At 38.9% G+C, this 144,179-nt stretch overlaps 2 protein-coding genes across 2 annotated transcripts; one reads left to right on the forward strand and one right to left on the reverse strand.

Moving 5' to 3' along the window:
- The first annotated feature begins 32,221 nt into the window (after nt 1-32,221).
- On the forward strand, nt 32,222-85,300 carry LOC128859857 (uncharacterized). Its single transcript, XM_054096970.1, has 2 exons — nt 32,222-32,351; nt 80,821-85,300. The coding sequence occupies exon 2, from the start codon at nt 80,987-80,989 to the stop codon at nt 83,297-83,299; it is 2,313 nt and encodes a 770-aa protein (XP_053952945.1). The 5' UTR covers nt 32,222-32,351; nt 80,821-80,986; the 3' UTR covers nt 83,300-85,300.
- Nucleotides 85,301-126,488: 41,188 nt separating this feature from the next.
- LOC128861168 (histidine-rich glycoprotein) lies at nt 126,489-127,864 on the reverse strand. The gene is made up of 2 exons (XM_054099095.1): nt 127,778-127,864; nt 126,489-127,628 (listed from the first exon to the last, which is right to left on the reverse strand). Exons 1-2 carry the CDS (start codon nt 127,781-127,783, stop codon nt 126,915-126,917), a joined length of 720 nt encoding a protein of 239 aa, XP_053955070.1. The 5' UTR covers nt 127,784-127,864; the 3' UTR covers nt 126,489-126,914.
- Nucleotides 127,865-144,179: the final 16,315 nt, after the last annotated feature.

The raw sequence follows: 144,179 nt of genomic DNA on the forward strand, positions 1-144,179 counted from the left end.
CGTTGTTGTATGTTGTATTTGTTGTTGTCGCAGCACATATTGCAACTTAACGCATCGCAAAACTGACTGATGCGATTATGTGCGCTCAAGATACGCTTTACGCGAAAAAGCGCTTATCTACGGTGATCCATCATTCGGTGTCTTCGTTGCACAGGCTAACGCAGGCCATTGAGAACTGCATCTGTAAATATGAAGGTGCGTTTCTGGTTGAAAGCGCTGCATGGAAGGCTGTAGTGGAAGGTAGTGCACGAGACGTTAATGCGTACATCAGTGATTCTGCAATGGCAAGGGAGGTTCAAACTGTAAGGGGATATGTTAGTATGCACGTATGTATGTGTGTGTATGTGTACTTTTGCAAGACACTGTCAAAAATTGCAGAACAGTTGTAAAAAGCCTTGAATGGTGAACTAAGAAAAAAATAAAAACTAAAAAGCAATTGAAAAAATTGAGGATATTTGGCATATTTGCTTGAGATTTTCCAAATTTTTTTTTTATAAATTTTTACTTTTCTAAAAGTTTTCTAAAAGTGATTGGTTTATCTCGAAATTTCGTGAAAAGAAATGTTGTTACTATTGTATTTGTATTTGAAAAATTTTATGAATCTAATAATGCTAATAATATTAGCGATTGTGATATGGAATCGCGAAAATTATCGTATTGCGCGAAACTATTCCATGCTACAAAAATCAAATTTTGTTATTTTTTAAATGCTGTGCCTGGCAACATCAATACCCAATTTGGGTTTGCTAAAATATTTGATTTCAATTCAAAGGATGAAGCCAACAGCCAAATAGTGTAATTATAATTTTATTGTAGTTTTTCTTATAACGAAAAGTTAATTCAAATTTTGTGATAGCTACACTACAAGTAAACGTATTTTATTGCAATTCACGCGACGGTTTATCATGAACTGAGCTAAATGACTTTAATTTTCACAAAATACGAAATTATGCGAAGATAACGGTATTATACGACGCTTACTTAGACATCGTATTTGAAGTTTTTAGCTAGTTTTAGTCAAATTGCTTTACACGATTACATATCGCAGTATGATTATTTCATATATGACGCCAATTGGCGTGCCCGGTCGTTAAGGTGTTAATAACTAATTTTTCTCTGAAATTACAGTTACACTTTATTTTGACGTAGATTGGGGCTGTGGAAATGTTGCATATTTTCTCGCATGTAACAAGATTTATTTAACATCCCATTTTGAAAAAAATATAACATCAATTTTCTTTTTTTTGAAACGTATATTTTTAATGCTTTATATTGATATTTAATATTTTGATTTTTCGTCAATTGCCTCGCATGCGCTAAAAAAGTGCATTTTAACATCTAATTTCTCTCTGAAATTATATTAAAATTTTGTTTCATCGTAGAGTGAGGCTACTGAAGATTCTCATATTTTCTCGCACGCAATAATTTTTCTTCTTAAATCTTTTCATTACTCCACAAGAAATTGCATTTATCGTAGCCGAGCTGGAGCTTTTAAAATATAGTGGATATATTTTTTCTTGCATGAAACAAAAGCTCTTTGGTACTATCTAGCAAAATAAATAAAGTGAAAGTGAGATTAATTTTTATATTTTGGAGAAAAATTAAGTTCTTTAATTTTTAATGGTAAATACAGTTTAGATAAATCTAGAATATTTTTTTATCTCTTCAGAGCTTTTGTGGAATTTTAGCATATGAGAATTCTTACTCTTTTGTGATTTTCTTCGTTGCAACCACTCAGTGTAACTCAATGCACTTCCTTTCCCCGCTACCACCTCCAAAGATTGTCTTTTGTTCCATTGTGCGGGAGTGCGCAGTAAAAGCTTTTGTTTTTTTATGTTTTATTGTCTCTCCGGCATTCCAGCTGCAGCTAATTTAAACTTGTTGCCACATTTTAGATTTTAAGGCCTACACGCATATGTATGTATGTATGTATGTATATAAGTGCAATGCCTAGCAATCAGAGCAAACAACAGGGGCACACATTTTCGTATCTGTCGCATTCCCTGCGTCTCTGCGCCTCTGTGGCTTAATAAATTCGAACATTTCAGTGCGTGGCATCAGTTTGATTACAAATTCGATGCATCAAAAGCATGCTGTTGTTTTTGTTTTTACTTTTTTCGCTCGTATGTATTTGCTCTGCTTTTGAGCTGGCAGAATGCTTTACTCCTTTGACGCACTTCTTTTTGTTCCTTTCTCTTTGGTTGTTCTTGCACTGCTGGTTACTGTTGCACTGCGCGCAATTGTGGCATGTGAAATATGCAACGTCCTGTGTCAAGTTGTCTGCCCTTTTTGTCAGTGTTGCAAGTTAAGCGTGTCAGTGTCGCTTCCTTCTTTGCGGTGTACGTATGTGTGTGTTGACCACAGAATGATAACAACAACAACAATAGCAAGTCAAAATCAGCCAGTGTAATGATATGGGAAGGAAAACGACAGCAAATGGCATTCACCAATGGATTTTGTTAAAAAAAAACAACAACAATAAACGTATAAAAACAATGCTTTTATTGCCGCAACAGCAGGAAGTGCAGAAATAGCCGCAACCCGCGGCAACGAAAATAATAACCCAGTGCCTGAGAGTGCAGTGTAACCTCGAAAGCGTTGGACGCCAAGGAAACAACAAAAACTACGTAGTAAACGTCATCAAAAACGGTAACAATGACACCAGCAACAACAACATGCTCAAAAACCGCAAACGCGAATGACAGCCAACACTAATTTTCGCCGCTTTGCCCGTACATAAGTATGTATATAAGTATGTGTGTATGTATGAGTACAACGATTTTGCTCCCACGGTTGGCAAGCGAGCAACAGTAGCAACAACGACACTAGTAATGGCCCTTAACCACAACAGAAGCGACAATATGCTGGCAGTACTTTATAGGGCTCGCAATGAAACTGGCCACATCACTTAATGCATCAATTGCAATGTCGTGTAGCGTGTAAATGCCTGTATCTTCATGTGTTGATGCAACATTTGGCCATACGCCGCCCCGCACTCTCGAGAGGAGTGGAGCAGACGACAGATAATACATTGAATACGCTTTCTGAGCACCTTCTACAAGTTGGTTATGACGTAAAAAAGAATAGAAAATAGCGAAGACAAAAGGGAGAAGAAATCCAAAGCGAAAGAAAAGCGCAAAGGCAGATGAAAAAAGGGAATAGGACAAAAATAAAACAGAAAGGCAAGAGACACTGGTACCCAACGTGAAAAATGGCAGGTGAATTAAAGTGAAAATCATATAATCACTGGTCAATAACAAAACCAATAGGAAAGCATCTACCGAAGAGGGTGGCCAGCAAGCCGCAAGCGCACATCTTCAAACGAACTTATCGACGTGCAACCGCGTGTGGTGGCAAATCGCGGCAATCACAACAGTTACGCCCTCTAATCAATTGCCGCTGCGGCACAGCCCAGCAGCACTCGCTGCATATTGAATGGGCCATGAAGAAACACGTGCAATTTTCACCAAACTTTTGTGGAGTTTTTTTTGATTTAGCAAATAATTGTTTTTGTATTTAGTGTTTATGTTTTGATAGTTGCGCTTTTCGTGGCTACTAAACGGCATCGGTTTGATGTTGCAGCCATTATTGTGGTTTTTTAGCTTTTATTGTTAGTTGCAACTGTGTCATAAATAATTTGTTTGACTTTGATCGAAAGTTACAAACTGTGTGGCTACGGGACAACAACAACAACAGCTAGTTGGCAAGCAGAAAATTGATGTATGCATGCAGAAATTTTCATGAATTGAACAAGCGCATGTGTGTATGCATGCATTTAAAACAACAACAACTTTCAGCAGTATGTTGCACACAGAAAACCACATCCGTCCTTAGCTGTTTTGTTGAATTTTATTTTTTAACGCCAACATTTAACTTGGAATAAGTGGTCTTTGTTGTTGTTGCTACTTTTGGTGATGCGGTTGGTAGTTTTTCTGTTTCTAAAGCTACGAGTGGTATTTTGTTTTGCGCTTGATGATTCATCGCCCTATGCAAGGTTCTTGCAGTTAGGGTAAAATACATCTACGGATGTCTATATAGCGCCGCAATGTATGTGTGTATGTAAATAGGGCTAAGTGCAAATTAAAACTGAAACTACTTGTAATTGATTTTTTTGTGAGAGAACTATGTTTTTGCCTCGCCCCTCAAGGCGGTCTGTGCTTCTGATCCTGCTTGCCACTGACCGCGCCTATAGCGCAGGTTGGATTTCTACTTCAGGCAGCTATTACAAAAATATCATACACATTTACTTTATGTCATTAGCAGCGTACAAACAAATATACTGCTTTAGAAAGTTGCCGAATTGTCAGCTTCTTGTTTTTGCTTTGTATTCCTTGATTAGACAGATCTATTTTAGATGGCATTCTCCAAATCTTAGAAATATTTCAGAAAACAAATTTCTCCACATTATCGAGCCGGGGGAAGACAAAACCTCTGTAATAATTTTTGACCGCGGCTAAATTTCTGGTTTCGTTCCAGTTGGCGGTGGAGAAGCTCTCATAGAAAATTGTGCGCACCCATGTTTGTCGTGTGCGTCCTCTGCGCCGACTTTCTTGTGGATTCCGTTGAAAAGACATTTTGCCTTCATAGCCGTCATCTATACGGTGCTCCTATGGTTCCATTTTAATCTTTTAATCTCATAATTAATCGAGCAGCCATTTTTTTACTTTTTTTGTGGCGTCTAGGTTGAGCTTAAAAAGCCTTCGCACTTACAGCGTCCATTGTCTGCTGCGTAGAGTGCTGTGCCATTAAAACAATCCCTGCTCTTCCTTTCCTGCATGTTTCCTCTGCTCCGAAGCTACGCTAGCATTTCATCGAAGACCGAGAAGATCCAAGTAGGCGTTCTGATAAAGACTGCTTCTTCTACTCTGCCTGTCTCCAATTTTGGAGCCGGCATCATGCTATCGGTTTATCTTCTAAATAGATAGGTAGGTCAAGGTTAGCATTTCAGTTAAGCATCTCTGCCCATGTTAAGTTTTTTGGCGCGCAGGACTCTTTCTATGCACGTTCCCATAAGTTGCCAATTTTCTGCATTTTCTGTCATTTTTCGAGGATGTTGTCTGCTCTTAAGGGATCTAGCCTGCCTTCGACAGCTTTGCGATCTAATTCCGATCCCTCACATTTGAGGTATGTGTGATCTGCATCGACAATAGGTGCATCTGCGTACATGCATTAAGTGGTTTCCGTTTTCCCTATTTTGTTTAAATATTTATGAAAATACCCATGGCCAGTTAGCGTCTGAGTAATATAGAAGTTCACTTCTCCGAGCTGGCTGTCATACCTTTATCATTCTGCGTCCATCTGCCTTTTGTTTCTGACTTCCAGCACTCTTACCTTATTTGTGGTGTGTGTGCTCTAATTTGTTGTTTTGCGCAGCTATTGTATTTTGTCGGGCAGCTATTAGCGGGCGAAAGAAGGTCAACACTGGTGATGGTTCTTTGTGGTTGTTATACTAACGTAAAGCTTCTTTTAGAAAGTGCTGATATTTAAAACCTCATTTGCTTAATACCTCACTTTTGTGTCAATGCTTCTGATAAAATATACAAATTGTTTGGCAATTCGCCAACGAAAAATTCACTCAGAAAGCCAGACATTTCAATAATTTAAAAATTATTTTCCACGTCTTCTTCAATGAATTAAAATACAGACTTGCCTTTGATATACCAGTTTTCGGAACAGCCGCCGGGGAATGCTCTAACAGCCGAAAAGATGTGGAAAAATCGAAGACGACGCCGATGGCTATACCGAAAGTATCATAGAGTTCCAGAGTTGTAGCGAGAGCTGTATCAAACGCTGGCATAAGTGCGTTGCAGTTGATGGGAACTAATTTCAAGGCAATAATATCACTTTTGAGGAATAAACTTGTACTATGAGTCATAAATATTGATGGAAAACGGTTTTGAGTTATGTACAAATAAAAACAAAACGTATACATTTGAAGGGTATAACTTTTGCGGAGCCCAATCGAAGAAGTTTCGGAGCTTCAAATGATCGAGCTTCACTCCTTGAGCGAATTTGTTCTTCTAAGGTTGCAGGTCAATATCTTTATACAAACTTCACCACAAAGTGAACTAAGAGACGCATGAGACACATTTGCGTCACTCGCACAGAAATATTCAATATTGCAGCACGCACATCCCGACTTATGGAAAAATTATAAAGATATGCTTAGGCGATTTAAAGTTGCAAGCATCCGCTCAAAAGTTCGGTTGACATTTTGTAATTTCTTTTCAAACGTTGCTCAATCATGAACTGCACCGCGTTAAAAATATAAATCGCACATGACGTTTTGACATTGCCAGATCATAAAAAAGTAATGGTCCATTTATATTCAAATACAATAAAAAATTGTTATGTCTCTATTGAAAACCCCGTTATTTAGTTCTTACGTTTCTCTTCACTCAATCCATTTATTGCATTAATTCGATATTTGCTGCTCTCTGACTTTCGAGCGCAACCAATGAGACAAACATAAGACTGGGTTAATTTCATAACAAAAGCGCACCCAATCAGGCGATAATCAACAAGAGAATCGGGCAGTAACAGCTCGTATGCCAGCGGAATCGGAAGAAGGAGCTAAGTGTCTACGAGTACATCAACAACTGCATCTTTCTGCTCATCAACGACGGCGGAAGTGCAACTAGTCTTGGCCCTACGGCTGTTGCAACTCAAGAGAACACCGACATGCGACCTGTTGACCGATCATTGAGCTCACACAAAAGCGAATCGCAGAAGTTTTGAGCTCATGAATATTCATACACCAGGCGTTAGCGACGGACGTGTACACCTAACCATAAAATTGTATAGCATGAATATTTTTACCGTTGATCGTTATGGACAAACCATCAATGGAGATTGAATGACGTGACTCTGGTGGCGTTGCTCGAAGCAGCAGCAATAACAATAGTTGTTGTTATTATGACTGTCGGCGTTGCAATTGCTGTTGGTGAGTCTGATTGTTGTCGGTTTCGCTTAGTTCTTAGCGTTTTTGCTCGGTTTTTATATTTTATTTTTCTAACTCAGTTCATTCATCAATTCATTCATAGATAGTTGCTGCCGCCAGCTACCGGATGTCATTTGAATTAATATTTCGATATTAAAAATTATGCAATAATGGAAAATATTAATTGCAAATCGTTAAGTGTGAAATTTGGCTTACATGGATGGCATTCAACGGTTACTGAGGGGCGGGTGCGATGATGGGATAGCGCAAGCTGGGCAATTTCATGCTTTGCTGTGAAGAAATCAATGACTGAATCAAGACATGAATGAAGTGGGAACTGCGCTTTGCAGGTTGCCAAGAGATCACGAAACATTTTCAAAAATGTGATTATAAAATTTCATAACTAAAAGCCGTGCATACTAATTAAAATTATTAACTCTGCGCTAAGTAAAACTTGAATGGTTTGGCAGCGCCTGTGTGTGGCGGTAATACATTTTTGAGTTTTCAAATGTTTGGCATTTTTGGTATTTACTTAACTGAATAAAAAAAATTATTTACTGTTAAGAGAAGCCCAGTTAAATTTTTTTCCATACAACCTTTTTTTTTTTTTCGTATACCGCAATAGCGCACATGAAAACTTTATGAACGAACGTAGGCGGAAATTATATTGAAAAATTATACAACCACAAATTTGGACTATTTATGTATTTATTTCTTAATTTGAATTATTTTTTTACAAAAATATGATGCACTCTGTAACGAAAATCATATCCTTTTAAGAGTCATACTTTAAACAACTTTTAAAAAAATTCAACTAATTTTCTCTGTTAACGTTCAAATTCGAAGCTCAAAAATAATATATGTGTTAAAAACTTATAATTAAATCAGCATAATTTCCTTTGGGTATAAAAGTATGGGCCGCCGTAGCCGAATGGGTTGGTGCGTCAGAGAGAGAACGTTGCACAGTGCGGCCGATTCCCAAAAAGCTGGCCAAAAGTCGAAAAAAAAGTTTCTAGATAGAGTTTTTTTGTCTTTGGGTTGGCTACAGTAATGCCTTGAGTAGTGAAAACCGTTCATAGCAACGTCCTGTACCCTAAGTATCCTCTGTATTTTCAGTCGCAACGTGGCCTTCGTTTGAGCATCGTATTACTGTCGATGAATAGTGAAAGTTGTACACATTTGAGAGATTTTGTAATGGAGTAAATTGAACAACACCAAATGGAATCATCTTCGGAAGGTTAGTAAAATATGAGAAATCTTTAGTACATATCAATACCTCGACACAAAATTTTTAGCTGCAGCAATACGTAGATACATTTTTTGCAATTTTTTTTATAAAATTTGAGTTTTCAAACTGTATAGTAATACAACGCCGTCATATGCTGCTTTGAAACCTATTAAAGGTTACTCAAAAAAGTAATGGTTACTGAATAAAATAAAACAAGATTCAGCTGCTACCACTTGCTACCTTGCGACCCCGAAAACATATAAATTTACATGCATCTGGATTATGTTCTAGAATATACGCTATTTCACGTGAGGGGTTGGCCAATAGGGGTGGAAGGGGGTGGATTTTCAAAATTTTAAGATCAAATTCGTAATCAGCGACCCCGACAACCCCCGAGTAAGAAATTTTGAATCAATTACTTAATTTTTTGAGTTTTGGCCAGCTTTTCGGGAATCGGCCGCACTGTGCGTTGGTTCGAATCTCGGCGAAACACCAAAATTAATAAAAACATTTTTCTAATAGCGGTCGCCCCTCGGCAGGCAATGCCAAACCTCCGAGTGTATTTCTGCCATGAAAAAGCTCTTCATAAAAATATCTGCTGTTCGGAGTCGACTTGAAACTATAGGTCACTCCATTTGTGGAACAACATCAAGACGCACGCCACAAATAGGAGGAGGAGCTCGGCGGAGGATTTTATGAAAAATCAATGAGAATTTTGAAATACTTCAAACTAGCACTTTATTTTAATACAACTTGGTAGTCTATAGAAATGCGTGTTGTTGTTGTTGTTGAAGTGGTTGAGTATTTCCACTGAAATAATCCTAATTAGTCACCAGCACCGTTTTACTACCACTGTCCTCGTGTGATGATTTGTTTTTGTTTTTTGCTCTAAGTCAGATCCATTTAGTGAGGTCCAAGTATAGCAGCAAATTCCTTATCTCGATGTCTGAGATATCATCAATTTGCTGCAAGAAAGGCTTGCCGAAGGAGCGGAATCGTGCTCTAGCTAGCTCTGGACATTCACGTAAGTAGAGGAAAAGACTTTCCTTCGCCCCTTCCGTTTGGCAGCTTCTGTAGATGGGATTGAAGGGGAGGTTGAGTCTGGCTGCATGATCCCCTATTTTCCAATGGCCTGTAAGGGTTGCAGTGATGCGTGAGATGTTTGGCCGAGAGCATCCTAACAGATCATTCGTTCTTTGGATTTTGTATGACGGCCGTGTGTTTTGTGTTGTAATACATGTAGTTAGTTGCTTTCATCTTCTTTCGGCTAAAGCATGATAGTGTGAAGCAATGGGTGCTTTTAATGTGTTGAGTGGGGTGGAGATTACCACCGCCTCTGCTATGTCTAGTGTCGAACCTTTTCTTGCTAGCTCATCCGCTAACTCATTACCCCGTATGTTCCTAAGACCGAGAACCCATATCAGAGTAATTTCAAGCCGATGACTAAGTAATTCCAGCTCCTCTCTACACTGTAAGACTAGCTGGATGAAATGAAAAAAAAAATTCACTCCACCCTAATGTATGTTCGCACATATATTTTGGCCCATATGTATACATATTTCTATTGCTGGTATTTACGCATCAGTTTTCTGTTTTGAGTGCCAAGTAAAAAAGACTCGTAAAATATCAGCTAAAAATAAAAAATTATAAAGTATCAAATTTCAATTTAAGAAAAAAATTTAACATTCGATTTAATGTAAATTAATTTACATAAATCATCACAAAGTGTTTGTCGGCACGCACCTACGCACCCTCGAGGCTAACCGGTATCCATCAAGTAACCCATAAAATATGTAAATATAAGCGAAACAGTGTGCGGCAAACGGCAAAAGTGGCAAACGAAAAATCAAACTTTAAAAATTATAGTAAAACGTGAAAAAAAGGTTTGAAGGAGACGCTTACCGTTAGGTATTGCTGCCGAATAAAAAAGCATTGTGTGTATTTCAATGTGTACCTCCAAAGCTCATTTTTTATTGACGATTATAAGAAAAGTCAAACCGAAAGCAGCGCAACACTCGAAAGAAAAACTCGATCAGTCGGGCTGGGAACAAAACTAGCTTGCAACTTATCATCACATTTCGCAACAAGTGCAACAAATGGCTTTTCACATATAATTTTGGAAACGTGGAAACAATCAAGAATGAATACTTCCCATGCACAGCTGCGCAGGCAATTGAAATTCATTGAGAAATTCCAAAAATCTACCAAATGCCACACAACTTGCCACACAAAGTTATAGGCAAAACCGCAACCAAATCATAAAGCATTTTCCAACCATAAGCTCTTGATTTATTACTCGTAGCAGGTAAAATGCCAGCCAAATGACGCTGAAAGACCGCACACAAGACGGCCGCGCAAGGCAGCCAATAATAATGCAACGAACCTATGCAACAAAGCAGAGCTGTCTGCCACAAAGTGTGGAAAATTATCGAGAAAACTTAAGTTGGGCGCTACTCACAAGGTGCAGTGACGCAAGTGGCAAGCGGCAAGGGCGCTTTGGCCCAGAACCGGCGGAGTGGGAGAAGAAATACCGGAGAGTAATAACTTCGCTGACAGCATTCGCCTGTTGCTGGTGCTGCTGTTGACCATTCAACTGACGATCATTCGCCTGCATGCATTCCGTGGCAGCTCAAATGGTGCAAACTAATACCAACACCAACAACAACAGCAAACACAACCAGCAGCTGCAAGCATTCTTATGCGCGCACTGCCATTTTCTGCGCAAATACCACAATTACGAGGGTGGACGGCTTAAATTACCACTTTGCTGCTACGCTGCTACCAAGCGGCGCATTGGTGCTGCTGCTACATCCACCAACACTATTGCGGTTATCTTAGTGCAAACTGCAATATTACAGAGCTTAAGGCGCATCGTTGCTAGTTACCGGTTGGTTGGTTCGTTGATGGCTGAGACCAACTGCAATTGTCTGCGCTTTGGTTGCAAGTGCACACACAAAAGTTGAGGCGGAAACAAGCGAGCGCGCAAGGCAGACAGGCAGGCAGGCAGGCAGTCATGCTGTCGGTCGCGCAGGTAGCCATATCATTAGGCTTATTACACCGCCGCTTTACAACCAAAGCTGAGCAAGCGAAAAAACCGCCCCCAACAGCAATTTCTTGCAACTGGGCCACTGCCGAAGTGTAAGTGTAGCAAATTCATTTTTTTATACCAGCTGACAAGAATCTTGCGTTCATTCTCCATTCTTCACCTAAATCATCATGGCTGCGCGCATATTTTTTAAACAAGCATTAGCAGCGCGTGCTCACTTGCCACAAATTTCTTGCATTGCGCTCTTGTTATCCCTGCCACCATTGCCACAAACACTTGCTACAGTTTGTAGTTGAGTAGCGTAGCATCGGCACGAGAAAAAAACCACAACTTTGGCGTGTGTGCGGCATGCAACGCGCACGCGTCACCGCTCGCGCCACCGACTTAGATGAGCCGCGTTAGCATTGCATTTGAAATCTAATGCCAAGCGCGGCGAAGTGAACTCAACCGGCCTTCAATGTTGCTGGTGTTGTTAAAAGCGCTCGGAATAGCGATAAATGTGCACTTCTAACATTTGGTGGTGGCAACTACAAAACAGCTAACTGGCTAACTGCCTGTATAAAACGAAAATGGATAGTCAAAACAAAGGCCAACAAAACTAAGACGACATCATATAACTGTTGTTGTTGTCAGCAGTTGTTGGCAGCTATTGTTCAGCATGTAGTTAGTAATCGGTAGTTGTTGGTGTTGCCTGTCGGCTGGTAACCCTAGTAATTGCAATCATTACATGGTCTGCCGCTTTCTGCCACTGCCTCCTACGATTCGCTTGCCTCTGTGCGGCAGATACCTAGCCGTTCAGCCGCATGTAAGCATGTAAATAAAGAACTTAAGTACACTTTTGTTGTTTTCATCGTTTCATGCGCTTGACGCGCGCATTTGGGAATTGGCTATGCAGCAAAATCATTACGCCATGCAACAGCAAAAGGCACGCGAGGGGATGGCTTTCCGCTGTAACTAAAACGTCGTATATGTGTGTGTGCGTGCGTGTGTGTAAGCGAATTTGGTAAGTTGTGCCTATTGTTGCTGCAGCAATTTTGCGCTATTTCGAAGGAGGGTTTCTGCCTTTACCTCTACATAAATTTTTTTGTGTTGCGGTAGGCGTCTAATTAAAGTTAAATTGCGCGGCTACGCTTTTCTGCAGAAAAAAGAAATAAAGAAAGAAGCGAGAAGGCTAAAATGGGAAGCCTGGCTTTCTTGAACGATATTTGCATGGGGCGAATTAAAGTACAATAAGTTTCGAATGTTGGAAAATACTTTGGGCTAAAAATTTAATAAAAAAAAAGATAAATGAAAAATAAAGTTAAAATAGTTTACACAATTTTTTTCACGGTTTTTTTATACTAGGCACTAAATTATCCACTCAATAATCATATTAGCAAGCTACGGCGTCCCATATAAGAGACATTTTTTAAATCACTTTACTTTACTTGAGCACGTCCATTCTGCAAAATTTCTATTGTACAAAACTAAATGCCCCATTAGTTACTTAAATATCCTAGTTTTTGCATTTTCCAAAGTTACGCTATATGGAAGGGAGCTGTAGCTTTGTCCCAATTTCACCCAAGTGTAACAAATGTATAATATTTTATTTTTTTATTTACTTTCAGAAAAACCATGCGATGTAAACTATGATAATATTTTTTTTTTGGTTAGTTATGCTGTAATTTTGAATAAATCGTTAATATTTCTCAAAAATTTGAAATATTGCTCTGATTTCTACAAAAGCAAAGTCTAACCAAAAACATAAATTTTACCTCTAATAGCAACTTAAAGTAAACCAAAATATGCAACTCAAAAGCAAGGCACAAAAGTCGTGTCGACCTGTGTAATTGAAATCAGAAGAAGTACAAAACCTCTAAAAAACTACTCTCCATTAACGAAGATTTGATGCGTGAAAATGGATCAAGTCTTACGGTGCAGATTAATGGTCGATGAAATCACCACAATCCTGGTTGAGTGCAAATAAAATTCCCTGAGTATTTAAGAAGCTTAAAAGCAATTAAAGCAAATTTGCGAAATCATTCAGTTTTTCACACAACTAAGGACAAGTCAAAGTAATTTATGGTAGGAGAAAAAAAAAGATTTAAAATAATAACTAAGAGAACAGTTAAAGTGACCACTGACAATATTACTATTGGTGAACTCCTATATTGAATAAGAACAAACAACTTCGAAGGCAGGATTTTTAGTTAATAAAAGAGTTCAAATGTAAAAGAAATGAAGCGGTCGCCGTAGCCGAATGGGTTGATGAGTTACTACCATTCGGGGGTGCGTAAGTTTGCATATTCGTGCATGAAACGGCGAAATGATAGGTATCGGGAAATCTCCGAATGTATTTCTGCGATGAAAAAGCGCCTCATAAAAAACCAACTGCCGTTCGGAGTCGGCTTAAGGGGTTACATACGTCCAGCAGCGCCAAAAATGCGCTAAAAGAAAAACTGTTTTTAGAAGGAGTAACAATAGAAATAAATATAAAAAAATTGTCTACATTGTTTATTAGTACTTGAACTTTATAAAAAAATTATTTTAATTTTTCTCTACAAGAATTAGTATATAAAAATTCACGTAACCCAAAGTACATTGAAAAAAAAAATTTTGCTCCACGGTCTGCATAATTTCTCCTTGAAATGTGGATGGATCTGTAAAAACTAAAAAAAAATTGTTGTAAAATAAAGTTGTACTCATTTTGCAGATTTTGGAATTTCGAAAAATTTTGCAATTTACGGCATTTAAAAAAAAGTATGCGTTTTAGGTCATAAAAGTCACACTTTAATTATGTTTATAAATTTTTTTAATAAAAATATCAAAAATCCGGCTCTACAGAATATAGAGGAAATACTTTCGAATACGCCTGAAACTATAAAGAATAAAAACTGCAAAAAAAAAAATCAATTTTTTGAAAATACTTGGACGTATGTAACCCTTATATACAGTCAGCGTGAAAATAAAAACAATTACATACTTGAAACTTTTTCAGAAATTCTGAGTAAATGATTTGAAATTTGGATGAAAATTTGTCGCATTTTTATAAATTTTATACGAATTTCGAAAATTTGCTGTTCATGGTTTTATAGTAGTTTGAATTATATTTTTATAGTAAAATAATTGAAATTACAAAATAAATAAATAAATAGTGAAAACTTGTGGAATAGGAAACTTTTACGGTACTCGCCGGCACCAACGCGCAAAGGTTCAAAAGTCTAATTTTTCAAGCAAAATTTTTTCCGTTAATTTCTTACAAAAGTATAGTTCATTATATAGTAATCAACTTATAAGTGTATATACATTTGATCCTTTTATTCCTTTATGGAACATAGGGCCTCAACAAATTGTTTCTACTGGCCCGATTTTGCGGCAGTAATTTAATTTCGTTCCATGTTTATTCGTCTTCTCCATCTCCATCTCAATCATCCGTCTCCATGTGTTTGACGGTCTTCCTCTGCGGCGGCTGCCCTGCGTGTTCCACTCAACTGCATTTCTTATAAATCAAAGGTTTCAAATTTTGTACTAAGGGCACACAAATTTTACAAAATTCGAAAAATTGTCATTAAAATTTTCAACTCTTAATGTGAAAATTTCTTATAATTCTATGTAGCCAGCTGCACTCACTAAAAAATGCGGCGTTACCTTGCGTGAACTGCAACCGAGAGAGCGGAACTATCGACAAAGAGGCACAATCGGCCCCGCGTTCGGCAACGTTCAACATCTGACTCTCTCCTACTTGAGTGAGCATATATATGTATGTATATGCGCATTTGTATATATGTAAATTCACATATTTTTATTTGCATATGCCTTCTTCCTGTGTGCATGGTAATGAACCATTTCTCTGTTGAGAATAGGACGATGATCGGTAAAGTAGGAAATGAAAGGGGGTGTTTCGAGTGTAATGTGTCTTGAAAAAGGCAAATCGTTGATGTTGCCTCTTAGTGTTGTTGACTTATTAACGTCTGATGCACAATCGAAATTGAACATATCTGGATGGATATTCACAAATTTAAGAATGCGTTGTTGTTGATAGATTCGTAAGCTCGCCATATGAAATGTCTGATTCAAAATTGATGCCTAGTATTTATCGCTGGTTTAATCTAACTTGAAACTACGGTTTTATATGTCATACAAAATTTCGTATATTTACTCGTATATGAGAACTTTCCAATCCATGCATATACATATTTGTTCGCTGAAGTACAACAACGTTTGTGGGAAGCAGCTCGAAAGCCACAAAGCAGTCGCATACGCACCGTTTGTTGTCTTGGCTGGGTGCTTAGTAGGTTTCCCATAAATTTTCAGCGTCGCACAACGGAAAACCACAGCAATTTCATATTTTATACAACAGAAACCCAGAAACCAAATAAAAAAACGGACGGAGTTGAACAGAATCTAAAACTAGCTAATCATGTGTGGCTAGAAAAACAGATTGAGCAACCACACTGGGCTGTCCACTCGCACGGAAAGAGTAGGCGTTTTCCAAGCAACACATACCTATGCACATACACACATGCGAGCAGTACGTCAAGCGAGCGAGCGAGCGGTGGCATGTCGTTACAGCAGCGGGAAGGCTGTGCGCACGCCTCATTAGAATAATCAAAAGTAGCAGCTATTAAAATAACAACCACAGCAAAATGAAAAAAAAAGAAAAAAAATTAAAGCACCAATAAAAAAATTGTTTACAAGAAGTGCGGGTAAGTGGAATGACCACCAAAAACTGGAAACTATGTACAATAATTTCCAAGTTTCTCACACATGCCTTCCATATGCGCACGCAAAGTGTTGATAAGAACCTCGCACTGCCTGGTGCTCAGTTAGAAAGGCGAGCGCATGGGCTGCCGGGCAGCTAGAGAGACTGAAGGCCGAGCGGCCGGCTGGCTATGCATAAATATATGTATGTAGCGCTATGGGCGTGGAGTTGGAGTGCTCGCTGGTTATACGGTTGTGGGTGCCCGACACGCAACAGCGCACCCCTGATAAGCAGCGCACACTGGCACACACCGACACACATAGGCACGCACATATGCAAATGTAATGTGTGTGCGCTGAGGTCAGAGTTTATCAAGTGTCTGCTGTACATGCATCAAGTGTAAATAAATATATTTAGTTGGCGCGCAAGTCAGAGGTTATCACATGCGCTACGCGCGTTTGCCATTTGTGGCATGCAACTAACATTTATTTCAGAAAGTAATGTGCACGCAGATTGCATAGGACTTTGTTTTTCTTTTTCACTGTAAGAGAAAAATTATCAGAATCTTAGGCTTTGAATTTGTAGCGGCCTTTAACTTCTCGCCAGCTGCTAGTGCGACCGCTTTTGCACACATACAAATGCATGCATGTTTCGTGCTTGTATTCACATATCTGTGTGTGTACTTGTGCGCATAATTCTGCGTTTGATATTCATGCAATAAGATTTGTTTGGCCTCAAATCAATTGACAATTGCACTTTGGCTTGAATTATCGGGCACCACAGCCGCCGTCGCTGACCATGGCACTCACACGATCACTCACTCGATTTATGGTCGCACAATATGCGCTTGTTGCACATGTGGCAAACAAAGTAAATGCGAAATATATGCCTTTGACAGCAACATTTCAAATCACCAATAACTGGCAACTGGTTTACCGGCCGGTGCTATTTTTCCTCGCACAAGAATTTTCAATAGTTCACCACCCCTGCTGCCGGTGCCACCCCTGCTTTGCCTACTACTGGCAGCCTACAACACAACTCCCGCATTCGCTGCGCTAATTTGCACACTTGCGCATGCGCATGTGCATTTTTCTTAAGGTCGTTCAGCCGGTCTGGTCTGGCCATATGCAGAACGTGTGGCTTTTAGGCCGCTGGGCTAGTTGTGGCTTGGGAAAATTGTTGCAGCACTTTGCACCCGCAAGTATGTACGTGCGGCCATCACCTGCGCGCACACAAGGACTTGGGTGTACTTGCCTTTGTGGTTGCCACATAGCCTAGCTCGTTGGCCTGGCTGCTGTGTGCTACCTTTTTGTGCGGCGCTGACTGGCAACTTATGTTATTTGCTAGGTGTTTGTTCTTGTTCTTGTTGTTGTTATTTGTTTTGTTGTTTGATTGGCATGCGCGTTGCGCATTAAATTTATTAAATTGTTTCTTAAGGCCACCGCAAAGTCTAGACCCGACGTACTCTAGGCTGCATTTATTGGGCTGCCTTTGCAGGCGGCTGGTGCGCAATCAGTTTGGCCGCAGATGTTGGTGGCATGTTGTATACACTAGTACACAAATGTACCTATGCCAGGCATGTGACTTATAAGTCAAAAAATTTATCACAACAATTTTGTCTTATTGCATGTTTTTCTCTGTTCTGTATTTTGTTATTTTGTTTTGCTTTGTGCACCAACCTCTACCTTCGGCAGCCGGCAGCCGGCGACGGCTGTGGTCTGTGATGTGCGGCATGTTGTATATTGATATTTTTATGCAACATTCATTCCTTTGTTTTTGTTGGTATAAGTGCGGTTGCAACAGCATACCAAATTACTAGTATCCATAGTTGCGGTGGTGGCTGGCCGGTGATTGGCAGTGCAGCTGATAAATAGCTAAGGTTAACCATTTTTGCGTGCGCTGGCTGTTGTTATGGGTTTTTATTGGTTTGCTTGCTTTTGATCGTTTGAAATGAGTGGCCGCCAGTATTGGCGCTTGAACTGGCAAAGAGTTGGCAAATTAATTCGGCACTTTGCTCCCTGCGCAGCTAATCGCAACGAATCGAAAGATAAAAATTTAACAATTAAGCTTTTAGAATCAATTTGGGTCTTTATTTAGAGCTTAACTCCAGTTATATTTATAAATTTGAAATTTGATAAAAACGTATGTAGGTTATAGAAAATGCCCAGCTGGACTGCCTTGCTATCACCCCCTCTTCTTTGCATGCCGTAAGCTCCGTAAATCGCTTCCTGCATGCTAATCCGCGCACCTCGGGATGGCTAATAAAGTTGCCACTTCATTTCTCGCTGCAGCTACTGATTTGCCTGTGGCCCACCATTATAGCAGCAACAACAACAAAAGCTACGCATATCTCCTCCTCCTCGTAGTGCTTCACCGCCACTCGGTAGTTCACGAAACAATTTGAAAGTGTCTGCAAATTTCCTTTTCCTGCCACAAACGCACGCCAGGCAAACGGGCAGCCAAATTGCCACAAATGTTAGCTCACATGCGAGTTCATGCAGCCACAAATATGCAATACAGCTCTCGCCAGCTAGTCGGCCAGTCAGTCAGTCATTTGCCTGTTTGTGTTTTGTTTGTGGCAAATGTGTAATGCACAAATAATTGGCAACAGGTGGCAGCCTCAAGTGCAATACGAAATCGCCTAGTTTTTGCTGCTGTTGTTGCGGTAAAATTGTTGTGTGCGGTTGCCACAGCTACGAGTATACAGCCGCAGTATGCAGAGCGAGCGAGTGGCGTGCTGAGTTTGTAGGAGGCTCAGATGGCAGCTTGCAAGTGTTTGTGGCACGCAGTGTGGTCGCCCAAAATGCATTTAGCTGTTATGTACGCAAACCAATGCCTGTCACAAACTCAAAGTGCACTAACAGCACAAATATATATCTACTTGTGCACACCGTTAGAGCTTATGGACAGCACAGACAGACGGACACACGGTCAGACGGACATACAGCCGCCCGCACTAGCTGTAATAGCGGAAAAGGCTAATAAAGCAAGTTGCATGGCCGACACTTAGCCAATTGGTCAGTTAGTTTGTCGGTCGTTTGTGCATTTTTGTTGTTATTGCTGGATTAGGTTTGCAAGTTGTGTAGCAAGTGTGGCATGCAAACGCCTGCTGGCAAGTGTGGTGTTGTTGTATGTACTTTTGGCACTCACCCGTTATCCGATGGTCTTGTTTTTATTTGCTGTTGTTGTTGTTGTTGCCACAATGTCGCCGTTGTCAGAGATAATGCGGCACAAGTTGTTGCAATGCAGTTATTTTAACTCAGAAACACACTTTTTCAAGTAACAGCTTTTAAAATTGTGTTGTTGCCGTGTTATTGTTGTTGCATTGTATTACTTTATTGTACATATGTTCGTTTTTAGTGTGTGACATGTTTGCATGTTTGCCACATTCTCCGGCCAAAGCGTTCAAATCAATGTTCGACATTATAATTACGGCAACAGGCGAGATGATCGGACTGGCGGGCGACAAGCGATTTGTCAGGAGTGCAAAATGTGTTTAAAAACAGAGGGTGAATTGAAAAAACATAACATGGTGTATACCTATGCGTGTGATGCGGATCTGTAAACGAGGGGATTTGTGCGTGACTACCATGCGGTTGGTGCCAGGCTCACCACCCACTGTGGACTTGATGCACCAACTGATAAACAATTTTGTGTTTAATAGGGGTCGCTCCTCAACTGTCACTGGCACGCATTCGAGTGCGTTTCTGTCTTGAAAAAGCTCCTCATAAGAAACAATCTATAGGTCCTTTGTAGAAGAACATCAACACGCGCACTACAAATGCGAGAGGAAGCTCGGCGGACGACCTCGGACTAGAGGAAAGCATATCAAGCCTCGTTTTTTATTTGAACAGAAATAATTGGTTGTAGGTGAAGATAATTAAATAAAAATAAATCTTGAAAAAAAAAATGTTATTGTAATATAGTTTTTGGTAACAAAGTAGCGTCGAACTCCAAATTGTGTACTGTGTCGAACGGAAAAATTTCCCACACCTCTTCATCCTTGTAAAGGTCGGTAAAGATTGGTTTGGATCACTGGATTTGCAAGCGTTTGAAAATAGCTTAAAAAGAGCTATAGAGACTCCAGATTGCCATACAATTGAAGCAACGTTCAAATGTGAAATTTTAGCAACTGGATCACCTCCAGGGTACACTTTGCGAAGTATCTGCTACAAACACGGAATTTCTCCAACTCTTGTGTTTCTTCTGTGAGCTATGCTTAGCCCCTAAATTATAAAGTACTAACAAGCTAAAACTTTAAGGCCAGTCCGAGGTCAGCACTTCAAAGCTATTGCCATTCTAATGCTACAAATTTTATCTAAAGCACGGCGATCTGTTAAAAATGGGCGCTAGTCCATATTAATGGTTTAAAAATAAAACAAATAGCACTTTGATATTCACATCGTTTTTATTTTATTAAGTTTTTGTATCTACCGTTCTTATGGCACCACCTTTTACAATTATAAGAATGTACAAAAATTAGTCTGAGTCTGGAAAATTTACATCAAAGCCAAAACAGAAATAATCGGCTCAGATGAGCATAGAAATCCAAAAACCGTCATTTGTTGTAGTCAAAGTGGCAACTAAATGATAACAAAAGCATTGCCACAAAAAGGTTGTTGCGCAATTAGCAGTTTAAAGCGTTTTGAGCATCATTTAGACCGCATTCGACAGGGGTATTGTGCAAAAGGAAGTTGGCGTGACCAACTTTTTTATTAAAAGCTGAGTTCGCCATGTAATGACCTATCGAACTAGCTCGGTTTTTTGGAAAAATATGGCTTTTCATTTTAAAGTCATTAATTATATTCTAAAGTACGAGCTTTGTTGATGGTCTGAAACAGCCTGCTGTTATTTAAAATGTGAGGAACTGCAACTTTGACTCATTTGCTTTGAAGAAGGCTTTGTGGGTTTCAGGTTTCAAATGAGCGGAGGTCATTGTTCTGAAATAAGCTAGATTAATGTCATCATGCGTAAAGGGAATACCCTGTTCGAAACCCCGAGAGGTCCATTTGCTTAGAATAAATTCGATTTGCATTTTTTACTAAAATATCAAATACCGATAATAGGAATAAAATTTCACCAGAATATACAACCCGAGCAAACTTTCTATACTTTCGTATAGAGCTTAATTCCCATAGCTGCAAATAATACAATGCAGCTCCTCTAGAGTCCAGGTTTTAAAGGTATGAATGGAAGTAATGAGGCAGACATTTTGGCGGGAGAAGCGCAATCAAAAACCTCTATAAAAGCTGCACTCTTCTTAGCTTTGAGGCGGGTCACAGGATTAACGAAGAGCTTAGCAAAGGGGTGAGAATACTAAGAGAAGTGCATAGGAACAAAATAACGGTACAATACTGGGCTGTTTGAGAGGATGCAATAGGAAACTATTTCTGGCACTCAAAGTGGCAATCCGCTGACAGCTAACAGTTGGCAGTCCTGACTACTCTCTCATCTGTGCTCTTTCTTGGATTGTCACTTGCTTTCCTTTGTCGCTTACATATGTATGTACATAAGGAGTGGTGCCTCGTTGTCAGTAGTGAATAATTCCTAAATGGTAAATTTTTTTTTTCATCTTTGACATTTGTCAGATAGACAGCTGTACGATTTTATACAAGAGAACAACTTGTTAAAATTATTAAAATTTATTATGAAAATGTTCGATCTTTAAGAACAACACATCGCAAATTTTGTGATTATTTTGCTGGCAATAATCATCGAAAGAGTCGACAATTCAATGCTTAGTGAAAAAAATTTGAAGAAACTGGTTTTATCGAGAATATAAAAAAGACGAGCAGACCGAAAGCTAGACGTGCTGTTTGAAAGATCCTTTACCTTGAAATATTTGAAAGATCCTTTACATTGGTCTGTGTAGTAGATTCATGTCATGATTTTGCTGATTATATACTTCAAAAGTGCGACCCTATTTGAACGAGTTGAAAAAAGTATCTTGGCTCAACAAGCCTGGAGCCAAAGCACTTGCACTCGTTCCTAAGGGGTATGGTGAATAGTAGAGGGTATAACAATTTTAAGATCACAGTTCAAAACTCATGCATATGCATATCTATTTCTCTATCGATCTGTGCATTTATCTATCTATCTAACGCGTGCAAATATGTCATAGCAGTCAAATAACTTTGCACGCTGGATGTTACTCATACGCCCCAACGTCGGTTTGGCACCTATCCGAATACACAGCAGATGCTTCAATCAACGGCCAGGCATTCTGCTACCGTATAATGCTAAAGCAATTAACATAATGTCAAGCTAATCAACAAAAGCTACACAAAAAGTAATGAATGTCAAAACAACAACAAGAGCAACTATCCAAAGTTAGTAATGTAAGCAAATTGAAACAAACAGTAGCAATAAGACATACAGGTATTTAATAAATGTCAATTGTTAATTGTTTGTTTGCATTAATTTGCCTTTCGCCAACGCTGTATGATGAGCTGACTACCTATTCTGTTTGTCTAAATGCAAAATTATGCATAAATAAATCCCATATGCAGAAAATGATTTGATAAAAAATTGTTAAAAAACACAAAAAAAGTGCTCGTTGCCTGTTTGACCAAAAATGGTTGTGGCACGAACGAGCGAGCAGCCTGTCACATTCACACAATAAACAAATGACAATTCCGCCATTTAGTTGCTGTCAGTGGAGCGACATCAGTGCTTGACACTGTCAACGCTTTGCCATTAAAAAAGTCGAAAGTCAACAGAGATGAGTATTAACAATGACGGAGCTGCTGCTGCTGGGAGTGAGGGATTTATGTGGTATGAGGGGGAGATGTGTAGTGAAGATGCACTATCGCTAAGTTCCAAGTGCTTGAGCGCCGCAAAGTGACGGCGGCTACTGTGCGCCAGCAGCCAAGCAAGCAGCTGGGTGTGTGAATTTTTGCTATAAATGTGTGGACATACGTACAACATGCATACATACCACATTTGTTTGTTTATTTGCGGGCTTGTGTAGCGCACTTGGGTTAACGTTGATTTATAACTAATGAAATGCAAACTGTGCCATTAGAATCATTAAAATGAATTTATTAGCCAAAGTGCAAATTAAGCGCAGTCATCTGGTCAAATGCAGCTATTTCGACATGTGTATGTGTGTATTTAGTGAATGCCTTAGATGAGATAATTTATTGCATTTTACGCTCTTTAGAAATGATCAAAAAGTATATCTGCTTGCGGGCATAAATAAAGGGTTTTCCAATAACAGGTGTTATTGGTGAATGGATTGCGCTATCGAGAGATGATTAACGATCTTTTATGGTCGGAATTGGATGGTTTTGATCTGGCCATCGTTTAGTTTCAACAAGACGCGCTACGTGCCACACAAGCAACAAAACCATTAATATTTTACGGGAAAAGTTTCCGGAGCGTGTTATCTCTCGAAGAGCTGCTCACAATTGGCCACCGAGATCTTGTGATTTAACACCTCGTGCCTTTTTTTGAGGCCACGTGCAAGAGAAGGTCTACGCCAATAGCCCAGGGTCGATGTATGACCTCTAAGATAGAATTCGTGAGGCTATCGAGGACATAGGACAGGCACTTTGCAATTCGATTATGGAAAATTTCATGAGAAGGATATTGCCCTGTAAAAGCGTGGTGGTCATTTGCCTGATGTTATTTTCCACTATTAATGGCATACCTTCCTCTTTATAATGAAAAAAATATCCGAACATTTATATTAGAAAATAGCATTTTTCTTTGAATAGCAAAATAACAGCTCTTATTGGAAAACCCTTTACATACAAACCTACGTGCATGCAGGACACGCAATTTAATTAAGTCTGGGCGAGTTAACTTAGCAGAAAATTTGTTTCAGATTATTTATGTTGATTTGATTTTTTACTTTTGTAATTTGTATGTCAGGCAAATAGCTTGAAAAGGTTCGAAATGTCACTTAAATGTGACGAGAACTGATATAATTTATATTACATTACTTATTTTTGTAAACATTTTTTATTACCAGCAAATATGGCTTCTGATTTCATTTAGTCACACTTTTGCTAAATAAATTTTCTGTTTGGATTTTCTCGCTGCTTCTACTAAGAAATGTGATTATACTAAGCCTTATTAAGCATATACAGACACACACATACTCATACACATTTCTACATAGTACACAGTGCATACGAACATTTGACGCCAAGTTCCCAAAAATGGTATTTTATTTCGAAACATTCACGTCACATAATAACTTTTATTTAGTGCTGAAATCGAGCTCATTTTAAGCGCATTTTTGCTGAAAACGAAACTTGGAAATGAAAATTAACTAGCACTAAACTAAAATGGGAAGCAAAGGGTAAAAAATCTCGTCTAAATATATTAATAAGTCAAGCTGTGCTTTATAGCCTCTAGTATTTTTCGTTTTTTTTTGGTTTTTGCTTTACTTGTTGATATAGCAATCACTTTTGGGTAGCAGCACTTACTTTTTATTGGATTTCCATTGCCATTTTTCACTATTTAAAAATTTTTTTATTACGCTCTTCTTAGCTCACGAAAATTTGGCGCTTGATAGTGAAGAGGCAAATGCGAGTATGAGTAAATACGCACATAAGAAATAAAATTATATAAAAAAGTAAAAAAGGGAAAACGGAAGAGATATTTCTATGCCCATACAACTTTTTTTTTTTTTTGCCGTAAAAATATCCTAACTTTTGGGTGAAACGAGTAGAAAACAGCAATAAAAATGTCTATGAATTCAGTTTTTACTTTAAGCGCTTTTGGTTGTTGTACAACAAATTAAACAATTTCGTTGTGACAAATTAGGCGAGGTCAGACAAGTCGAGTTACAACTCAAAAAGTTGCACTGAATTCTTTCGCGCCTTGTTGACTTGCTTTTTTCAGTTATTTATTCACACAACAGAGCTTCGTTTACACAATTTTAAGTCACTTTTTTTTCTAATTATACTTTTATACTCTTTGTTGAACATCGTAGTTATAATTACTTAGCGGCCTATGAAAAGCGACTTGAGTTTTCTTGTGCGCAGTTCTTTACTGCTGAACTTTTATTAGACTTACTTGAATTGAGAGAAAACCAAAAAACAAGAAAAACTTGAGTTGTTTTATGATATAAATATAAAGAAAAGTTTGGATTTCTGTGAAAAAGAAAGCGACATTCCTCTCACAAGCGCTAAGTCATGAAGATACCATCCTTGCTTCAAAAAATGGCTGCCTTGCATCGAGCGTTGCAGTTACAGCGGAGGAGTAAATTAAAATTCATGAAAATAAATTTTAAAATTATAAAAAAAATTTAAATTAGAAAAAAAAAGTTAAGGATTATTAAAAAAATTCAATCATAAAATAAAATTATAAAAAAAAATTATAAAAAATATTTTAAATTATGAAAACAAATGTTTAATAAAAAACAAAAAAAAAACATTAATAATAAAAAACATTTAAAATTATAAAAAAAAAATTTAGTTATAAAAAATGCTTAAAAACTATAAAAAAATTTAAAAATTATAAAAAACTTTAAAAATTATAAAAAAACTTTTTAAATTATAGAAAATTATAAAAAAGAGTTTAAAAGCTATAAAAAAATATAATTATAAAAATATACATTTTAAATTATAAAAACAAATTTTAAATTATTAAAAGAGTTGTATATTAAAAAAAAAAAAATTATTTTGATTATAATCAGTAAATAGGTGTAAAAACAGAATAACGTATTTTGCTGCGTCGGTCTCTATATTTAATAGCCACAACTTGTATCTTATATGTACAAACAATATTTTTGAGTTTCATTCCCTTCCAACTTTTTTCGTATAGTAGAGTATAGGTATAAAAATAACAGAAAAATAAAGAATGGAAAGCAAACTAAAAAGTTGTGAACCTCTAAATATGTGAAGCATAGGCACAAGTAACAACCGTCTAAGTCGAAACTAATAATTTGAAGAAAAAGCGCCAATATGTCATGTCAGTGCGTTTTTATCGAGAATTTTTTGTAAAACATTGTTAGAAGGTAGGACCTTCACGTAAATATTTATATGCTATAATTTTGTGAGTAGAATACGGTGGCATATTTAAGCAATTCATTTTCAAGTTCACTTAAGTGCTTGTTTCTTCCGGATACAAATATGTTAAGTAGTTACTGGTAGTTTGTGCAAAATTTTCTATGGTAGCATTTTATGGGAACCTGCCTGCTTCACATTTTATATTGGTATTGAGCTCATAAACCTAGGCTTATTTGACCATTTGCAAAGAATGAGCACTCAAGCTCATAAATACGTCTCTAAATGACCAGAAATGTGTGGAAATTTCATAATACAAGGGCAAATAGCATAAATAAACGATGTACTTTTTCTGGTTTTTAGGACACCGGGATTTTCGGGATAACTTTATTCTAAGCCCGAAATTTCGGGAAGTTTGACTTAAATGGAAATTCCAGCACGAAGCGCCTACTCGCTAAGAACGGGAGTTCTAACAGAGTATTGCTTAAGAGACAAACATGCAAATTGGTTATGCGCACATTTGGGAAGATGCAGCAGTTATGTGAAACATTTCTTCATCCCCTCCACAACTCACCTACACTCTGCAAAAGCAGTTTGCGATCGCCAGAATCACTTATTCGGAACGAATTAAGTCAATTGATTTAAATGTTGATTTAAAATACCTGATGAGATTCATCAGGGACGCTGGTGGAATCCAACTGCGGTATTACGATGAATTTTATTCCGGGCGCAAATGGACAGTTGCCACTTCATCCTTTCTTGTGAATGGAAGTCAGCACATCGGTATGAGCTGTTTATATATTAATTATTATATAGTAAATAAATAAAGAGTAAAGAACTGACGAAGAAAACAAAAGTAACAATAATGCAGATGCTTTTGTATATTAGAAAAATCTTAACTTAACAAAGTCAATAAAAAGCAAACCCTATGCGTTCTTTTCAAAAAGTTGTCTCTCCTAGAAAAGCTTGAAAATCAAAGCTAAATTAGCGCTAGAAACTACTTGAAAGTAGAATAATACATTTTTTATATTTTTCAACACCTTTACCTACATTTGTATGTAGATTTCTTTCTAGCGCCCACTCATGCTGCTGCAATCCAAGATGAATAACTTCCTCTTAATTATTTAATGAGACTCTTCAACGGCACATTCAACTCAGCATTCAAATTTAATTGCGCCCATGACTGCAAGCCAGAAATACATGCACACACACACATATGCACGGTATTTCAAAACTTATCGACATACTGTATTGGGGAGCACAAACCTTGAGCCGCGCAATTATCCTTTAGGCGCGCTGCGGGCGAAAAATCACCACACTTTTTTCGTACGCTTGTTTGGCCGTGTGTTGCCGCTAGCCTAGGCACTCTCTTCTTCTTAATCGACACATGAATCTACTCATTCCCTTTCAACTGCCCCGGCAATTGGTCATGACAGTGGCACGTCGAACAAGCAGATGACAGCCAAATGCTCTAAAAGCAGGAAAGTACTAGCCAAGTGCCGACTGCGCTAGGTCATATGTTAATGTTGGTATTGGTTTTATTATGTGTCTACTAAGGCTATTTTTGTAATAGTTAGTCGCCGGTCAATATCATTAAACATAATTTGTGCCTGTTTACAATAAACTGAAATAGGGGGAGAAACAAATGTGAGATTAGAAGCGGAGATAAAAAAGCCTGGAAAAATTGTAAAATCTAAAGATATTTGACGAGAAGCGTAAAATATTCAAACACAAACAAAACAAGCGCTTAGCAAAACCAGTTCGAATCTTTGATCAGAACCTTCTAAGACACCAACAGCTAAAATGAACACCACCACCACCGCCACCGCCTCCTCTTTCTTCAGATACCATTACAGTGCACAAATAAACTAGCAGCAACAATAAAAACACGGCATTAAGTCGTGTGTTAGACACCCAATTTCATGGTTGCGTTCGAATGGTGTACGCACGCATGGTGTACCCGGTTAGAATGCCACATTTGGCATGGTACAAAATGCTTGCTGCACCACGCGTTGTTGCTTTATTGTTCAGAAACTTTTTGCGCTTGTTAGGAAATATTTAATTTCATGTTGCTGCGTCTGCGCAATAACAAGCGCTTGGTTGCATCGCCTGCGACGAACCAGACATACAGCCAGCCGGCGGGTGGAGAACAACGGTGAACGTGTTAACAACAAACGCTCTCCACCATCACGCTTCGCACTGCGCTGTACATGGGCTAGCGCTTGTACATAGTTTTTGCTGCGAGCGGTTTGCGCGTGCGCACTCGTCCACCATTGAATTTGCCTGCGCATGCAACTCGAGTGCGCATGGTCGCGTCAAGCTTATGTTGTAGCGAAGGCGGAGGTAGCGACGCAGGTTTGTGCTGCTTAGCAGCTTAGCGAGACACCGCATTAGCAGTGAAGGTTGCTGGCCGTGCATTAGCAGTTGAGGCGACGACGCGCGAGACAGCGTGTCTTTTGGTGAATTAGCTGTTTGATGGCAGGCAAAGGAGATTTTTTCTCGTTTTTCATTACAAACACGATTATTTAGCCAATCTGCGAATACCACATGCCAAACGACCGGCATACACTTGTTGTTGCTGGTGTTGTTGGACCTTCACTCAGCAACCACCCTGTAATGCGGTTGCGCGAATCACCTTCAACGGCAGCCGCAGTAATGGCACCAGCAGCAACAACTTCGGGTTTGACTTTAATCGTCAACGGCTTGACTGCAGTGGCATCAGAAAATCTAAGCAAAATGAGAAAATATAAAATAAAAAAATAAAAAAATAAAAACATTTGCTGTGCAGTGGAGAGTTGGAATTATCTGTATTCTAGTACTAGTTGTTGTTGTTTTTGTTTTATACATTTTTTGAACGTGCGGCGGACAGTGATTGATTAAGTGTTAGCGACGCTAAAAAACATGATTACTATGTATTCGCATACACGCACGCGTACACACACATAGAAGCACTTACCTGCGTGGTATTCCGCCGGTTCGTGTCTTAAGTCTTTCATTTACTTTCGTTTCGTCAGTTGGATACTCAATGCTGCCACCCTCAAAAACCATAAACACATGCTGCAGTATAAACACATACATACTCACACACACACACACACAAGTTGCCAGAATTATAGGAGCACATTGAATATTCATTAATATTTCTAATTTCTAATTAGCACTCGGTGGGTTCATTGGTTGGTTGATTGCTCGGCCAACAGGTAAGCCAACGCTTGTGGTGGGCGTGTTTCCATGTGCGTGTTGTGTGGTTTCTGTTGTTGTTGCAATGTTAGTTGCTTTTTGGCGGCTTACATGCAACACTTTGGTATATTCAAATTTTTTGGCCTATCTGTTGCGCGTGCATGCGGAGAGGCGTTGAGGGCGTGCGTTTGGTTTTGTGCTTTGCTACGCTAATGTACACCCGCGCTGACGCCCGCAGCTTAACAACTTTTCTTACACTACAACTACACACAAATTGGATTTCTAACACACGTAACTGCCCCTTTTTTCAATTCAATTGAATTTGGTCTATTCTAGGTTTGTGTTTCACTCTACGGCTCGTTTGCCTTTGATTCTATGGCGATGGGTAGCCTCTGAAGATCAAAGTTGCACAAAAGCATTTGTTTTCGCTTGTTCGTTCATTTGTTGGCTAATTAAGAAAATTAAAGCGTTTAGCGCTAATGATTAATGACTCTGCGTACTCTGCATAAGAAATGCCCACACGAGCAGACTCGCATATTTCTACTTTCATTTTAATTCTTTTGTTATTTGCTAATATTCGAAATTTATGAAGTTTCTCAAAAAAATTTTCTTCTTTATTATTTTTTTCTATGTATTGTGTAATTTGAGTAGCGAAAACATGTTTTGATTTATGTTAAATTTTACGGCCGCCGCCAACAGTCGCATTTAGCTGGTTATTGGCTTTTGAGAATTTTCTTAGACATTTTGGTTTTATGTTTAGTCAGAATCGATTTTTTTAACAACATTAATAAGGCAATAAGGCAATTAGGCATCGGCTAATCGCTACTGCTTCGAGCCTTACCTGCGACCAGCTGTAGACCGAGCAAAAGAGAACCAAAACTGTGGCTGAATCCATATTGATTTTCCATAAGAAATGTGCAGCTGATTCTATGACGGCTCGGCTTGCGGCATCCCTGGACCTCTTAACTTGCAATAGGGCATCTGAAAGTGTCTCGCATACTGGAGATTTGGAACACGCTATTGGAATATAAAATACCTTTAGGGCCGAAACTAGTGTGACGGTCCAAGAAAAAGGAGATTTTCGAAAATTTTGGAACAAAAAGTATTGCATCGAATAGTTTGAAACTTGAAGGATGTATTTTGCATGCAAAGAATCTATGGGTGGCAATTTCTTTGTGTCCAGAAACAATAAAGTTTGAATGAATTATGTTTACGTCTCTAAAAAATTCGCCCACTGCTACAGGAATTGCGGCCCTCAGAGCAGCTTAAATTAGAAAACTAGACCTCTGTTTTAAAATAGAAGGGATTTGAATTGAAAGAGGAATTTGAATACGTCGAGCCTAGGAGCAGCAAGAGATTTGGTGGTTCCTAAAAACACTCAGGCTAAAAAGCGCATTGTATTTAGAGCTGTGGAAATAGTCAATAGTAGATAGTGAAGGTGAAATGGAGGAAAAGTATCAGAAAAAGAGGTAGGAAAGAATAGAGACAGAGATATAGATAGTTAGTCCTGTGAGAATTTTCCAGATTCTTTGGAAACTCTGCAAATATCCTTCAGTTTTAGAGAAAGAATATTACTCATTCTCATGACATTGGAACCCAAAACTCATAGCCTTGCTCTAGCAAAGGCAGGACTCGCACAGAGAAAGTGCTCAGGCTCTCCGCCTCCTCCAAGCAACACAGGTACATTGGACCCTCAATGATTCTAATGGTGGTTATTTGCTGACCCTATGGGTTGTGTCCTGTAATGATACCGACCATCAACCGAACGTCTTTCCTTCCAAGTTTTAATAGAAAGTTTGACAGTTTTCTGTTCGGACTTGTCACAAAACACTTTGCAGTTTTGCAGCGTTCTAGACCGGACCATCGCTCTTTATATAAACTGCATACATAATCGCTGATCCAATTCATGATTCTTGCGGAACTGATTCCGATTATTGGCTCTGGTCACTGTGGGGGAACCGCTGATACACGGTTGGTCAATTAATCGGAAATTTCGTTTTCGTGAACACCGAAGTGTCCTGGCACTCATATAAGTATAAGCCTGTTCTGTCTAACATAATTAAACTTCTTCTTCCATTTTTGAACAATATTTGAGGTCTGCTTCGCGTTCTACAGGTTCTTCAGTGCAGCCTGACTGTCACTGACAACTCCAATCTGTTTCCCGCTCCAATCCTTTCGATTATCCATATTCCTTAGAATATGTCCAGCCCACTTAGGGTGCTGGAGCTGCAGTCGGCGATTTGAAAGTCGTTTAGCTCAGCTAGACATTTGCCGTTGTAAAGTAGGCGATAGTTGATATGATCTATCCGTCCGGAAGACGTCCAGTCCAAAAATGTGGCGTAGAATTTTTTGCGCAAATATGTTAAGATTTTCTTTATCCGCCTTATGCATCTCTCAGGTTTAGTAACGCAAGGCCTAGTTATTGTTTCACATAGTCCCAGCTGCGTTCGCTTGGAATGAAACGAGAAACTTGGGGTCTTCTATAGCGAAAAGAACGCCACGTTCCTCGCCCTTACTTCTTGTTTGGATGTTGCGTCCACAGAGATGATAGATGAAAGATATTTTAAGGGCGCTATATGCTCAAAAGTGTAATTGCCGATCGATATGGCAAATATATATTCGTTTGGAGCTTTTCTAGCATACAAATATTTAGTTTTCGGTTCGCTTAGGAGACCCAAGCTTCTGACTGCATTCTTAAGTTTCAGAAAATTCTTTTTCAAAGCTGCTGCACTTTTGCATATTAAATCGATGGAGGTGCACTATATAGGGACACAAATACTAAACAAGCTCAAGTAAGACTAAACTCGAACTTGAAATTTGCATTCAAATTAGAGCTGCCGCAATTTTGCAAAATTATGTTTTCCGACAAGTGCATTTAAAGTAAAAAATTTAAATTTTTTTATTACCAAAAAAATGATAAAATTATTAAAAATCTTTATTAATAATTTTCGAAAGCATGAGCATACAAAAATTCCAAAAAAGTTGATTTTTTCTAAAGAGTTTCACTAGTTTTGCCCCTTAAACTCTTGAATTCCCTAGAGAAAATCCTTTCCATCCACTCAAAACTTGTGGTTATTGCTACCTTTTCAAAATGCTGAATTATTTTAATTATAACTATTTCTTTTACAAATTACTAATCCTTTACAATTTGTCCATTTTTCTTTATAAAACCCCCGTCTTCCTCTTTAATACATTTTTTTATCTAAATTTCTAATTTTTCTTTTATTTTTCTGCTTTCAGACATAAAAACGCGGCCTTGCCAACGAGAATGTAGTGGCTGTAAGAAGTACGAGCTAAGCCAGCTGCGAAATATTGTGGTAAGTTGACTGAAAAGAAGAAGAAGAGTACACATTAAATGAAAATAAGTGTGGGTTAGTTTTTAAGGCAGCAAACATTTTTGCTTTCTAAGGTTGCTAAAAATGGCGGATCCAAATGCCATTCGCGATCCTCTTCGAACTTTATGGTCTCCACATTCTTTGCGCGCCTTATTGCAACAGCAACATTCACCTAAAGCGGTTGCAGCTGAAAGTGTAGCAAACACGAGCATAATGAGCACCGCATTCATGCGGCCGAATGTTCGCTTTTATCATTAAAATATTTTGTGTTCGCTTGCTTATTAAAGTTTCACGCGGCACAGTTTGTTTTTTGTGTCTGACATCTCGCCTATTTTTGGCTCGTCACCCGCACCCGTGCGCGCACTCCCAACACAAGTACTAAATGATTTTTATATTTGATTTGCGCGCGCAGATTTTCCGGCATTACCTGCGTACCAAATAGGCGCGCGCTCACTCCTGCGCCCACCACCACCGCCATCGCCTTGATTTAGTTGGCTATCTCGCCTGCTGCCTGCCTAGCAATGTCATGACCATAAACGCGCCAAGCTTCATAAATCTTTCTTCCACTTTGCGCTGACAACCAAACAGCTCTGCGGCGGCAGCGACATATGTTTTTCAGCGAACAAGTGCAGTCAGCGCATGTCAGTGCGACAGCTCATAACATTCGTAACTGCCACTGCTCCTACCACTGCCGTTGCTGCTAAGCTGAGCTATGTAATAGTGTTATGCAACAAATAAAATTGCATTAAAATCAGCAACCATCCTCACTAATCTCCTCGCACACCTTCAAGCAGGCAGCCAAAAGTGAGGCAATCAAGCGCATCAGTGCGTCAGCGTTTACATCGTCGTCTCTATGCAACAATCAAAATGCAACGCTTCGAAATGGCGAAAAATTCCACAGCCCTCACCAAATACAGCAGAACAACATGAGTTTTCAGCACTCAACCTCGCTCAAATAGACAGCCGGCTTTTGCTTGCTGTCCGCCCGCCGCAATTCACCTGATGCGGCTGCGCCTGCTGCGGATGCTGCTGCCATGGCTCGCCTCTCCCATTTGGGTAGGCGATTCTAATCGCTAACTTTGTCGCTGACAGCAAAACGCCATAAATACTTAAATACCCGTACTATATTTATACTCAGGCTATGTGCGGCGAGGCAACTGTGGCATGTCGATGTTTACTTATTTGTAACTTGGCTATGACACACCAAACTCGGAGTCTTTTTTGCTTGCATTGCTTTGATGCTGTGCACAGATTAGTGGCATCAAAATTTTTACTGCTTAATTTTCAACTAATTGCGAATATTTGCAAGCCATCGCATTAAAAAAGCGAGTAAATGAGTTAAAGGCAGAGCAAAGCCAATCAGCAATAAGTTCGCCGCATAACAAATTGTCGCGCTAAATGCAGCTATCGAAAAATCATGAAATTATGGAATGGTGACAAGGCGTTGTCATCCATCCTTATCAACTATTTTCCTATAACTGCAGTAATATTTGCTGGTGTTCTGCCGCACGAGCGACCTTCCACTTGCGCACAAGCAAAGTCAAACGAGAATAAAAATTATAAAAATGCCGCACTCAACAACGTATAAATCAAAAAAGGCGCGCTATTGAAGCGACTTGCCATTGAAAATTGCTGCTACAACGTTTTGGACAGATTGCCAGTTTTGTGCTATGCAACTGCTTACATACTAACTTGGACGCACCAGACTGCCGCTTACATACTTATATATGAGATGCTATATGGTTTTTGTTTCTTATAAAAGTTACTTTTGTTATTGTTGTTGTTGTTAGTGATTGCTCCCATCATAAGCTACTGAAAGCAATTGACATTTCGTTGTGATGATTTTGATGATTTCAGACAAACGCACACGAGATTGATTGCTTGCGACAGTTTGTAATTTTCAATGCAACACAGGCCCCCGCCCTTGCACGCCATCGCTATCATCGCTGTCTCTCTTTGTGCTGACAAAAATAGGCGCGCTCACTTGGCTAGTTTGGCGATGACTGTTATACTTGGCTGTCGGCTGATGGCAACTGTTTGCGAGCGCTTCGCTTGGCTTGAAAAAGGAAATTTTGTTTGATATTTTTTTGTATTTTATTTTTAATTATTTTTTTTTAGTTTATTTTTCATTTTATGTTTGGATTTTGAAGATCAGCTACAACTCAAACTGCTACTGCGGCTTCTACATTTTAAAATTTTGTTTTGCTAATTATCGCATGCGATTTTTTGCTGAAATCGCTTCTTATCTAACATACCTATTTCTTAGACGCATGGAAAAATAGTATTTTATGGTTGGATAGGACGACGACTGTATATCCTAGGCTGTGTTCCAAGGTTGTGGTAAAACAGGGAGTAATAAAAAGTATAAAAAAAAAAATAAATAAATAATTGGCGCGTACACTTCTGTTAGGTGTTTGGCCGAGCTCCTTCTCCTATTTGTGGTGTGCGTCTTGATGTTGTTCCACAAATGGAGGGACCTACAGTTTCAAGCCGATTCCGAACAGCAGATATTTTTATGAGGAGCTTTTTCGTAGCAGAAATACACTCGGAGGTTTGCCATTGCCTGCCGAGGGGCGACCGCTATTAGAAAAATGTTTTTATTAATTTTGTTTTCACCGAGATTCGAACCAACAACCTCTCTGTGAATTCCGAATGGTAATCACGCACTAACCCATTCGGCTACGGCGGCCGCTATGCTTTTTAAATATAACTGTAGTTGGGAAATCATATTAAATAAACTGAAATCGGTCCGAACGACTTTATAGAGCCGCGCAGATTTTAGTAAAATTTAATTTCAGCTGGCATCTAAAATTCGGAATCAAATAAACTCATTCACAATGAAATCATAGCTCGTAACATCAGGCGCACGGACGTAAATTTATACTTAACATATAAAACGTGGGCATGGTTTTTGTTCGAACTCAATAATAATTATGTCGAATATACATGAGGTGGGGAACAACACGTATTCACCTAAAAGTGGACGTGGCATCACAATATTTTCCAAATTTATCAAACTAGCTTGAACAAAGAGTTAATACTGTACCAAGTTTCATTGAAATATCTTAATTTTTGGGCGAGTTATCGTGCGCACGGGCAGACAGACATGGACAAGTGGAATCCACCCATCATTCTGAGAATTTTGATATACATAAGTCTATATCTCCCTTGATCCCTTTACGTGTTTACATGCAAACGTTATATGAATTGACGCTTACACCCTTTTTGGGTGTTTGGCCGAGCTTCTCCTCCTATTTATGGTGTGCGTTTTGATGTTTTCCAAGGACCAGCAGATGACTTTCCAGTAGATGGCTTTTTATGAGGAGCTTTTTCATGGTAAAAATGTTGTTATTGCCTGTAAAGAAGCGGTCGCTTTTAGAAAATACTTTTTTCTATCTATTGCCGTTTTCTGCTTGGGATTTCAAACCGCTACACTTTCACCTGTGGTTACAAGCTTATGTTACAAAAGCTTATGGCGAGAGAAGGTAAAAAAGTATCATATTATTAATACGATATTTTCTGCTTTAGGTCTAGAAAGCTTCATAGAGTTTATTTATATCATCAGAGAAATAGAAAAAAGCGTTTTCTCAAGTTCTTCACAAAAAATTTAAATAATTGAAATAGTTTCATAATAATTCTTCATTATAAGAAAGCTGTGTCTTTGAAACTCTTTTTTATTCTTAGAAATAAATATTAAAGTGCTTCGAAGCTACACTTTTGAAGTGCAGGTAACCCAGCTTCACCCTTGCAAAGGGGCGTATTTGCTTGTTAAGAAAAGAGTCTCGAATCCATTTTTTATTTTTTTTGTTTCCGGTAATCGCATCTTTTGCAACTGTAGCGTATTGACTATTACTGAACAACAGACGCCGTTTTGAGTTCCAAAAAACTGCCTATCTAGGCATTTGTGGCTACTTTACATTCTTAGTTGCTACCTTTTTTGTGCCAGATTGTTCATTCTGCGCTGGTTTGCAATGATGAGCTAATTTGATTATTCGGCCAATAAATTCTAAATAATCGTAGGTTTTGCAAATCCTCCATTTTTATGCAATCATTTTTCTGATTTATTTCTTTTCAAAATATTGATTTTTCGAAACAACTTTTTTGAATTTTTGAAATATATTTGAGTCACTGTAGGAAGATGATATCTTTTCCTTAAGAATTAGTGCTGCTTTTCTTCGCTTATTGAGGAGCTTAATTATGGCATATTGCTCAAAATTCTTCGCTGTTTATATAATTTCTTTGATTAACTTGTTTAGTCGGTGATAACTCAAAAGTAAATCAGCAGATCTGGCAGAAACTTAGTAAGTATTTGAAGTTGTATTGATCCGCCTTGAGTGATAAGTGAAAAATTCCTACATCCGTTTTGAATGAAGGGCTGTACATTCACCTGCATATTTTGACCTTCGCTCCTGTGTAGAGGGGATATCCATTTTCTGTTTTCAAAAGTTACAAAAGTGAACGTAAAGAAAATATAAATAATAAAATTTGTTTTGTTGTTTAATGTTTGTACCTGATGTTGTTTGCACATTATGCAGCAAGCGGGAATGGATTTTGAAAAAAAAAGCTGCATACGATCGTTTGCGTTGCTTTAATGAAAAATTCACAGCCTGCAATTTTTTTTCTTTTCAAAGATTTTTAGTCCCACGAAGTTCCTTTATAATCAAAACACCCCTAGATTACAATTACAATCGAGAAATTTTCTGCATGAAAAGTTAATAGGTCTATTTATAAGTTCGTGCGGTTTTACAACAGATGGCGTAACTTGATTATTATTCCATCGATCCACATTTCCAAACATTCATTGGAGAGCTACTGTCGTAAGGCACAAACGTCAGTATAAGTTTTTTATTTGAAGCGTAAACAACAATATTTTTACCACACTTGAAAATGTCGAATTTCGTGCCAAATAATGTGTTTTTGCGGGGAATTCTTCTTCATTATTTTAATATGAAGAAAAAAGCAGCCGAAAGTCATCGTATCTTGGATATCTGAGCGAACGTGCCAGAAGTGGTTTGCACGCTTTAAAAGTGGTGATTTTGGCTTGGAAGACGAAGAACGCGAGGGTGCGCCGCCAAAGTTCATGGATACCGAATTGGAGGAATTGCTCGATCAAGATCCGGCTCAAACGCAAGAAGAGGTTGCAAAAACTTTGGGAGTTGATCAATCAACCATTTCCAAACGTTTAAAAGCCATGGGAATGATCCGAAAGGTAGGCCATTGGGTGCCGTATGAATTGAAGCCAAGAGACGTTGAACGCCGTTTTATGGCATGCGAACAACTGCTTCAACGGCACAAAAGAAAGGGTTTTTTGCATCGAATTGTGACTGGCGATGAAAAGTGGGTCCATTACGACAATCCAAAACGTCGGGCAACGTATGGATACCCTGGCCATGCTTCAACATCGACGTCGGCGCAGAATATTCATGGCCTGAAGGTTATGCTGTGTATCTGGTGGGACCAGCTGGGTGTTGTGTATTATGAGCTACTGAAACCGAATGAAACGATTACGGGGGATGTCTACCGACGACAATTGATGCGTTTGAGCCGAGCACTGCGAGAAAAACGGCCGCAATACGCCGATAGACACGACAAAGTTATTTTGCAACATGACAATGCTCGGCCACATGTTGCACAAGTGGTCAAAACATACTTAGAAACGCTCAAATGGGATGTCCTACCCCACCCGCCGTATAGTCCAGACCTTGCGCCATCCGATTACTATCTCTTCCGATCGATGCAACATGGCCTGGCTGACCAGCACTTCCGTAATTACGATGAAGTCAAAAAATGGATCGATTCGTGGATTGCGGCAAAACCGACCGAATTTTTCACAAAGGGAATCCGTGAATTGCCAGAAAGATGGGAAAAAGTAGTAGTAAGCGATGGACAATATTTTGAATATTAAATTTGTAACCATTTTACGTCAATAAAGTTTCAAATTTCGAAAAAAAACCGCACGAACTTATTCATAGTCCTATTACAATTTCGCAGTTCCTACTGTAGTTGCCAAATAGAATCTTACGCACACAGATGTAGCTAATAAAATAATAAAAAAAAGTTGCATGACTTTAATTTCGCCATTTTTGGTGTTAAAGTGCGTTTAGGTGAATTATTTTTTTTTGTTTTTGGTTATTTTTCTAATTTGAGCAAAAAAGCCTCCCCTCCATTTAAAAAGTGAAATAAAAAAGCTGCTAATAAAAATGTTTAGTGTCTACAAAGCAACAGCAGGCAACGATTAAGGTCAAATGTGTATAATTTGACTGGCAAACAACACAGCACGAAAACATGAACCGAAAAACTCAACGCAAAAACAAAACAACGAAATGCACAACAACATGACAACCACACAGGCAACATAACAAAGGCAAGTGAAGCAAACAGATAAGCTTAGAAACAACAACAACACAGCTATGTCACTTTTTTGCCGCAAAGTATTTCTTCAAATTGTTTCTAGGCGCGGATTGTTATGTGTACGTGTGTGTGTGTGAGCCTGTGAGTGCTCTTGCCCACTTTTTAATTTTATTAATGCAGCATTTTTAAGTAGCATAGCGCTATGTTCCATATTAAAATGTTAAAACCTCCTTCCGCCCCCTTGAATCCACTGCAGCGCTGCTACGTCCGTTTTCTCATTTTACTTGCGAAAAAATAAATAAATAAAAAAAATTTGCTTAAATGTTTTTACTTGTTTTCATGACTGTAACAACAATAAAAACATGCAAACGAGTAAGTGCTTCTGTTTAATCGCAACAGCAACAACAACAAATAGGCGCAGAACATTTCAATTTTCATTCACACATAAATTAAATTGTAACTACATCGGTTAATTGCTGTTTTTGTCACATTCTGTCGCCAATGTAGAATATCTATTTTCGCTGCGTGGACAATAGTTAGCAACAAAAGCAACAACCACCAGCAATTGCCCTCATTTCGCTTACTTATGCTGATTTGGATATTTGTCGTCTGCGCGCTGGCGAATTTGTTGCATTATACGGCTTGATTTGCTTAGCTGGATTTCTTGGTTTCTTTCCATTGATTGATTGCACGACAATGAAAGAGCCACAACAACAACAACAACTACAATAATAATACAGTTTTGTATTGCATTTTTATTCATAAATCTTTTGTTTTATTGAAAGAATCGGATTTCATGCAATTCCATTACTTGTGCATTGCAGTTGTTGTTGTGCAAGTGTTCCGAATTTATTATTGGCGCGTACATCCTTTGTTAGGTATTTTGCTGAGGTGCTCTTCCAACTTATGAGGGGCGTCTCGATGTTATCCAACATATGGCGGGACCTACTGTGAATAGCAGATGGCTGTTTTATTAGGGTCTCTGCCTAATCGGGGTCCGGGGCCTAATCAAAAAGTATATATTTGATCATTTTATTCCTTTATGGAACATAGGGCCTCGAAGAGTAATCAAACATAAATTCACTTGTCTAAAGTGGGCACCAGTTTTTATTTTATTTTTTATTTTATTCGCCTAAAAATTTAAATTACAAATAATCGATAAACTTTTTTCGAAACAAGGACCTATTGTTGTACCACTGGCTTCTCTTAGTCTGCCTTTCTGAAGTATTCTGTGTATATTAAGACATTTTGCATCAGTGTTAACTATGAAGCAGCCTAGGCTGCGTATGGCGAGCGCGGCACAGGATAGTTGAGAGCTTTCAACTATCTCTACGCCTTCACAATTTTTGCAGCATCATCTGCCTGTGCTTTTCTAGTATTATCTTATTCGCTAATACCCTATCGCAGCACAAATAGCAATAGAGGTATTTTATCTTTTCAGAGACAACATCACTTTATCACTGATCCTTTCTGAATCGATCGCTTCGACTACATTTGTACAGAGATCTGGCAAGCCGTGCTTTGGTTCCTATTTCCATCAGGTTATCTAAATGTTAAGCCACTGAGAAGTGGTTTCTAATGGTCACGAGTGTGTTATTTTCCAAGATTGATTTCAGATTGATTTTAGTACACCTTGCAAGTTCACCTGTCATGCGGTGAGTGCCACTTCTCTGCTTTCTATCTCTGGACTTTGCTCACTTGTGTAAAAATTTGCATGTGAAGGCATTAACAAAGTTATCGAGCAATATTCGCCGCTAGCCAGTATGTTTATGCCTCATAAAACTGGTATAATTCACTATTTTGAATGCTCCGAACTCTCTTTCAAAAAAATCTCATTAGACCGTGTTTACACAGGGAGATTTTTCTTGCTTCAACTTTCCGAATTCTCTTTTTTGTTACTTTTCAATCTACAGTCAACAACAACATTGGGAAGAATGAGAACACAAATCGTGTGCACGAACATCTCAAGCAGCGAGTTTTTTTTTTATTTTTTTATTAAAACGTTATAAATAAATAGAACATTTCATGTTTCTACATCTAGTTATATTATATAACTGACAAGCAATTTTAGTTTGTGAATTTATGAATCTACTTATTAATAACCACTAGGTCCAGTGGTTTCGTCCTCTTCACCCTCCTAGTATATATTGCTTCATCGCAAAGAGATGAGGCTTCAGCAGTGATGTGTTGCTCAATCCTATTGGCATGCTTGACAGCGTAGAGATTTATCATTTCATTGACAGTATGCAATTGTAGGTCTCTATGTCATTCCGTATATACCAGGGGGCTTTTACGATGTCCCGGATTACCTTGTTTTGAAAACGTTGATTTCTACGTTACTTTTTGCGGTGCATCCCCACAGTAGAGCTCCATAAGTCCACACTGGCCTAAGGATTTGTTTGTAAATTAACAATGTATTTTCAATGCGTAATTTAGACGTTCTGCCGATAAGTCAGTACAAGTTTCTATATTTTAAATTGAGTTCAGCAACTTTGGTTTTGACATGTTCCTTCCACCTGAGCTTAGTGTCTAATTTTAAGTTGGAAATGTCGAGTTGAAATAACAAATGTATCCCTGTACGAACGCGATCCTACTAATTCTCCTTAAGTGCCTTCAAACAAATGTAAATTTTGGCAGCTCTTTTCCACTGGTACCAACAAATGTTTACTCATGCCAGTTGCTTCATCTATTCGCCTCTTGCCAACGCTTGGCGAAACGAAGAGGCCCAATATTTGAAACGCATACAAGCCCGAGCACAAACACGCTGTGAAAGATGGGTTTGAAATGAGTCTGGGTTATGACATTTGTATGGGATTTGACAAGTGTTTTGACTAGTGCTTGCGCTTTAAAACGCTAGCGGCAGCAAACGCAAAAGTAAGCGCGATTTTTGGAAATGTTCATAAATAAATATTTAATATTTTTTCCACATATCTGCTCGATCCAAACAAAGATTTAAAGGCAAACCAACCAAACCAATTATACACTTGGTTTCTGGCCTTTGCCGGCTCACTGCAACTGTCTATATATTAATTATTGTGTTTAATGGCACGCTTATTGTACATTATCGGCGAGCGGTCATCAGCAGCATGTTGTAGCGGCGCAGCATGCAACAACAGCTTGTACGCTGTAAATGGACAGAAGATAAGTGGCGCACAAAGCTAAAAGTGACGTATACAAAAATCCAAACAGACCAATAACTTCGGCAGACAGTACGCCAAATTGGCGGCGTTTGGCTGGTTGCTCGCTCAATTTCGTATGGGTAGGAAGCCAGGCTGACCAGTTGACTAGTTGACCGGCTAACTGTCGGGGTAAGCCAATTCGCCAAATTTGCCTTGCCGCAGCAGCTAACGTGCGATTATCGCAATTATGTTGTATTTGATATGCTAATTAATTTTCCACAAAGCTCCGCTGTCTACAAAGATGTGTGTGTGATTTAGTGTGTGTGCGGAGAGATGGTGCAGTTGGCGGCGCAATTCAATGCTGTTCTGCCGTTAGTTCTTATGTGGTTTGCGGTTGTTATTGGCTTTGCCGCATTTGGAGTTGCTCTTTATGGATAATGGCATTTTTCGGCGGCAAGTGTCGAAGTATCGGCGGAGCTGCGTTATTTGGCGGTTTTGATAGATTTTGGCTGTTTAAGCGAATTAACATTTTAATTTATGCAACTCTGAATTGTGATTTGGCATTTCGCGTTTTGCGTTTTGCGTTCTGCTACTTGGTTTTGAATTTTTTTTTTTGTTTTTGTTAGCTTTGTTGGCTTAGCAGACCGGCACACTTTTCTGGTTTTGCTTAAATTTCTCACCCATTGGCAACACTGCTGTAATTTGCATAACCAAATTCGCTTATCGGCACAACATTTCGTTCGATCTTGTTTTATCAATAGGGCATTTAGCCACTCGCTTTTTCGTGTGTGCTTGTGCAAGTTTGCTTTGGTAGGCGATCGCCACAAGTGTTAATTAACACGTAATTTAGCACCTCGATTTTGGTGACAGAAATGCTGTGGAAATGAGGAGTAAAGCGATTTCTTTCATCAATTCAAGATCAAGTTTGTGTTTCAATTAGAATTAAAATATAGACTTTATAGTAGTCTTCTAATCTTTGAAGAAGTTGAAGACACATTTTTCTTTGTAGCAAATATCAGTTTGCAATACTCAAAAGCGATGCAGCGCCTTCTCCTTGTCATCCCTTGTTTACCAACACGCGTTAAGAATTGTGGATGAAAAAAAAAAAATTATCAAAAAAAAAATTATCTAAAAAAACAAAAAAACTTATCAAAAAAAAAAAATATATATATTTATGTAGTAAAATCCACGATTGATATCATATATTTTTCATCGGTGAGGTTTTTTAAAGTTAAAAATCGAGTATGCCACAGAAGCTTGGAAGCTTGATGTGATGTTAGCTCCTTACCTCTTAATGCTGGTAAGTGCCACCACTTGTCCTTCGGTAGACGCAAAGTTGCGACTGAATTCGATTACAAATTGCGCACTGCCACCCGTATAAAAATTTATGAAGAGAAAGACTAGGGGGTCATATTTACATCGAAAATGTCGTTTTCTAAGCATATAAACGTAATGATTGCCAAGTCTATATCTATGCTTGGCTTTTTTATAGTAAGGAGATCAAGGGAGTTCCGAGATCTTTTACGTTGAAGAGTTTTTATTTTTCTTTTATTAGATCAACCCTCACATACCTGTATTGCAGCATTACCTGGGACCCATTTGATATGGGTGGCGGCCGCCGTAGCCGATTGGGATGGTGCGCGACTACCATTCGGAATTCACAGAGAGAACGTCGGTTCGAATCTCGGTGAAAACATCAAAATTAAGAAAAACATTTTTCTAATAGCGGTCGCCCCTTGGCAGGCAATGGCAAACCTCCGAGTGTATTTCTGCCATGAAAAAGCTCCTTACAAAAATATCTGCCGTTCGGAGTCGGCTTGAAACTGTAGGTCCCTCCATTTGTGGAACAACATCAAGGCGCACACCACAAATAGGAGGAGGAGCTCGGCCCAACACCCAAAAAGGGTGTTCGCGCCAATTATATATAGATATATATTTGATATGGGTTCATCTTTAAGAATTAAGAAAGTTCCGAAGCGTTTCACTAGATTTGCCACTCTTTCCCTTGTTGTTCTTGTAGTTTGCCTGCATATAAGAGTAGGCACCTTTTGCAAGGAATGCCAACATTAGAAATGCAAAGAAAAATTTCTTCGGTAATGTTTATAAGGGCATAGCCATAAATCACATCACATGCCACTTCTCACTGGAGCTAATACTTTTTAAATATTCTAATCGTAACCTTAGACCCAGCAATACCTATGTTCCGTATGTTCCATGAATAAATACCTAAAATAAAATATAAAATGATAAACTGCATGGCAATGAAAATTAAAAAAAAAAACATCGCTCAAAAGTTGCGTTATTACGGATATTGACGGGATAAACCAGCACCATCCATATCGCCATTCCTGCCATGAAAAAGCTGCCGACATAAACTAGGTGCCGTTTCGAAGCGACATAAAACTGTAGATCCCTCCACTTGTGGAAAAAATTTAAGACGCACACCATGAATTGGAGCAGGAGCTCGGCCAAATAAGGAGTGTAGGTAGGTAGGTAAGATGGCAAGAGTACCCCAGGTACTCTTCAAGTAGCACTTACGTGCCGTTTTGATACTATAATGTGGACCACCATCTGTGAAAAGATTAAGAGAAAAAAACCAACAGCCATCCAGCGCTGTTGATGTAGTGCAGGAAGGAAAAAGGGATCTAGGCTGGAGAATTTCTTCAAGTCATCCCCAAAGGGCCGTATAAGGAATCTCAAGCGCCTAACCGACAGAGCCAGACATTTGCAGAGGAAGTGTTCCACAGTCTCTTTCTCTGCAGGATCCCCACCGCTTCTGCAATAGGGGTCGTAAGGAATTCCAAGCTTCTTCGCGTGAGTGCCGATCACCCAGTGACCAGTGAACACCGCAATGAGTTTGGAAATTGAATGGCGGCGGATTCCCATCACCTTAAGCGTTCTGTTTCTATCGTATCGAGCCCTTAGTGTTTCCGAAATAGCACACGACGACACAGACCTTCATCTGCTTTGGCAAACTTCCTGGCAAACTCATCGGCAATTTCATTTCCCTCTACATTCCTGTGCGCAGGAACCCAGATAAGGGAAATGTTTCCTGCATGTTCGAGACGTTTGAGTTCCTCCTTACAGGAGTTCACCAGAAGAGAGCTGCATTACGGCGACGACAGGGCCTTGATCGCAGCTTGACTATCGGAAAAAAATATTAATGTCTCCCTCCCAACAGCGATCTCGAAGCATTTTGCATGCTTGCAGGATCGCGAAGACCTCTGCTTGAAAAACGCTGCTAAGGGGTGTAGACGCCAATATGATCCATGTCGTAACAAAAAAAAATCGTAAAAACTTGCCGTTTTTACCGAGTTAACCTGGGTTGAAAAAAACATGTTTTGCCTCGACATGTAGATCCAAAACCAACTGAAAGCTAATTACTCTCGAACTTATAGAGGTGCTCATCTACCTTTATTTCAGACACCCAGCTTAAAATTCTACAAATCGTATATATTCGTTTTTTAAAGGTTTCTAGAAAGCTGTGAAGTCAGTATTAAAAATATTTTTTATTAAAATTATTATCAAATGTAGAGTAGAATGGGGTAAGATAGGTATGGGGGCACAATAGGTAGGTGGAGTTTTCGTCGCACTGTTTTTGCAGAGATCACTCGTCTTATGTGAATTGAATACGTGGTGGGGAACAACGTTCGCGACTGTCATTTCGGCCGTCACCATTGATTAGTTATCCTAGTTCTGGCGTCGTTTAGTTTTTTGTGAGCTTTTCTCCGACATAGCATTTTTTTTATTCTACGGTGCAGTGCATTTAATGTATGTAAATATTTTTCAGGTGAGTTTTATTTTACGTAGAAAATAATGCTGAACACGAATAATGTGTCAGTTTTTTGATATTTTTGTTTTTTTTAAAAATATCGACACTAACATAAAACATGTGCTTGGGGGCACTATAGGTCAGCCGTCTGGGGGCATTGTAGGTCACTACTTTTAATGGAATAAAATAAATTTTAATTGTTTTTGCAGCAAAATGGTGTGTAATTATGTGCGAAAAACGCCGAAACGAAGTGAAGAGGACGTAAAAAACGCAGTCGCGGCAGTCCGAAATCGCGCTAGTGTTCGATCAGCCTCTAAACAATTTAAAATTCCGTTCGAAACATTACGTGCTTGCGTGATGAATTAAAGAAAAATTCCAAACTTTTATAACATGTGCAGTGTTCATACTCTATAAATAAAGGTTAAAACGTTAATTTCCAAGCCATGTACATTGTTCTTTTCCCCTCACATATAGTGACCTATCGTGCCCCCCGATTTTGAAAATATCGAAAAAAAGACCCTTTGTCTTATTGAATGCAGCTTCCAAAATATGTAGCCAAACATAAGTCAGTATAACCAAAATGTTAGCAGATAAATAACCTTTCAAAATCTTGCTTATTTTTCAAAATCAATGCAAAAACACCGTAGCAAGAGCTCTTCAAAAAAAAATGACCTATCTTACCCCATTCTACTCTAATATTAAATGAAGAAATCTACAATAAAATTTTTATTCATTTATCTACAGAACTGTTACCACATTTCTGTTGCCAAAATATAAGCAAATGTTAAGTGGATTTTTATTTATTTATTTTATTTAATTACTAATTTATTCAGCATCTCGGTCCTACTGCAATACCCATCCCTCTGTTGATCGCGCAATTGTTTTTAATTTCTTAGTAATAAATATCTGAAATTCCTTTCCGATTCCCACATTGCGTAGGTGCATACACACACACACACATACATACAAGCAAACATTATATCTCAAACACTCTTTCAAAACAGCTTTTCGCTAATGAGCAGTGAAAAAATTAAAATTGTGTTGCATTCACTCACCGCCCCTAGCGGCCGCCAGCTGTTGGCCGCCATCGCGCTGCTAATCAAGATGTTGCACTCTGTTTGTCACCGCCACATTTGTGCCCAGCAACACTTCCGCCCCGCCGGCCATTGCTGCAAATCCGCACTGCCTCTGATCTCTGTCTGTCTACACTGATAAGGATCTGCTTTTGGCACGCTGACTACTCCTTGAACTCCTGCTAAGCATACAACAAACAAAAATATATAGATAAAAATATATGCCCGTCACACAGCTGAGCGCGCCTCCTACTGCTGTTATTCAAATGAATTTATGGCTGCACAAGTGCGCGCCACTGCGGCCGTGCGCTCCTATTTTGTGGTTTTCCTGCTTATTTAGCAAATTTTGTAAGCGCATGTACGCCCATGGCGTGTCCTCGCGTCACCTGCCCTTCCAACAAATGCATTTGCATGTATGTTTATGTTTGTATGTATGCGTTGCCCTCTTATGCGTGCGTGTGTCCTGCTTTCGACCGCTGTGGCATATTAAATCACTTGACAGACGCACCTTGCGGTCGCGGTGCATTTTCCCACACTTTCACATACCGAAACAAGTTAGGCGGTCGCGCGGCCGGATGAGCGCCGCCTGTCAGCCAGTCTCTGGCCAATAATGCGGTGGCTGTTGGTGCATTTTGTACAGTTGTTTTAGGTGTCTACTTGCATGCGACAGCGTTTCAAATGCAAAACCGCAAAGCAATAAAGTGGAATTTTATTTGCTAAGCGAAATCTTATGTTGGCCATAATTTCACAATCCCAGACAGCTGCAAGAGCAACGCACAGCTCCCGCATTAATTATCAGGTTGGACGTGATGGTGGCGGTGGTCGTGTGTGACTAGGCAGGAAGGCAGGTTGGCGCGCAGATAAGTGAGAAGGTAGTCACCAAGCGACTAAGAGCAAATGTCCAGCGAAACTGCGTTGTCTTGAGACAGGTTGGGAGATACATAAATGCAAGCACATAAACACATCTGCGTACAGCAGCAACAAAGGCACGCAAAGTGACAACTTGCGACAACAAATATGTTAACTCAGCTGCAACACCCGCATTAAAACAAAGCCACAAGTCAGCCAGTCAACCAGCCAATCAGCCAATCTGCCTGCAAGCGAGCATTACATTCAGTTTGGCACCCGAGCAATACAGCCCGCCAGTCAGTCAGTTTGCCACTCAGCCAACAAGTGGCAAATTCAAATGCGAACTGTAACCGTAGACAGCAATCAGCAGCTGTAATAGCAACAACGTTGCTCTTGTGTGCTATGTGGCATGCAACAAGGTTAGCTGTCGCTGTTGCTGCTGCTGCGGTTGATGTCGCCTCACTCAAATGGCAATAAAATCAATAGTTTCTGACTGAAATCAAGATTTGAACCACAACTTCGACTTTAAATAGATTATTAAGCACAACTTCACTTGATTTGTGGCGGCTGCACAGTGTCGCCAGCGATCGTAACAATAGCAACAACAGCTATTTCCATGTCCGTTTTGCACCTATCACGCCGACTATATTCGCCGGCACATAAATGTGTGTACAGTAGTGTGAATGTGTGTTGTTGTAGCTTACACGTGCTTTTTCAATAATTTTTTATGCTGAATTTTCGTTGCGCCTTGACTTTTATTTACATATTCCATACAAAGTACGCGAAAAGTAACAAAGTATTTCACCGCAAAATTTGATTTGTTTAAGTGCAAGTTCTCACTTGACTTATGTATGTATGTATGTATGCATGCATGTAAATGTGTGTATGCATATTTGTACGTAAGAGTTCCTCGGTCGGTTGTCGACCGCAAAAATCTATTTGAAATTTAAATGAAATCGCAAATTATTAGCGGAAAGAAAGCATTAAAATCAAATCCGCAGGCGGCAATAAAAAAATGCTTCATAAAAAGCTTGAGTTTCCTAGAAATGAAATATCATGAAGATTGTCTTTTTTGAGAAGCAGAATTTCTAGGGAATTTCCGGGTTGAATTTTCAAATTAAATATTAGTAACAATAAAAGAGGTGGAAGACTTAAATCAAATTAGTTTTTTGTTTTATTTTTATTTTTTGCTAGTATTGTAAAGGGTCTTCTAAAAGTAGCGCCCCGATGTCAGTAGTGCATAATTCCTAGACGATAACTTTCTTATGTAATTTTTGACATTTGTCAGGTAGGCAGTTTTACATTTTACTCAATAGAACAACGCATTAAAATAATTAAAAGTTAAAATTAAAATTATTGTAACTTATTACGAAAATGGGCGATCTTATTTAACCGCATATCGCAAAATTTGTGATTCATTTGGTGGAAATAATCGTCTGAATGAGTCGACAATTCAATGTTTAGTGAAAAAAATTTAAGAAACTGGTTTCGACGAGGATAGCAAAAGGACTGGAAAATCAAAAACTGGACGTTCGCTTGAGAATGTTGCTGCTGTAGCGCAGTGTTGCTGAACTACCTTCAACACCGATATCTCGACGTATTCAAGAAGTAGGCTTTATTGAATCAACATTTGAGGGATTTTATTTGTAGACCACCTTGACTACGGTGGGCATTTAAATTATCCCATTTTTTACATATAATTTTTAAGAGCCGTATTTTGAATCAAAATAGTGAAACCTGAAAAAGCCTAATATTGTACAAGAGAACATCTAGGTATTTCCTTTATAAGTTAAAAAAATACGCCCAGCAGTGCCAAAAATGCGCTCAAAGCAAAACTGTTTTTAGAAGAGGGAACAATAAAAATAAATATAAAAAATTGTATAGATACATTGTTCATTAGTACTTCAATTTTATAAGAAATGTATCTTAATTTTTCTTAACAAAAACTAGTATATAAAAAATAACGCGACCCAAAGTACATTGAAAAAAAGTTGCTCCACGGTCTGCATCGTTTCTCCTTGAAATGTTGATGGATCTGTAAAAAGAAAAAAATGCTTGTAAAATAAAGTTGTAGTTATTTTGGAATTTCGAAAAATTTTGCAATTTACGGCATTTAAAAAAAAAGTATACTTTAACGTCATAAATGTCACTCTTCAATTATTTTTATAAATTTTTTTAATAAAAATATCGAAAATCCGACTCGTCAGACTATGAGAAAACACTTTCGTATATTTAAAAAAACCGCATTAAAAAATATTAAAAACTGTATAAGTTATCAAGCAGACCGTGCCGGAAAAAGTAGTTTCGGGAAAAACGAGTTTAAACTTTCAAGTGCACTTTGCTCGAGGTCGCTACCTGTTCGCATTAAGGGGGAAGTCTACTGTGACAAGGGAAAAAACAGGCTTATTTTCCGGATTTTATTTCTAACAAAATATTGCTCGTACATAAAATCTATTTAAACTCTTATCTTTATTATATATTTAAGTTTTTGAAAAAAAAATTTTAAGTCAAAATATTCAAAATGGCCGCTGTGGCACTTCTGCAAGCGCAGGTCCGCTTTTCTTAGGTGCCTAAACGGTGTACATGAAATCTTACGTTTCGGTGATCTAAAACAAAAAAACAAAATATTGTTATCATATACATAGTATTGACTCTCGTCTGACGTAGGATTATGTCGATAAAAAATTTTGGCGTTGAAAAAAAAATTCTTGAAATTTTTTTCTTTTTTTTTGCCTAAAATTGATGTTACTATTGTTTATAACAATTTAACAAATAACGATATCAAAAAAATCCTATGTCAGACGAGAGACACTATTACAGAGAATATATAATTAAATTTTTAAGCTGATTCATTTATCAGAACTCGAGATATCGTGTACACCGTATACAAAAACTTAGTTTCAAGAAAAATGCGTTTAAAGTTTCAGTATAGCAGGTACGCGCTTTGGAGCGCTTCAGGAAAAGGTCGAAATTTCAACGAAGAAAAATTTAGCCAGCTGTAACACATATTGTACCTTATTTAAGAGGGTTCAAAGTATTTTTTAAGCTAATAAAAAAAAAATCGATTTTTTGAAAAATTCACAGTAGACTTCCCCCTTAAACTCTCCTCGGGTAGTTACATTTTCTACCATAACTTTGTATATATGGGAAATTTTTACAATCGACTTCCACAGAAATACGCCTAAAACTATGACATAAAAAATAATACTCTTAAAAAAATTTATTTTTCGAAAATTCTGGACTTATGTAACCCCTTAATATTTTAGAAATTTATAAGGTGCAGTTATTAGACTGCGACACTGACGCTGATTTCATGCACACTTGCGCTCATACTTTTATAATCAAGTCACTTCATCTTTTTATAATATTCGAAATATTTTTCATGCTAAATTTTGTTCGTTAATTTGTTACAAAAAATATCGTCTAATGTATACAAAAAACTTATAAATCAAAGTTCCAAAATTTGTGCAAAATTTAGAAAAATGCACAAGAGCGCGATCTAAAAAAATTCTCAAAAATTAGTGTTCATTTTGACGTACTTGAAACTTGGTTTGTAGTGACCAAAATTTAATGAGCTATCAAATTGCATACTTGAAATTTTTCTAAAAATTCTGAAAATTGAATTGAAATCCAATTTTTTTTTTTAATTTAATAGAAAGTTCTATTGTTGTAGAAGGCACTATATTTTTATTAAAAAATACTTGAAAGTACGAGATAAATAAATAAATACTCAAAACTTATTATTACCCCACACTTTCTTGTGACGTTGACTGCACTATTTATATGGAAGACAAATTTGAACTAATTTGCATATCTCCTTTACCCTGTTGTTGTTGTTGTAGCAGCATAAATATTCCCCATATATATACGGGGAGTACTGCTGAAGTGATAGTCCTTGGCCGAATATGAATTCGGGTCGTTCCGGTTACGTGTAACCCATTGTCGTGGGAGCCGATGTTTCCTCAATGTTCCCTCAACTACATCCGCCAGTAATATTCCATACCAGAATGTTATTGTAACAAAGTCTCAAACTCTGTTTGGCCAATGCTTATGTGAATGCCTTATATTTCATAATTTTTCGATTGCCTCAAATCGGTTTAGGTCCAAAAAGTGAAGAAAGCCAAGACACATTTATTAAAGGTGGTGGGACTAGACCAACAACACTGTTTTGTACGTTTGATTGTCGTGGCAAAGTATTGGAAAAGTAGAAAATAAAAAATTAATTCGGCTTGTTTTATTCTGTGCTGACAGCCAAATGGACACCTCGAAAGAAAAAAACCAAATCAGCTGGTTTACCAACACCAACTTTAATAGATTTGCCTTGAAGAAATTCAGCTTTCACACGAAAATATTGTCGAATTAACACAGAAATTAAAGCACATCAAATAATGTGATAATTAATTAACTAAAGCCTTTGATTAGGCAACACAACAAAATTATTTTGTTTACAAATTTCTGCCGCGGCTACTGGCACTTTGGTCGACTACTTTGTTCTTTGTAGAAACTTGCATTAACTTGCACCTCGCCACCTCCCTTAGGTGTACCCCGCACATACATACGAGTACTTGCTTAAACAGAGCATGCTGTGCAGCACTGATTTCTGCCTACTTTTCTCGCAACGGTAACAAATGAGCTTTGTAACGCCAGCAATTTGTAGGCAATAACAACTACAACAGCAACTCGAGCAACATGCAGGCGACGCGGCACCACATGCTGATAAGGATCACCCTTCGGCGCATTCCACATACCAAGCGGCGACAACGTAAGTGTTGCCAACTACATACTACACACATACACACATGCATCGAAGCTTGCATATGTGTATAGTGCACTTGCCAAGGAGAAAAGATTGCATGTTTGTGAATTTTTTTTCTCATTCGATGTTGCTAAAGGTGTTGCTCTTGTTCTTGTTCGCTGCAGTTGTTGGCGGCGTTGGCGGTGTTGGTGTTCGCTTGTCGTTTGCCATATTCATATTAAGTATTTTATCGCTTTGATTTCTTCCTTGCAAATTTTTTGCCGCTTTCACTCAAGAAATTTCTGTATGCACTTTTTTTAATCATTTTTTATTTGCTTTATTTTCATTTCATGTTTTGCTTTTATGTATATTTGTAAACTTGAGAATTTTCAATTTTTAGCCGTTGCCAAAAATTCAACACACAACCAAAAACTTATCGAAATTTCATAATCTAAATTGCAATTTTCGTTGTAGCAAAATGTGAACATTAAAGCGTACATTTCACCTGCTGTTACAACGCAAAAATAAACGAATTTTAAGTATTTCGTTTACAATAATTGGGCAGCAGAAGAAAAAGAAGCAGAGAAAGGTGAACATCAAAAGCGTCAAGTCGTAGGGAGCAGGCCTGAGTGCGGCGGCATGCAACATGGTGAAATGCATGAGATATGAATTATTAGTGCGTGCACATACAAACAGACATTTATGCGAGCTTAAATATCTACATACATATACGTATGTGCGTACGATCAGTTGGATATGCATACTTGGTGCTGATGGCAACCAAAGAAAGTTCTTTCCCATCGGTGCAGCTTGCAACGACGAAGGCGGTCGCAGACTGCTGATTTATGCCGCTTGATAAGGCAGCTGGTTGCTGGCTGACTTTTTGTAGTTACGTCTGCTTTGTGGGTGCAGGCGTTGGGGGCGTTTGAGTAATTTACGCAAATGGGCAGTGGCAGCGCCGGTATAATTTAAGTAAAAGAAATTTGCTGCGACTCATTAAAAACGGGCAGCCGTGCGCTGGCCGTTCAGAGACGCAACAGTTGTAGACAAGCACGGCACCTGTGTAATTTGAAGTTGAGTGGCCAGACAGTGGCTGTGGCTGGAAAAAATTGGCGACCATTACTATCGATATTAGTTACAAAAGGAAAAAGTGAATGGCTGGCATTACATAAGAATTCAGAAAATCTCAAATGTAAATATATGGCACACATACAAGCACAGGCACACATACATGTACATACATATGTTTAATGAAAAGTTTTAGAAACAGCGCCCGAGGCGGCACCTAAGTAAAGCGTATGCAGATTAAGCGCGCATGCGTATGCGTGAAACTTAAAGTTGAAACTAAATTCACGTTCACATTCACACACACACACTGCCAAACATATTGACATGCATGAACTATTGCGCGCTGCTAGCTGCCTTGCTTAATGATGATTGCCGGCCACCAAAGGTTAAATTTTAGAAACAATCACCCTAAAGCAGCACCAAAGTCAAAGTCGCAAATGAGTACAACAACAAATCGCATATCCAACACGAACAATACTAACAACAAGAACAACAGCGAAAAGTGGTAAATGAACACACTTGCGTAAAGCCTTGCAAACGGAGTTTGGTAGGCGGACAGTTTGGTAGGGGGCGGCCGAGAGTCATCGGTGTGCGATCGGTAATCGGTGAATGGCAATCCGAGCGACTGTTAGACTGCAGACATATAATTAGCATAAAACGAGGAGCTAAGCTAAGTCTTAAGCTTCGAATGGTCACTCAGTATTGGCACTGCTCAATCGACCGAGGAAAAAATGAAATGAATGAATTTGAGGAATTAGGTACTGAACCGCTGCCACCGCAACGAGCAAAATGAACGAGATAATAACAAGAAACTGTAAATGTTAAATAAATGAAAAAATATATGCAAATTTGCGTTTTGAAATTTTTTTATTTTTCTCGAGTTTTGTTTTCAACTTGCAGTCTATTTATTGCTTTTGGTCTTTGACCATTTTTTCCTTGGCTAAATGCGGCAATTAGGGGCAAAAATTGCCGTCAACTGTAATCGCTGTAGCAATTAATAAAGATTTTTAATTAATGTTGCAAGGTGGTTATGTCAAAATTGGTTGGGGGAACAAGGAAATTTTGTATAATTTTGTATATTTTTGTGTTTGGATTTTGATAAAATTTTATTAATTGAAAATTTCTGAAATTAATTTGAAAAGCATGCTTTAAGTCGGTTGCCTCAGGAGGGAGGCACATTAACAGTCACAAGGAATACTTATGTATGTATGTGTTTATGTACATATGGCGACTTTTTGTTGAGATTTTATTATTCGCATTTACTTTTGTTTTTAAACTTTAGTTTTGATTTTATTTAAATGTAGTTAAAAGTTTAGTTCCGGGTTTAGGTTTAGGTTTGGCTTAGGTTAAGCTTTGATTTTGTTTTAGTCCTTTTAGTAAATATTGAATTTAATTTTTTTAAGCTGGAGAAATTAAAATTTTAAATATACAGGATCCGGCACCAATTAAAAAGGCCATAAATTTAGTTTGCAAAATTACATTTATACAATTCAAAGTAAAAAATGTGTCAAAATAACACAAAATTAAGAATCAATTTACTTCTGTTCGGCATGACCACCTTTTACCTTGACTATGGCCTTGAGATGGTCCAGAAACGAATCGCAAGCTGTCCGGATGTGACTTGCAAGTGTCTTAGTCCAATCGCGGGCAATGGATTTTTTTTGGATGCCCGTGCATCAGCCACGCCAGCGGTCTGAAGTTGGTTACACTTCGAGGCCGGACCCTCTATAAAAATACTACAAATAAAAATTTAATAAATAAATTTGCATTAGGTGCCAAATATCCAATGAAAAACTATAATTTAATGTTGGCCTTATGATCAAAAGGCCTGTGTCAAGACCGCACTCGATTTAACGCCTAAAAAAACAAATAAAATAAAAATTAAGTAAGAAAAAAAAATTACTTGTTAGATTTTCTTTAACTGCTTAATTTCAAAACTTTGGTTGAAAACAGCAAAGCACAAATGTCTCTCTTCACGCGAAAAAACGCTTCAAAGAAAAAAAATGAAAACACTTGGTATAGTAAATTCAGAATGCTTCAATAATTTTCCACCATCCATAAGCTTCACCCTCAGTTGTAGCATAAAAAAAAAATTAAGTCGAGCTACAAATGTTTTAAGAATATTAAGGGGGGAGCCTGCTTTAGAGGCTTCAAAAAATCGATTTTTTTGTGAATTTTTCTTGGAAGGAAAGAAATATTCAATTAAAACGAAACAACAGTCTTCTTAAATTTTTTCATTAAAATATATGTTATATTATGCCTGATACAAGCATTTTGCCGAGGCGCCTCGAGTTGAATTTGCTTCTGAAATTTTGAACACACATTCTTGGATAGTTTGGGAAGACATTTATGCAAAAAAAAAATCGATTTTTTCAAGCCTTTAACACATTGACTGCCAAGGCACTTTCAGCAAATAAGATGCTCTGGGGTCACAGCATTTTTTTTTTTAAATCTCATCAGAAACGTCAAAATTGGAATTTAGAGTAGTGCTGGTAATATTTTCTGCTTAGAAACAGGCAGTTTTTAACTAATTAGTATGTCACACACATATGTTCGACGTGGCGCCTACCGACTTTTTTTAACTCAGGGCCATGGCGGACATATGTATACCTATGCACGACAAAAACATTGGCTAAACATCAAAATACATCGTCGTCATACAAGCTCTACTTCGTTTTGCAAAAACAAAACAATTGGGAGTATGTTGTTTTTGCAAACAAACACCAAACAACGTTATATGACGACAATGTAGTTTGGTGTTTGAATCCGTTGACTATCAGTAGTAAATGCTTTTGTAGTGTACAAGAAAGCTACGAAAAAAAATAATGCACAAATACGATGGTTTAGAGAGCAAATTACTTCATCACTTCTAAATTTGCAGAAGCCAGGAAAACATATGAAGCCAAAATCAGGCAATATTCATATTTTAAAAATAAAACTAAGTGCAAGTATATTAATACAAAATTACGTCGAACAGGTACTTTATGTTATTCCAGAATAAAACAAATGGAAGGAAGGGAGATCGCCAGAAAGAAGGCTAAATGAGTATACACGTATTGCCCGGATTGTCCCCAAGAGCCATTCATGTGTTTAGAATGTTTTGGGAATCACCACAAACAAGTTTAATGGCTGCATTTGTATAACTACTTTGTAAAAATAATATGTAAACAATTTTTTGTTACTGCAATAAAATGAATTTAATTTTTTTTTTTCAAAACCAAATTTTTCAATTGTTTTTTGAGCTGCGCCGAAGCCACTATAACAGAAATTTCATGGGAAGCCATATATTTTATTATTGTAATAAAATCATATTTATCGTCAATCGTTGCTGTGTGGCATGGCGAGAGAGAATAATAGTCGTGTCGGACATATGTGTCCGACGTGGCATAAGCCGCATAGTACAGTGGCACACATATATGGCCGACGTGGCAGTCAATGTGTTAAAGCAGCCTTAAGGTTTTACCTGATTATTTCACAAAATATTTGATAAAAAAATGTGTGTCGAGCAGCGATTGAATATTATTCAGGTACCTAACCCACAACAATAATTTAATAATAAATAAATAAAATGCATCACGTGCCACTTTGATGTACAAATTTGCATACATAAAGTTTGTCTCGTCTACATAAACAAAAACAAAACAAAAACACAAAAACAACAACAAAAAAAATGATAACTTAAAATGATAGATAATACAAAACAGAAAAACTCTGGGAACGCATTTTTTTCTTATTATAATCTGATAGCTGCTATGAAAAAGCTCCTCATAAAAAATATGTGCCGTTCGGAGTCGGCTTGAAACTGTAGGTCCCACCATTTGTGGAACAACATCAAGACTCACACCACAAATAGGAGGAGCAGCTCGGCCAAGCACCCCAAAAGGGTGTACGAGCCAATTATACTCGTATATATGTATATTTATATTCTGATAGCTTCATGGCATTTAAAACAAAAAAAAAAACAAAAACAAAAAAAATTATTTCAATATGAAATCGTCCGTCGCGACCACTAGTTACATAGCACATTAGATCAGTCCAATTTTTGACTAATTTTTCCGATAAACCTGGCCGTATGGCGTCAATGGTGGCTTGGATGTTGCCCTCTAGTGCTTCAAGAGTCGGTGGTTTGTCGGCATAAGACAATGGATTAACATAGTTCTATAAAAACTAATCCAGAGGCGTTAAATAGCACAAACCAGGAGCCAGTGAGCAGGACCACTTCTGGCAGAAATGTTCTCAGGCTGTATGGCAAGTTGCGCCGTCTTATGGGAACCAATTGTAAACGATGTTTAGCTGATTATTTTTTAGAAGCAAAAATTCAGTCCGTATGGCTCGATAGCGCTCGCCATTCACCGTAGCGACAGCTCTTCCTCATTTCGGCGATGATGCCGCCTGTGCTCTATGAACTTCGCAAAAATATTTATTTTTTTCAAAGTAAATTTTCACAATTTCTAGATTTTGCTGTTCTGGCGTTAAACGATTCATGCTGAGTTGACGAACCTTACTGAACAGAAATGTCAACACAGTTTGCCATCCCCAGCTATCAAACCTTAGTTTTCGATATCGATAGTTCTCATGCAGCTAAAAAAGCACCCGATATTTCCGTTGTTACTAAGTAATTCCCATTGTTTTCTTTGAATTCGTCCAGCAATGGGTTCAGCTATAGAGTGTATACAACAAAAAGAAAAAAAATAAGACTTGCAACACTTCGATTCTGATAAGATTTCGCGTGAATGATAATCACTTCCGCGTTTTTTCTGAGATGCATCCCGCTTACACAAATGCGTAATGCCATTCATATGCGGCGGAACACGGGTAGCTCACATTAATGCGCACTAAAAGCTCAATAAGTTTGCAGGAAATTATGGCTTTTTGCATTTAATTATTAACATATTTATTTTGCATGCACAACACTTTAATATAGTTTTCCACATAAACTGCGTAATTCAGAGAAAAAGAAATATTTTTTTTTTATCTCACCACCATTTCTTATGCGTAGTGCCACGGTGGCTTGCATTACTATCAAATAGCAATAAACAGCCAATTTTTATGCTCAACCAGATTGCAGCCGATAAATTTGTAAGCACTCTTAAGTATTGTCTAATAGAAATGAATGCGCTGGGAATGCGAGAGGACAAAGCGGCGTTGTAGAAAAATGGAGGTTGCCGTGAAATTAGCTCGCTGGCGCCGCACTAATCCTAAGCGTTATGCTTTAATCACCATTAGCTGACACGGCGGCAGCGATTGCCACTGCGCATAGCGAATGCAAATAGGCAGACTATGCGGTGGCAGTTAGGGCTGTGACTGCGCCGAAAGCGCCTGCAGCAATGCGAACTGCGTACCGACCTACGAACGTAGATGCACGCAATCAGCAGCCGCACATTATAGAGCAACAGCAACTATGTGATGCAATAATAACAACAATAACTCTTTTTGCGCTTAGTGCCTGTGGCCAGCTGCGCTTGATCCTTCTTGGCTTATTTAATTTTGTCAGTATTGCGCCACTGCCTTGCAACTTTGGTGTGTGCGCGAGCGCGCTGTGCTTGAAAGTTGCGGGTACAGGTTGCAGGTTGCACTCTGTGCTTTGTGCCTGGTACAAGCCATTGCGCTGCAGTCGGTGTGTTTGTGGCACGTACACTTGCGGCGCCTTCAACATGCTAATCTGGCCGCTTGGTCGTAATAATAACATTGCAATGGTTTAATTTAGCATAAAACTATCGCTGCCAAGACGGCGGCTACTGGATAGCGCGGTGGCAACGTCGACAATTGGTTCAAAGTAGCAACACCAAGCAAAAAAAAATAATGAAAATAAAAAAAATAATAAATACAAAAAGCAATAAGAAAAGTGGCATGAAAGTGGCGGTGTGGCTGAGCGGCATCTTGTGCTCCAGTTGAATGAGTACAGTTGGTCAGTTGGCTGGTCGATTGGTTGGCGTGATCGTTGCTATAGCAAGTGCTGGAGTGGCAGCAGCAAGCACAACAACAGCTACATTCGCAATAACAACACAGGCAGCATTAAGTGCGGCAATGCAACAGATGACGACAGGATCATTTTTAAGTCGCCTGCGTACGCATGTTGGCGCTGTTGCATGTAACAAACTTATGCCAATGCAACAACAACAACAATCAGCAGCAGCAGCAACAGTAATGGCTGGCGAGTTAAATTTTCGCTTGCTAAATTGACTTTGATCACGCGATGCTTTTTGCTACCGGCGGCTAATGGGGTTGTGGCAGCCAAATGGTGGCGGTGTTGGCGGCGATGGTGGCACGTCTCCGAGTGCCACACAGTTGGCCAACTGCAATACCACAGCAACGGCATATCTGCAGCCGCAGCAGAAGCAGTGGCGCAACAACACCAGCCACAATCGCAATGTCTGTGCCACTGCGCGTAGCAGCACTGGATGTTGTTGTTTGTTGTTGCGGCCTAGCGCAATTTGCGAACGGAAGTTGGCTGTGAGTATTGTTATCCATTTTGATATTTTTTGTGTTGCTTATTTCTTCTTGCCTTGTATACGGTTTTTTTGTAGTTGTTGTTGTTGTTACAGTAGCTGACCAAGTTATTTGCCACCACATTGCAACCAGCTACACGGGCATATTGCGAAAATAATTACAATCGACTGCCACAAAAAGACCATTGAAGTTGAAATAACAACCACAGCAACAACAACAACAACACCAAGGAAGCTGTAAAAAAAGCACAATGCAAATGGAAAGAATAAAAAGAAGTACGTAACAAAGAAGAATTGCGCTTAAGAAAAATGTGTAACAAGATTGCTGTTAACAACAACAACAACAACAACAACAACAATAATAATAAAAACGCCTGCAACACATGCTGATGTTGATCCACCTCGACGGCAGCAGATAAACTGCATTTACAATTGAATTTGGGTGTAATTTCTGCACAAGTTGCGGCGAGTAACCAACAACAAAAACTGTAAAAATTAAAACAACAAAAAACATGTGCTGCAAAAGTAGCTACTTACAACACCGGTCAATGTGGCAATCAACGAGCGGCCAACTTATTTGCAACAGGAAAAAGAAGGCGGTGTCGGCGGTCGCCTTGCATTTCTGTGGCAGCCACTAACAATAACAACAACAGCAGCAGCAGGAAATTGATATTATATGAAATTATCCACTTGCCGTCTGTCGTTGTTGTTATTGATACACACCATACATATGTACGTATATTTTGTTGTTGTAGGAAAGAATAAACCGTGCAATCGTTGATTGGCAGCAAAAGAAGACGAGCGAAGAAAAATATAAGTGTGGCACGATAAGCGCCAATTTGACTCGTTACAATAAATGTATAAAACGTCTATATGTACGAGGGTCGTTTGAAAGGTCCGTGCAAAGTCAGAAAAATGGCACTATTTTAGTTATTTGGCTAGCTGAATCACCGAAGCCGCAGAAAATTAGGTTAATAATACATATTTTTTTATTAAATCATTTCAGCTCTACTGAGCCTGGAGTCTTACAATAAAATTTAGTTCAAATATGGTAAAATTAACCAATAAAAAAATCTCGAGTGCCTTCAGTGCCCCCACGACACTCATGACCCAGCTAAAGATATCCGTAACTCTTGCCCAAATAGAAATAAAAATTTTACACTATGAAATGGAATGAAAAGTGTACAAGTATATTCCGTTATAAAGGAGTTGTCTTGCAACGATCAAAGAATTTTCTCTGAAATCAAAATAATTTCTCTTAATTTCACTGCTATTCTTACAGCACTTCACGCTGTAACATATAAAGGGTGGTTAAGTTTCAAAGGCCGGTGTTGATTTTTAATAAAATACAATTTTTTTAAGAAATTATAGTCATTTCCCTTTATTATGATACTATTGGTATGGATCAATTACGTATGGAACAAAACGTCGGCCAAATGGCTGCACACCTCCACCCGATGGTCCAAATTTTCGCTGACGCTGAGGCATAATTGAGGTTCTATGCCGTTAATGTGCCGAATTATCTCATCCTTTAGCGTACACGTACACCTTTTCTTTCAAATAACCCCAAAGAAAGAAGTCCAACGGTGTCGTCGACGTTTATGTGTGGTTTACATTCAACATCGGCCCTTGAAATTTAACCACCCTTTATAACATATTGGCATTCATATGAACCTTTCGGATATTTTTTAATTAAATTGACTTTATTCATTCATGCAACCCCTTAGGTCGCGCATTCTATTGAATAAATAAAAACTTTAATAGTCGGCCAATCGAACTTATCGCTTATTGTTTAATTTCCGAAAAGGTTTACGATGGAAACCTACAATTAAGTGTGGCACTTAACTATATGAAATAAAATCGGGAGCAACTCTATAATAAAAACGTAGAAACCATATGCGGTGCAATTAAGAAATATCAACATAAGCAAAATGAAATCCATTAGCCAACTCTGTTGTTATTAACAATGTTAACATTAATTGCTACCCTGATATACTCGCGCTGGTTTGATGTTTTTACTAGAGCCAGCAGAAAAAAATTCCTAAAAAACTATTCCATTTGCAATGGCTCCGCCATGGGGCAACTTAAATGTGAACAACAAAGTCGCCAATCGCCAGCAATTGACAATTATCGTTAGTCCAAGCAGCGATTAATGAGCGTAGCCACCGTCTCTCAACTTATTCATTGATTATGTAGTGGCGGCGGCGCGACAGTCGTATGTCCAATGAACGCTGCAGGAATGAATGAACGCGACATTGAGCGATCGACTGATCGCTCGATTGTACGTTTTAACGTGTTACATATGTACGTGGACGGACGCAAAGGTCACAGGGTCAATTTGTGGTGACGCTACGTCAACGAATCAAATAACTCCAAAATCCATTATTCCATACGGCTGCATGCGCGAAGGCATGTGTCGTGGAATTCGCCGTAGTTAAACGTGTTTCACACATACACACATACTTTCATACATTTGTATATTTAAAAATCAATTCAATTAAATGGAATTGTAACGTTCGTTATTTAATTACAGTGCGCCTGGCCGACTGCAGTAACTAGCGATCGGTGTTGTTACTTGAATGGCAACAACAATTGTAGCCAGCGAAATATGTACAACGCTGCCAACACACAAGCACACCAACGCCATACCATAAACGCCATTTATGTTAGCGACGAAAAGTATTTCTCTGGCTGTGGCTGCCTGTCTCGACGTACATAGCACGGTTAGCGAAGCTTTTGTTCTCATAAAAAGCTTTGCGCTCTTCCATTGTTGTTGGTAATTTGTCACATTCCGCTGTATTGGTGAGTTTTCTTTGTTGCTGTGTTGCTGTAATTTGAATTTTACTGTTACACACCAGCTCGCCACCACTCTCTCGCCAATGAGTAAAAATCGACAAACGAAAAGCAAGCAACAACTAGTATGTAGTTTACTTTAGGGCGTGTCAACAAAGCGCACACACACACACACACATACATGCATGCCACCAACATTCGCTAGTGCACATTCATTGCTCTTATTGTTGTAGCCTATTGCCCATTACATACATACGTATATGTGTGTGTATGGCATTTTATTTGTACGTTCGTTTGCTTATTGCGCGGCTTAGCGGCAAAGTTGAAGCAACACTAACACGGCGCGCACGCTCATTGGTTGCTTGGGCCGTCAGCGCGCGGATTAGCACTTGAATTGGCAATGAGCGTAGGAGTCGCGCTTGTTGTTTGTGTTTGGTGCAGGTTTTCTTTATCAACTCATTGCTTCAACTGAACTCCTCCGTGCGCAGTTATTTTATTAGCCATATTCTGTGTTATGCCACACTGCTTTTTAGCCTTTTTTCTCTAGTTGGTCGTCTTCATTTTCTGTTTATGCTTGGTTTTTCCGCTTTTATTTTATTTGTATTTTTTATACTAGATACCATTGTTTGCTTTGCATTTATTTCGCTACTCATTTCGATGGCTTGTTGATTTTATGTGACGCTATCAGCGCAACATCAACAATATAAGCAAAGACCAAAGCAAGAGCAATAAAGAAACGGTTGCCTGCAGTCATGAAAAAGAAAACATACATGCATGGAGGAATGCCTACGTACATACATACATACATATATTAGTTTGTATGCATGTGGATGCCTGTATAGAGCATAACCTGCGTGCGGTGCTTGTGTGCGCTGTTTATTGAGGCTCTCGTCAATCCGATTGGCATTTTGAAGTGCTTCGATGGCGTCTCGTCGGATTTGTGAGGGATCACCATTTTAATGGGCTATCAAGTGGGCGAGCGTTGGGGATCAGTTGCGTGGTAGAGTTGATGGTGTTTCCTGAATTCGCACTTTGAGTCATACATATGTGCCTATCTGCGTTGTACAAATTCATACATACATGATTAAAAAAGGCATACATACTCGTATGTATGTATGTGCATATGTGAAATTATAAGATTAAAAAATTACGAATGGTATTAAACAATTAGTCCAAAAATAATGCAATAGCAAAAAATCGAAATCGATTATACGCAGAGTGTGAGTTTGTGAAGCCCACAATACAATTTTTTTATTTAATCAAGAGTAAAATTATTCGAATATCTGTCGCTAAGGTTAATCAAACTTCTGCACACGATAACAAAAAGTGGCTTCATGTTTACGGCCGAAGCCTTAGCTACTAGTGCCTTCCGTAATGCAATATAATTATTCATAATTACACGTATTTCTAATAAATAATATAAATAAGTCAATAAATAGATAAATATTGAAAAAAACGATTTTTTTTAATTTTAAGAATTCACCAAAAATATAAAATTTGATTGCCATCAAGCAGTTATAATGCTCGTTCAGCACCGGAGGCCTAAGTAGCTAGTGTGCTCTAACAATTAGTGTTATATTTCATATTGCTCTAATAAATAATAATAATAATAATAATAATAATAATAATGCTCGTTCTTTGGTTAATTCGCCACTCTGGATTTGAACAAAGAGAAAGTAAAAGATCCAAAAGTCTCCTCTCAGTGATAGTATGAGCCGAAAACCCCCCTTTAATTAATGGCAGCCACCCCAAATTAAGCAACCTATTCTCGATTTCTAGTCCTTGACCACCACTTTCAGATACTCAACTGGAGCTTCTTTTTGCTTCTCACTCTTTTTGCTGAAATATACAGCAGAATACCTAGTAACGCTTCTGCATCATTTTGACTGTTGTTTAATACCAAAGAATTTTTTATAATATTTTTTATAGTTTTCTCACAATATAAATTAAACTTGAATATGTATTGTAATGAACACCTGAAGAGATATCGCGAGAAAGAGTAAAAACTAAAGGGTGGTTAAATTTCAAGGGCCGATGTTGAATGTGAACCACACCTAAACGTCAACGACACCGTTGGACTTCTTTCTTTGAGGTTATTTGAAAGAAAAGGTATACGTCGATAAGCCAGCAACAATTCAAGAGCTAAAGGATGAGGTAATTCTGCACATTAACGGCATAGAACCTCAATTATGCCTCAGCGTCATCGAATATTTGGACCATCGGCCGATATTTTGCTTTATCCGTAATTGAGCCATACCAATATTATCATAATATAGAGAAATGACAATAATTTCTTAAAAAAAATTGCATTTTATTCAAAATCAACACCGGCCCTTGAAACTTAACCACCCATAAGCTAGTCGAGTTTATGTAACCGCTTTTAGTTGAACGCGATTAAACAATACCCGACCTGATTAGTAGTGTTGCAAACTAAAAAAGGGATGAAATTGTGAATTGTGAATGGGCGCCTGAAAATGGGAAGCATGGAAAATTCCAGTTAAACGACAAACTACTGGCGTCAGGTGTATTTCAGCTGATTTGTTTACTTTCTTACGATTCGGCGGCTTGAATGTCAGATAATCTGCTTTTTGCTAAACAACCTTCAACATCAATATCTTGACGTTCTCCACATCTACATGTTCCAGAACCGCCTGTTTCTTGGATTTTATCTGCAAACATGCTCATGATGGACATTTATATGATGTCATTTTTCGCTTATTTTTGAGAAAAAGTCATTGTGCTTCACATTTTTCACACAAAATGAAGCGATGTTGGGGTCAAAATTGACGCAAGAAACTGATGCGCGTTGATAAAATTCCTAAAAATGCAATGAGAAACTTTTAGTTTTAGTGGAACTGTCGGCCGCCCTGGAATCGCTCTCGCATTACTTCAGAGTGGCGTTCCATCTTTCTCTTGACAAGATCTATGCTTGTGTACTCGCGTCCAAGTCCCGCTTTTCCATCCAAAGCATCCGTGAAACCACTGATGATTGCCCACGTTTTCTCGCTGCTCAGCATCTTGTGGATTACATTTTCGGTGGTTATGTTATGTGCTCGAGTGCCTTCCCCAGCGTTTGAGGTTTTTGTTCTCAAAGCATGCATTGGAAAAAGAGTCTCCGAGTCAGCGTCATCTTTGGCAGCGTCACCGTGCATGCATGTGGAGTGTTCGCATTTCCTTATTTTGAACAAGTATTTCTGGAAATACCTGTGCCCCGAAAGCTTTTGGGTTTTGTAATGACTTCACCGAGGTTGCTGCTGTACGATGTTGTGGCATCTTTTATCGGCCTGGTTGTACATCTGCACGCGTGTTTTGTGTCTCCTGCGATCTTGCCATAGCCTTAGCGTTTTATCCTTTATTTCGCGCGCTGCAAGTTTGCCTACTCCTACTTCCATCCTCTCGTTCTTTAATACCCATTACTTTTTCCTTTCGAAAGCTAGTAAATCTATCGGTGTGGAACCACTAATCACTTGAACAGCTGGCCCTGATACTGCGCGGTAGGCAGACACAACTCTCAGAGCTGGCGTTCTTTGTGCCGATGCTGGGAGCTTGCATCGGTGCTTTGCCTTTAGCGCATTTGCCCACAGTTCAGCTCCATATAAGAGAACAGAGATCGCGGTAGCCATAATTATTTTCCGTTTCATTCGGGTTGGTCCTCTTATGTTTGCCATCAGTCTGATGAGTAGGGCTGCAATCTGAGCAGCTTTCTCTGCTGCGCGTTTTATTTGGGCCCCAGAAGGTTAGTCGTGGGTCCAGCCGTATGCCTCGGTACTTTAAAACCTTTTTGGGTGGTTAGCGTATTTGCGCAAGTTTGCATGCTAACTTCTAATAGGCTGTGCTTCTTGGTTAGAAGTATCAGCTCCATTTTCTCTGTGGCAAATTTGAATAAGTTGATTTATAATATTCAACAATAATAATAATAATAGTGGCTGCAATAATTTATAAGCCATACAAGAAAGCAGATCACAATATAAATGCTATTGCCTAAGAGTTTAATGTGCAAGCAAATCTGATTAAATCAACACAAAACTCTTTCACCATCGAACACAAATTACAGAAATAAATCAATTTATCTGCCGAAAGCCTTCATTGTTAGCGCTGCGTTTCTGTTTAGCTTATTTAATAATTTTATAGTTATTTAAGTTGTCATAAAATATCTACGGGAAAAAATCAATATATGAAAATTTACATAAATTGCGCTGAAACAATGGTACGAAAATTGCAACAAAATTCAAAAGTACTAAAGAAAAAAGCATATAACTGTACACATGCATATGTGTGAAAGGCATTGAATGCAATATTTGTATATTAATAAAACTGAAAAATACACAAAAATAATGATTGGCGTTTATCTGTAAGTATCAGGAGCTTTTTAGCTGCATGAGAACGAGCGATATCGATAGCTATGATTTGACAGTTGAAAATGGCAAACTGTATTGGCATTTGCCTTTAGTAAAGTTTGACAAGTCAGAATGAATCATTTAATGCCAGAACAACGCTTTTAAATTGTAGAAATTTACTTTGAAAAAAATAAATCTGTTAGAATCTCTACGAAGTTCATTGAGCGAAGTGTTGAAGAGGACGCCGAAATGACGGTTCGTCGTCGTTTAACAACTTGTTTGCCTTAGTACTGCGAACAAGTGGAAGATTTGTCGTATGGATCTCGGTTTACGTGCCTATAATCAGCGTACAGCTCGGGCCAGAATTGAAGCCGAATGAGCATAATTTGTGGTGCATTTTTGCTGACCGGGCTCATTTAGATTTAACATTGGAAAAAGCAGTCAAAAATTTTACTAAGCGAATGGGCCGCGTAGGTCGTAGCAGCGGTGGAGATATGCCGGATTTAATATTTAAAAAATAAATGACAAGAAATGATCTACCAGATTATAGTGAAAAAATTCATTCCAAAAATGTTTCTATTTTGTAGTTCCCAAGCTCTTAAAAAACACCCGATAGTTGTTGCTTATTTTTATTTTTTTACGTTTTGTTCTTTTTTTATTGGCCTTGTCGTCATGCACATTTTGGGGCGCAACAGTAGCTGCGCGTTGTAGGGTTAATGCAGTCGGCGGGGCAGGTGTGGCGCTTTGACATTTACTGCAACGCTGCTGAAATTGCACCAAAAGAGCGCCATTCATCATTTTATGCAGAGAACTACAAAAATGAAAAAAAAAACAAAGCGAAGTTGTATCTTTGCTAAGCAGGCGCGAAGAGGCTGTTGCTCAACTGCGGTAGCAACAACAAAATTAATGCAAAGCGGCACTTTGAATTTCGAAATATTCCCATTCATTTCGCATTCATTCAAAACGTTGCTGTTGACATTCGAATTGCAGTGCTTTGAGGCGGCAGCGAGTGGTGGCAAGATAAAAATGAATTAAAATAAATATTTATTTTTTTACTTTTCTGACAGCAAGCGATCTTTTTTTATAAATCATGTGTGAATGTGTGAATTAACATCTATGCTATTGCGTTTTCAACTCACCTCTCCGATCGTAGTTCGCTGAAAAAAAATAATGGAATGCCACAATTCATTGTCACTTGCAGTTGGGCGCATGCAACGCTGCGTGGAGTTTTTGTTTATTTAATAATAATTTTATTTTTGCCATGTTGTGGGCATTGACTGCAGCACAGCGCTTGAACAAGAATAACAGTTACAAGAATTGCAAGTGCAACAACAACAACAAAAAACATTGTGTTAACAATGGCAACATTCGTAGAATGGAATAATAAAATAAACACAATAACACTTGGCAACAACAAACACACGTCAAATATAAGCAACGCAAGCGCTGTTGTAAGATGTTTAACAAAAATACAAAAACAAAAAAAAAGCAATTCTGAATTGTTGGAAAAGTGCTTTGGTGCCATTACCAAGTGAAGAAATGCACACCTAGGCGGTAATTAACAATGACAATGCTAACAACTACAACAACACTTTATTATTTAAAACTAACTGCAAACTGAAGTAGCGGGAATACTATTTATAAATTTTGTAAAAAAGTATACCATTTACGTTTCAAAAGTACTCATTTATGCCCCTAACAGTACTGAGAATATGGCCCATGCAACCCATTCAACGGGCTCAGGCCGTGTTTATTCCCCATTAATTGTTTAAATAAATTTCTATATTTATTACATTTTTAGCTTATTTTAGTCTAGTATACAACCAGGGGTTATTTTCAATTCTAGATTACAGAATTTATCAATAAAATTAAAATTAAATTACAGTAGTGTTAAAAAAGTTGTAGAGGATATTAAAGAAAAGATAAAAAAAGTGCAAAAAGTACATGCAAGGTTGAGTGAATTCAGCAATATTGGGCAAAGTATCAAAGCAATGCATTCATGAAGCGCTAATTCCCTTTCATTTGATTTTTAGCGGTAAATTATTCCAAAGACGGACAGAGAATAAAAAGTATTGACGTTCAGTAAGCAAAAAACTGTATTTCATCAAGACTAAGTTTAGCAAGCAGCAACATACAGTGATGTTAGAGATATCTCGGTCCCTAATAATGATCTTCTGAAGTAACACTAAACATTTAAACTTAAGCAAATCGCCGTAAGATACGGAAGCAATTTGTTATGCAAAAACAGAAATGCGGGCATAGCGTTTTTTTTTTTTAATTATATTCTGAGTGTGGAAAACAATATTAAATGCGGTCCTAATTTTTTTGGCAATGCATCAAAGATGGGAAGACCAGCTCTGGTATCCACCTCTCCTGAAATGGTGTGAACCTGTTTGCTGATTTTTTTATAGCAAATTTTGTTAATGCTGAACCTGGTTCAATCTTGGTTAGTCCTTTAGATGCTCCCTGGTCTCTTAACCTTGTTTGTCATTGGTGGATACTGAGTAGAATATTTTAGACCAAAAACCACCCACGGATGCGGATCTTTCAGTTGTTCGGAGAAGACTGGTCCCACTCTTATTATTATTATTATTATTATTAGAAGGCCATTACGCACTGCGACCAGAGCTGATCTATTGTGAAAGGCCTATTTTGTAACCCTAGAGTTTTAGGCTTTTTAAAAATTTTAGCACAATTTTGGGTTTGTTGCTCCAAAGATTGCATGGAGATACTACGATACCACCAAGGTGATGAAGTCTCTGTCTGCCCAACGCAGGACATTCACAAAGCACATGTTCTGAGCTTTCTATGTCCATTTCGCAAAAGCGGCAGACATTGGTCTCGGATAGACCAATATTATTTAGATGATACCTCAGGCTGCAGTGACCTGTAAGATATCCTGTTAAAAGACGCAGATCTACTCTGTTTAGTGAGAGAAGTTTGTCAGATATTCCTTTGTTGGGACTTAGGAATAGTTTGGCTTGACGCTGACCGGCACAGTTTAGCCAGTGTGCGGCAAGTTTTCCCACTCTTTATGCCAACCTTGTTATGTAGTTGAGAAGCTTTTTCTATGGTACATCAAAAAAATGTGTTTATTATTTGCTTCCTATCCTGAAACTTATTGAGTGGCGCTGTGTAGGGTATACGACATTGTGAGAAAATGGCACCGTTTATTGCAACATGTCAACCGCCATGAACGATCTCGTTCATAATTTCCCTTGTATGGCTGTCGATTTCTTGTAATTTTTCTGAAATATGCGCAAAGACAGCGACGCTTTTGGTTTTCTGTTGATTTTTGCACTGTGGCAGTCAACAAGTTGCAATGCGGTTGTTGGCGATAAGAATTCGCCCACGGACAACGACAGCAGCAGACAACAGCCATCAACAGCGCAACGGACAATGGGCAACCGACAAATGCGACAATCGGCAACAGGAAAGGGATTTACCAGTAAAATGACCCGCAAGCAAATATGTCCAGCAATTATGTACAGAAGACATACACACGCATACATACATGCATGTATATGTGTGCATGTATATATAACTTCACTTGCATTCAGCATGAGGCGGCTTGCTGCAATTTCATTCAAAGTGTCGACGCTAAACAGTCAGTCAGGCAGTGAGGCAGTCAGCAGTGCAGCGAATTAAAATGTCAACAATTTGTTTGTGTTGTTGGCAAATATCATGCATTTTAGTAGTATTTGTTGTTGACCATTCCTCCACTTGTATGTGTATGTGTGTGTGCGTGTGTAAGTCCACTATGTGCCCGGCTTGATCGCCCACACGACTTGCCACCAACGCCTGCCTACTAACCAGCCAACCAACCAACCAACCAGCCAATGCATGAACGGCTGCTGCTACCTTTTTATTGTTGTTGTCTTTAATATTGCTGCTGTGATTGTCGTAGCTGCTATGTCTCCTGTTTCATTGTTGTTTTTTGTTTGTATATTTTTTAGCCGCTCATTATTCGCACTCGTTATTTGCTTAATTTATTAGCTCCTTTTTCATTTTTTCATTTTTGCATATGTATGCGTGTGTTTGCGTTACAGTTTACAGTATGTGCGAATATTTGCTGACGACTCAGGCCACGCCGCTTATCTCTGTGCCTACCATGGGCTAGAGTGAGTCAATTTTAGTGACGGTTGTAGTTGTTGTTGTTAGCGCAGACATTGTTTGAGCAAATAGCAAGTGAACGTTGTTGGCATTCTACCGTTACGCTGTTTATAATCGACAATTTTTGGGCGGAAAATTCAATTCAAGGGCATTGGCAAGCCATATTTTGAATTATTTGCATCAATATGTATGCGTATGCACACACACGCATACATACATGCATAAATTTGTACGAAAATAAATCTTTTTGCACTTGTGATTCTCGCGGCTGTTAATTTGTCAGACTTTATTTTTACCCATTTGCTGCTGAAAATAAACTTGAAATATCTTTCACTTGTAGACAGACGCGACATGTATGTATGTGTGCGTGGTATAAGTGATATCTTCCTTCAAAATTTTCAAACTGTGTTATTTGTTTATATCGATTTCGTGCCACAACACTGTAAATATTGTGCGCGATTAACGAAATTTTGCTAAGTTCAATAACTTAAGCTGCAGCATTAAATGCTTGAGTGAAATTTCGAGTGCTTGACTAGCAAATAATTCATCACTTAAGAGTGAGAGTAAAGTGATGAATCACATAAAAATTGGAAATAAATAATTAATAAATAAAAATAAGAGTGAACTCGAAGAACTCCACAATTATCACACGGCGCACAAAAACAAAAAAATTAACTCCAATGTAAAATCCACTCTTGTGCACAATTTTGAAGCCTGGAACCTTGCCGCCTCTGACCTCTAAACGTTACAGGCTGTCACGAATCGTTGTCTCCGCAAAATATTGAGAATGTGTGGCCCGATACGATCTCAAACACTGATCTGTGAAATCGTTGTAACCAGTTATCAATGCATCTGGAAATCCTGTAAGAGAAATGGAGCTGGCTCTGGCACGTGAAAGATGAAAACAAGCCTCATCATCACCCGCAGCGTAATCGGCTGTAACCCTCAAGTCAGCCGTCGTAGAGGCAGAACAGCACTGACCTGGAGGAGGAATCTAGAAGCTGATGAATTCAAAACTAACAAAACTTGGAGCGAAATCAAGAGGTTAGCTCATGACAGAGCGAAAACGAGGAAACATGTGGCGGTCCTTTGCTCGCCCGCGGAGGCATAGGACCATATATTATATATTCTTAATAAAATTAGAGCACCCACAAATGCAAAAGGTTTATTTTTGTTGAAAAGAAAAGGTCGAACCAAGGAGCGCCAGGAGATTTGGTGGCTCCTAAAACACTCAGGCTAAAGAGCCCATTGTATTTAATTTATTTTTGTTACTCCCCGCACATTTTCGCATTGCTTCGAGATGAAAAATAAAATTTATAAAAAAACTGAATATCTGTAGTGGAAAGAAGCCAGTCGCTTTGCTCTTAAAACCTCCAAATTTACCGAAAAATTGGGTAGGGCTTTTTCCACTTAGATCACTTAAAATAATGGTTGGACGAAAAGTAAAAGAAAATAAAAGACTATAAACACTTTTCTGTAGAATGAAACCAGAAATATTTCTCTCATACGTTTTTTGACTTACAAGTGCCATTTCTTGATTCTCCAGAGGTTAAAGTAAAGTTTTTAAATTTTTTTTTTACCAGCGCAAATTAGTACTTGAAAAAATAGTGAGTTATAAAAGGTGGTCAAGTTTCAAGGGCCGGTGTTGATTTTCAATAATATAAAATTTTTTTAGGAAATTATTGTAATTTTTCTTTATCATGATAATACCGGTATGGCTCAATTACACATAGAACAAAATATCGGTCAAATGGCCGCCGCGGCCTCGGCGGCACACGTCCATTCGCTGGTCCAAACTTTCGATGACGCTGAGGCATAATTGAGGTTCTATGCCGTTAATGTGCCGAATTGTCTCATCCTTTAGCTCTTGAATTGTTGCTGGCTTATCGACGTACACCTTTTCTTTCAAATAACCCCAAAGAAAGAAGTCCAACGGTGTCGTTGACGTTTAGGTATGGTTCACATCGGCCCTTGAAATTGAACCAACCTTTATAAACTTTATCCTATTAAATATAATATTTAATGTGCTTTCATTCGATATGTCGCTTTCAATACAAAAAAAAAATTTACTTATCCAACCGTAGAGAAGAACCTAAAGGTGCTTGCGTCCTTACGGATGATTTTTTAGCAGACAGTTTTGCACTTTTGGAATTATCAGTGTGCCCGAATGCATTTTTAAATAAATTAACGCACTTTTATATTGACATGGAAATATATAAATCAGATTTACTCACACTCTTTGCAAATAGTGGAATACTCTTCGGAGTATTCCAACTCAGGCACTTCACTCTGTTTTAAATGATACGTGAATTTTTAAAAGGTGTGAAAAAATGTTGCTGGCGTATTGCTCAGTGTTTTCACGGCGTGAACTGAGTACTCCCTTGTCGCGAAATACTCGTAAATATAAAATTTCGCGCATATTTCACGGCAATGCAATTTGTATAGAATTTGACAGCGGTTTGACGTGAAACGCGAACTTAGTACTTTGCTGAACTTGGAAAAGCTTAACTACAGAAACAGAAAAGCTTACAACTTTTTACTTCACTTACTATTCTAATATCGTTTCTTTTTCCAATTCACCTATTTTCCCCTAAGGGCTTTAGTTGCTTTGTTAAGCATTATTTTGTCCACCTAATGCCAATGTGCGTTGAAAGTGTTAAAGTTAAATTCGTTAAGAGATACCTAAATAAGAAATACCTAGTAACATCTGAGTTTAACCACCAGGAATTTATATGCCACACCGCTTCTTGATATGTGCCTTAATTATAGCTTCTCAAAAAAAAAAAAAACACAAAAAAAGGACAAATCAGCACCAGCTGCCCACAAAGCGAAATTTGTTCGAAATGCCAGCAATTTGCAGCAAACTATAAAAGCGAAACGAAAATTAAGCAGATTTAAGCGTAAACGCTTTATGACACATTACACATTATCCACTTAACTCGCCAAAAGAGTCTGCTTCAACTGCTCCTTGTGTGTGCTTGCATGTGGATATGCAGCCTGGCCAAGTAGACAGACGCCAGTAGTCAACTCCAACTGCATGGCCGGTTAATAAAGTAGATGAAGGAAACAAAAACTGAGCCGCAACAAAAACAAAAATTCCACAGCATAAGCACAGTTGAGGGCAAGAAAAAAATAAAAGCAAATCACAGAACAAAAAAACGAAATACAAAAAGAAATCAAATGTAGCCACGGCATATGAATTGCTTGCATAGAAAAAAACGCGCTACTGCTCCATTTTTTCATATTTGCTTTTCCTTTGCACCGCAGAGTCCTTGTAAATTTTCAGCATAATTATGAAAAATTATGTATTCGAAAGAGATTAAAAAAAAATGTGAAAAGTGAAAATATTACAAAAGAGAACTGAAAATGCGGAAAAAATAAAAGAGTAGTGTAATTTATTGTAAGCAGTTACAGCAACAATGCGTGACTGGAGCCGCAAAAGATGTATGGTATAAGTAGTGCACTTTCAAGCTTCCTTAATGACAATAGTAACAACAGATTTCAGAGCGCTTGCAGGCGGACAAGTGGCGTTGCCTGCAGTGGAGGAGACTCCTTCACCACAGGCAAGCGCAGCAATAACAGTAATAAATGAATGAGAAAATACTTTATTACAATTATTGCACTTTTTACTTTTGCTCCGTTTCTTTTTTTCAATTTTTTGTATGCAAAAGTGTTTTTATTTTTATTTTCGCACCACAGCACGAAGTGAGAAATTTATTATTTCACAAAAGTTGCTCACTTGCGCCTTCGCCCATTTCATTTTGGTTTGTTTGCGCTTTCATATGCAAAGCTTTTCATTCTATTGTACATTTTTTGCTCTTCTGCTCAAGGCGGGCGGTTGCAACGGAAAAGTTTTTGGCATGATTGTCAGCACGTTGTTTTATAATTACCCTAATTATGATTATTAATTGCACCGTTGTTTATTTGGCGGCGTTATTATTGCTGTATCTGCAAGTCAAGTTGACACAGTAGTTTGGCTGAAACAAAAAAGTAAAATAAAACATAAAAAATAAAATTAAAAAATGTGGCTGAAATGGCAAAAAATGCTAGTGAAAAGAAACAAAATTTGATTTGCGGCAGTTAATGTTTGACTTTTGAACTTCAGCGTCGCCGTTCAGGCGCTGTGAACATTTTTGTTGAATTTTTTGCCTTGAAAAGTGTGAGTAAAAGAATTATTCACACAGCAAGTGGATAAAAAAAAACACTGGATTGTAACAAAAACAATTATTTTTGATTGCAGCGGCAATTTTTTTAAATTTTTTTTTGTGCGCACTTTTTTGTTTAGACTTTTCATAGAGAATTCAAAGAATTGAATATATAATATTAATAGTCTTTATTGAGTTACATTGCACCTTAAGATTGCCCCTTTAGTGCGACTATTTTGCCTTAGCGATACCAAGACTTTCAACACTAGTATCCAAAGGCAATTTGGGCCACTTGGGAAAGTTTCTGTTAAGCTCAAACTGGTTTTAGCAGAGATCTTGCTTTTCCATGAAGATACAGATTCTTAAGCTAAGGTTGAGCCAGTTTCGTCTACTTACACTGCCATTAACATGCTCCACTTGGCCATCACAGGCAAGCGCAAGAAGTGCGTAATGGACTCCATAGCTTCCTTACTCTTGCAGCTTATTTTGTTATACGTAAATTGTTCGGAAATTGACGATCGTGTGGTTAAAAATTCAGTGCCTCGAACATATTCACGTGGTAAGTTCCAGCCAGGGGCGCGTTCTTCCTTCGTCGATTGTTGCCCAGAATGGTCTTGCTGTGACTAGCAGCTGTTCCAAGATACTTTTGAATCTGTGTTCACTGGAAAGTCAGACTGGTATGCTTGAATTCGAGTGCTTAAGTCCTGTCTCACACACTTTCCTTGCGCACTCGTCTGCTTACTCATTCACAGCCTGATTGTCTAAAAGGACGGCAAGCTTCGAAGGGGCGAGCACCACGAAGCTTAGCGGATTTAGGTTAGATCAGGTTGCGGGGATTGCTACACTCTATGAGGGTGTAGAGGGGCGCTCTCCCGGGAAAATGGGTGCTCACTAGGGCGTCTAGCATTTCATTGCATGTTGAGATATAGACGCCGTTTGGCCTCTGTACATAATTTGGAGAAGTCGATTTTTTCGATAGTATTTTCCGTAATCGACTGCCGTCAGAGGCGTCTTCAATGTTAGATTTACCAAAGTTTGCCGGTATTCCAAAATAAGGGAGTTGATATCGGATTCGGATTACCTTACCCTGCTTCTGAAAGATGGGCCTCGCGTCAACTCAGTTAGCCATATGGTTGGTATTGCCTTAAATTCTTTCTGCAGCAGCTGTTTGGAGTACGAGGTGACATCATCTTAGCACTTTCTCCTCACCTGCCCTACCCTTGTCGGGTCAAGATTCACATATCGGGGCTATCACAGATTAAAGTGATTAACGTAATTAGTCACCGTTTAGCCATCATCCCCCCCTCTTCCTCCCTTTTGGGATTTTGTTTTCTTTTCTCGTTCTACATTTCCTCTCTGTATGACATCACAATAGACGAATTGGACTCTTTTCCCAAGCGCGCCCTCGTTTGGGCAGCCATTTATGCTAACTTAACCTAACAGGAAATTAGCGCAGTTTTTAAAGAAACGGGTTAGGCCTGCTCTTTTCGAGGCATCGAGAGCTTGCAAAAACTCGAGTACATCTGCTGGGGCAACACTAAATTTCCCGGTATTAGCTGCTTGCTGAAGATGTGAGAAGTCTACACTAATTTCAGATGCATTTTCAAATGAGCTGTAACTGTCTGAGGTACTGGTGGCACAAGTTCCATTATATTTGGTGTTGCCATTGACTTTGCTCTTGGAATTGAAAAATACCCGAAACGATTTAGTATTACATTTTATACTAAGCACCATCAAGAGAAGGTATTTTTTATGTAGAAAATATGAGCCTTTCGAAGTTTTTTCTTAGCTTAATAAAAATCAAAATATGTCTTTTGGGGAAGAGTGTGGAGTTGCCTGTATCTCATCGGTCGCGTCCCCAGGTGGCGGATAGGGGAACGCTTGGCAGATATGCAGAATAGGTGGGAAATAAAATACCAATCGCGGAACAGGCAACACGAGCTTGGAGGTGTATGTAGTTTGTTTAGGTAACACCAAGCTAGGATAGGCGGGCTAGCAACCTACTTACGCGAGTCTTAATTGCTAACGAATCGTCAAACTCACAGCCTCGGATAAATAATAATATAGGAAACCCAAAAGTTGTCAAGGCTATCGAATAAGGACTAAGATTGGCGACGCCCTATGCTCCACAAGGAGTTAAAGTATAACTTAACTGGGGAAGCAGTTAATTTGAAAATTGTATGGGCTTTGTCTTACCGATATTTGGCTTTAAACAGCCTTTGAACCTTGGCAAACTTAAATGTTTCCTTTCTTGTAAGTAGAGGAACGTAACGATTTAGGCTTTCTTTGAATGATTTTCTAAGACTTTAAAATTAAATTATTTCGGACATTTCGATAATTAATAGAGTCGAAAATATGGCGACATAATTAACTCTGGTGAAACATTGAAGTCGTTATTGCTCGTGCAAAAGGAAATGCTTATCAAGAGGACCTTATGATAGACCGATTCGCAAGTGAGGTGAGTCGCATGTAAAAATCGAATAGGCAAAATTATTGAAGTGTCTAATAAAATCTCTCAATATTTACTCAACATGTTTTATCTCGCACTGGAAGTGAGGGGGATCGTTTACCACCTTAAAATACAAAGCAAAATGCTAACCATTCAAATTTTTACTTCCACCCCCTTCACACTCACAGCTCCTGACGCCAATTGCGAAACTAAGTGCAAAAGTGTAACTGTATTAGCAATTTTCCATTAGCAGTAAGTTTAATTTAAAAAGTTTAAAATCTGCATCGAATCGCTTTTCGGGAACATCAATTTGCTGCACCAAACCTGTGGCGGGCACTCACTCTTCCAAAAAAGCGCATAATAAATTTGTGCGAAATTAAAATGCAAAACTTCATTTTGGACAAATTATTGCCTTTTGGTCAAACAATTGTCCCACGAATGAAAATATTCGCCCTTTTTTCGTTTGCATGCTTCATTGCTTGCCACAGCCACAGCCACAGCTTTGTTGGCTGTGCTAACGGTTGCTTAGCTAGTAGAGTGGAAACCTAAAATATTTGGTTGTGCAACAAAACTTTGCCTAAGATCGTAAATTTGCACGATGGTGGCTACGGCTGTGGCTATAGCTTTGGCTGAGATTGTGGTCCTCTTAAACGAATTGCACATTAGGGCGGTGTGAAGCATTACGAAAGGCGACAACTGGACCGAAATTGCATGAAATTGATTATGGTTGTATTTCGGGTGGCAAAGAATTGTAACTTGGAATTGTATTTATATTACATTTCATAATGCTAATGTATCAGATAAAATTCAAGCTGTATGGAATAGCAGCATTTCACACCTCCTGCATTTGCAACCGAAACTATAGTTTCTGAAGCGCTAATGGAACACTTCACCATGCATACACCGCCAAGCATTTAACCGCAGCGCTCATTTCATTTCTTTTACTATTCTATATAGCTGCCTTTGCACAGTCAGTTTTTCTACTTTAGCGACATTCATTAAAAAAATAAAAATTAAAAAAAAAATACTTTTACGCTATTCCTGATAATCCTGCTGATTGCCCAGCAACACAATTCGAGTTCAACTCACAAAATAATGACAAAGATATGCAAAGGTGAAAGCAAGGTGTCAAACGAGGTGTGTAAATGCACAGCGCCTGGATTGGGTTGGTAGTCGGCGAGGACGCAGCTCGTCGAGTCCATTAAAACTCATCAACACGGCAAACAACAACCAAGTCTTGCTACTGCACTTGCCACTGCGATTGTGACAGCAACAACAAAACCTACTGCTAACAGTTTGCCATTTCAACACATGCCACACACCCACACACACACACATGCCCTTGCAACAGACAGTGGGTAAGCCATTTTTTGACTTCGGCAAAGACCAGACCTCGACCCTTTTGGGCGGGCAAGCAGTTAGCGGCACGTGTGGCCCAGATGTCATCATTTTTGGTATTGTTTCCTTGTTGCTGCCTTTTCCTTGTTGCTGCCATCACTGCTTCTGTAAAGCCGAAAACGGACCTTTTCATTTTTTCAACACCTTTTCAGTTCTGAGCCAGTTCTTAGTCCTGCAGCCTGTCATCCGTTTTCGTCCTTGCACCTTCGCACTGGCAGGTAGTCAAGCAAATGTTTACAGTTAGCAAACTTTAAGCGAGCATTGTTTGTTTTTCAACTAGTACACATGCAACAACAACTACTACATTTGAAAGAATCACACTGGCGTATGAAGAGCAGGGAAAGTGGTAAGTAGTTGGCACAAGGACCAATCGGCCGAGTATGTGACTAGCCCACCGTGTCGCAAGCACAGTTACACAATCGCACACTTACTCATGGCCACACGGACACATGCTTGGAGTCAATTGCGGGCGTTGTTGCCACAAATACTATTTACTTCACATTTTACTTGAAGTTTGCGCACGGCTTGTGTGTGGACAAGTGTACATAATATCCATATTTCACAAGGATAAGCGCATTGCAGCAAACGTCATCATGGTTAACACCAACACCAGCACTGGCGCTACGTATCTTTCAACAAATTCGTGCAGCACACTCCCACTCCCACTCCCGTTTCCACTTTCACTCGAGCTCACTAAAAGACTACTGCGGCACCTTTCGAACTCAACATTTCTTTTGCTCCGCTTATGGTTGTTTTAGTTATTTTTGTTGTTATTGCTTTAGTGCCAGCCACTTTAAATTCAAGGTGTTTGCACTGCTGCCTACTCGCCGGCAACTAAGTGTGCTGATACCTTGGTTCAGGCCTGATCCGGCTACACAAACATTTGTTGTATCAGTTCCTACCATCTACAAGCACCGATAAATTGTCGCATCAAGCCAATGTGTTGGGTGTTGCTCTTAATAAAAATTCCTAAGTTCGCAAGTCCATTGATTTCGGCACAGTTCACCGGATGCGAGCTCCTTGGCTGAAGGATCGCGCCGGTATTGGCGCTGCGCCCAAAGTATTGTCACAGCAAATGCCCAAGAAGACCTGCCAACCACTACGCCACCCAGCTATTTCAGCTTCAACTAGGAGCGACTTGACTTCCTTCTATGGTCACTCTCGCACACCCATTGGATGAGGTGGCGCTGGCTGGTCAGGCAAGTGTAATAAATTTGCGCACCATAAAATCTTTGCGGAAAAATAAAGTATCCAGCCAGTCGGTCGACCAGGCAGTCAGGCGGCCAGCGTGCAATCCAATGACTGCTCTCGCCACATATGTATGTGCACCCCGTGTGTCTGTGTGCTTGTGGCTGTAACAAAGATTTTGTCGCCGAGTCAACGCAGCGTAAACTGAAGCAAAAGTTACTGATGCTCATGGAGAATTTATTGTGTGCACGCTGATTCGCTTTGACTATCTGCACATTCGCGTATGTGTATGTGTGTATGCATGCACTTGTGTATATTTGCTCGCCCTTGGGGTCAGTAGGGCCATTTGGGGACATGCCAGCGTCAACGCGCAGCAAATTGTTTTTGAATGAAAAAAGGAAAGAGCGAAAAAATTAAATTTTCTGCTGACAGAAAACTTTAGTATTTTGACTTTTTGATGCATCACTGAATTATGTGTATTTCTCAATATGCCTGTGTGTGTGTGGCATTGCCACATGCCACAGTAGTGTTGGCAATATTTACTCTTGCATTTACAACTTTAACCTTTTCAACTTACTTACATCCATTACGTATTCTCTTCTTTTGTTACAGATCTCCAGTGCACCAAATGCAACGTTGCACCGCCATTCGCTTGCCGTTTGTTCATAGTTGAGTAGCAACCGTCCGCCTGGTCGGCTAACCCTCAGACACCTCGTTTTAGTTCGACGCAGAGCGAGCATTTTAATTATCGCAAATTCCCCGAAAACGCGGCGACCTGATGACTATGGCAGAAGGCACCGACCCCATGGGGCATCAGGCGGGCTCCCATCATCACCATCACCACCAACACTCCCATCAACGCCACCATCCGCACCATCAGCATCCACATCAGCAGATGCATCAGCGTCAACAGTCGCATCCGCATTATGCGCCCTATGCTGCTGCTGCCGCCGCCGCTGCCCACTTGCAGTATCCGCTGCCACAACATCTGCCACTGGCACTAAGTCTACAACATCAGGCTGCTGCTGCCGCTGCCGCAGCCGCCGTTGCAGCCGAGCAGGTGAATAACAATCAACCCTTTGTGACCAACAACAACGTGCCGTGGAAGCAGCGCAAACGGAAGCGTTTATCGGCTGTGCTGGATAAGCTGCATAATCATAACAACAATAACAACATCGTGAATAACAATGGTGGCAACAACAATAACAACAATAATGTTAGCGGCCAAGGCAATCAAAATCACAGCCATGAGGAGCCACTGGACGGCGATGAGGATGTCGAGAATGAGGCTAATTTTAAGAACAATAACAATAACAACAACAACACCAACCATGGAAGCAACAATAACATGTGCTCCAAACGTCAAAATTGTGGCGATGACAGTGGGAAGGCGCTAATGAGCAATAAACGCTCCCTCAGTGAAGTAAGTGGCGATGAAGCCGATCTTGAGGCTGAGGCGGATGCCGTGTCTGATGATCTGTCGCACGACAATGATAGCCCTCGTATCAGCATGAGTCCTTTGCAGCTGGTCTCATCGAGCGATAGTCCCTCGGCAGCGGCGCACCCCATTGCTGCCGCTGCGACCTCGACACCCAGTGACAATCCGCTGCACGTCGACATCAAGACTGAGCACATGCACAATCCCTATGACCGTTACTTTCCTATTCCGTCGCCGCTCTTTGGCTATTATTTGCACACAAAGTACTTAAATGAAGTATTTCGACGACGGCAGGATCTCTATACGACACCAATGCAGCACACGCCTTCCTCGATCGCATCGTCAATCGCGGATGAGACTTCGCCTACTGGTTTGGTGAATTCGGGTGCTCATCTAGACCATCCGCCTCCTTTCCCACCAACATCGACAGCTACTGCACAAGTTGCCGTCGGTGTTCCCAGCCGTTCGCCACCACCAGCCGTCACCGTTGCACTTCCTTCACCACCACGCAGCGATTCATCGGTCACAGCAATTGCCACGGCTAATACACGCACCAGTTCTTCACCTGCTGCACAAAGCAACGCTTCGGACCCGACCATAATGCCACCACCACAAGAGCGTCCATTGGATCTATCAGTACGCAGCGGTGGCACGACGCCCACATCTGAGCTGGGTGGCAAAAAGTATAAATCTCCATCGCCACTGCCAGCGACCACACTTATGTTGCCACCAGCACAGCAGCCCATCTCAGCCACTGTTAGCGCCGCCTCCATGTCGCCAAGCAACCCCTCCCACAAGTTCACTGTGGCAGGAAACAGCAATCATGCATCATTGGCCAGTTCTCCCGCACCTGTCTCCCCATACGCTGCAGCTGCTGCTGCTGCACATGCCGCCGCAGCCGCTGCCGCTGCGATGATCAAACTCGAAATGCCAATGCATCCACTACATTCACATGCACCCAACACCACGGTGGGCGTGCCCGTAATCAAAGGAGATGTTGCATCGCCCACCACCAAGGAATCGGTCGCATGGCGTTACAATCTCGACGTCTCACCTGTGGTGGAAGAAATGCCACCCGGCTCGGATGTTGCCTACGTCTGCCCGGTTTGTGGGCAGATGTTCTCGCTGCACGATCGCCTCGCCAAACATATGGCGTCCAGGCACAAGTCGCGCAACCCCGCCAACGATATCACCAAAGCCTACTCATGTGAGGTGTGCGCGCGTTCCTTCGCCCGTTCCGATATGCTCACACGCCACATGAGACTGCACACCGGCGTTAAGCCCTACACCTGCAAAGTGTGCGGCCAAGTTTTCTCACGTTCCGACCACTTGTCCACACATCAACGCACCCACACCGGCGAGAAGCCATACAAGTGTCCACAATGCCCGTATGCCGCGTGCCGACGAGACATGATCACACGGCACATGCGCACACACACGCGCTACGAATCGCAACAACGCGGCGGTGGCTCCAACAATAGTGGCGCTGCTGGTGAAGCCAGTGGCGCCTCTAAGTCACCGTTGCCATTACTGGGCGACATGAAGATGAATTTGCCGCTGCTATTAAAGAGCGAGGAGCTAGCGGCCAAGTCGACGATGCACAGCGGTATCGGAAGCGCATTGCCGATTGTGGTGAAAACGGAGAGCGCCTAGTGGTGGCCACTCACATACAAGGGCTGTAAAGCGTAGGTGCTGGAGACTCTCCTATGGAGGGCTGCCGGGAAGAGATTAACATAAGGTCACATGGAAGGAACATGGGCCCTATGTCCGTAAGAAATGAAGTGAATATTCGAGAACTTTATAATTCAGGCGTACAAGTACAGAGTAGCTAAGTACAGCATGAGAAAGTAGATGTAAGGATAACAACGGATAAAACATTTTATTTTTCAAAAATCTCTTTGTGAAGACTGAGACTAATTTAAGCGTAATAATGAATTTAAGTATTTTTGTTTTTTTTTTTTCTTAAAAGATTTGTAGAAATGGGGTGGAAAAACTTGAAATGGTGCAAGCCTACATTTATATTTATTTAATTCACTAAGCTAAGTATGCAAAGCTGACACTGAGGGGAAATGAGTTGTGAGCAAACTTTTCGGAGAATGATTACGTGAAAGCGCGTGGGAGCTTTGATGAAATTTTTCGATGAAAGCGCTCAACTTTTACTTGACATTCGCTCGTTTGTCGGCGCCTAGGGTATTGAGGCCAAATTTGATATTTTAATTTCATAACAGTACATAAAAAATGTTAGTTTTAAAAAAACAAATGGTTGTGAATGGCAATTCAGCATTGATTAGTTTTTTCCGAGCACAAACATTTTTCGTCCTTATGTCTATAACTGTCTATTTCTCTCACACATAAGTACTCATATTCATTAGAAGACAAACAAGCTAGACAATTAGGAGATTATTGATATAAATTTGAAGTTTAAGTTAAATAATCATTTACTATTTAGTTAAAAGCGGATAATTGGATTTCATTAGTTTTATAATTTGATTTAATTAATTCGTAGATTGTATTCGAAAAATATTGAAAGCCCCACAAACTAATTTTAAGCATAATTTTGATTGAAAAATCCTAATTGCAGTAATTTATTCTAATTTTTTAAGCTGCTTAACTTTAAGTGACAAAAATTTATTTAATTACTATTTATTGCTAGTGGAAAATGTGTGTAGGCATGCAGCGTATACCTAAGCACACACACACACACACATATATATATATATATAAATTTGTATTATTATAAAATGTGAATAAGCAAATGAAACGACAAAAGACAAAGAATTCCTCCTCTCTCTTACTCTCCCTCTCTCTTTCAAAAGAGCTGAAACACTGCGTTAAGTGAAATGAAAGCGCGACTTTTAAAAGACCAACAAAATGGACAACAACAAAAACTCCTAACCAGAATTTAATTAATGTGTTTCGACTCTCTTTATTTATTATTTCTTTAAGCTAATTTAATTAATTTTGATTCATTAAATGAAATAAAAAAGCAATCTGGTTTCCCTCGTTCTTTAGAGCATTCTTACTATTTAGTAGTAGTTGTTGTTGTTTTTTTTGTTACACAACCAAATGCAAAGTGCTGGAATTGTTAAGCGGCAAAAAGACACACAAGAACCCAGTTTCATATTTTTCATACCTCTTTATTGTTGTTGTTTTTAACTATTTTTATTTTTGATTTTTTTTTAAGGCACACACAAAGAACGCTCGATGTGTTTTGCTTACTTGTTTTTATTGTATAAAGAAATTTCTAATTTCGAAATAAGAAAATTTTATAAATTATTTGTTTGTTGCACCAAAAAATGTTTATTGGAGTATTTCAAATTGTAACTGTTTCTATTATTTTTTTGTTTAACTGTGCATATGTTTTCTATGAAATCTGTTAAATGCACTGCATTGAATTTTTCTTTCACATCTGCACACACACACACACATGCACACACATGCACACACATGTGATTGTGTGTCATTGCTTACCTACCTGTTAGTTTATGTTGAAGTGAATTAATTAATTTTAGTTTGTTTAAGCTGTTATTTATTAAACTTGAATTTAAATGGAATATTTAGTTTTGCTTTTAATAATTTATATGAAAATAAACCTTGGTTATGTTTACTTTGTAATAAGCTTTTGTTTTTAAATAAATAAAACGACAAATCTACTTTTGCATTGAAGAAAAATAAACATAAAATCTTTTGTTTTTATTTAAATTATATACCTTTTTTGCATTACTTGATTTGGTAAGTTTTTGTTTTTATACGCACGTATACGTTTATGGAAAAACATCAAGACGCACGCCACAAATAGGAAGAGGAGCACGACCAAAGCCCCGAAAAGGGTGTAAGCGCCAATTTATTCATTTATTTATTTATTTATTAAACAACAAACAGGTTGCTTACCGACTCTATGATAGACACATACAAATAATACCTTATGGCAAGGGTCCTATGAATAACTTCTTAAAAATAGACTTAGAGAAGGAAAAATCAAAGGAAAAGCTGACACTGAGAGCCAAATGAGTTGTGAGCAAACTTTTAGAATAATGATTTTGTCAAAGCACGGAGGCTGACAGTTACAGTTACAGTCTGTGTCAGAAAAAAGGAACTACGATTATTCATGCAGTATAAAAGATATATATTTAAAATTTGTTTACATTAGGTTAGGTTAGGTTGACCTGGCTAGCTGAAAACCTATTGATCCTTAGTGTTACAAGATGGAGCTAGACCCTTACGTTTCTCCATAGTAGGCAATTTGTATCATAATACGTCTGCGTCTTTTGGGAATCTAAGTAAACTTTGGAGCTCTATCCCCGAGAGGTTTTCTAACTTCTCATATTGTAAAGCTCCTAAGCATTTTAATCCGGTTCTAGCTAATGCAGGGCAGGAACATAGGTGTTCTAGCGTTTCCTTCTCTTCTATATTAGTTCATTGAAAAATCTGCAGCTATGGTTGTTCGTGATTCCTATCTTGTACCTGTATGCGTGCGCCGCTAGCAAATTGTGGCCTGTCAGCATACCTACGATAGTTCTGCTTTCTTTTCTAGACAGAGCTAGTACGAATCGAACGTATTTATCTGCACTCTGTGTACACACGATTTTCGCGGTTCTGCAAGTGGTTAGATTATTCCGCCTCCTATCTATCCGTATTTTCATGTCCGCAGCGATGTCATTGTATACCGTATTTAAAGGTTTCAGTATGTCGTTTTCTTGTTGGAATTGTCTGTAAGCAGCGTTTTTGGCAATCTCATCTACAATTTCGTTTCCTGCAATGCCCTTATGTCCGAGTACCCAATAGATATGCAACCGTCTGTCTGCGGCTAATTTCTCTATGGCTTCCCTGCTTCTTAGAACATTTTTAGATGAAATTTCATATGAGTTTATTGGTTTTATCGCAGCTTGGCTGTCAGCGTATATATTTATTTTGGAGTTGCTTGATGTCTTTGCGAATGCTATTTCCGCAGCCTTACCTAGCGCAAAGACTTCTGCTTGAAAAATACTGCAGTGGTCAGTAAGCTTAAATGGCTGCCTGATGCCTAGTTCTGCGCAGTAGATCCCTGCTTCTACTCCGTCTAACCTTTTCGAGCCATCAGTAAATATATTAAGAGTATTTGGGTAAGGTTTCATTTCTTTTTTCCATCCCTCTTCTTCTATTGTTGTGCGGAGTTTCTTCACCCAATTGCATTTCGGAGTCATATATATTAGTCCGTTTGGACCCTATAACTAATGCCTATTGAGCTATGTCCGAATGTTTTTTAGGTAAATTCGCCTGTCGCGCTGAGCCTTACGGTGGATTTAGCTGCTAGGCATTTCGCCGCAATATCAATCGGTGATAATTTGAGTATTCTTTCAAGCGCTGCCGTTGGAGTAGTTCTCAATGCACCTGTTGTGCAGAGTGCACCTAGACGTTGAATACTTTCCATAGGCTTTTTATATGTCGGTTTTCGTAGCGCAGTCCACCACACCAGAGCGCCGTATAGTAATGTTGGCTTTACTATAGCTGAGTAGCACCAATACATTAGAGCAGGAGATAGACCCCATGTAACTCCCAGCATTCTTTTACACACATATAGTGCGTTACTGGCCTTTTTCTTCCTCTTTAATATATTGTGCTTCTATGATAGTTTACTATCCAGAATTACTCCAAGGTACTTTGTGGGGTTTTTAAGAGTTTGTTTCACGTCGTTTAGCTTCGGGGGTTCCCAATAGGGGATCTTGCACCTTCTAGTAAAAAGTATCATCTCCGTTTTATCAGCATTTATCCCTAGGCCAGCCTGTGTTGTCCATTGGTGCACTGCTGCGAGTGTATTATTCATTATGTCGCTCACGGTGTTTAGGTATTTACCTGTCACTACTAGGGCTATGTCATATGCATAGGCTACTAGTTTCGATGCCGTACCTTCAAATTTCTTTAGTAACTCATTAACAGCGAGTAGCTCTCTCTTTATCTATTTGCAGCCCTTTAGAATGCATGCATAAAACACCGCCTCAAAACGCTTCGCGTACTTCTCACTCATTTTTGCTTGGTTGCGTTTACTGGAAAGTTTCGAACGACACTAACCTGAGTTAGCACTGGCATCGTAGCCCTTGAGCGGGACTATTATGCAGCAAAAATCAGAACGAAATGTATCCTGAAGTTACAAGTAAAAAACCTGAATTTTTTTTTATAAAAGCTCCTAACTTTTGTCACGCATTTAATTGATCTAGCGTCCTTCTAAAAGGAGCATTCATCCCATAAAAAGTTTTAAAAATACCCACAAAAACAATTCATTACAAGGGAAAATGCCTGATGGAACATTAAAATGAATTATCTTAAGCTTAGACTCTAAGGACATGCGATTTATCAGTAAACAACAAGAACAACAGGACGGAATGGGCTCAACGAAGTTCATCATGCGCACAAAAGCTCTCTGAATAGACTCTAATCTATTAGTATAAACTATATGTAATTCTATGTACTGTGGATTTTTCAACATCTGACATCGATGGTATCAAAATTTACAAGTTTTTACAAATATACTGAAATTGCATTGGCTTCGGTTTCAGTTAATATTTAGGCCAGTAAAGAGAAGCACTTCCACTCTAATTATTGAAAAGGTATTTGGCCGCTGTGATTCGATAGCTTTTAGCTTCTTCTAAAAAAATTATGCACAATTTTGTTTGAGGCCACGTAGGAGAGAACTTAGAAGCTGTGGCCAATACCAGATCCTTAGCCGGCTCTCAGCGATTTTGGAGGAATCAGCTGACGTAACAGAGAATGTGACAGCGGTTTTGTTTATGACAAATTGAGATTGATACCAGGAAAAATTATGTTAGCCATCAACCATATTACTTCGTTGCCATTTAAACAGCGGCTGATGGGAAGAGCGTTGATAGGTAGATTTGACTTGGGGCTTGCCCTTCGATCTTATGGTCTTTTGTGCCCATTACTCATCAGAGTACCTCGTCCAAACTCAGTCGCCTTATTAAAGTTAAGATCGACGTGGGTTGAACTGAGCGTATGTGCCTTTAATTCGGCTGCAATTGGCCGAGATTTCTCAAGCTTTTCCGCGCTATAGCGCTGCACTCAAGGATAAGATGTATTGAAGCCTCCGAGGATTAGTCGCAGAAAAGACTAAAGTCAATCCTGGACAGATGACTGCGCGAACTGCAATGACCTTGAGCATTCACCGTTTATCCTAAACCTTTTTCGGTTGTATCCCTCTAGCATGGATTTTACATGGCGTAGTAGTTTGGTAGTCTACTTAGCTCTTTACTCCTAAGCTTCTGCTTGATGGTATGTTACACCACAGAATGGTAGAGCTCGGGTTTTACTAATAACGAGGCTGCAGTTTCTCTTGCCAATGCGTCCGCTATTTCCTTCTCAGTTATATCCTCGTCCTGGGACCCATATTAGACAGATTCGATTACGCGTCCCTAAGAAATTCAGTTTCTCGATATACTCGAGGATCGGTGAGGACTTAACTTTATCGGGTGACAGTGCCTTGTGTACTTTCTGACTGTCGCTCAGAGTGGTAATTCGGACATTCCAAAGATTCCTTCTAAATAGATCTCTGCACATAGGCAGATGGCATTCATCTCCGCTTGGAAGGTGCTTGGAAAACTTCCCTTTGGTACAAAAGGCTTGGTTCCGGGGCCATATATTCCAGCGCCTATGCCTTCTGGTGTCTGCAAGCGACAACAGGGTACACTCCTAGGGTTTCTTTTCAAATGCAGGTGTACTCCAGTTTACCTTGAGACTTGAACTTCCTTGCGCATTTAGTGACATTAGTGATTTCATCTCAGGGCGTGGGAGAAATGAGAAAATGAGAATCTCCTACAACGTGGCAGCCGAAGTTACTCTCACAATTTTGCTTCGGATAGCCAAACCTTCTAATCTGTCATCATTGTTCGCAGCTTTTAGTCCAGTGCACGATGTGTGGCTATTAAGCCTCGGAGCTGTGATTTAAGCCCGTTGGACTATTTTTTGTGGGGAGCCGTTAAGGACAAATGCTATGCGAACCATCCAGAGATGATTGATGCTTTAAAACACGAAATCGAAGTTGCCATTAATGAAATTTGAGCCCAAACAATCGAAAATGTGCTTAAAAATTGGGTTGATCGAATGGCCTACTGTAAAGCCAGTCGTGGCAGTCATTTGAACGATATTTTTTTTTTCAATCATAAATGACAATGTTCAATCTTCAAAATAAAAACAAAAGCTTGAAAAAATATTGATTAGTTTTTTTTTATAGCCGATTCAAAAAGCAAATTTTACATGGCCCACCCTATATGTGCTTGGCAAGCTCTGCAATGAACCAAACCCGCCTTGTAGTGCACCTAAACTTGAATATTTGTCCTTGACCTGCAATTTATGGACTCCAAGACTTCTTAAACGGCAAATAATGTTTTCCTGGTAACTGTCGAAGATTTTTCGCTATACCATTCATAGCAACGTCCTGTACCCTAAGTATCCTCTGTATTTTCAGTCGCAACGTGGCCTTCGTTTGAGCATCGTATTACTGTCGATGAATAGTGAAAGTTGTACACATTTGAAAGATTTTGTAATGGAGTAACAAAACCAAATGGAATCATCTTCGGAAGGTTAGTAAAATATGAGAAATCTTTAGTACATATCAATACCTCGACACAAAATTTTTAGCTGCAGCAATACGTAGGTACATTTTTTGCAATTTTTTTATAAAATTTGAGTTTTCAAACTGTATAGTAATACAACGTCGTCATATGCTGCTTTGAAACCTATTAAAGGTTACTCAAAAAAGTAATGGTTACTGAATAAAACAAGATTCAGCTGCTACCACTTGCTACCTTGCGACCCCGAAAACATACAAATTTACATGCATCTGGATTATGTTCTTGAATATACGCTATTTCACGTGAGGGGGTGGCCAATAGGGGTGGAAGGGGGTGGATTTTCAAAATGTTAAGATCAAATTCGTAATCAGCGACCCCGACAACCCCCGAGTAAGAAATTTTGAATCAATTACTTAATTTTTTGAGTTTTGGCCAGCTTTTCGGGAATCGGCCGCACTGTGCGTCGGGCCTCTTCGGCAGTCTATGTATTAGTTAGCTTCGAGTAAGTTTATTTCATGCAAAAGTTACTCAAGACGCCACCAGCCGTTCGGTGTAGGTATAGAGTTCTAGGACATTCTTTCGCCTGCACACCTGGTTGAGTGTTTGCGCCATATTATTTTTTTTTACTTATGCGTTGTTATTATACCGTTAATTGTAGCGCACATTCCAACTTGACAGAAAATTAACGGAACTGCTGGTTAGTGTCAGAACGCAGAAAGTTCAGTTGCAGTTCGCTTTGCCTTAGAAAAGTTTTTTACTTAAATTATTTTTATATTTAAAAAAATTGTTTTTGATATCTACTAAATAATTTGACTCAAAAGCATATTCAAGAGAAAAAAAAGGAAAAAAATGTATTTGCAGATTTTTTTTCGTTTGCAAAAACGCGTTGAAAGAATTCGTCCGATCGAACCCAATTTAGGCAACAATTACAAATGACCGCCATAAATTCCTACGGCAAACAAATGATCACAAACCAAAACAAAAGCAGCAACAATTGCGAAAAATCAACAAAAACGTTTTGTAAAGAATGAGTTTTAGGCTGAATAGACGAAAAGTGATAAAGTTTGCAAGCAACGCGGCGCTCGTTTAGATTTATGTCAAATTGTCAGCGCTGCAACAATGAGCCGCAACATTGCGGAGCGCCGTTCGAGCGGCCGATTGGTGACTGTTATGCTGGTGTTTTATGTTTGCGTGCCACTTGGGAGCCGCTGTGCGCTTGTTATTGTAGCCGGTGTTGATGGGGCACTGAGAATGATGTATGTGCCGCTGTGATGCAGCAGTTGAAACAAATGATAGACCACAACAAATACGTGCCACCGCTGCTATGTGGCAATACCACCCAGCCGGATTAGCTGTGATGGGCACTTTTGGACACCCAACAGCGAACAACTGCATTTGCCAAAAACAATGCAACAGAAGTCTTAGGTTTGGACAAAATAGCGGCGCAATACAATGTTGCACTCGATGCTTGCATGTTGCAAGTGTGAGGCGCTATGTGTTTCGACTCTGCGTAATAGTGTGCGTGTTGTTGCTGCCAGCCATTCAATCATTGCACCACAAAATTGACTAATTTCACGCTTTAGCGTTGGGGAGAGAAAATCTGTAATACCCTAAACAAGTGCCGCATATGGTTGGTGGTCCCGCGGTGTGCCACATTGAGTTCCTTGCAGAATTAAAAACAATATTGATTTCCTAAGCCTAAGCAGGTACTTACACTGACACTGGCCCAGGTGCTTAGCGAGAGCCCATGTTTTGCCAATGCAGTACCTCTCGTTTTTGTGTTTTTGTAGCATATCAGTATAGCCACAGGTTTCATTCGTATTGAAGCTGCTGATTTTTTCACTCACCGGAAAAATATTCAGTACAACAAAAGAGCAACGTATCATTGTGAATTTTCACATGCATCTCAAAAAAACTTTTACTAAAACTTAATTGAAGGAGGTACATGACAATGAGATTTATCACGTGCAAGAGTTTCTGATAGTCTATACATTTTCAGGAAGGCTGAGGGGGTTTAACGTGGATTCAAGCAGAGTTGATCTTCCACGTAGAATTAGTGGAGTCTCATTTTCACTAAGTTGATGAAAACCAAACTATTAGCCAACATAACTACCTTCTATTCCTGTCTGAGATCCGTGAAATAAAGAGAAAAGAAAAAAACAGAAACGAATCGAACGACGAGCTCCCCATCAAGACGACTAATGATCAAAGTCCCATACAATGTTTGACTATTCATCTTATTTGTCGAATCTTGCGCCGCACGAACACTACTTGTTCTTTAGGGTCTATTCTGTTTTGAAGTCAAGAAGACTTGAGTCTGTTGAAACTGTGAAAGAGAAAGGGTAGATTTCCAGCACCCTTTCGAACTAAAACTGAACCAGATTGGCATATAGCATTGTTGGTTTTTTTGTTGTAGCAGAATAAACATTCCACATACATGTACAGATCGTTCCGGTAACGTAGAACCGACTGTGGTAAGTTGTTGGTATTGGTTGGTCGGCTGAAGTGGTGATTCACCAGGAAACCAATTAGCGCTTTCGTACCACTTTGTTACCACATCCTCGCTACCAACAAGTTATTCGGTTATTCCTTCACGACTATATCTAGTCTGTGCGATTGAGATACCTCATTACGTGGTTTACGTTTAAACCGGCTAGCTCTTCAAGGTTTTCAAACAGCGGTTTGCCAAGAGTTAACATTCTCGCCTTCCATAGAGCAGGGCATTCACAGAGGAAGTGGGAGGTAGTTTCCCTTGTCTCGCTTGACTATAATTATGGCAGTATATATTGTAAGGGATACCCAATTTGGCTGGTTGCTCTCTTATGAGCCAGAAGCTAGTTAGCACTGCCATGAGTCTGCCGCTGTTCCTTCGCTTCATATTTGTCAATATTTATGTTTTGTTATGTAGTTGTCTCTCCATCTAGAATCCGCGATTCGTAGATATTTTGAGGTGATTGCATTCTTGATTGCACCCAGTGGTGTGAATACCGATTCTACAAGAATGTTGCCAATTCGTCTGCTTTTTCGTTTCCTTGAATATTGCGATGTTCAGCGACCCAGTTTAAGGTAACGTTGTGGTTTTCACTCAGCGTAGTAAGGCTATTCCTACTTTGCTTCACCAGCTTAAAGGTTTTTGTAGCGGAATCCAGTGCCTGCATGGCAGCTTGTCTATCCGAAAGAATAGCGATGTTGCACTTAAAAGAGAAATTTGCGATTAATAGTCTACAAGCTTCCCCGATTGCCTGTACTTCCACCTGGAAGACACTGTATACATTAGGAAGACGTACGGATTTTTGAATTTTAAGTCTATGGGAATATATACCAGCTCCAACATCACAGTCTATTTTTGAACCATCTGTATAGACTGTTGTATCAAAGTTGTTTAATATATAGAAATCCTTTATTCCATTCCTCATAAGATGAAGAGAGTTGCAAAAATTGTGTTGAAAGTCACCGTGGGGACAATGTAATCAGTTCTCAACGAAATGAACTGAGTTTATCGCAATAGACTGACATGACCATAAGTTGTTTTTTCTTTCCAGCGACCCACTTCATTTCACCTAAACGCACTAATGGTTGCCATTTTATTGATATGGAGATCTACCGGGATAACATGTGTCACTGCATTTAGAGCCTTCCTAGGATATGATCAATTGCACAGGCTGATCTTTGTAGTCTGCCAAGTAATTTGATAGTGTAGTCTCTTCCAAGAGCTTTTTGCTACCGAACCGTATGATAAAATTGACCGTATGACCGCCTTAGGAAGTATACTTAGGTTGAAGACGCCAACTTCTTCCAAGCATACCTTTGCAGTCATATAGGGCAATATCTTCCTTCCTTACTCGTTCTTCAATGTTCAGTTTCTAGCTAATTTTGGAGTACAAGATTAATCCTAAGTACTTTGCGCTGGGTAAAATTGGGAGAGTTGGGCCATTATTTAGATAAATAAATAATTGGCATGTACACTTCTGCTAGCTGTTTGGCTGAGCTCCTCTTCCTACTTGTGGCGTGCGTCTTGATGTTGTGCCAGGACGAAAGTGCCGATTCTGAACGGCAAAAGGTTTTTTATGAGAAGCTTTTTCTGCCGAGGGGCGACCGCTAAGATAATTTTTTTTTTTCTATTGTATATTAGTGGTACGGTAAGATTGGTACCTTGCACCTTGTGGCAAAAAGCATGAGTTCCGTTTTGAGGTTGAAACTTAAGCCAAAGCCCTGCAGCCACATCCTATAGTTGGTATAGACGCACGGAGTGTGTGGATAATAATAATAAGTAAATATATATGTAATCGTATACAAACATTTTACAGCTTAAGTCTCTTTAGGGGGGATTCCCATTTCAAACTCCAAGAAATACGGTTTTTTTACGAATTTTTATTGGGAAAACTATCAGTTGCATCTTTTGGAAAATTTACAGCCATATTTATGATGCATTATATAAAATCAACTTCAATTTTTGGTAGATTTTCTGGAAAATTGTGGCTTTGACAACGCTCGAGGTAAAATTTCTATGAAAATTCCTGGTCGCTGGCCGCCACGATAACTCAGCTCCAGGTTGTCTGAAAGGAAAAATTCAAATGTCATTTCACTCCTTATGAATATAGTTTCAGTATGAGCTATTAAAAAAACTTTTTCGAAAATTAATATAACTGCGATGGTTGAAAGACAAAGTTTGTTTTTTCGCACATTTTTTCCTCGGATTTTAATTTATAAAAAAAAGTCATGCATGTATCTTATTTTCTGTAGTTTATGATAGAGACAGATATTATTTCAAGATTCGTATCAAACAATCTACCGAATAGTTCTCGAGATATCATGGCCGTATAGAAAAAAGCTGTTTTGAGAAAAACGCATTCAAATATTTATGTGAAAAAAGGTATATATTTAAGACTCACAGCATTTTCGTGTTAATCAGCTTTTCCAGGACCATATAGTACTCCCTCTTCCTCTTCAAAAAAAAAAATGATTTTGTACCATTTGCTGACCCCGACGTAAAATTCGAGCTCCTTTCGTTGTATTAAAGCTCGGCTATTGCACAGAGTTATTTGAAAGTATAATAAACAAGAATCGGTAAAAAAAAAAAATCGATTTTTTTAAGCCGGGGAATGGGAATCCCCCCTTTACTTATTAGGCACCCTTCGTACTAAATTTTCCTTTATTCGTATCAGTTTTTATTTTCTTTAATTCTTTTGAAAGAGACAATAGTAAAATAAAGGTAGCTTTTGATGTGTTTACAATTAACAGCTTAATAAACTTTTTTTTTAATTAAATATTAGATAAATTTTGTGAGCATTTCCAATAACTGTTTTGAAACGCTTTGTATTAAATATTCTTATATTTAACGATATAGCCGCGTTCCCATTTCACTTAGTTCTTCAACTCAAAATAATCGCATTACTTTTGAGAAAACTTTCCCGCAAGCAGCAAGTCCGACACACATCCGATACCTTCTTCCTGCCTTTCGTCTTCATCGTCGTTAAAAATACTAATTTCCATTGTGCACTGTGCGCACAACTGCACTCACTCACTTGATGATTCGAGCTGGGAATAGGGTCAAAAATTCACCGCAAATCTCCGCATTGCAGCTTTTATACTTTCGACCCTTCCTCACGCCCCCAAAGCCATCGCGTAATTATAAATACAAACAGAGTCGTCACCGCCATCAACTCGGCGGCCGTAGTCGCGCATTCCGTGTCACAGCGTAATTAAGGATTCACCCTCTACTCTGCCTCCCGTATACAGCAGGTCACTTGCACCAAGCAGGCACTGCCTCCACCACCACTAACCACCCACCCAAACTGCACGCCAAGTGCTCTGGATGGCGCATTGTGTTGCCGGTGCATTCCTACCACTACTCCCTGTGGCACAGGCGTGGGAATTTACTTTCGCTTTTCGCCTTTTGCCGCAGTCACTTGTCGTTGCTTAACGATTTCCTGCCTCCTGCAGTACCTTGTGCATACTGTAAGTATTGTACTATCATGCTTTTGCCACCCCCCTCCATCGCATTATACAGGAATTGCCGCTAGGCTTGCGATCCGCCTTCTTGCGCCACAGTTGCAAATTGCAAGTTGTAAGGCAGTTGTAAGCCTTATTTGTTCACTGTGATTGTGCGTTTTTGTTGCTCGGCTTTGGATTATTTCAAAGTTGGCATAAATCTCTTAGTTGTTTACTTTTATTCGTTTTCCTTTTAAGAAACATGCAACGCTGGCGCCAAACTCATATAGGGGGGATGTGTTGATGAATAGATATAAAGTTGTTTGAAAGCTTACAAGTATTTTAATGTTACCTAGAGAAAGTATTCAGTACAACGTACTTTTAGATTTGCGTTTTAAAATTGGTTTTGATATTTAGAAATTAGAGATGTAACATGACAAGCAATCTTGCGGTTTCTGGACGTTGTGCTCCTCATACCGAGCTTTGAGCAAAACTGATTATCTTTTTGATTCGCTAAATTAGGGTAAGCGGCCCAGTTGGGAGTGAGGATTAAATGGTGTATATGTGACTATTTTTGTACTACTTTCTAGTGACTGAGCTTTGAAACTTCAAAGGTTATTTATTAGCACTTAATAGCTTGTGTTGTACCAATATGAGTGATAGCCGATGCGTGCCGATGAGAGTAAATATTCAATACTTTGATGAGTACTTTTTGTAGTTGAGTTCTTCAAGAGATACTCAGGTGAATATTGAGTAAGGGGTTAGATTAGGTTAGCCAGGTTACTTATCTGAGACAAGATACTCGGTGGCCCTAAGGCCCATTGTGATACCTGCATTTGATTTCCATCTCCTGAGTACGGGGTTAAAGTATTCACTTGCTTTCTTTCAAGAATTTTGGTTCTCAAGTTACAGTATCGGAGCTAGAAAAAAGATTTCATAGAATTTAAGATCGGATGACCTCGGTGGCTAGGATATGTCACAGAAACGGCTTAACAGTTTATTAGGGAATGAATCACGCAGTATCGTCACTCACTGCTCTCTAGACTTGGGTTAGGTTAAAATGGTTGACGAAGAAAAATAGTTCATCTTTTGTGTTACCATTGTGAATAAAGTAAGTTGGAGGAAGACCGATAGGGCGGAGAGAGGTGGGGCTGGGGTAGTCAGAAAGATGGGTTTAGTGCGTGTGGATTATGAACGATGTCCGTGTTACGGTTGTGTCAACCACTTATGCTGCTGATGAAGTTCATCAGATTCTTAATGTCAAGGCTTACTATATCAGCAAGCGTGGCAAGGAAGTAAGAACCAAGATGCCAAAATCTTAGCCCCGCGTGAGCAGGGCAGCTAATGATAAGGTGATGAGATGATTCCTGCTCATCCCCCATACAACCGACGCAAAAAGGACTCGAAGTCATTCCAAGTACAATATCTCAGCATATGTATATTTCTCGAGGCCAATATCTTGCAAGGGCATCCACGAAATTTGTGAGCTGAGATTTTGTTAACCTCAGAAGATCCCACGAGCGACTCCGATATAAAGAAGGATTCCGCGACCTTACAAGTTTGTGTACTTGCGCAGGGCTCGCTGAGTTGGCGCGAAGCCCATCTTTCCAGGAGCAAACTGCAGGTAGATCCCAATCCTCACCCTTTATGGGGAAATCATCTCATGTCTCTTGTCTGGCTAGCTCATCCGTCCCACAGTATCTCGCAATGTCGCTGGGTCTAGCCACGGGACTTAAAATATACGAAAAATTAACACAGCCATTGCTTATATTACGTCGCTGTCGTCTGACCAACAACTGATTGGACGAGTTTTTCAATACGTGTGAAATGAGTGAGCAGAAATCTGCTGCCGATTCCCTGATTACGTGCGTGAAGACAGTGTAAAGAGAAATTAGCTAGACGACGATGTGTCTGTTGCTACCACGGCGAGAGAATACAAAATGTGTGACCAGCATCAGACGGTTGACGGCTCTAAGCGATTTTGAAGGAATCAGCTGATTTGTTGACGTAACAGGGTATATGACAGTAGCTTGTTTACAATGAAAGAGATTGTGCTGGTTATACAAGAAAAAATTAGCACAGCCATCAAGCGTTTTACTTCGCTGCAGTCTGAATAACGACTAATAGGAAGAGGGGACGAGTCCGTATGAAATGAATGGAACAATTGAGTTGCCAAGCCTCCTATGACGCAACAGCCAAATTTGATCTCAAATTTTTGCTTTGGATAGTCAAACCTTTGTCTCTCTTCCTTGACTGATGGTTATTGTATGCGAGTGACTTGAAGTGCAGGCAAGAGTTTCGGATCACTTTAATCTTTCCTGACTAAGCTTTAAAAAATGCTGGCTCTTAACTGAATTCCTTTCCTTTTCATATCCCTCAACTAAATTTGATGACTTAGCATAACAATCAGCACATCCGCCTCTCCTAAAATTTGCATCGTTAAACAAATTGGACATTTATTCTAAGTGAAAATATTTGTAAAACCTATAAACAATTATCTGGCGTCAAAAGGGAAGTTGTATAAATCTACTCATTCCTTGGATGTTATTAGATGGAATGCTTCAGGAATTTTCATATCCTCGTGTTGTGATAGTTGGTATGGATCTTTCATTTGCTGGGCCATCAAGCTAAGCTCCGCTTCTTTTATGTGCCGACAGCCAAAAAACCGCTGGAAGTTTAGTGAAGGTGACACGAGAAATGAAAATCCGCTACATATCCGCTTCCTGACAAACATAGGCACGGATGCCAGCTACTCGCATCTAACACTCACACATACTGGCATGTACATAAGTATGAGTAAGTTGAGGCAGACGACAGCACACCGGAAGAGTGTGAAGTAAAAACGCAATTTGTACGCGCCGTGTCATCGTCGTGCCGTCATAAAACTCTACAGCACTTTTTTCGCATTACAAAGCTTGTTTGTACACGTGCGTTTGCAAGTGTGTGTGTGTGTGTAAATGTGTAGAGATATGTGTTTAGATCTCCAAATCCACTCAAGTTAGCAATTTCAATGGACAGCAAATTGGACAAGGCATAAAACTTTCTCTGTCTGCAGAAGTTAAGGATTGCTGCACGAATAGTTGTTGTGAGGCAAGGACCAAAAAGCAACGAAAGGCGCCACTCAAGTGTGAGTTCGAAGGAAGTGACATGAAATGCATACGGCAAAGCGGTTATTGCCACATGGTGTGGCATGTTGACACAATCATGATCATTCTCATTTGCACACAGGTGACCACGCTGCGTGTTAGTGTGTGTGTGTGCGTGTACATGTATAAATTGCTTGCTACTTTAAGACACTACTAAACCATATAACAGGATGTTTATTCAACGGAATGTTCGTTCATCGCCGGTTTAGGGCGCATGGGTGCTGTAGAATTTTATCACTCGACGGAGAAAATGTCATCCGGCCAGGTTATTTGGTGTGATGAAATTTATTTTCGGTGATGTTGTTGGTGGCGGTTATTGTTATGCTTGTTCTTATGCCTCTATGGTTGTGAATTTGCCGCTTTATTGGATTTTCATGCTTCCGTTTTTAAGCGAAGATGGTGATTGGTCGTAATTCAGGAAATTTAGGAAATGTTGAATTTAGTCGGAAAATCAGCTTCACTTGTTGTCATATTGGGTTGGGGAATAAGTTCGTAGCGTTTTTACCGAAGATTTTTATTTAAACAAAAAACAATAATTATACCAATAAGTTAATCAATTATATGTATGTTCGCTGTTGCTGTACAACCTCTTACCACCTCTCGACCAAATTGTTGATGCGGTTGCGCCTAAAATCGACTGGCCTGGTGTCAAAAAATTTGTTGAGCCAGTTTTTAGGAACCAAGCTGCAAGGTTCGGAAAATACTGCGGATGCCGAAGGACCTCCCATTCGAGCTCTTGGAGTGCGGCTTTGACGACTTGTGCAACATAGGACCTGGCGTTATCGTGAAGGAGTATGGTTTGACCATGTCGATCAGGCCTTTTCAGTCGAGTAGCCTCATTCACGCGGTGTTGCTGGGCAAAGTAAAGCTCCTTGTTGATCGTGGGACTCTCTTCGAGCATTTCCCAGTCCACCATGCCCTCCCAGTCCCACCAAACAAATATCATGTTCTTCTTTGAATGAAGATCTGGCTTGACTCCCGACTTTGGTGTATCTCCAGGATGTATCTCCTATTTATGTGTAGCCACCATTTATCATGTCCCGTGACGATTCGATACACAAGGCGCTGTTTATGACTGCGTGTTGCTCGATGGTGGGCGAAATGCTAAGAAGCAATTTGAAGGCGATTTCTATGTTTTTTTCGTTGAGTTCGTGAGATATTCAGGCTCCCAATTTGAGATTTGGGATTGAAAATCGTTTTATCGTCGCAGTTAATTTTTTCCGCCAATTCACGACAGGCTTGGTAACAGTTGTGCAGCTGTCGAAAGTTTTGGTTTTCGCCTTCTGGGTTTCCATTTTTATGACACAAAACTAATACAAAATTAAATAACTCAAAACTACAATTAACATAATTTTGTGGAGCAGAAAGAGTTCCATCGAATGAATACTTACCCTTGCCCAAACAGCACACAAATCGTTGTGAAAAAAACGCTATGAACTTATTCCCCAACCCACAACATGCATACTCTAAAGGTAGATCCACAGAGACAGCATTAAATTCACTAGTTTCAGAGATAGAGAAATCAATAGAGAATAAAGAGTATTGTCTGGTAGCCTTCCTAGACATAGAGGGCGCTTTCAACAACATCCTACCGGAGGCCATAACAAGCGCAATGGCTGATTTGGGTGTCGCCGAGGGCCTTGTAAAACTTACAGAACAGTTGCTACTAGACAGGTTCGTAATTTCGACGTTAGGCCCCTCGACAATACTCAGATCCGTCAAGAGAGGCTCCCCTCAGGGCGGTGCACTTTCTCCTCTGCTGTTCTAGCAATGAATCAATTGTTGGATAATCTAGAGGAATGGAGGATACACGTAGTGGCCTACGCAGACGATGTTGCAATATTAATAAGAGGGAAATTTCCAGATACCCTCTGCAACATAATGCAAAATGCTTTGAACGATGTAAGCCGGTGGGCTGTATCGAGTGGTCTTGGGATAAATCGCAACAAAACAGAACTAATCATGTTGACCAGAAAATACAGGATACCTGTTCGAAACCCCCCTACCCTTGAGTTAATCACACTGTCAATTATGGAAGAGGCGAGCTACCTAGGACTAGTATTAGATAGGAAGCTCTTGTGGAAACTTACGATTAATGATAGAGTAAAAAAGCAGCAGTGGTACGGCCTATCATGACATACGGTGTCTTAGTCTTGTGGCCAACACTCGAGAAAAGAACAACAGTAAAATGCCTAGAAAGTATTCAAAGGGGTGCTAGTCTCTGCATAAGCGGGGCACTAAAGACTACGCTCACGGCAGCGATGGATGTCATGCTGCACCTATTACCGATGGAGGCCAACAGCAAACAGCTGGCGGCGAAATCGGCACTTAGGTTAAGAGAATCTTCTAACTTAGCCACTAACAGAAGAGGTCACGCAAGAATACTAGACGAATACGCCTTCCCACATCCAACGACAGACTTTTGTAGCTCAGTGGAGTTGCATTTTAAGACATCCTTTACCACAACTTTCCCAACGAGAGAGGATTGGGACAATGGGGTAATGGACAGTAGAAGCGGAATCAGCATCTATACTGATGGTTCCAAGCTAAATGAAGGCGGAGGCCTTCATTCTGAAGGAATGAATGCCAACATTTCATTCCGGTTACCGGATCACAGCAGTGTATTTCAAGCTGAAATAATGGCTATCAGGGAAAGCTTGCTAGCCCTAAATAAAAGTGTCCTCACAACAGATATAACAACAGATATAAACATATATTCAGATAGCCAATCGGCCCTGAAAGCTTTAAAATCACCTAATATTAACTCGAAGACAGTAAAAGAATATATCGACGTTTTGACAGAACTATCACAGTACTTTGTAATAAATCTGCTCTGTGTACCGGGTCATAGAGACATAGAAGGCAACTGCAAAGCAGATGAACTGGCGAGATTGGGTACCACATTACCGATCCAACCAAACAAAGCGAACATACCCTTTAGCAACGTGCAAGATGCTTATAGATAAACACACTATCAGTGGTGCCAACAGGCTATGGCCTCAGTCCCTGACCTGTGCAACTAGTAGAATGACGTGGCCGGAATACAGGAATAACATGAGAAATCTTCTCGGGGTCCTAACAGGGCATTGTCTGATTGGCAGGCCTGCCAGTGGACTGGGAGCGCCCTAGAACGACTATTGCAGAAGCTGTAACGACATTGAAGAATAAGAGGCTATAGAACACTTTATATGCGGGTGCATGGCTCTGGATAGAAGAAGGTGCAATATTTTAGGAAAAAGTTCCCTGAATAACTTGGCAGAAGTAGCCAATATAAAAATAACAAGTCTTGTTAGATATATAAAAGCCACAGGTTGGTGCAATGAGGACACCGTAGAGTGAGGAGAGGGGACAGCCCCGGTGGTATCACAAAGGGCCTACAGCAGGCCTGGGTGTGTCAAACGACAACCACTATACCTACCTACCTACCTTTTCCCCAACCCAATAGTTTCATAAGAATTAGTCTCTTCATTGTTTTTAACAATCGTCTCTACCGTTCCCCGACTTAAATTGGCTATTTTTACCATTTCGTCGTAAGATTTATTTTCTTTTCTGTGGTTAGATACAAACAACAATTTTCTTAAGGGTTAGGGGTAGTCAGAGGCAAGAATAAAAAGATAGCATTAATACACATGTTTCGACTTGACTTTAGCAAAATTTAAAAAAAAGAAAACTAATTGTTGTAAAAGTGATCGCTGTTTGTGTGGAGCCCGTTTCTCTAGAAGTCCCTTGCGTCATCATCACAAGTCCTTGGAGATTCATCTCAATTCAATCGGACAACAGAAATTAGTTTTATTAATAGATAATCTCGAGGCTTTTTTCAAAATTAACAATATTGCGGCCTCATGAAATATTTTTCAGATTTTCGAGAAAAAAACGACAATTAATTGTTTAAAAAATAATTGAAATTTTTGAACACAAAAAAATCCTTCGATCAAACTCGAGTTTTTTATGTTTTTCAAAAGCAGTATAAATTTGATTGAAATCTACCAAGCGGTTTTTAAGTTACAGGGATCACCAGCTCAAAAAACACAGTTTTGAGAAAACGCATTTAAAGTTCTCTCTCCGGAGGGCCCGAGCGCCCTTTTCTAATTGTTCAATAACTCTAAAAGTATTTGTTGGGTTCACTTCAAACTTTCACACAATATTTTTAAGATAGTTAATTTAAGAAAAAGTAAAAACAAAAAATACTATTTTTTTAACACTCTGACCCCGTAACCTATTAAATCAGAACTTGAGTGAGCCAACAAATCGGATGCAGACTTTTATCACACCGCCTTGGGTTGTTTTGTTATGTTTTTGTTTTTTTGTTAAAAGGCAAGTGAAATATATTAATTTTTGTAAATTTATGAATAAATATGAGTTCAAAAAAAAAAAAAAAAAAAAAATACATCAACCGTTTTTTCAATTATTGTATGCTTTCGCGGAAATAAGAAAATATGCTGCTGTATGTACACTTAAGTCCTTCACTGTATACTCGTACATAAGTATTTTATTACTTATATTTTATTATATTTATTATATATATTTTCTGTGATACTCCTTTATGGTAGTTTCTTTGCTGTGCAAAGATCAAGTAGAAGAGGCTTGCAAACTTTTTTAGTAACTAACCAGGGATAAAATTTTTTTTTTTTGACTTTCTCATCGACTTAGCTACTTCTACGCGGTTCACTTTTCGCTCAAGTGATGTATGAAAAAAAGTTATTTAACTCGAGTATTTATTAAAAATTAGTAAAATAAGTACGAATTAGTAAAAACAGGACTATATAGGTATATAAATTCAAAACGGAGTCGAAGATTAGCAAAAGCCATTGAAATTTCCGTCACACGGAAGTGCCTTAAATATTTTTTTAGGAATACAACAAATATTGTTAAATAATAAGTAAAGACAAGTTTTAACTTTGCCAATAAATATTTCTGCTACATTTTTCTTATCAACAAGCCGTAGATTTATTGTAAATACGCACTAACAAAAATAACTACAACTGCAAATAAAATCAAATAAATATAAACTTTTTTATTAAACTTATTAGCAATTTTTCCAATCTAAAGCTTTTAAAAATTAAAGAAAAAATTAAAAAAAGTGTGAGTGAAATGCAGAAAAAGTAAGAATATTAAATGAGCAACTGAAGATGAGATGTAAATATGTATAGGTGTAGGGTATGCCACGGGGAAATGCAATTGCAACAACTTTTACAATCCGAAACTACTCGCAAAATATCGCTTCCAGAAAATAAATATTTTTGTAACGCTTTTCTACAACTCCTAAAATTAATATTAACAAATTAGTATATTAAAAAAAATTATAGTAATAGTAATAACAGTAATTGCTATTGAAAAGTGGTTTGGTAAGCTGCAAATGTGTAAGTCCCTCTAAAGGGTGATTGAATTATACAAGAAATTATGTAAATAAATATTTATTAAAATTTAAATGATGAATTATGCCTTTTAGACTTATCGAAATGATTAAATAAATAACTTAAAGCAATATAAAATATGCATACACGCAACAGGTAAACAACAATAATATGAACCGCATAAAAATTGTTGAAAATAAAACAAAAGTTAATAAAAAAAAATTTAATAAAATAATGTTAGGAATTTAAAATGTGATACTAAAAATTGCGCAAATGGTTTTTCTAATTTTTATAGCAATTTTTACTAAAGATCGCGTTTGAAAATCATACTTTTACAAACTGATTTGCGCGAAATTGTTAAAAGTTAAATTAGTTTTAATTAATTTATTTAGTATTAAATTTGTTACGTGTAAGCGAAATTTTTTTGTGATCATTTTGCTGTGTTCCTTAAGTGAAATTTATATGTACAAATGAGTTATAGTAAATTGTCAGCATTGAATTAAATTTGATTTCAATATTTTCAATGCTTCAAAACTTTTAACACCCGGTTCTATCGAGTAAATGCGCAGAAGAGTAAGCGGCAGATGGCACAGCTTCGAACTGTGTAATGGCAGATACTTTGAACAAAAATAATTTTAACCAAAAATTAAATGAGCCACTTAAGGGGGAAGTCTACTGTGAATTTTTCAAAAAATCGATTTTTTTTTTATTAGCTTAAAAAATACTTTGAACCCTCTTAAATAAGGTACAATATGTGTTACAGCTGGCTAAATTTTTCTTCGTTGAAATTTCGACCTTTTCCCGAAGCGCTCCAAAGCGCGTACCTGCCATACTGAAACTTTAAACGCATTTTTCTCGAAACTAAGTTTTTGTATACGGTGTACACGATATCTCGAGTTCTGATAAATGAATCAGCTTAAAAATTTAATTATATATTCTCTGTAATAGTGTCTCTCGTCTGACATAGGATTTTTTTGATATCGTTATTTGTTAAATTGTTATAAACAATAGTAACATCAATTTTAGGCAAAAAAAAAGAAAAAAATTTCAAGAATTTTTTTTTCAACGCCAAAATTTTTTATCGACATAATCCTACGTCAGACGAGAGTCAATACTATGCATATGATAACAATATTTTGTTTTTTTGTTTTAGATCACCGAAACGTAAGATTTCATGTACACCGTTTAGGCACCTAAGAAAAGCGGACCTGCGCTTGCAGAAGTGCCACAGCGGCCATTTTAAATTTTTTTACTTAAAATTTTTTTTTCAAAAACTTAAATATATACTAAAGATAAGAGGTTAAATAGATTTTATGTACGAGCAATATTTTGTTAGAAATAAAATCCGGAAAATAAGCCTGTTTTTTCCCTTGTCACAGTAGACTTCCCCCTTAACTGCATACCCAAAAAATATTATAAAAAACTATGTAATTTGATTTTAAGCTTTTATAAATTTTGGTACTTCGATGTATACTGTTTTTATAAGAAAATATATTATATTTTGTAGCAAATCAAAAAACAAAAAAAAAAAATAATAATAATTACTGAAAAGTTTGCAAAAAAAAAAATTATCTTCATAAACTTCTAGAGCGAAAGTACTTTACACCTTCAGGCAGACTCTTTTTCTTCTTCTTAATTGGCGCGATAACCGCTTACGCGTTTTTAGCCAAGTCTAGCAAAGCAAGCCAGTAATTTCTCGTGCTATCCGACGCCAGTTAGACGCACCAAGTGAAGCTAAGTCCCTCTCCACCTGGTATTTCCAACCCAGAAGAGACCTTCCTCCAGCTGGTATCGCATCAAATACTTTCAGAGCATATACCGGAGCATTTGCTATCAGGCGATATAGCCCAGCCAACGAAGCCACTGCAACTTTATTCGCTGCGCTATGTCATCGCCTGCAATACACGCCGTTGCTAACGTGCAAAGGTCTTAAAATTTTCCGCAGAATCTTTTTCTCAAGCACTCCATTGGACGTCTCATCGGATATTCTCAACGTTCAGGCTTCTGCGCCACACGACTAGACGGGCATGAGAAGGGCCTTATAAAGTGTTAGTTTTGTTCGTTGAAAGAGGACTTTACTACTCAATTGCTTGCGTGGTCCAAAGTAGCATTTGTTGGCAAGAGAGAGGCATGCAGATTACGAAAATAAAATTAAAAGAAGTTATTTTCTAAGCCCTGATTTCGTGAATTACGTAAAACAAGATGAAGATAAATTTTAAGAGATACATTTTTCTCCCCCCCCCCCCAGAAATGGAATCTTTTTATGAGAATATAAGTATTTAAAGCATTTTCCAACCCTGTTTTTTTATGAACAAGTCTTATGAGTTTTTCCAAAGGTGGCTGCTGTCTTTTTTCTCCTTGAATCTACTTTGATTCTGTCTACATAGCTGCATTCTATTTAAAAAAACATTAAACATTTAGTGAAATTGCCATATAAAAACAGTTTGTAAGTTTTGATACAACTCGAATTTTTTTGTGAAGAATGCGCAACTTATATTCACATATTTTTTCAGCCGTTGGTAGGTTAGGTTATGGTGCTAGTCGGTCCGTATGACCAACTGACTTAGACCTTACACTTCCGTTGTGATACCACTGTGCGACACGGGAACCTTGTTTATTTTTTTTCATGAAACCATTTTGAGGCTCTTATGAAGCTCAGGACTGGTCTAAACCCCGCGCCAGACAGCTCTGTAAGACAATTGAAAAAGAAAAAGTGTTTACCTAGCCTGCTCTGATTTTAGCTAAGGCTGGACAATTGCAAAGGAGCTGCTCAACTGTTTCTTCCTCTTCCTCATCTCTGCAACTTCTGCAATATTCATGAGAGAAAGCTCCTAGTCTCAAGGATTGCCTGCCAAATAGCCAGTGACCGATGACACAAGCCACGACCTTCGAGATATCTTCTCTAGAGAGGTTAAGCAATTCCTTTGCCCTTTTCTTGTTTATTTGCGGCCATAGTAGCCTGGCTGTTACGCATGTATCTTCATCTTCCCATGACCTATTGACTCTTGGGTAATATTGTTTTTTATTATTAATTTACTCGTTACCACAGGTATTCCTATGGTAGGTTTATCACGGAACAATTGAAGAGCAGTACCTTTTCTGGCTAGCTCATCAGCTTTACAGTTTCCCTCAGTATCTCTGTGTCCCGGAACCGAATTAAGGCTGACCTTGAATACGACGCTAATATCATTTAGGGCTGCTCGGCATTACTGTGTAACCTTAGAACTTAGTAATAGCCGCATTCATTGATTTAATGACCGCTTGGCTGTCCGAGAATATATTTATAGTAGTTTTTGTTACGGCATGCGTATTTTGTTACGTAGCCACTTCTTTCATAGTTAGAACTTCTGCCTGATAGACCCTGCAGTAGTCTGGTAGTCGAACGGATAGTTCCAGTCCTAATTCTTTCGAAAATACTCCATAGCCAACTTTATCGTCTAGCTTGGAACCATCTGTCGTTGGTAGTGCAGGCAAAATAACATAGAAACTTTCCTAGGTTAAATTAGACTGCGGTGGTGGCCACTGTCCCCATTGTGATAGCACCTTTTTTTGGGGCTCAAGTTCCCCCCTCTCTAATTTCCAATGTGGTGAATAAACAATGCGGATGTGAGTTCTAAGTTTGCCAGATATCCAGCGACGAGTCGAGACTTGTGTGCTCCACTCTCCACTTCCTCTTCGTTAACTGTTTTCCTAATTAAGTTTAAAAAACTAGAGAGTGTAAAAAGTGAGGTAATTTGAACTACTTTCTTGTAAAAATTACATCAAGAATTGCCACATTTACATGCTTTTTGTTTCCTAAACAAAAAAATTAATAAAAAAAATTAAGCAATACTGTAACTAAATAAGATAACAATTTTAAACAATCTAAAATATTAAAAATTCTTGTAAAAGTCTTAAATATACACATGTTTACTATACATAAATGCATACGTACGTACATTTACAGTTATCAAATATCTAAACTAATTTAAACGATACCGTTCTTCCTTATACATTTTCCAGGTTATTAAATAGCATTAAAGCAAAAGATACAAAGGAAAAGTAAGTAGTAAATATGAATGATTATGAAACGCTATGGAAATAAAAAGGCTAAATAAAAATAACTGAAATGAATAAACTTAATTAAAATATTCTTTTATTTAATATAGCACTTAGAATTCACGGCAGGTTTGTTAGTTAGCAAAAATTTACCGAAAGTGTCTTGGAACTAAAATAATGGAAACTTCGTTCCCCTTTGAGTAAATGAGCAATCGATGCTAACGGATCAAGAGGTCAATAGGTTAATTTTTATTTATTTTTTTGAGCCGATCCTTTTGACATGTGTTCACAATATCTACTGTGATAAATTATATATTGTAATTTATCCCTGTAGGCCAATAGTTTGTTTTGTAATGAACACTTCGCGCCTTTCCGAATCATAATCAAATCTAAAATGTCAATGCAATTGATTCACGCTTTCCGAATCAAACAACCACGTTCTTCCCCTTTCATCGGAAGTTAACCATCTTGGAATGATACTTGACTCCAAACACCATTAGAAGGTACGCATTGAAAATCGGGTAAAGAAAGCCAGTGTAATTTCCTACTTCGCTAATCTATGTTCGTCAAAAAGTGGAGATTCAGGCCACAGATCGTTCTTTGGATGTACAACGTAGTGGTTCTGCTAGTTTTAACGTACGGCTCCTGGTTTGGCGGGAAGCTCTTCGCAAGGGCTATCTTATTACTAAACTGGGGAGGTTGCAAAGGACCACATGCACTGTCATCACCACAGCACGTAGAATATGCCTCCGTGCTGCCTTGAAAGGCGTTTTGCAATTACTTCTTCCCATCGATTTTGACATCATTTCCATCGCTGCTCAAAGTGCAATCAGGTTAAAGGAGGTTAGGATCTAGAGTTTTTCAGGCAGAAGTATTTGTAATCCTGGAGGCATGCTGAATATTTAGAGGTCGTGAGAGCGAAGGAGATATTAACAATTTTCCCGATTGTCAAGCTGCGATCAAGGCACTGACGGCGACAAGATGCAGAACCTCACTGGTTTAACCCTGTAAGGAGTAGATCAAATCGCTTGGGTATGTGGATAAAATTTCCTGATCTTGGTTCCAGGACATAGTAACATGGAAGTAAATGCAATTACTGATGAGCTTGAGGGCTCAATTGGTCTCAGAGACTTCCCTTCTCAGAAAAACATAGAAAAGGTGGAGCTCAATTTTTTATGTGGTATTTCGTGCCCAGCTCAAACTCGTAGCTGTGTTTGCCGGTCACTGAACGATCGGCTCACACACGGAAAAGCTAGAGTTATCATTTAGCCCCCATTGGGGACCTTTCAGAGAAGGAGATTGTTGAGAATTTTCTCTGTAAATGTCCAGGTTTGACAAAGCCACTTGGTGCTGCCTTTTTCGACAGCCTGGGGCAGTGCGCCAACCTAAATCCCATCAACCTTCTCCGTTACGTCAACAGCTCTGGTTGGCTATAGATATCTGCCTGTTGGAGGTCTCATAATGGTGTGAAAACGACGTTTAGTGCTACTTGGGGTGTGTCTGAATGGTACTTCCACCCTTTAACCTACCTGACTAAGTGATCGAGCTTATATCGACTTTTATATCTATTCCGTTTCTACTCTATTTCCGCTTCAAAGGGGCTATAGATGTATTATATTTCGTTACAAAAAAATAAAGCACATGAAAAATAATGCTTGAAACTAGTAAAATTTACATGAAAATTAAACTTTTATCACCTATACTTCTGATACCTCTCAGCCACTTTCAATATTGTTTATTTTTCTGGAAAGTCTCTTTAAATCGAGAATAGAGATTCAGTTCACTAAGAGCGAATATATTCAAAAATATACTTCTTTCAACTAAAAGATTGAAAAATTGTTTCTAATAGTAGTGATAAGACTACGAGAATATTTCTCCCATGAAAAGGCTTCGCATAAAAGCAATCTGCCATTCAAAGGTGGCATTAAAGTATGCAATAAAACTAGTCTCATATATATATTAGACCCTGGCATTCTCAGCTCATGTTTTATATAGTATGTATTTACCCTTTACTGGGTGTCTGTGTGAGCCGCTCCTTCTATTTGTGGTGTGCTATTTGTGGAGGAACAGTTTTAAGTCGACTTTGAACGGCAGATGGCTTTTATGAGGAGCTTTTTCATGGCAGAAATACAATCGGAGGTTTGCTGAGCGGCCGCTATTAGAAAACCTTTGTCTTCCATTTTTCGAACTCAAGCACTAACGAACGGCAGTCACTCACCAATCCGTTCAGCTAGGGCGGTCGCCGTAAATTTACAACCCTAAAAAGGGCAGCCTTCGGCAATAATACAAACAGCCAGTTATAAGGATATTCGTACTTCCAGGTGTTCAGAGAAATCTTCAGCGGATATGTTACTTTCTTTCTCGGAAATGTATATTCCCGCCATGTGCTGCTACCTTTTTCAAGCAGATCTCGACGGAAGAAACCTCCAAAGGGTTTGTGTAATTTTGTTTTTGAAAATATCAATCATCCAGAGGGGCACAAATAGACACTTTTGGCCGCATATAATTATATAATCAATATTTAAATTTAATTTATCAAGCTGAACCCTATTTTAAACATACCTGCATACTTTGTGGCCATGGTTACGAAATTACGAAGGCTAAAGTTTTAAGATGAATTTGAGACAGTCTCTCCGGCGCCGCCGAATTGAGTCTAAACATTACAATCCTCTTAAATTATATAGCGCACAACATGTGGCTACCAACATCACCGACCGAGGGAATGCGCAGGATGCTGCAGGCGAAATTCCCCACTGTTCTTTGCTGCGATGCCACGCTGGTAATTTAAGTTTTTTGTTTTGCTAAATTGCTGTTAATATTGCAGCAGTGATTGCATCCTTGCTGACTCTTGTTGCTACTGCTACTGCGGCTCTTGCAGGTATGTACTTAAAAGCATACACACCAGACAACAACAGCAACAACAACAACCAGTATGGCAAACAACCAATATGAAGTGAAAAACTGACAGAAAGATGAGCGCGGGCGTGCTCTGATTGCCAGCTGTTGTTACAGATATTAAAATTGTTTTTGTTGTTGTTTCTTATTGAAACTGGCAACTGCTACTGCTGGCATTCGATCAACAGCAACTGTGCACCCTCTTGACTGGACTTTTTTCCAACGCTTAATAGTATTCGTTGTTGCAAGTTGCAGCGATAATGATGATTGCACTAAAATTACGAGGCATCAGAAAAACTACCGGCTACTTGCAACCAATCGACCTGTGGCAGTCCATTTACTATTCACCAGCCGACTACTGCATACTGCAAATAATACTTGTATGCAACGAAAAGACATTCAGCAGCTCCGTTTTCAAGGAGAAAGTGTGCGTGCTGGCAAAAAGGGCCGCTACCACCGCCACCGACACCGACTCCATTGCAGACAAGCACAAGCCAACAACAGCAACGATCACTGAGTACTACATATCACCACTTTGGCCAGCATCTCCTCCACATTCCACATCTGATCTTTATAATTGCAAATCTTCAGACTTGACGATCCACAGATGCACCACAATGTGCGCAGATGAGCCACCCGCTGCCACGGTCGCCATAACAACAACCACAAAAGTACAGGCGCAACAACCACAGCGCGAATTTCGAATTGTATAATGACAGCGCAGCAGCAACAGGAGCGACAACAACAACAACAACAAGTGCAACAGTAGTAATATTCAGCATATATTTGTAGCAAACGTGTTGGCAACTTGCAACAGTGTGCTCGCAGCCTCATCAGTGGCACGTTACCTTCAGCAAGAAAGCAACAAACAGCAACAGCAACTCAGCAGCGGCAGTTAACTACCTATACAGAGCAAAAAATAGGAGCAAAATGTGGTGCGGGCGATCCAAATGAACGGCCTGCAAACATGCAATCTCTGCAATCTGTGATGTGCGTCGGCAGCACGCTCGTAAAGTGCTTGCCGATCAGCAGCAATTCACTTTTTTGCTGCTGTGCTGACTGCTGTTATTGCTCAGCTGAATAGTAGTTATTTGCTTTGTTGTTGTATAGTTGTTGGTGTTTAATTTTTTACAAGCAGCCCGCTGATAATTTTATGAATGAAATCTTGCATTAGCAACGCTGTGGCTGGGAGCATCGGTCGATTTGTGTTTTTGGTGTTGATCGTCAGTTGCAGGCGTTGGAGGCTGCTGGTTGCTGGCTGCTGTGGAGGTCACTCAAGGTTATTCGATGAGTGTGAGTGCCTTCGGTAATAAAAACAAGTACAGCATTCGCCACTTGTTGGCATGTAAATTTTTGTAAAACGATTTTTGCTGTCGGTCCAGTTGAAAGCCACGACAATTAGAAAGCTATAAAATATGTAAATTACAAAGACAGGTGGCATAGGTTGCATTTATGAGATTCGTTTTGGGCTATGTATTTGTGAGGGCAGGAAAGGCTTGCATTACATACCAGAATCGATATTTTTGTACCAAAAAGGTGAAGATTTGAATGTGCTTGAATAATACTGGTCAGGTTTACTGGGTAAAGCAATTGCATTAGGCTCAAAACTCCTGATAAAAATATACATTTTTATTGTATTGACTCCTGATTGACAATAATGTGTGATAGGAGATGTTAGTGCAACGTTGAGTCGGGGGTAAAGGGGTTTTCAATAAGGGCGGGTAGATGTTGAAATGGAATAAAATGGCGTTTGCTGTGTGGCATGTAGCGCCGTCCTGCTGGAACCACATGTCGTCTAGGTCCATATGGTTCAATATGGGCCACCACGTCTACCGCGAAATGGGCGCAATGAGCGCAACGTTTGCGTTAATGAACACTCATTTTGATAATAAAGTTTTATCATTTGAACGTGCTGTTCAATCTATTAACTTGCCATGATGATTTGGCATAAACAACTTAATAATAAACAAAAGATTTGACAGATGTCACCAAAACAAAATGGCTGCCCCAGGGCGCCAAAATCAACCCACGCCAATTGAAAAACTCTTTATAAAGCAGAAGGCTTGCTATAGTGAGGGGTATGGAGAAAAGGGGGACTTCAATACACCTTTTACTTGAATGCAGTGCTATAGCGTGGCGAAGGTTGAGATATCTTGTCAATTGCAACCAGAAGAAAGGCATATATGCTCAGTTCAACCCAGCTCTATCTTAAGTTTTGTGCAATAAGTGCAATAAGCACTTAGTTGGGATGAGGTACTGTGATGAATAGGGCGTACAAAAGACATGAACGCGAAGTGAAAACCTGAAATAAAATCTATTTTATTCTACTATATTGAAAGCGTAATGCGTCGGAAAAAAACTTAAGGGACATTAGCTTTGTTTGACTGAAAAACAAAAACACAAATTTCGCAAAACCAATTACAAGTGCAATGCGTCTTATGATCGGCAAATTGAGGAAAACTTGATTTGCCACTTTCCACAGGGATTCTCGCTACCATTTGTCATAAAATATTTCACCACCTGCAAACCCTAACTTTAAGTAAGTCCCTTTGATTTATTTCGTGAGGTATTGGTGAAGGACACTCTGAAGAACTGTAGGGCGGTTTATATAGTGATTTCGTTTTAAAAATTAACAACAATCAATTTTTTCTAATGATTTATTCAAAAAGTAAATATTTCCATTATTTATGGAATACGATTTCAAACATGTACCTGTCTCATCTGGGATCGCAATAGCCAATTCTATTAACCCAGTTTCAGCCAAAAATGCCTTGCTCGATATTCGCTTTAAGGACCTTAATCGTTAATTGATTTCTCGCAAAATATCGGTCTTGCCAAAGTCTAATGCCGTCCAATCGAGCCGAACTTGGTGTGCAAAATATCGATTCTGACATAGGCTGTGTGGCATGACGCTTCATCGTGCTGAAACCAAGGAGCTGATCTGTTTTATAGATACAGCCAACGTCAGAAGAAATTTTATACCATATATTGACAATTTTTGACTATTTATTGGGTATGGGAATGAGTTTCCGCCCTCGTAAAAGAGGTGTTGCTGCTCATAATATTTTTGTGTTCATACCTATACTACATAGTTATGATGGTATATATGTGAGGTCTCGTCGCAGCAGTTGACATTCGTTTGAAGCGCAAAGTCCCTTTTTCATTAGACGTCCAAAATGCCTACGTTCGTCCCGAAAAAAAGCAGCATTTGCGGGAAGTCATACTGCATTATTACCTTTTAATGAAAAGAGCAGCTGAAACGTGTCGTATAGTGATAAATATTTACGGTAATCAAGTTCCATCAAATACAACTTGTAAAGAGTGGTTTTGTGCTTTCAAAGTAGCAATTGCGATGTGAGTCTTAAAGATCGCGAAGGGGCACCGAACAAATTCGAAGACACTCAACTACAACAATTTTTGGATGAATACGCATGTCGAACCCTTCATGATATATCTAAAGACTTGTATGTTGACAGATCAGTCGTCAGTAAACATTTGCACGCAATGGGAATGGTCCAGAAAGCAGGCTGCCACATCAATTGAAGGAGATGGATATCGAGAAACGTTTGGTGACGTGTGCGATGCTTCTTAAACGGAAGAAAAGAAAAGGTTTTCTGCATCGCATCGTCACTGGCGATGAAAAATGGATCTATTATGATAGCCCTAAGCGTTGAAAAAGGTGGAGCTCGCCAGGTGAACCAGGTCCATCGACAGTGAAAAAAAAACATTCATGCTTCAAAGGTTATGTGGCGCATCTGGTTTTATCAGAAGGAAGTCATCTATTTTTAACTCCTTAAACCATCTGAAACCACCATCCTGTAACTCAACGGAGCAAACATAAAACTGAATGGAACAAATAAAAATAATTTTTTAGTGTAAAATGTCACCTTGACTTTAAAATGACTTTAAAATAGAAAAAAATCATCTATCATTTGGTGTTTCATGCCGGGAGATTCGAGCTTGGTGTCTTCTGAACGATAGTCACGTACCATCTAAATCGCCTATGGTAGCCTCTTCAATTTAAGGCTAAAAAAAATCCGTTATAGTTATCTTGTCAGACGAAACTTATTTTTATGACACAAATAAAATTGCCCTGTTTGGGCATTGAAAAGCTTATGGAATTATGCAGAGTAGCCTTAGCATTACTCTCGTTCAAAAATTGAGTAATACCATAAAATATTCCCTATAATTTTTTTTGGTCTTTGCGGAAACTTATGAGCGATTGCGCTGCGAAGGATTTTTCTCTCATGCTACTTTCTGTTATGCATTGTGGCCAGGTGGTGCTATTAGGATAATTTTTCGTCAAAAATGAAGGAGAAAGCCGCTCACCATCAATGCATTACAACATCAATATATGTTAGCAATATTCTTTTGGATATTCAAAATGTGAATCGATATTAAAAATATGTTGTTTCAGCAGGACGGCGCAAATACGTCATGACAAAATCCACCTATTGCAAGCCAAACTTATGGGAAGAAAGCATAACTTCAGATAGCTTCTGCAGCAATTTTACGGCCAAAGATGCCTGACTTAAATACTTTGTACTATTTGCTGAGAAGCCATTCCTGGTTGGAGTTTTTAGTAAATAAACTAAAATATATTGGAGCTGTCAACGAAAAATACGCTTTAAATATCGATATCTGTCTAAATAAAAAATGCGCTAAGTGCTAAAGGTCTTCGGCGTCCACATTAATTGCTGCATATTCAAATATTTTGGGCAACTCCTTTATGTAAACAATCACCACTCACCCAGTAACCCAAATTGCCAAACAGCTACAGAAAGTGATTGTAAATCTGGGAAAACAAGTGATTGAAATAACTATTGCAAATAATCAATTTCTGCACACCCACCGCATTAGTCGCGTCGAGTTGAGTCGGTAAGATTGACTTGACTGGCGTAATTGTACAATTTTGTGAAAATCTACAGTTTGCCGGCATGCAAAATATCCATCAACACAGCAATTGCTGTTGATGTGGTTTTGTTATTTTTCGTTCTTTTTTTGTTTTTCTTATCTGCCGGTCAGCCAATTTTCGCAAGCCAGCTATGATTTATCAGATGAACAGCAGCGATAATGCCCACAGAAACTTAAACGTGAGTTGACGCCCCCGAAAACACAACCGCCAACAACAACAATCTCCTTCACATACTAACAACAAGTTGTTTATGGCTGGGCAGGTGGTGAAGCGATTGGTGGAGTGTTGCTATTGCCGCCGTTGCATTGAGTGCGGACGTCGTGGTAAAAAGTCGTGCAAAAACAATTCACACCGCAGTCAAAGTCGGTGCTGCTAATGCAGTGGCAGTGGCGTTCATCTACCTACAACTAACACTGGAAATGCCTGCACGTGCAACGAGGCAAAAAAAAACATTCTATGAAAGAAAAAAAAATTGTAAAGTCGCGAATTCGCAAAATTTCATCTTCTTTGTATTCGTGATTTAGAATTCCTTTTTATTTTCCATTTCCATACTTTTGTTTATTGTATTCGCAATTGTTCTGTGTCTTCTCATAGATGCACCAGCGCTTTTACTTTCTGCTAAATCAATGCGCTGGCGCATGCACAACACGTGGCTTTAAAAGCGGCGGCGCGAAGTCCGCGTGCAAATTCGAGTTCGCTACTTAAGTCTTTTGAAAGAGCTGCGCTCCATTTGGTTATTATTGTTTTGTGTTTGTGTGACTCCGTGCCATTCGAGTCGAACAAATGGCTAACAAAGAAAATACGCGCAGCCGACAACAACAACAATAATAGCAACAAAAAGTGATAAAAGTAAGTGCTGCATTGGCATATAAACATCGACGCGGCACCTGAAGTGCTGTGGCACTTAGAAACTACAGCAACAGCTGAAATGACGACCGTCGGAGCAACCAAAGCAAAAACAACAAATTTGAGAATGGTTTAATGACAGCTAAACGTTTTTGGGCTTCGCGTGATGTTTTCATTTATTAGGCTGTGGCGCATTCAGGCGGAAGCCGCTCTTCGGAGAGAATGATCGCAAAAGCACAAAAACAAACTGCCAAAGTGTGCGCCAAATACAAATAATATAAATAAGAGTGATATTTAGAAAGGTCTCAACATCGAGTGAGTGGTAAATGGCGCTGCCGGGTAGCCGCACAGTAGCTCTGAAAATGTCTGTGAATGCATACGAACAACAACAACTATGGTAGAGCATTGCTTAAGGCTCAACATTTATTTGCTTTACCTTTGCCGCGTCCTAAGCCAAAGTGAGTGAACAGCGGTAACACAGCGCCACCACTACCATCCCCAGCATCACTTCTATCAGCACCGGTGACACCAGTAGCACCAGCAGTTCCATAGTTTTTGTTGTGTTGCAGTTGGGAGGGAAAATGGAATTGATTTTACAAATCTTGGCGAACGATTGGCTCACTGCGACAAGCACTCCAAGTGGATAATGGCAAATGGCAGGCAATAAGACCAATAATAACAACAACAACAAACAGCATGTGGCTGCGGCAAGAAAAGCCGCAGTGGAGTGAGGCAGTACAAATCGTGCCACTTAAATATAAACCAAAATTATCACGACTTTTGTAGAGATTTGTGTCCACATTTAGATTTGTTTTTGTGTTTGCTTTACGCGGTTCGTATGAAGAGAAAAAATTATGGTCGTTATAAAAATACAGAGATGAGTAAATTAAATAATATTGTAGTAAAAACATAAACTAAAACATAGGAAAGTGAATAAAAGAAAATTCGTTCTTTTGATACTTCCCCCCATAGAATAACTACACAGAAGCTGTTCTTCCAGTAGGGTGCACTTATGCATGGAAAAACCTCCAATAAATGCACGCGCTTGGTTTCATTCAACGCTTCTTGTCGGCAATAAGTGATAGACGCTTATAGATTTATTTATGTGTCCTGTTACAAGAGATGCACGCTTACAGCTATGCAACGGATATCCATCATTACATTCTACTATCGACTATTCAGACTTATTCCGGATACAAATTGTAAAGGGACATATGGTGAGTTTATGCATATAAAGTAGAGAAGACAAATGTGATCCATATTAAATTAACTGAAACTTAAAGCTTAACTGCGAAACTAACGAAAGTAATATTCCATTTGGATATATTGAAAAAAAAAAAACAAAAACAAAAAAAAAATTTGCGCTTACAACTTCTTTCTGGAACTTCAAGAAATGCTTCTGTTATACTGCCACAAAATACAAATAAAAGAATTAGTGTTATGAAATAAGCGAGAAAATGTTAACTTTTTTTTTGTCTAATGTCATAGTCTATTTGACCAGTTTATTTAACAAATGCCTCAGCTTTAGGTACATTCCTATAAATTGGAAATTCGCCGAACTTGCTATGATGCCTAAGCGTAGTAAATCACTCAATGAAGTGTCCTTTTGCATGCCAATATTTCCCAGTAATATGGAAGCTTTTTGATAAAAATATACATCTAAAACATCTACAATCACTCATTGAAAATAAATGTCTGATTCCCGTTCACCAATTTGGCTTCAAATCAAATTCATCATTCAACGCCTTAGAAAGCGCTATGGAAAAAAGAAAAAAGTGTATTCAGCCGTCTTTCTTGATGTATCGCAAGCTTTCCACAAAGTATGGCACGAAGGGCTTCTCCAAAAACTTAAGTCCTTGCTACCAACACAATTTTCCGAGGTGCCCTCATTATATCTTAATGATAGGTACTTCTCGTTCAATTCATATTCTAAAAAATATAAACACAGGCGTTACACAGGGAAGCATTTTGGGTCCTCTGCTATATCTCCTGTATACTCACGACCTACCATAGGCTAATCAAAAAGTAACTACAACATTTGCGGTTGGCACTGTCGTACTTGCAATTAACTTGGTAGTACTATCAAAAACGCAACGAATAAGCTACAAGAAACTATTAGCTCTTTTGCTATACGGGTGAAAAATGGAGAATAAGCCTAAACAAAAGCAAGTCGGCACATATAGTGTTTTCAATAAAAAACACTACTTACAAGTCAAACTTTTTTGACGCGTCGATAACTCCATACACGACGAGGCCAAATATCTGGGCATAATACTTGATGCCAAACTACGCTGGAAAGATATGTAAAAAAAACGAGAAAAACTTGACATGAAATTATTGGTGGGTGCCAGGCCCGACGAGAGGGGGGGGGGGGGGATCGGGTACTTTTTCCCCCGGGCTCGGAGTTTTCAGAGGGGTCCGGATATGCTCTCTACGGCCCTGGTGGGTGCTGACACTTATGAATTTCCTGCCCTACATACTAGGTGCAAAAGTAATGCAAGATTTACTAAACATGGTTGAAAACTGGTAGAAAGCAAATGGGCTAAGCTTCAGCCTGAACAAAACTGAACTCATCTTATTTACCAGGAAACATAGAATTCCAAATATAACTCCCCCGACTCTAGGTGGAACGGCATTGTCATTCAGTGATGAGGCGCGCTACTCAGGTCTAATACTAGACAGAAAACTAAGATGGAAGTCAAATGTTGAAGATAGAGTAAAAGGAGCGAGAATGGCACTCTACTCTTGTAAACAGTCTTATATAGGACTAAGTTGGGATCTTTCCCCATTTATCGCATATTGGTTTTATACAGAAATTGTCAGACCATTCCTAACATATGGTATATTAGTATGGTAGCCGGCTTTAGATCAGTTATATACTAAAAAAACCATGGTACATGTACAAAGAATGACCAATCTTTGCATCTGTGGGGCCCTTAGGACTGCACCCACGCAGGCACTAAATATTATGCTTAACCTATTACCAATAGAGCGATTCGGTAAGCAAACAGCTGCCAAGGCAGGTCTCAGATTAAAAGAAATCGGTCTACTCAGAATGAACCAGAGAGGACACTCTTCAATTTTAGAAATATTCTCCCGCATTCCTGTAAGTCCAAGGATATCAACTGAAATAAATTCTTCGTCCCAGTATTTCCTCCCAAAGAGGAATGGGATAACAGGCTTATTATTAGAAAAAATGTTATAAACATCTATTCAGATGGCTCAAAACTAGACAACAGAATAGGTGGAGGGGTTTATTCCAATAAACTCGGAGTTAGCCAATCATTTCGTCCACCTGATCATTGCAGTGTATTTCAGGCGGAAGTCACTGCCATAAAAGAGTGACTTCCGGTAATAAAAGCGAGAGTATTATCCACAAATGAAGTCTTCATATACATACTTGGACAGTGAAGAAGCAATAAAAGCGCGTGAATCTAAAACGCACTCGTCAAAAACAGTTCTAGAATGTTTTAAATTTCTAAATGACGTATCTAAATACTACAAAGTACACCTTATTTAGGTGCCAGGCCACAGGAATATAGCAGGGAACTGCAAGGCAGATGAACTTGCTCGAACCGATACAACGCTCGATCTCCAACCGGATAAGACGCTGATACCCATGCCCATAGCCACTTGTAAATTAAACCATCAACAAGGTAAATACAAGTCACAACGTGGGAACTAAGCAGACAGACATGGCCGAAATGGAACAGCGGTCGATCAAAAGTTTTGTTAAGATTTAACAGAGAAACTATAGGAAAAATGATAGGGGTATTAACTGGTCATTGTTTAATAGGCGGCCACGCTAGAAGGACTCCTGTACTTCGATTTCGCCTCTTATCAGTCGGCTTCAAAAAATGGTTTTTTTACTGCAATCGATAGATATATTATAAGAGAATATGCCCTCATAATTTTATAGCGGAATTCAAAGTGATTTCGGAGTTACAGGCCTGTGTACCGTCCCTCGTGTGAGTAGACTGTCTACCTTCTGAAAACTTTGAAACACGTTTTCTCAAAACCATGGCGAAAACCACGACGAAAGTTATCGTTTCAAACCGATAATCTGTATAAATAAAATGTATATAAAAATCATTTTTTAATGTTATCTAACACCTTTTTTGAAAAAAATTGCGAAAAAAGCACTTTTTTCCAATAATTAATTCTGTGTTCATTTTTTCATATTTCTATACAAGAGTAGTCTATTATATGCGGGAAACCATTCTGAATAAGACAATATTTTTCTTTTGTGTTTCAGGTGAAAACTACGACCGCAATCTTACACGCCGTTTTACTAGCGCGCACGAGAAGCTGTGCGAGATCCTTCATATGTCCATCATTTTGTTGTTTTATTTATGTTAAAAAAATCTGTATTACTCTTCAAACATGCTTTCAAATAAATGCAAAAGATTATTCCTGTGTCTCGCTTTTTTCGCCTCGAAAAAAAAATTGAGAAAAAACACCTTTTTTTGAAGCCACCTATAAGAGAGTGCGTATGTCAGTAGCTGCTTTCGATTCACCAACACTTAGCGAGAATTGAATAGAATTCCCCTTGATTTCATATGTTGCTTATATTTTAGCAGTAGATCATTATTTTCAGCACATCGCGCTTGGAAGTATGCAAAACACTTATAATAAAAAATTCATCTCTTCATATGATTTCCAGATATCGCTGTAATTTTTTACTTCTATGGATGTCTAGGAGACCTAGAATCGGATGCCAGCTGCAGTATTTCATCCGAGAGAAGAAGTTGTTGGGAAGTAGAGAGAGAACTTTAACCCAAACTAGTGATATCACAAGGGGCCTCCAAGCCTAAGTGAACCCCCTCCATACTTTTACGTGACAACCACTGTAACCTAACCTATCCCATGATTGAAAGTCTGGTGTAAGCATGAGGTTGAAGAGGTTGAAAACAGCATAATAGGTGGTAAAATGAATTAATAGATTTTGTATGGAAGTAGTTATTTAAGTGCACAACACACGAAATACGCACTCACTTCCCGTAGGGAAGATACCCGCCCAAGGATCTTGGTGCTTAATGCCCATTGCTTGGTTGACCTAAGCGCCGCCAGATTTTTGGAGCGACTTTTGTAAAAATTGCCAGATGAGATTGAATAAGAAACTAAATAAGGGCAATTCCGTCCCAGCCATTTCCTGGTAGCATCGGCAAGTAGGTGAAAGGCTCGATCTACCGACACTTTGACAGGCGCTTCTTTAAGAAACTTGAGTATTTCAATTCTTTGAATATTTGAAAATTTAATAACTTCATTCTTGAGTTTGAATAGGTTTTTGAAAGTGCGGTGGCAATCGTACACTCACTGGGGCATAGCAAAAGGCCTAGATCCTAAACGCATCGTATTAAAGACGACCGGCCGAACTAACCGGCCAAAGTATTTTGAGTACTGCATATATAACAAACATATGCACTTCTAATTTGAAAATGAAATGTATTTAAAAAAAAAACTTTATAAAATTCGAAATAAAAACACTTCTTACAAATTTGTTTCTTCCTTTTTCAAGTTCGAACAATCGGTAGTAATGCACTGTCATTTGTGTTGTTGGGCGCTTGGTTCGCTGTAGTCAGTTTATTTGAAATTTATGGCTGCACAAGTAAATAGTTGATATTGTTGTTGTTAATATTATTATTTTGTTTTTATGTCTATTATATTTTTACTTATGCTCTTTTTGCTACTGCCAGTTGAGGGTAAATGCAAAATTTATAATTGAAATGTTGCCGCGCTGTTTCTGGACGCAGCCAATGGCTTTGAACTGAGCAGGAATGCGACATTGGCCATTTGTATGCGTGTGAATGTGTTTGTGTGAGTGATGGTGGTAGCAGTAGCAGTAGCAGCCACAACAAAGCTCGTCTAAGCAGCAGGTGCACAAAGTAATTGGATTTTGTAAGGTTGACAATTATGTTTCGCGGCTGTCGTTGGCGGCTACGTTGCAGTGAAATATGTATGAACATGTGTTTTAAATGAAATACTTAATCAATCGGATATAATCTTTAAATTTTATTGTAGTCACTCGTTTTTAATATACGAAAAGCGTGATTTTTTAATTTTATATTAATTGCTGATTAAAAGTTAATATTTATGTAAAAAAATCTACCTCAGGTTTAAGTTTTAATTTTTCTTTAAATTATATTATATTGCTAACCCACATCACTCGTCCGTCCGACATTTGCGCTTAGCGAATGTTTAATTCATGCCAGCTACGGATTTGCGAGTAGCTGACTGACACCCAGCTACACCAGCACCACAGCAGCCACCAAAGCTGCAGGTGGAGAACAATTGACGCCTTGGCAGTTGCCTTGTCGCCGTAATACCATCACGCGCACGGCTGCTAATAATCTGGGCAAACACATCTACTGGGTGTTCTTCGAGCGCCTGCAACTCAGTTCCGAGTCACCACATCAAACAGCTTCGAGGCACGTCTCATAGACCACACTGAGCCAAGGCAAGGCAACACACAAGCAAGGCAATAACAGGCAATGTAACACTGGCTATGCAAGCGGGAAGTGGCAAGCGCTAAGCGGTAAGTGTTGATTGTACGGGAATTGTAGCAGCAAAAAGCATGAAAATATAAATATCATTAGTGGCATACATATTTACAAACGAGTGTGCTTAATAACCTGAGTTATGTCTACACATTCACATACCTGTTCAAGAGTACCTCATGCATACAAAAGCATCAACACTTGTATGTATATTTATTGTTTGCATTTGCTGCTGTCTGCGTTGCCATCTCCACCCCCTTAATGTCTCATCCACTTCCATCTCCATTTCCAACATTCGATTATGCATTGCGATTGCCGTTCCGCACCTGGCAATTAGCACTCGGTAGCTACTTTTCTTGCACTCCCTCTAACTTGTATTTCTGTACGATAATTTGTATGTTAATCGCTATTACGCCCGCACAATGTCTGCTCCAAAGTCTGCTTCTGATTTCAATTATTGCATTTAACATTCATCATGACTTGAGTTATTGTTGTTGGTGTTGATCACGTACTGCATGAGCACTGTAACAATGCCGATGACTTTTAACCCTTGTTTGTGTTGTTGTGATTGCTGTGGTGGTTGTTGCGTTTTTTTGTATGGATGGCAGTGAAAATCGCTCGATTATCATAATCACCTGCGCAAACAGTCGCCACGAACAAATTTTCTCAATTTAGTATTGGTTATTTGTATATTTATCTTATTAAATATACTTTGACGAGGGCGACTGAACTTATTTTAATTCAATGCATGAATGGGCAATTTATTAACTATTTTGCTTGGATTAGTAAACTGTACTTAAGCTCCAAAGGAATTTTTACTTTCTTATAATCTTAACAGTGAAAATAGTCATTGTTCTCTTACATTTTTGCTACGCACACCACAAACTTGATTTGGTGATAACTTTTTTAATTGTGACTAATCCCATCTCATTTTAAGATTGTATAATATTTAAGGCTTAGTGTTAGTAATCTATTTGATTTTTACTTTTATTGATGAATAAAAAATAATATATTACTTACGTGATGAAAAGTCTAGAAGTTATGATTTAGAGTTCACCAAGTAAATCTTTCATAGTACGAAAACAGGTTACTAATTAGTCGCCACAACGTATTTAAACTGTTTAATAGAAAAAACTGCAAGCACATAATTTTTAGATCAAAAACTCCCAATAAGAGTTAATTGTAGAGATGATATTTTAGAATAGTGGGGAATTATATTCCAAGTCCGCATTTCCTACTTAAAACATTTCCTACTTAAATATTAAATATCTTCCCCTTAGTACAGAATAGAAGTATGAGGATGGTTCCATATGTTGAAAACCATACAAATGGGGAAAGTTATTGACCGCCATTCCCTTGGCACTGGCCAGGATGATCCTTCTACATATGGTTCAAGCAGCTCACAAGTTCTGGGTTTAAATCAAGTATCCTCTGGGTAGCTCCCGAACACCCGTTCGCGAGTGAGCCAACGTGAGAAAGCGAAGCATCCCAGGATAGTTGGTTGTGCGCTGGGTTTGGAGCCCACCACGTAAAAATAACCCCCAATGAAAAAACGATCCAGCAAACGAACTAAGGAGTATTATTTGAGGGCATGCACCTGCAATGTCCGGTGCCTTAATGGGGAAGGTGCCTCTACCTGATTGATATCCTCGTGACGCCGACATCACTGCTATTTAAGAGATGCAATAGAAAGGCAAGAAAAACATAGGACTTTGTGACGTGTACTATAGAAGCCATGTAAAGCAGCGCAAAGTCGGTGTTGGATTTGTTTTGGGAGAGAGGCTTCGTCGCCAAGTACTGTCGTTCACTCCGATAGACGAGTGTCACGCAGTAATCCGCATCAAAGCGCCATTTTTCAACATCTTCCTCATTTTCGCTAACGCACCGGCGGAAGAGAAGGATGATGCGACCAACGATCCCTTCTATGAGCGTCTGGGACGTTCCCATGAGCGTTGCCCTCGCCACGACACAAAAATCGTGCTCGGCGACATCAACGCTAGGGAGGGCAAGGAGGGAATTTTGTGGTCCCACAGTCAGAAAATTCAGCCTGCACAACGAAACATCCAGCAATGGACAGAGGTGACAGAGGCTGATCGACTTCGCCGGGGCTCGTAACTTGGTAGTCTGCAGCACCAGATTCCAGCATAAAAAAAATAGACCAAGCTACGTGGCTGTCTCCTGATCGAAAAACGCGAAACCGGATCAATCATGTTGTGATAAATGGAAGACACGCTTCTAGTGTTTTAGATGCATGTACGATCCGAGCACCCTCCTTTGACTCGTATCGTATAGCTATGAGTGCACCCTTGTTGTCCCGCATATAATTTATTCTCGCACAGATTGAAATTGCTTGGATATCATCCTGGAAGACGTTAGGCCATTTGCCCATTGGTTCAGAGAAGTTCGTGTTTGGATCATGGATTACTGCACCGACTCCAGTATTTGTTTTTGAACTGTCTGTGAACCATTCGAGATTTCTGGGATCGACTCAAGGTCCTCCCAGTTCCCATTCATCGTGTTGGAAGCATTCGAAGAATATGCTTGCAGTGCATTTTAACCCATCAACTCCCTCACGAAAGACCGTTCCGGCATTTCTAGCATTTTCTGTTCGCCTCCTTACATTGGGCTCTAATTTTAAAGCAAACTCAACTTTTACATTTGCACTTTCGTAAATTTTAGAATTTTTTATTTAAGTTTCTTAGTGAGTTTTGTACAAAGCGATATTGAATTCGAGTGAAATCCTCTCTTAAATCAGGAGCACTCTACTCGATTGAGAATGAAGTTGAGTTGTCTTTCAATGGAAAAGGCAATGAAAAATCTTAAATTAATTTTTCATATTGCCGTCCTAGGCTAACAAATGATGATAATTTTAATTGTGAATATCAGATGAATATTACCGAATATATGAGTGCGTGTTTGCATATTTTATAAATGGATGCGTGTGTGTATGTGTTGGCACTTGAATTCGTTTAATAAATTAGCTAAGGGTTGATTCGTTTCCTTCATAGTAGGTTCGCGTTGAGTTACTATTTATATGAGTTATAGTGAGTTGTTTTTGTAAATTGAAGTTTCATTATGAAATCGATTAGTAATGTTTCTCGGTGATCTTAACTTTGCCGTATTTGCCATGAAGGGCGTGGCGCGCGAAGGCAAGAAGGTTACCATGATGCGCATCTCCTGGGTAGAGTTTGTGCACAACAGCAGCATGCGTGTGGTGGTGGACGTGGGCAGGTACGGTGTGCACCAGAGCAGCATGATGGTGACTGTGATCGACAATATGGGCATGGTGGGCCAAGTGCTCGTGATGGTGCAGAAGAGGAGCGTGATATGCTTCGGCGTGATGCAGATCGTGCGCATGCAAGTGCTCGTCATGATGGTTGTCCTGGTGGATGACATGATGATCAATCACGGGCTTGACGTAGTGCAGGAAATGATGGGGTTCATGGTGCACAACTTTGGTCACGTGATGCACTGGCTCTACATGGTGAATGGGTTCGTGATGAACAATCTTTGCGGCAGCGGCGGTATGGTGCACATCATGATGCACATCATGCACGACAGGATGCACGTCGACATGAGCATGATGGTCATCGTGGTGGTAGACAGGATGCGCATCGATGTGGTGCGAATCGCCGCTAGCATCGATAACAATGGACGATGAGTGGCCGAGGTGGATGCCACTGCCATGTGGAATGTCGACGTGGTGGGCGCCTTCAACAATATGCGCGTCATGACCATGGTGTGGCAAAAGGCCGGCATTGGCGGAGGCGAGGGCTAGAGCCAGAATACAGATCACAGGCTATGAGAGGGAGGGAAAAAAGCAAACGATATGAGATTCTTAAGCTGCTGTTGTGCTAATTGAGTTGTCCAAAGTAGAGTATAAAAAAATGAATTCAATATCCTTTTGTGTGGTAGTCCATTTTTGGGGTTTTTCAGCTTAATACACACCTTCATTACTAAGATTTCACACTTGATTTCAATTGAAACAAAATATTTAAGACACGAACGCGAACTCCGACTTTGTTGTCGAACTGGGTGAACTCAACTGATGCCCCATTCGACGCTCCCACGCGTTTTTATACACACATTGCATTGTGGATTTGCAAATACTGGCACGTTGTTGCGAGCGATTACTTGTTGTTGTTTTGCAACAAACGTTCAATTGCTTAGCGAAATGTAATCAGCTCCATTACCTCTGCCTACTCAACTCAGTTTTAGCCCACACCAGCTCGAGCATGAAGAAGACGCTGCTGCCGGCAAAAGAGCGCACAATTACAAGCAGCAGCGCTTCTCTGACTTATGAACTGCCAGCTGAGACGCGCTATGCGCCTCAGTCCTGCGTTGCACCAAGCGCGACACGCACCGAAGAAGCTACTGCAGTAACGCGCGCTTACCAGTGCGAATGTGTGTTACATATGTAGATATGTATGTATAGCGGCTTGGTGCTTCAAATGAAAACGAAACACTCGCTTTGCGCTGTCTCGCAACGAAAGTGACATTCAAGTATTGAAGCGTTGCGCATGCGCAGAATATTAATTGCGCGCAAACACCAAATTTTCAAAATATTCTACGCGCCGCTGGCAGTGTAGTGACCGCTATCGCATTGTTGTTGTACGCACATTATTGCCAGCTAAACGTCACATTTGAAAGGCAGGCGAGCAGTTTGTAGGTCCGTTCGCCGAACTGGCTGGCCGTAAATTACATAATGCGGCAATAAAATTTGGCGGCAGTTCGGCCTTCGCAGCGTAATTACCTAATTTTTTTTTCTTTGATTTCAATTTTTACACATAGCAGTTAAATCGGCCATCAGCCAATTCAATAGAAATACCGTTACGCACTCGGAAATGACAAAAATTTAAATCGCATTGCAAATATACTCACACCCACCGATATTTTTCATATGCACATACATACATACATATGCGATAATGCTGGACGACGCCCAAAAGCTGCCCTCTCAACAGTACTTTGAGCGAACAGCTGTTAGCTCAGTAACAGCTGACTTCGCTCTTCATTCACTGGCCTGCCAACATTTGCAACGCCTCGCTTCGGAGGTAAAACCGAAAACTCCCAACTAAGCTAATAAATCAGCGGGAAAACTAGTCAAATATAGCAGCACTTTTGCTTTTGTTTTAAATGCTGCTTAGTGCTTCTATATATCGCACAGTATATTTGTTAGTCGTTTTGTTGGTGAAAGCCTTTATTGCTTTACAATCGCATATTTCCAAATGCGAGCCAAGCGATAGACATGTTTATAAATCATGCATATTCGCACATAGTACGCGCACATATCGACATATGTATGAACACTCGCGCGTACTTAGTTGCATAGTTTATGTCCCCTTTGTGCGCTGTTTGTACTCGTATCGTTATCGCTGACCGACTTAAAATTTATTACAAAGCAAAGCTATCAAATCCGAAATCCAAAAAATCTAAATATTCATCACCACTCGCTGGAGTACGTGTTTTGGCACTAAGCCGTTATGTTCGCTCTTAACTGTCCAAGCTGACGGTGGCGGTGACTATTTCGTATTTCTAATCGGCTTAATATTTTTTTATATTTTTCTCACTCATTCTAATAATTCGCTTGAGCAGGTTGACATCAATGGAAATATGGCAACCACAAAATAAGACAATATGAAATATAATTTTTTTCCTAATTTTTTGTTAGTTTTGAATTATTGTTAAAATAATAAAAGTTTTAGAATTAGCTGGCTTTCATTTGGTACATATTTAAATAGCTTGATGAACAGGTAGGTGGAGGAGTTTACTCTGAATGACTGGACAGCAGTGTATCCTTTCGCTTGCCTAACTACTATAGTGTCTTTCGAGCAGAAGTTATCGCCATAAGAGAAGGCTTACTGCTCTTAAAGAAGAGACTCCTACTACGAAGGAAGTATATGTCTACTCAGATAGTCGAGCTCTGAAATCGTTACAGCCAGAAAAACACTCATCAAACACGGTAGCTGAGTGACACAAACTATTATGCGAAGTATCGCCATTGCTCTGGTCTATCCTGGTTGACGATTTGACACAAACCCTTAACAATAAAGGGTATAAAACAATAGGGAATGCAGATGACATTTTTGTAATAATTAAAAGTAACCACGAAAGGACCATAAAAGGCTTTATGCAGGATGCCTTAAATATAACCTGGGAGTGGTGTAGAAAAGAAAGATTATCAATTAACCCTTCCAAAAACACTATTATCCCATTTACCAGAAGGAGGGTTCGAAATATACACGCCCTGGTAATAAATGGAATAGACGTATCTCTAAAGGAAGAGCTTAAATATCTTGGAGTCATCTTGGATAAAAAAATCACTTGGGAGGCCAACCTCAACTCAGTAATAAAAAGACAACGAAAAATCTTTGGACAGCAAAACAACTCTTGGGTAAATCCAGAGGCCTGAACCCTAAAATTACCTTCTGGACCTACACCTAAATGATACGAGCTATTGTACTATATGGAGCTTTGGTATGGTGGGTTAAAACAAATCAAACTACTGTGTAAACTACAAAGACTGGCGTGCTTGAGTATAAAAAGGGCCATGAGAACTACCGCAACTGCTGGCATGGAAGCGCTTTTAAATTTACCACCGTCACATTTAGCAATACAAGAGGAAGCTACCATGCAAGCACTCTCTTTTCATATGAAAGAAAAACTTAAACCAGGAGAACTTACTGGACATCTCGATATATTGCACGGGGTTCAACATGCAGTATACATAACCCCCGTTCTCAATTTTATAAAGAGATACAAGGTTATCTTCCCGTCTAAGGAAGAGTGGAACACCAACCCAACATGGGTAAATGATGACTCACAAAAATGGTTCACAGATGGTTCCAAAACGTTCCAAGGAGTAGGAGCAGGAATAGTGGGGCCTGGAGCACACAAATCCCTAACACTAAGTACAGATAAAACAGTTTTCCATGCGGAGCTCTTCGCCATATTGGAAGCAGTGGAAATCATATCCAAAAGAGGGTTCGAGGAAGTAAAATAAAATACTTTCGAACAGCCAATCGGTTCTCAAACCCTTGAATAGCTTCACATTCAAGTCAAAAGTCATAATAGAGTGTAACAATGCACTCAACAAACTGGCCACTCATAATCAGGTCTCACTGATTTGGGTACCAAGCTATGAGGGACACGAAGGAAACGAGAAGGCAGGCCCCAAAAAACGGGCAGAAGGGCTATTTATTGGACCAACCCCATTCGGCTTTAACAAAAATAATATAAAACTGGAAATCAAAAAATGGATCTAAACTAAAATCAGGGAACACTGGAATGGCACAAGTGGCCTTAACCACTCCAAAAAGTGTTTGAACTTCAATGACAACAGAGAAAAAACTGCTTTAACCATAGATAAAAAGCCCCTCAGATTACTCTGTGGAGCACTTACAGGTCACTTTGCCTGTAAAAAAACTTTAACACAATAGGATTATCTAATACAAGATTATGCAGGTTCTGCTGTGATGAAGAGTAGTCAATGGAAGACTTAATCACCAATTGTGAGGCATTAGACCACAGGAGACACAGAATCCTGGGATCGTACCTACTAGAGGAGGAATACCTACAATTGCTTCCTCCTAAGGAACTGGTTCGATGCCTCAGGATACTAAATAATTATAATTAAGTAATTAGGGACGCACAATAGATCAATCTCAGCCTAACCCGTACAACCATTACCATTATCATTACCATCGCAATATTTTAAAATATAGCGGATTGGTGTGGCCGCAGATAAAGGGTGATTTTTTAAGAGCTATAGGAAAGTTTTTCAAAAAACACACACGTAAAATTCAGAAAAATGTATGAAATTTTTATATAAATCCATAGTACAGTCCATATAATTTAATGCTTGAAGATTATTTCATGCAAATGTTGACCGCGACTGCGCTTTAAATGGTCCATCCGCTTAGTCCAATTTTGGCATACTCTTTCCAATGTTTCGGCCGGTATCTCGCATATAAATGCTTTAATGTTGTCTTCCAATGCGTTAATTGAAGCAGGCTTGTGTGAATAGACATGAGATTTAACATAGCCCCACAAAAAATAATCTAAAGGCGTTATATCGCACGATCTAGGTGGCCAATTGACAGGTCTCGAACGTGAAATAAAATGTTCACCGAACTCGCCTCTCAACAAGTCCATTGTTACGCGTGCTGTGTGGTATGTGGCACCGTCCTGTTGAAACCACATTTCATGCAAGTCAAGCTCTTGCATTTCGGGCCAAAAAAAAGTTGTATATCATTTCACGGTAGCGCTCACCATTCACAGTTACGTTACGATTCGCAGCATCTTTGAAGAAGTACGGTCCAATGATACCTCCAGTCCATAAACCGCACCAAATTGTGACCTTTTCAGGATACATTGGTAGCTCTTGTAATTCTGCTGGCTTATCTTCACTCGAAAATCGACAATTCTGCTTATTTACGTACCCATTGATCCAAAAATGAGCTTCGTCGCTGAACACAATTTTTCGATAAAAAAGTGGATCTAAAACTTTCTTAACAGAACACGCATTTTTATAATAAAATTCAATGATTTGCAAGCGTTGTTCGTTTGTAAGACGATTCATGGTTAAATTATAGACCAAACTGAAGATGTTTGACAGTGAAACAAAACACGAAACGTGCGTCAGCTGTTTAAACCAACTGTTTAAAAGATAATAGCTAAAAAATCACCCGTTATATAGAACTGCCAAACTGTGAAAGCAGATGGCTTGCAAGGGAAGGTACAACGCGAAATATTCACCCATATAATAAACTAATACCGATTACCTTATCTAGGTGCAAATTTTTAACTACATTAATCCTGCTAATACCCGTTTTTGCCGAAGAAGCAGGTAAACTTAGCCAAAATGGAACCACGGCCGCCCAAAATCGCTACTGAATCTTAGAAGATAGGACATGATAAACACGATAGAGGTACTAACAAGACATTGTTTAATTGGAAGGCAAGCAAATATACTGGGGGTACCACATAATGACTCTTAATAAAATTCAGTAAACTAAACAATGTCGAAATATGTTCGCCTGCTTTTACATGCAATAAGAATTATATATATATTTTTTATCCAATCAAGAAGCTTATGTCTCAAAAAGGAATTTTTTCTTTCAAAGATTTTTTTCTTTTTGTGAGTTTTGTGGCAAAAATGCTATTGAAGGTTTGCCATTGCTGGCTGCGATCGCCAATTGAAAAACCAGAACTTTAAGTATCGACAGAGAGTATAGAATCGTAAATCTACTAAAGGTGCGCTTTAAAAAAAACGTATTTAATGGAAAACATACTGTCATCAATTGTCTTCGATACCAAAGCCAGCCATCACCGCCAGGAATTCAAATCAAGAGCAGAATAAGCAAAAAAGTGAACGAATGCAAAGTTCGCCTTCACTTGCGAACATCGGTAGAACAAAATGTATCAGCTGAGTTTGTTTACAAATTCTTATGACGATAAAAAAAATTACCAAAAATATACTTAATGAATTTTCGAGTTTTGTTGTTAAATTTTCCTTTTTATCAAAAATTTCGAATATCAGTCATATGCTTTCAGATATTACTGTTATTATATTTCAATAGTGTCATAACTCAAAAAATCAAAATGTGGAGAAACACGGCTTTAAAGTTTTCAATTTAAGTAAGCAAATTTTCATCTAATGAGGTACTGGCAATACTAGGTTGTTCAATAAGTTTTACGGTTGGATAAGAAAAACGCAAGTTTGCGGTTTGAAGTACACTTTATTATTCAGTTAGTCTCCTTGAACAGCAATACACTTGTTCCAACGAGATTCCAATTTATGAACTCCATCTCAGAAGTGAGAATCTGGAAGGGCTGCAAAATACGCTTTCACGGCTGTTATGACGTCATCATTTGATGTATTGTCTTAGGTATGGAAACAGTTAGAAGTCGCTAAATGCTAAAGTTAGTGAATATGGAGGATCCTCTAACAATTCGAACTTTGATTCATTGTAGCCATTATCAGTGCATTATACTGATGAAAAATATTGGTGCGCAACTAAGTTCACGCTGTTTGTCAATAGATGCCGCCAGCAGTTTGTGCTAGTCGATTCTAACAAAACCTAAACCTCATAGACCAAGCTTATAGCTTGGGTGCAGGACGCTAATATTTAAAATTTTTGATTTTTATCATGCAAAAGCCGACAACAAGTATGTGTGGCACGAAGCAAGTTCGTGTGGCACACGACGCGCGCACATATAAGCTGCAGGACATGCATGATCGAGCGTCACCGGGAGCAATTAGACATATGGTAAACAAACTGCTTCGACACATTAGTACTACGTCGTCGCCTCGGCCGAATATTCACGCTGCGAAGGTTATGCCATGTATTTGCTGGGACCAAGTTAGTTCTATTTATAATTAACTGTTAAAACCAAGCGAAACCATCACTGGGGATTAGTATCGACTTCAATTGATGTGATTGAGCCAAGCACTGCACGAGAAGCGGCCGCAATACGCGGAGAGACATGAAAAAGTGATTCTACAGCATGACAACGCTCAGCCTCACGTTGCCAAACCCGTTAAAACCTACCTGGAAATACTGAAATGGGAAATCCTACCCCATCCGCCATATTCTCCAAATATTGCGCCGTCCAATTATTACCTGATCCGATCGATGGCACAGGGTCCTGCTGACCAGCAGTTCCATTCATATGAAGACAATAAAAAAATGGCTTGATCCGTGGATAGCCTTAAAAGATGAACAGAGGGACGGTATACGAGATCTTCCAGAAAGATGGGGAAAAGTAGTGGCCAGCGATGGGCAGTACTTTTAACGATTCACTTGTAATCATTTTTTCCGAATAAAGTTGTATTTTCATCAAAAGAGAACTCAGTTGCGCACCTAATAATGTTTTTCTTTTGCAAACTGGATCTTTTTTTAGTAATTTTTTCCTTCAGCTGGTCTAAAAGGTTACAATAATATTCCAAATTTGCAGTTTTATCAAGTTGCATGTATTGCCGATTGCTACATTCCTTTCGCATCACACAAATGTGATGATAACAACTTTTTGGCCGATTTCTGGACACGAACTCGTTTCGAAGTCGAAGAACCAGATTCACACCTCTCGTTAGCCCCTTGTTGTGATTTAGTATAATTGTGAAAGACCCCAGTCTCATCCATAGAGATGAATCAATGCACTAGGTCCATTTTATTCTTCCGAAAATACTCATGATGTTGCTGATAAAGTCGCATTCGAATGTGTTTTTGTTCCATTGTTGGCGAATGCGGCACCCATTGTGCACACAGCTTTCTGAAAGCCAGTGCTTCAGTCAAAATATTATTTGCACCGCCCAATGAGATGCCTAGTATTTCTACTATATCCCTTTCAGTCACTCGACGATTTTCCAATACAATATTCTGTATTTTTCTACGGGTTCAGGTGTTGTTGCTGTTCGTTCATAAATTTAATTTGCCTTTAAACCTTCCAAAAATCAAAACTCAATCTTTGTACGATACTTGATTTTTTCCATTGTAGAAAATACTCTGATACGCCGGAACTAAATGTCTTGTACGCAATGAAGGAATTGACAGATTGAAATAAAAATATATGAAACAAAATTTAGGCTAGTAAGACGGCGCATTCATTAAAGGTGGTGGCATTAGACCAACAACAATGTTCTGTACGTTTGATTGTCAAGCAAAGTATTGGGAAACTTCAAAACATTTAATGAATTTGCATGGTTTCATTCTGAGCTGGCAGCCACATGGACACGGCGAAAAAAAAAACAAAACAGCTGATTTACCAACACCATCTTTAATCGATTCGCCTTGGCTAGTAACAAAGTCCTCTCTTATCGAACCGCAAAACGTATTGAACAACTTCGTAGATATCGCCATGGATTTTTTACTGGTCTTGGGACCATTTCTGCATGCTTATCTTATAACATAACATTTTTTTTTTTGGATTATGACACGATTGAAATAAATATTTTATTTATTTATTTTATTTATTTAATTATTTATTCAGTCTACAAATAATTCTTACAGACTATATTAGACAAATTTTTAATTATTAATTAAAGATTATAAACAATTGTTGCCTAAAATTATATAAACTTAGTCTAAAGTCGAGGCTAGGATAATTATTGCAGAATCGAATGCATCTCACCATTGGTTCATTGAGGGCATAGTTAGTTCTATACCGTTGGTCTACAAATAAACGAACCTGCCTTAAATCATGGTGCTTTGTTTGAAATGTAATTAGACTCTGTAACTCACGACAATTTATATTGAAATTTAAAAGATTATACACGAAGAGAATCGAAAAGTAGATTCGTCTGTCTTCAAGGCTTTGCAGTCCAATCAATTTGCGTCTGCCTATATAACTAGGGAGCCCTTTAGGCCAGCGCAGCTTACACAACGCATATTTGGTAAAGACTTTTTGGACTCTTTCAATCTTATTTATATGGCATTGGTAGAATGGGTTCCATATTAGAGAACAATAATCTAGTCGGCTTCGAATTAAGGAGACGTAGAGTGCTTTCAAAGGCAAGGGATCTGAAAAGTCTTCCGTATTACGACGTAAAAATCCAATCATAGAAAAAGCTTTAGAGATAGTGTAATCAATATGTTTCGAGAACGTAAGTCCTGAATCGAAGATTATGTCCAAGTCTTTGATTTCCTCTTTCCTACTAAGTATAATATTGTTCAAAAAGTAATTAAAGATGAATGGATTGGGTTTCTTCCTGTATGAAACCACGCAGCATTTGTCGGTATTCAAGTGTAGGTGGTTCATGGTACACCAATCTTGAAGATGCTTGAGATCCTTTCGAAGATTGGAACAATCTTCAATACAGCTGATTTGTAAAAATAACTTTACATCATCTGCAAACATTAAGCATTTTACATATTGAAATATTTTAGGTAAGTCGTTTATGAATATTAAGAAAAGAATTGGCCCACAGTGAGTCCCTTGGGGTATTCCGGACCAAGCATTAATTAATAATGTAGATTTAGACGATGCTATTTTAACGAATAATTTCCTTCCCGTAAGGTAGCTTAAAAAGAATTTTAAAAGTGTTCCCTTAATACCGCATGCACTCAACTTCTTAATGAGGATAGAATGGTCGACTTTATCGAATGCCTTTGAGAAGTGAAGAATAATTTTTATTGGCTAAAATTTCTCTACAATTTTTCACTTTCACTCTCTGAATTTTTAATTGATTTGGAGTGGTAGAAAAGTGGTGGGCAAAAAGTGGTTTGGAAAAATAGGGAATAACTATTACAAATTTGTCTGTGATTGAACGCAATTATTTTGGTTCAGTTCTCCAACTGGAGTATGAAGCGATAAATTAACTGACTAAAAATAAATATAGAAATCGGTCAAGGTGTGCCATTTCTAATAATAATTTCCGAAATACGCAGACGACACTTACATGACAGCCACCAGCGTACACAACAACACACCGAACTAACTCATCACACATCTACTTCCACATACTTCCCCTCAGCTAACTACAGCCGGCCGACCGATCTCGTGTGATCTTCTCTGGGCACTCAAAGAGAATTTTACGTCCGCGTTTTGTGGCATTTGGTATATCTGGCATTCGCCCAATCATTTACTTGACTATACCGGTGCACATATGTACGTTTATCCAATTAACGGTGCATTGTGGCAAGTGTGGTAATTAGACAAAACATAACTCATGCTAATATTGCAAATTGTTAGAGAGCAAAAAATTAAATGAAATAAAATAAAAATCTAAGAAAAATTATTATGCGAGTATCGAAGAGAAGAAAATGTGAATGATTTTTATTTTGTTTTTTGAGAATTAAGAACTAAGTGTGCGGTTCGGATGAAAGGCGGCCAATGATGCAAACAGTGAAACACAAACCTTTGCACAATCACACACACACGCACATTTGCATAATAAATGTAGCGAAATGGTTAACAGCTAATTTAATGACGCCGCCAACAACGCCGCCACCACCACCGACGCTTGCAACAAATCAACAAAAAAGCGACAGCTACAACAACACACAGCCACCGCACAAAAGAGCTGCTGAACGCTATAATTCAACACTAGACGTTGTGATTTGTGATAAATTTAACATTTTGCCCACAAATCATAAGCCGCAGCAGCTCTTGTTATTCTTTTGCCTATTTTTAGTTAGAGTCACTTGAACAATTTATAAATTTGAAAAAGTGTTGTAGACAAATTGTTGGATTTTGCAAATGAACTAAGTACGTGGCATTTGGTGCAACATTTAAGAATTTCGACATAAATTCATGGACAGATAATATCTCGCGAGAAAAGCAGCCAGTGCTTTTACTTAATGTAGTAACTATTAATAAATGTTTCTCTTTTAAATCAATAAGTAGATAAATAAATATACAACGATTACATCCTCTAGCACCATCGCACAGAGGCTACAACCTTTCGTGAACAAAAGCCTCCGCTTCATCTGTAGAATATTCTGGCCGAACAACATCGGCAAAGTTGCACTGTGGAGATACACGAATGAGGAACCCAACCTATGGCAAATCAAGCGTAGAAAGTGGCGATGCATAGGTCACACGCTTAGAAAACCACCAGATAACATCGCGAGAATGGCACTGGACTGGAACCCGTAAGGGAGTCTAGGTCGCGGTCGGACAAAGAATACTTGGAGAACGTCGTTACTCCGCGAGCTATCAGATGCCGATCTCACATGGGACGGCACAAAAACAGCAGCCCAGAACCGTATACGATGGAAGAGCCTTATCGCAGTCCTATGTGAGGTTCAAGCACAGTGAAAAAAATCATTCATTAGAAATTTGGCCAAGTTTCTTCTTCAGGTGTACAAACAGAATAAAAATAATTGGAATTACGTAAAAAATTTAAGTAAATACAATTTTGATAAAAAAAAATAGTTGTTACTGTTATTATTATTATTAAATGCGGCTGCCGTAGCCGAATGGGTTGGTGCGTGACTACCATTCGGAATTCAGAGAGAACGTAGGTTCGAGTCTCGGTGAATAGCGGTCCGAGGGGCGACCGGAATGAGAACCCTCCCAGCGTATTTATGCCATGAAAAAGCTACTCATAAAAACCATTTGCCGTTCTGAGTCCCTCTTTTTGTGGAACAACATCAAGACGCACACCAAAAATAGGAGAAGCAGATAGGCCAAACACCCAAAAAGGGTGTAAGCTGCATCTATATATATATAGACGGCTTTTTTACCGTTATCTTTTGAAAAACAGTTTTTAAGTCGGGATTTAAATAATTTTATATAATAATAATAATAGCCGCCTTCGATTCGCTACTTCTCTCTCTGCACGCTATCTCTCTCTGCTATATGACTCCGCTCACTCAACGAAAAATTTTAATGCGAAGCAACAATAAAGTTATCGAGCAAGATTCTCTGCCGTATGTCTCACTACTTTCAATGCTGCCAGCTCTCTTTCAAGTGAGTTTCATTAGACCGCGTTTATAAAGAGGGACTTTTTTGCTTCAACTTTGAGAAATGCCGTCGTTTTCACACTGCTTGTAGTTTAGTCTATAATCAAAAACAACATTCAGAACGAGAGAACAACAAACAATGTTTTTGTGTATGAACGCGGTCTTACTTTTGGCAGTCCAGTGCTACCAACATAAGTTCATTTATATCAGTTGCTTCATATGTTCACCACTTACTAACGCTTGGCAAATCGAAGAGGTCTAATGTCATTCTTCATGTCACGTCGTAGGTATTTGATGAATTTTTGGTTATTCCAGGATGCTCCGTGTATGTACAACATTGTCACATCCTTGTTCTCATTAAAACTATGTGGTGGCGAGTTTCGCTAGTTTATTGGCTCTACAATGCTCCTCGAATTTGTGACAATGGTGTGAAATGCATAGTAAATTTAAAATTACTCATAGCTATCTCGTTGAGAGATGTGCGGCATTTCAAGGCTACTTTGGAGGTTCTTGATTGATTTTTGAGGGATTTTATCACCGCCTGGCTCACAGTAAAAATGTATGTACCGCTGCACCACTGTCACTTCCTTATTGCTATCAGTTCAGCCTGAAAAATACTACAATAGTAGGGGAGCCGAATGCCGCAGAGGATCCATAGATGTTTGGAAAAAGATTCGCCCATCATGCCCTCAAGTTTGGAGCCATCAATGTATACATAGATGGGCTCGCTCTGCCTTACAACGTAACGTAGTCACTCTTTCCTTGGGGGTAGGAGAGTCGTGAACTATCTGGTGGCAGTTGTAGGCCGGAGTGCAAAGACCACTATTACGGAGAGCTCGGGATAATCTCCCAAAAATTTTGCAAGCTCATATATATAAGTTTATATAATTGGCACCTATACCTTTTATTTGGTGTTCGCCTTGCTCTTCCTCCTATTTGTGGTGTGCGCCTTGATGTCGTTCCACAAATGGAGTAACTTCCAGTTTTAAGCCACCTCCGAACGTCATATATTTTTTATGAGAAGCTCAGGTCTGCCGAAGGGCGACCGCTATTAGAAAAACTAGTGAGTCACTTGGTGGTTCATTCCCGGAGATTCCGAAAGGTAGTCGTACACCAACGTTTGACAGCTGCCTCAGCCAAACTTAATGAGGCAGAAATCAAAAAGGTTCTTTTCAAAGATCCAGACATTAAAAAGATAATGATGAGTAATAATTCTGATCTACTCTTCCTCTTAGTAATGTTGGAAAACCAGCCTGGGTAGATTTTATTGACGTCCTTGGTAACAAAAGATCCGGAGATTACGGAGAAATAAAACTTCTAAACAATCCATTTTCTTCCCTTTATATTTGAGCTTTTTTCCGGAGGAATAGGTTGAGCTCGTCACTACATGGAGAGATGCCATATCATTCGAAAGCGAGGATTGATTTTATCTTAGTTTTTTGTATGGGAAGTGAGACATAATAAACCATTTTTATTTACAATACATATTCTTTTTATATCGGCACCACTTAATTCGCAAAAATATCGGTCCGATTTAATGACCCCTCGACACATTCTTGGAGAAATCTTGCGTTCATGCGCGTCATAATAGAATACTGTGACACTTAAGCGAACAGTTTAGAAGCAGGCTTTTTAATCTAAACTAATGGAGGATTTGGCTCTAGGCGACTATAGGTTTTTTGTCTATAGCCCAGACAGACGGCGGCGTTTATCGGGATTGTCAGCGTGACAGATGACGCGAATTAGTGAACAGCTGATTTGCTTATTTAATAGTTTTGGCAGTAAAAAATGGACTACAGGCAACAAATGTGCCCTGATACTAAGAAATAATTATTTATTTAAAAAATCTTAAATTGCAACTTCTCAAACTGCTCCGAAATATCAAATTAGTTAAAGAAATTTCGAAAGTGTTTGCACAAACTAAATAGTTTCACATCCAGCCTGTTTTGTCTCTCTCTTTGAAAGTTTCAATATTTTTCATTCACAGTAGATATTAATTGTTACTTTCGGCAATGTTGCCATCGAAAATTCCACTAATTCGCTTAAATTATGAAAATTAAGTCTAGTTGTCAATCCGCATTGGTCGCACTTAATTCCTGGGATAATTCCGAATTAAGTCATTAATAATGATTGATATACATATCTACACACAAATTGACAATTATAGAAAATAATTCCGTTCGCTCATCAATATCATAGCGTCTCAGCGTCGCCCAACCTAAAAAACAAAAAAAAATATGGATCCCGAATCTTGGGCCAAACGAATGATAGTCACGCACAAGCTTACTTGGCTACGTCCACCTGTCTACAGCTCGCACAAATAAACGCACTTTCGAAAATAATAATTTCCTAGTTTCAAATTACCTACGAACGCAAAATGCTTAATAATGAAATTGTCATTTGTCGATCGCGTTTTGTCATGCGCCACAGCTGTCAGTCAGGCTGTCCGAATTGGATTACAACACTCAATCACTGCAATCACTTATGCAGTGCTCCAGCGATATTCACACATCGTTGCTCTTTACTATTTATCATTTATTACTCGTATCATTTAGTAAATTAAAATCAAATCACCAGCGCGAGTAAATACCACAGCAAAATGTAAGCCTACGCAACTGACAAATTGCCAATTGTCACACACTCACGCATTCTTCATTGCTACTAATACGAGTGCATACACACCCTGCAGGGAAAAACCAAACTAGCATGAAAATATTCTATTTAGTTCAAGTGCTGGTATTTAATAGAAGATTCGTCAGATTCGTGGTTCGTCATTGAGTTGAAAATCAACAAATAGTAAAATGGTCACCTGCCTTTAAATTAGTTCATTTTTTTGGGTAAGGAAGTTTGAGGCTGATCTATGGAAACACAAATGCATCGCAATGATTAGAGTTGAGCTCTAGAAAATACTTAATTAAGATTAATAAAAAGGTGGGACCGGAAAAGCCCACCATGAAGGTGTGTATTTCTTTCGATCCTAAACAAAAATACAGAGCGTAAAGCAAAGGGTCTTTCAAAGTGACCTAAATATCAGTAGTGAATAATTCATAGGCGGTTCCTTTTTAACACACTTTTATTAGGTCGGGTTGTATGTATGTATGTGTGTATGTATGTATGCATGTTACATATTCTTTGAGCTTAATTTTCACTGGGTTCTAAAAATCTGATAGACTTGGAATTTTGCACACCTATCAAGGACCGATGACAATGCAATAATTTGATAAAAGTTTTCCATTATCCTTATTAGGATTGCCAGGATTAATATTTTCTTTTTTTACCTGTGGGCAAAAAGTAAGGTGAATTTGGTTGTAAAATTAAAAATCTTTATTTATTCTTGTAAATTAAAGCCGATAGCCCTGGTAGCTAGAGCTTTTATCTTAGATTAATCTATAATTTTAATTATATTTTAATAAATAATAATAATAATAATATTCTTATAAATCAATTCCATCCCCTTCAAAATAATCCCCTCTCGATGAAATACACTTATGCCAACGATTTTTCCAATCCCCGAAACATGCCCCATTTCCGATATAGCCATCAGCACCTTCTTCGATTCAGCTTTTATCTTCTCAAACGACTCGAAACGCGTTCCCCGGAGTGGTATCTTGAGTTTTGGGAATAGCCAGAAGTCACACGGAGCCAAATCAGGCGAACGCGGTGGTTGCGGAACGATATGCGTGGAATTTTTGGCGAAATGGTCACGAAGAACGAGTGTAGTGTGAGACGGTGCATTATCGTCATGTAAAAACCAAGAGTTGTTGGCCCATAATTCTGGTCTTTTTAGACGAATTGCTTCACGTAAACGACGCATAACGCTCAAATAATATTCCTTATTAACAGTTTGGCCAAGTGGAAGGAATTCATAGTGCGAAAATCACCACGAAAATCGAAAAAAACTGGCCAATGGAGTGGGGTAGCCGTTTCTCAGGCTCCCTCCACGAAATAAGTTCTTCATCCCGATTACTTCTTTATCACGGCCGATAACTGCATAGCTTTAGACTCACAGTCGATAAGAAAGGAATTAAATATAACACGAATATATCGAATCATTAATTCACTGACTGCAATGATAACAATAATTTTCATTCATAATAAAAAATAGTTTAAAAAAAAAAAACTAAAAAACACGCTTTAATTGCCAATCGAACTAAAAAGTATAAAATAAATTTTAATGACAAAGAGACCTGTAATGAAGTAATAGCACTTGAATTATCAGTCATAGTCAACTACCTCAGAACAGAATTATAACAAAAATTAAGATACAAATAGAATAATTCAAATTAGAGTTAAAAGCGTGGGATGCATTTTGCTTCACTTTCATAACCCTCTGTACATAGGTAGTTGCCAATAGAATGATTATAATATTTACTATATCAAGCATCCCACGCTTTTAACTCTAATTTGAATTACTCTATTTGTATCTTAATTTTTGTTATAATTCTGTTCTGAGGTAGTTGACTATGACTGATCGTTCGATTTGCTATTACTTCATTATAGGTCTCTTTGTCATTAAAATTTATTTTATACTTTATAGTTCGATTGGCAATAAAAGCGTGCTTTTTAGTTTTTTTAAACTATTTTTTATTTTATATCATCTTTGATATTGGTCAGGTAGACAGATGTATAATTTTTCACGATAAAACAGCGCGTTAAAATTATTGAAAAATAGTATGAAAATGGCGGATTTTTAAGAACAGCATATCGTAAAATTTTTAATTTTGATGGTAATAATCGTCCGAATGAGTCGGCAATTGAACGGTTGATGAAAAAATATCAAGAAACCAGAACCAGTCGAGGATAGAAAAAGCACTGCCAAACCAGACTGGTTTTATTATTATTATTTTTTTTTTCAAAATTACAGTTTATATGATTAAACCGAAAATGATTCCAGAGCTGAAACACAGCATTCGTATCGAGTTAGCTGAATTCAATGCGATAAT

The sequence above is a fragment of the Anastrepha ludens genome, chromosome 4, assembly GCF_028408465.1.
Source record: "Anastrepha ludens isolate Willacy chromosome 4, idAnaLude1.1, whole genome shotgun sequence".
Lineage (NCBI taxonomy): Eukaryota > Metazoa > Arthropoda > Insecta > Diptera > Tephritidae > Anastrepha > Anastrepha ludens.

Bases quoted from the DNA above. Each gene is read 5' to 3' on its own strand.
- LOC128859857 (XM_054096970.1), top strand. From the start codon at position 80,987: ATGACTATGGCAGAAGGCACCGACCCCATGGGGCATCAGGCGGGCTCC.